Source organism: Aptenodytes patagonicus, chromosome 8 (assembly GCF_965638725.1).
Source record: "Aptenodytes patagonicus chromosome 8, bAptPat1.pri.cur, whole genome shotgun sequence".
Taxonomy (NCBI): Eukaryota; Metazoa; Chordata; class Aves; order Sphenisciformes; family Spheniscidae; genus Aptenodytes; species Aptenodytes patagonicus.
In genome coordinates this window covers 5,453,265-5,573,357 of record NC_134956.1, presented here as the reverse complement: position 1 = coordinate 5,573,357, position 120,093 = coordinate 5,453,265, and the positions used below count along the sequence as shown (strand labels likewise).

At 49.4% G+C, this 120,093-nt stretch overlaps 2 protein-coding genes across 7 annotated transcripts; one reads left to right on the top strand and one right to left on the bottom strand.

Annotated features, from left to right (window-relative positions):
- The first annotated feature begins 21,716 nt into the window (after positions 1-21,716).
- RAD54L2 (RAD54 like 2) lies at positions 21,717-93,590 on the top strand. 5 transcript variants are annotated; one of them, XM_076346090.1, is made up of 24 exons: positions 21,717-21,757; positions 37,468-37,576; positions 45,778-45,984; positions 70,393-70,591; positions 72,036-72,175; positions 73,800-73,931; positions 74,707-74,939; positions 75,656-75,838; positions 76,115-76,248; positions 77,497-77,693; positions 78,227-78,569; positions 80,277-80,454; positions 81,053-81,304; positions 81,927-82,045; positions 82,355-82,470; positions 83,499-83,598; positions 83,942-84,147; positions 85,424-85,599; positions 86,376-86,572; positions 86,685-86,881; positions 87,364-87,453; positions 88,021-88,113; positions 88,326-88,790; positions 91,486-93,590. In XM_076346090.1, exons 3-24 carry the CDS (start codon positions 45,834-45,836, stop codon positions 91,551-91,553), a joined length of 3,969 nt encoding a protein of 1,322 aa, XP_076202205.1. In that variant the 5' UTR covers positions 21,717-21,757; positions 37,468-37,576; positions 45,778-45,833; the 3' UTR covers positions 91,554-93,590. The 5 variants fall into 5 exon arrangements, with proteins under 5 accessions (XP_076202205.1, XP_076202201.1, XP_076202203.1 ...); XM_076346086.1 differs by lacking the exon at positions 91,486-93,590 and having other exon boundaries at positions 88,326-89,502; XM_076346087.1 differs by lacking the exons at positions 21,717-21,757; positions 91,486-93,590 and adding an exon at positions 30,496-30,535 and having other exon boundaries at positions 88,326-89,502.
- Positions 93,591-93,629: 39 nt separating this feature from the next.
- On the bottom strand, positions 93,630-118,845 carry LOC143164032 (semaphorin-3D-like). Of its 2 annotated transcripts, none has more exons than XM_076346084.1 (18): positions 118,793-118,845; positions 106,566-106,771; positions 101,300-101,460; positions 100,486-100,548; positions 100,120-100,239; positions 99,678-99,780; positions 99,092-99,220; positions 98,617-98,762; positions 98,262-98,376; positions 98,033-98,102; positions 97,499-97,643; positions 97,195-97,417; positions 96,986-97,074; positions 96,473-96,514; positions 96,032-96,189; positions 95,731-95,795; positions 95,353-95,483; positions 93,630-95,266 (listed from the first exon to the last, which is right to left on the bottom strand). In XM_076346084.1, the coding sequence occupies exons 2-18, from the start codon at positions 106,687-106,689 to the stop codon at positions 94,850-94,852; spliced, it is 2,301 nt and encodes a 766-aa protein (XP_076202199.1). In that variant the 5' UTR covers positions 106,690-106,771; positions 118,793-118,845; the 3' UTR covers positions 93,630-94,849. The 2 variants fall into 2 exon arrangements, with proteins under 2 accessions (XP_076202199.1, XP_076202200.1); XM_076346085.1 differs by having other exon boundaries at positions 96,032-96,186.
- Positions 118,846-120,093: the final 1,248 nt, after the last annotated feature.

The following is a 120,093-nucleotide window of genomic DNA, read 5'->3' as shown; positions in this document are numbered from 1 at the left end:
TGGGCACGCCGCCATCCCATCCTCCAGCCCCAACGGGCACGGCGGGGTCTGGTGCCAGCTATGTCTTTTTCTTCCTTTCTCACGTCAAGGCTGAATGTTCACTTGTGCATTGTTCACCTGCTTAACGTTGCTTCCAGGTAGGCAGCGGGGTGTTCTAGTGAGAGGGCAGCTTGAAGATGAGCTTAGATGACGAGCACGCCTGCCTTCGCTCCCTCTCCAGAGTGGTTTCTCCTCTTCTTATCTGCAAGACAGGAACATCATCCTATTTCTTCCCAGTTAAACGGGGACCGTTTTTGGCGGTGGAAGCCAAACCCCACAGCGGTGCCAAACACCCGCCTCCACCTCTGCCCTGGGCCATGCCCAACAGAAGGAAGCAGAGGCTGGGCTGAAGCATTTCTCAGGCAAGCTCCTCTTCCACATCTCCACCCTTCCTCCCGGCTGCGAGAGTTCATCCTCTCCCCAGCCCTTTCATGTAACACCCCACAGGAGAAGCTAGGTACAGGCATGCAATGGGAGAGAGTCTGTGTGCAGAGAAACCCTTCAGCATTGCGTAGCCCCGTCCCTGTTTGCTTCCTCTGGGAAGCAAATTCCCCCATTCCTCTGGGATTTTTTTTCCTCGTCTGTTGGCTCCGTGGTGGAAGTAGCCCAGCTTTTTGGGGGGCACTGTGTGCTTTTGCGGTGGTAGTAAGTTGTTATTCTGCACTGTCCCTTGCCCCTGGCGTATTAAGTTACCCATGGAGAAGATGTACGCAGTCTCAGCAAGGTTACCGTTTCTGAGGGGGAGGAAGACCTAGAAGGCTACACTTCTCACCGATACCCCCACGGCTGGTTGGAGGATCAAAGGTATCAGACCTGCCTGCAGCATTATTTATACAGGGAAGAGCAGCACATCCACAGCTGCACCTTCTTCTCCCCCTGAAAGGCACCTGGCAGCCTCTAGGCCAGCCACAGAGCTGTTCAGGGAGAGGCTACAGAGGTTATCACTCCCGTCTCCTCGTCGCCTAAGTTCGAAGGGCTAAGAGCAAAATTAAGGTTTCCAGTTCCTGCCACATCTATGGTGCCCTGGTGACAGGGTCACTTCTTGGAGAAAGTGGGGTTCAGTCCCCAGGCTCACCTGAGCAGGTAAAGAGGCTTGGAGCCTGCTGCTTCATTGCAAGAGCCTGGTACGTTGTCAGAATAGGACAGCTTGCAGCTACTCCCCCGGCAGCGTCTACCACAGCCTCCTATACAAGCTGCCTGAAGTGCTCAGGCCTCCAGCTCCTGCATTTCCAGGCCTCGGGAGATATTTGGGAAGGACTCAGTCTAACACCCTTGTTCCCCACAGGGCAGGTGAGAGTCCTACTGGCTCACTTTGAAGGGCCAAGACAGTATGAGCTCTCCTTTAATTTGGCTTCTCTTTAAAAGCAACGAAACCCCACCTTGCACTGCAGTTCTCTAGTAATTGCCCAGGTATTGGCAGAAGCTCTTCTCTTAAAAGAATAAATAAGAGGAAATAAGAGGAAACGGGGTCCTCCCTCTCAGGGAGAGGCTTCGTAAGCACTGGCACTGTTCCCAGCTGAGATGCTTCCTGCCCCTCGGTGTCCACATTAACCCCCTTTCTTACACTGCAACTGTATAAACCCCTGCCCCAGGCAGTGTTTGGACAGGTACAGATTCTGCTACCACATTTACAATATTTGACTGTGAAGTCTTGATTAACTACAGGATAATGACTGCAGCACTGAGAATCCTGCAGCAGAAATCCCCCTGAGCACTGGACGTAGGGAGCGAGCCCCCACCCTCCCACCAACACTTTGCTTTAACAGTGTAATTGAAGAAAAAAAAAAAATCACTGTGGATTGCAGAGCAATAAAAACAAGAGGCCAGCAGTAAGCTTGCACATCTTGTCCTGTGGGATCTTGTGGCTGAGAGGTGGCAGAGAAAGAGGCCTGTGGTGTGCAAGGAGGGGAAGGTTATCTCTGCATGTTCACCTCCATGGGCTCCCCAGCCAGAAAGACAACATACTCGCGTATGATGGTCAACTGATAGTAACGATGACTTAAGGCTGAATCGAAGCTTGAACTCCCTTGAACAAAATAACCACTTCTCTCCATTGCTGTCATACCTCAGATCACCTCGCAATACTATGGTAAGATCAGCAATTTATAAGGAGAGGATAAAAACACCTCACCAGGCTCTAATAAGCTTCTAGACTTAAGGACAATTAATTGTAGAATTGAAGGAGGAATGGCACTGGTAAGACAACCCAGGGAGACACAAACTGTGTTTCCAGAGGATGCCTCGAGTACAGCTAAGAGTGTAAGTATGTGGCTGGGATGCCTCACCCGCTCACAGCTGCTGACAAAGGCAGGGAGCCCCAGACCCAGCCTCCAGGCAGCAGCTTCACCTTCCTGCCTGAACAGACCTTTGCTCTGAGAACGAGAAAAACGTTAGTGATCAGGAAGCTCGCAACATTCGGAGAGACTCCTCTCTGGTGGCTGCCCTACAAGGAGAGGAAGAACCCTTTAGGCTTTCAGGAGAGTTAATTGCTTACCTTGACCTCCAACACAGATCTACACTGACAAAGTTTATGGACTTCCCACACTTCACCTTTTATTAATTGCACCATCTGCTTGTGGGAGTCAAGTTTGCTCATCACCATGTTTCTACTTGCAATTGAGTTTCTGTTGTAGGGTAGCTGAGACAGTAGTTACTGACTTAGCAGCTACCAACCTCTGCAGCATAATTTTGCTGCATGACTCATAGCAGGTGAGTAGTAAGTCCAGTAATAGAGTTCAGTCCCTTCCCAGCACCTGTGTGTATCACACTGCTGCTGCAACTACACACAGCACCCAGTTGGATTCCCTGGCAGCACCTAGGGAAGGGTACAATGCCAGGAACTGAACTTTTGGGAGGCTCTGAACCAGCACTGCTAATTGTAAACTGAAGCGTGTTTCTTTACAATTCCTGTGCCCTGGGGACTGCAGAAACCAGGTGGGAGGTCAGACATCTGGGGAGCTGCACCTGGGAACGGAGGACATTTTCCAGGAGTGCAGTGGAAGTCAGTCTGCCTGCGCACCAGTTCGGCTGTGATGCACTCCTCTGCAGAGTGCTTTTCTCCCACCCTGCCAGTCTCCTGCAGTGCCTGTGGGTACCTGGGGAGTGAGCAGCGGACACAAAGTTCTCCCAGGAAGGCCTCAGCTCCAGCCTTGGTACCATCTATTGCTCTGCCAGCTCGATCTGCCCGAACAGTTCAGAAATTGTTTTATGAGGTGTGATGCAGTACTGTGGCAGCTAGTATTTGCAATGATATCCCTCATGCCACAGGGGCTTTTAACACTGTCTAGACTCTCCAACAGCACTTGCTTGCCATGTATATAATGCTAAATTTCCACATGCTGTGCAAAAATATCGCTTGATGGATTAGATTATGGCCATGGGCGACCTACAAGCTGGCAGCCAGCACATCAGCAAACTGTCTGCTCCTGTTTCTTGCCTACATCTGAGAGAAGGCAGATACTACAGTAGAAAGATGGGAGGAAAGAGACAGAAAGTGGTAGTAAGGAGGGGAAAGCAGTGCAGTGGGATCCTCCCTGCCTGGACAGACTGAGCAGAGTGGAGGGTAAATCCCAGCACAAGCTCCTGCAGCCTGTCCCTCTTTGCAGCTTTACATTACCTCACTTCAGCTGATGATTTTTCCCGTGTCAAAAGCTGTTGGATACTCTGTGCTGCTAAGGCAGCTTCAGGGCTTCTTCCTAGCTGTGGCTGAATTTAAATGAGAGTAAAGCGATCTGTGTTCAGACTTCACAGTGGTCCAGCTCCAAATGTCCTGGCGATTGCAGCGGTACCATGCACAAGCTCCTTGGAGCTGACATCTGCAGACCTTTGAGAGCTGTCACCACCACCACCACTGTCAAGATAAAGATTAGAATTACCAAATACTGAAGAAGCTACATATGACAAACATCATATAGCTGTTACTAAGACCCTTGATGGAATCCCTCAGTGACAAAACAACTCACGAATCCGAAATTAACATGTTTACACACATCTACAGCGCCTGTAATCATTATAGCTCACCTTCACCAATTTGCTTATTGTTTCCCCATGCATCAAAACTGTCACATACAGACATACTGCTGCAGGCAGTGCCACAGGTTACCTCCAATCCAGGTGACCGTGGGCAAATGGGGCCAAAATACGTGCACTCAGTGCCCATGATAAATGATGCGTGACAAGGGAATAGTCCAATCACTAGGTGGCACACCAGGATCGTCACACCGGACCAGCATCCTCTTGCGAGGAGAGGAAAGGGAGCAACTCAAATTAACAAGCAATCATCTGGGGCTGGTGTGCTTAGAAAGAGCCGTTTCTGTGCACACACATAAAGCAAAAACATCCAACAACTGGATGGAGAAATAAAATGTAAAAGTACAGACAAAATTTGTTCATTCAATCAAATTCTACCTGGTCTCCTTTGCTATTTCTGAGTGACAGTGGGTGAGGCGGGGGAGACCAACTCATGAAGTGTGAAGAGGCAATGCAAAGTGCAGCAGAGGTGTAAGTTGCTCCAGGGAAAGCAGTTACCACCTCTTCTGAGAGCTAAGCCTGCTCCTGTGTGTGGAGAGAGCATTTGGGTCTTCCTTCCAGCAGAAAAGGCCAAGCAAAGTGCAAAGAGAAGTTTCTTGCAGCAAATAAAACTTCTCTGCTTCCCAGAAGGAGATGGAGTGAGGGACAGTGGCAGCAGGCCGACATTAGCTACTGCAAAAGGAGTTCAAGGATGGTTATTTGCAGGGAGAGAAAAGAGTGATAGAAGAAGAGTGACAGCATGGTTTCTGGGGCAGGTTTTTCTCTGGGCTGGAGCTAACACAGCAACACAAGCTAAAACCAGCTAAGGTATTTATGAGGAGGGGCTAGGGAGAGATGTACATTTTGGCAGAGGCCCAGCTACCATTGTGCATTGTTCTGATACTGTAGATCAGTAGAAGCAGTTCAGTCTTGAAAGCATCAAGGACTGTATCACGGCCAACTACGCTAACTCTTCTGGACACTCACAGGGTCTGCAGACTTGCCATCGGGCAGGCAGTGCACCTCAGGCTCTCCAAGTGTTTGCATGAATTCAGCAGCGCAGACACAGGCTCACCAGCCAGCTCCCCCTGAGCAATGGTTTGGCTGAGAATTTAGCCCAGACTGAAAAGAGAAGCCAGATCTATATCTAGGAACATAGAAATGCAGAAGAATGTGGTTCATCAGCTCAGATACTAATGAGAACATGAGCAGGCAAACAGCTTTCTTCCAAACAGGCTAGCGCCAAAACCCTCCATTCAGACACTCAGTCCGATGCCAAGAGCACATAAGTCTGCCTAGCTGAGCATCTGAATGACAGCACATCTGTGTTCGCAAGCTAAAAGTCAACAGGAACGTTAAATAATACAAAGTGAACACTGTTGTATGCACTGGCATAAGCCTCTTGCTTTCCAGTGGCATGGCACCTGAATCGTGACCACACTGCAGTAATGCTGCATGGTAGCTAGTACTAGGCAGTCTTGCTCAGAGCTTTATGCTCAGCTTCTCCCAGGCATCTAGCAGCTTCAAGCAGATATTCATACCTCTCCTCTCTCCCAAATCACTGTAAAGGGGGGTTATTGATGCATCCTGTAATGTATGGGCTGTGTACTACCCAGGGGGATGCACCCGTGATCCAGCAATTGGGAAAGAGCCTTTGGGGGGGTGAAAGTGCACAGATAAACCATGCACACAGAATATATGAGGGAGAACATGAAAAAAGTAGGGGATAGTAAGTATGCAGAAAGTGGCATTATGGCAACAAGACACAGTTTTCTGACTAAACTCAATTCTCTAACTGGGAATGAGTTAAAAGTTCATTTCAGGCACTACACAACATCCCTTGCTAGTTTTTGTGGTTTAACAAGGGTTTTCCTTTTTTATCTGTTTTGTTACTATAGGAAACAGCCACTCAACCAGCAAAGAAAACTCTTCATACAGGAGGAAGCAAGAAAAGATTATACACAGCACGCTGTGAAATGCCTGCAAGACACACACTGGGAATATAAACAAATTCCTCCTAATGTTTTCCAGCAACAAGGATTTTAGGGATTACTTGTAACAGCAGCAGCTTTAAAAAACAAAGACTAAACAAAACCAGGAAAAAGTATGGTTTTAAGACAACTATCCTTTTTAAGAGGAGAGAGGGTTTGGTTTTGTTTTTTCTCTTTTTTAAGAGAGATTGTCAGGCCTTAGGTGTAGGTTATATATCTGTTCTCTTCATGACTTCTCTCTTCAGGAGTTAATTGGGTCAAGTGTCTGTATGTGACAGTTTTGATGCATGGGGAAACAATAAGCAAATTGGTGAAGGTGAGCTATAATGATTACAGGCGCTGTAGATGTGTGTAAACATGTTAATTTCGGATTCGTGAGTTGTTTTGTCACTGAGGGATTCCATCAAGGGTCTTAGTAACAGCTATATGATGTTTGTCATATGTAGCTTCTTCAGTATTTGGTAATTCTAATCTTTATCTTGACAGTGGTGGTGGTGGTGGCAGCTCTCAAAGGTCTGCAGATATCAGCTCCAAGGAGCTTGTGCATGGTACCGCTGCAATCGCCAAGACATTTGGAGCTGGACCACTGTGAAGTCTGAACACAGATCGCTTTACTCTCATTTAAATTCAGCCACAGCTAGGAAGAAGCCCTGAAGCTGCCTTAGCAGCACAGAGTATCCAACAGCTTTTGACACGGGAAAAATCATCAGCTGAAGTGAGGTAATGTAAAGCTGCAAAGAGGGACAGGCTGCAGGAGCTTGTGCTGGGATTTACCCAAGACACTTGCCCTAAGTTTCCCTCTCCCATGAAACAGCTCATGTTTTTTCACCCGAAAGGAATGACTTCCTCTGGCAACACCTCTCTTTGTGCTGCCCTGACCCCGAATGGCTTCTGTGGCCCCAGAAATGCTCCAGGACAGGGATGTTTCAGGGCAGCTTGCTGAAACACTGAGCACCACCAAGCCCACATACCTTGGAAATGCAGGCGGGCCTTGGCGCATGATGTTAATGGTGGCACACCCAGATCCCCGCCGTTGTGGGTGACTTCATAAAGTGCTGGTTCTGCCGCTGAACTCAAAATGCCGAGTCAAGATGGCAGCACCGGCTCGAGAACTCTTCCCCTCCCTCTTCCACTCACCCCATCGTACAGACGACAGTGTCTCTTCTTTCTTCCAGGTGCTTTGTAGTCCTAGTCAGCAGGGAGGGAATATAGCAAGAACAAAGTTTCATAAATTTCTTTGCATGAACAAAACAGAAGCACTTGAAGACAGGGCAGAAGGGGAAATCGCTGAATTTTTAGGAATTCAATCCAGTGTCAACCCGCAAAGCAGAAAAATCCCACTGCCTCCCAGGGCACGGTGCACTGCGTTAGCAACTGCAGAGACATACTCATAGGCTTTGCTCTCCAGGGATCTTTGTGAACATTTAGTTCCATTTATAGGACTGCAGGGTATTTTATATAGCGGTCTAATCCTTTTGGGATGCAGATAAGTGTTGGGATGCAGATCCTTATCCTTATTCTAAAACCAGCATTGGTAAATGATAACCATAAAAATATCTGATTGTCCTCTCTGCTTCTGGAGCTGGGGTTAGGAGCAGTTCAGATGTCCAGTAACAACTGCAAATGATAATAAATGGTTGATGTGAAGCTCTGCATTATCATTCAGGCTGAAAGCCCAGTGTATTTTCTGTAACACACGCCTCACTCTGTCATGGAAGAGGTTTCTGAGAAAGACACGTTTTTACCACTTCTGGACACAAAGGAACAACAAACTATAAAAATACCAATTTTAGTACTGAGCATTTACACGTAAGTGTCTATCATTCAGAGACTGTGAGTACGCTTGACTTGCGACAATATTGCAAGTTACATTTGCATGGCAAACCTCAAACCTGGCAAACAACATCGTCTAAGAAGTGGTACATTTCTCCAGGCCTAATTGCCATCTCTCAGGTGTATGTATCTACCTGCTGCAATAGGACTGTTAAATTGTGATAAAATGCAACTACTTATGAAATAGGGGCATTCTGGAGGGATAATTTTGGCATGAAAAGAATTAATATATCTTTTTTTTGAGAGACAGTTTTTCTCTTGATTCTTTCTGCTTCAAGTCTTCTTCAGAGAAAAAGATCCTTTTGAGCTGCTGGACATATCAAATCACCAGTACAACTGGACAGGACTGACAAGAATTTTCCCTGTATTACCTTATTTGACAGTCTATGTTTTATGTTTAATATAGTGTTTGTATGCTTATCATAATACAACATTACATTTAACGTCGTGTCTGGGCAGTAATCTTCAGTGTAGTCTGGGAGGGAAACAATGCTTTAGCCCAAAGAGAAGTTAAAAAGATGGGAGGAAGTGATGAGAGATGTTTATGGCTTTTTCAGGCTGTTTGGACAGCAGAACTCACAGGAGATTTTAGCAATACAGATACAGAGCTTTGAGCCAAGAAGGAAGAGGGAAGCATGTTTAGCCACTTTTTGAGGCTAGGATGCTATTTTCCACAAAGCAGAGTTTTGCATTGTGGCTGTGAGTACCAAGGTCTATTTTGTTTTGTCTTTGGATCGTGGGAGTAAAACGCTAGTCTCCTTGAAATACGTGGGATGTTAGTGACTAAGATAACAAAGGCAAGACTTCATCATAGACGTTTTGAATCATCTCCATCCCAGCCTCTCCCAGCATGCTGGCTGGGATCCTTCCCAGCCAGTTTTGTAGCAGACAGGTGCATCAGGCTATGCTACCTGCCTGATGAGCTCCTTGTGATACACATCCTACTCCCGCTAGTTACTGTTAACTAGCCTTTTGTTCTCCCGGGCTGCAGAAAACTGCCCATGAGCGATGGGAGAATCTCCTGGAAGATGAATCCCCAAGGGAGAGCTGCAGGGAACAACATTGCCTGCTGTGGAAAGTTTTACAAACCAGCTGCGGTTACCTACCATCCAGGAGATGAATATTTAGTGTTTGCTTTAGAGCAGTGTCTCCAGATCTAATCATGCAACTCCCCATATCTCCCTTTCACAAAGGCCAACCAGCTAAAAAGGGAGTGCTGAGGCCTCAGAGCTCCAGCTCTTCTGAACGAGTTCCCTCCTTGCCTGGAGTTGATCAACGTCACTCTCCCAAGAGCCTTGCAAAACAGGAGAGGAGGAAGAAGAAACTAGCTTTCTTGCAGCCAGGCAAATTCACAAAACCATTTGGCTTGCTGGATTGGCTGCAGAAACTCCCCACACTCTTAGAGAAAAGTTTTTGCTCCTTTTCCCAATGCTGCTTTTCTCCCTTGGTCCTCCCTGGCTGAACCTTTAGCAAGACTTTGGTAATACATGGGTTTTGTAGTTGGAGTTGTACCCCTTACCCCGTGCATGTAGGAGAATGCGTTACCCTGCAGACACTATCAAACCCCACAGCTTATATCTCCCTTCCTCAGGAAACAGTACCTGATGGTGGAATTTGTTCAGTTAGAAATAATCCCCAGGAGGGATTTGCAGCTGGCTGGGTGGGGGTTTGCTAGAGGGAGGGCTGTGGCTCTCCTCTTCCCCATGTAAGTGTCAGATGCAGCATCCTCATCCCTGAGCTATGTTTTCCAGAAGCACTCTTTGACTTCACCCTGTGCTTCTGCCACAGTTACAGCATCCAGGTCTGCAGGTTCTGCTCAGGGCTTCTCATCCCATCTCCCATTGCTTGATGGTGGGGAACTGCTGGGAGCACTTGTGTCCCAAACCTCTCCTGGGAATTCAGCAGTCTACTTCCCATGCAGGCACCAGCTGGGAGCAATCCATTCCTGCTCAGCACTGCACCCAGACTGTATGCAAGCAATTTTAAACCCAGGGTGTGGACTAGTTGAATATGACTAAGAAAATGAAAGATGACTAAGAAAAACAAGTTTGTGTGCTGTGGAACATATCTCCAGCCTGAAACAGCTGAAGAGGTCTGCAATTTTCCTGCAAAGCCCCAAGAGGTGCACAGATCTCCTGATAACATCAAAGCACCCTGAGAGCCAGAGTCCCTGCCTCCAGCTCATCTCCCAGCAGAGCTGAGAACATGGCACCCACCTTCAGAAACACCTCCTCTGCCTAGTGGTCTTCCAGGAGTCTGTATCAGTGGAAAAGCTTTCTCTGCCCACTGCCTTTCACTCCTGTTGAGCAAGCAGCTGTGCGAAGGAGCACCCAGGGCTGTTGCCTCCTGCTGCAGCCCTCTGCCCCATGTCCTATCCATTTGTGACTCCATGTCAAAGCACACCAGGGTCGCTATGTCCATGGAAGCTGTTGGCAGGTATATGCAAACTCATCTGGGTAAACTTCACTCCTATTACTTGGCTGATTTCTAACCCTCTGCAGCTAAGTTCCAGTCATTCTCTGGCTTCTTCTGTCTCTTTTGTGGTTTTTCTTTAATTTTCCCCTAATAATTCACATAATTCTGGTTGCTATGCAGTGTTTCCAGGCTCAGCCGTCTGTAACAATCCCCCACCATGGGTGTGTGCAGCTTGGCTGCAGCATGGATGCTTTGCTGATTAATTTGCCTTTTTTGCATAGTTGTTTTGGATGCTTGGAAATAAACTGAAAATAAAACTGTTATTAATACCTTCCCCCTCCTAGTGACAATTAACTTGAGCAAATTAATCTTTTTCAACGCCATCCTTTGTGTGGTCTAGTCCAGGGTGCAGACAGTGACGTAAACTGTATGGCTTAATTTACTCTCCACTTTTGTTCTCACCAGTGCCATGTAGATGAGGAAGATGAGTAGAGGGGAGCAAGGAAGTGGCACAGTACAACTGCAGGTCGGAAAGGGTGCCTTTGGACATCTACATGGGTCCTGTGCTGGGTCATCACATAGGGTGATGAGGGGAATCCCAGAGGCTGCTTCCTCTACCAGAAGCTGGAGAAAGGGAAGGATCTGAGTCCTGTTCCCCCACATGCCGAACATGTCCCAGTCCCTGGACTATCAAAAGGCAACCATTTGCTGTTTCATAACCCTTTGGTAGTGCCTGAAAGGGAGCGCTGTACAGTTCCCAAAGCTCTTCCAACAGGTATGTTTGTCACCTTAACTGCTTTTCTGATCTGTAAACAGTAAGTTTCCAAAAATAATTGCCCAGCCTCTTGGTTGCATTGTCCTCCCCTCCTTCCTGCCAATGGCCTGGCTGGGCAGGTCAGGTTGCATTTGAGCAGGGAAGGTCATTCACCTGCCCAGGCTCCAGCCATAGAGGGGAAGGAATAACACATTCATGTTGCTTCCCATTTTACGCATCAGGACATTTTATACATACAAGCAGCCCCAAGATTACCTCCTTCATACATACAATTCCGTAATTTCTCCGCTTAAATACATCCACCATCAAAACTATTTTGTTAAATCGTGGCCCAGAAATTGAGAGCCTTGCAGGAATGAAAATGTGCTTTTGAAACAGAGATGTTTCCTTAAGCTTCTGAACCTCAGAAACAATTGTAAAACCATAGGAGTCAATGAAAGGGAGAAATGCTGTTTAATGTAGTTTAAACCATTGTTGTTTAGGGGTTGTTTATCAAATGAATGAAATCACCTATTGTGGAGGAAAAGCAGACTACAATGATGTTAGATTATTCCAAAATTCAGATACCACCCACTGCAGGAGGACAGAGACTGCAGAGAGCACTGAATTACACCAGTATATTCCCACTGAGTGAAGAAGCAGGAATAACTGCTGTGAAGATCCCTTCCCAAAGACACGGCATGCTGGGATGGTAGAGCATAATGAATTGTGGATTTTAAGCACATCAATTTCTGCCATTAGCACAAGTATGTTCATCTTCAACTCCACCAATGTTTTACAATGATGTCTTGGCATCACAAGAAATGGGACTAATATCTACTGGTAATAAAACAAGCGAGGACATCAGACTAGCAACAAAGAAAACATAGGTACAAATCAGGAGATGCTATGGCTTGCATTTAGTTGTATAGCATTTTAAACATTACAATGCTAACTGCGGTGCACAGGGTGTTGGGGAAACCCCTCCAGTAATTGCGGTGCACAGGGTGTTGGGGAAACCCCTCCAGTACAACAGGCTCTGCATGGTGGCTAGTGGGCAATGGCTGCAGGGCTCCAGGTGGGATGCAACCATGGATACCAGTGGAGCGTCAGTAAAGGAGCAGCTCCTGGTGACACTAACGCTTCATTGCTTGAACAAAGTCATGTGTATGACCAATAAGTCTCACACAGTGCATTGCCTCAGGATTACAATACTAAGAAGGAAGCATTACTGCTAATAAATAAAAAGTGAAATCAACATTAATCCCTACATATGGGCTACTTAAATCAAAGAATTTGCAGTGATTGCAGGTGTTCTAACGAACAGAAGATTGACTCCCACATGAAGGACAGAGAAGAGAGTGGAAAGCATGCTGAAAATCAAAGAGAAAAGCGAGCTATCTTGTTTTATGGCTGCAGATTAATAATAAACCCTGGATGAACCTACAGAATGAAGAAGCAATTGTAGGTCTTATCAGCATTACTATGATAAGTGCACTAAATTATCTTCCCAAACCTTGATAATCCACCCATAGTCCTTCTGCCTGTTGTATATCTGCTAACAATCAAGAAGTCTTTTATTATTAGTCATTTAATTGCATATATCCTTCTTCCCTCCCAAAAACAAACTCCTTTTGCCACCCTTATCTGTGAGGATAAATTTCAGGATAAACAATTAAAGTACAGTTGTGAAATGAGCAAAACAGAAAAACCTTGCTGTTTCTAGCTGGTCCATAGCCATCCTACCTATCAGCATCATTCATACGCAGCCCATAGTCATGGCAAAGCCCCAGGGTCTTCATCAACAGACAATCTGAGGGTAGAGGCCAACAGCTTCAACCACAGGGAGAAGAGCAGGGACTGAGTAGTCCCTCACTTCTCTATCAATAGCAAATACCTGCTGCTCTTAAAGGGACAAGAAACCAGGAGCCAAGGGGATCCCAGGACCAGCAGGGCAGGGGTCTTACCAGTAAGGGCTCATACCACGATACCTCAGTCAGGCAGGCTGAGGGACAGCAGTCAACATCAACCATGAACCCAGACCATCAGGCAAGCTCATGGTGATAAGGCAGAGCCAAAGTCAAGCTAAGAAACAAGCCCACCAATCACATTCAGCAATACCAACCAGAATAGAACACAACCAAAGACTAAGTGCTCAGGGTTGAGTTTAAATAGAGCCCCTGTGCCAGTGGGCAGGGGGGTGTGAGTGGAAGCCCCAGGTGAGGCTGGTGAGGGCCATTAAGGCCCACTAGGGCCCTGACTTCTGCAGCCCAATGCAGGGACAGCATTATCACACAGGGAAAACCCCCTCGTGTGGAGCGTTATCAAAGTTAATTCCCCAGGAGAAAGCTTACTGTAGCATTGGAAAGGAGGTCTTGGCAGAGGAGTGGCGGTGAAAACCTGTTCACATTGGTCATGGATCGTGTCATCATTCTCTGCCCCACAGCTGATGACAGAAAAGTAGAGCTGGCTATAGGCAAAAGCAAAGAGAATACCAGCCTCCCCCAGCTCTGTGACCCAGCTCCTCTCTTGGCAGAAGGAGGTTGCCTTGTCTCTTTGGAGTGGCATAAAAGTTGGTTGTACCTCCAATAAGGACAAGCCAAGAGCTGTCTGCTGGAAAGATATAACCCCTTGGTGCCTTCTCCTTGTAGCTTCCAAAGCACAGCTGGGAGCAGGGCAGTCCTGGACAGCTACTGGGTTTATTTTCCACTAAGGAAGGTGAGGGGGTGATTTTTTACCCTGTGCCCTCCTCTTGTCCTAGGTGAGTGAAATGCCCTGGGATGCAGAAAGCCCATGCGGTCCAGGAAAGGGTCAATGCATTTCGAGGGAGGAGTGGGGGTGGATGTTGTTGTGCTCACCTTGCTGCACCTGCTGTAACCAACTGGCTTGGAAGGAGGGCTTAAAAGCAGTGAGCTGAAACTAGGAGGGAGTGTGAAGATGTCTGGCTTCTCAGGCTGGGCTTAGAAGCAACGAGAATCTGGTAATGCCTTATTGTAAGACTGTATTTTGCTTGCTTACTTCTCAGTTGCACTACAATATGTGGTGCTGGCTAAGCAGAGCAGGAAGAAAACTACATCAAAATGTTTTTGACCTTGCTGTGAATTTGCTAATGGATTTTCACAGGTAATTCAATGATGCGCTTACATGTGCTGGAGCTGCAGGTTTAACTTTGCCCCATTCCAGGGGAGGCCTGAGCACTGCAGGTCTCTGTGGGCTCTGCAGGCGGGCTTCGCTGCTGGCCTCACAGTCCTTGTAGTAGGTGGCTAAGCAGGGTGAGCCCTGCTTTAGCTGGGTACCCTGCTGTGGGGATTGCCAGGAGCAACTGCGTGACCTTTACTAATAAGGTGTTGCCTTGCATTAGTTCTTAAGTTCATTACTTTTGTTTCTTTAAATACACCACCACCTCTCCTATAAGCAAAGCACCCTATCTTGCCCTCGCTCCCTCCTGGTACTCTGTATATTGTCACATCTTTGCTACTCCCTTTCCTGACCCGAAATTGTAAACCCTTCCACCTTCCTCTACAAGAGGTGGTGGTGCCTTGTTTTACCTTCCTGCTGCCTTCTCGGGGTGGCTGCACTCAACTCTATCACCCAGTGTTTGAGAACGGGGTGTTGAAGGCTGAAGAGTGTTTCAAGTGAGCTGTGCTGAGTTACGCAATGGCGTTACATTTCAATACTGTAATCCTTCCCAAAGCAGCTCACCACAGGGTTAAGAAAGCAAAACAAATGCCTGCTCTCCAAGCAGAGAGATCTTGCTCTGTAAGGACACCGATTCTCTTCTGGATTGGGCTAGAGCAGAGCCTAACATGCAGAGGAAGCATTCAAATTGTTTCACGTAATGAGGATTGCCTTTAACTTGTCAATAACAGAACTCCCTTGTTTCTGTTTTCCAGTGTCTGGTTCTTAACCCCTTCTAGTGGGGAAAGGAGAAGGCTGGAGACTGAGTGCTGAGGTGCAAGTGAAATCCAAGCTGAACATCATGATGCTGGCTAAATGTCCGTGAAGCTGAACCACCATAAACTTAACAGGCTCCTCTGAGATGAGGCTGCCTGGTAACTCCGTGACCAAGTCCTTCAGCACAAAGCTTAATGTTACGTTAAAAGTGATGTTAAAAATAGGGCGAACTTCTGTTTCTGCTTTTTTCACTTTCCTTCCCTCTGCATGACTGCTTGAGTCCTTCTCTCAGGATGGAAACAGCTTGGCAGCGCATGCAGGTTTCCCATCCTGCAGTTTGGATGTGCCTGCTGTGAGTGAGGGGCTGGCCAGAGCGCGTTCCCTTCTCCCACAGTGGGACGGTGTAGCAGCAAGCAAAGGGACTAGTGAACAGCATCCAGAGCAAGCACCAAATGAAGAAATGGGGAAAATCAGAGACAAGTAAAGGCATGTGGAAAAGGAGGCAACACAGATGTGGTTAAGCAGGTGAATGGTGGTGTGATGTAGAGCGCTGTGTAGCACCGCTGGCCAGGGAAGGTCTGCAGGAAGCACGAGTAGTGTCGCCACGGCACACTGATGACTCTGCCTCCTCCATGTCAGGTAAAGTAACACAGATTAGACCCAACAATTGAAAGAGAAGGATCTAAGAAAGGGCACGTCCACCAGCAGTAGGAATTATGCTGTAGCAGTTGTAATGCTGTCACTGAAGTACTTAAGAAACAATCGCTGTGATTTATAGTCCCATCAAACCCAACACATTTGTGCCAGTGATGAGGTTAGTGATCTATTAATTGCTTTGAATGGGGTGTCATGCTGGCTCCCAGCTGCTTGGGTTGTAGAGTGAAATTCAGACCTGCTCCTTTGACTGCGTCTGTGGACTGCACCTTGACTGCATCTGCTCTTTTTCCAAGCATCCCATCACAGGCTTTCAGCTTCCTGAACTCTTTGGTCAGAGTTTAGGATTGAAGAGTCCAGAGGTATTCTAGTGTCAGAGCACTGAAGGCAAAGCTGAATTATCCTCCTGATGGGATATGTATTTTTCTCCTGCTCTAGAGACAACCTTCACAGAGCCTCGTCCCCTATGGCAGGGGTGAGTAGGTTTAGGAGGTGCTCCTATAACTTTCATGGAAAGTTTTTGCAAGGGCATTTCAACTCCTTATATGTTCTGTGGATTACACCTTTCAGAGCATTTATTCAGAGGTGTGGAGACCTTCCCAAATCCTGCCTTTCACCTCTTTTAAAGACCCTGGTGTGGGATGAGGGCCCAGAGTATCTAGAGCAGTGCTGACCTCCCAGTCAGGACACTGAGCATCAGTGTAGCGGAGTTACTTGATGGACGCTTTTGTCCAGACACAAAACCGAGGCCTGATGGCTCTATATAATGAGATCTAACTTGATGATCTGATCAGAAAAGCTGTGAAAGGTAACACTTTGAAAGTGCCTTTTCCAAGTAGCATAAAACTTCATAAATTGTGCTCTGCTGGACAAGAATGACATAGCCAAGTGCAGAAGTGCTCATGGTTATGAGAGAATCAATTAAGGCATGTTGATGAATAATGCATGTGCAGCTTAGGAGGGATGGATGACATCGGTTTTATTTTTGTACTGTTAATTGAGAGTGATTCTAGGACAGAAAAAAAAAAAGCACAAAGGGAAGATGGGGAGCTTTGGGGGAGATTCTGGTTGGAGCATCAGAAGCTGGAGGCTCACCAGCAACGCTTCCTGTCCATTAAGCTGTAAAAACCTCAGGAAGAGGAATTGTACTAATGTCCTCTACAGCTCCTAATCCATGTAACCGATACTGCCCAGGAACCCAATTCCAACTGTAAATGATATGAGTGTTTAAAGAGATAGAAGTTGAAGCTGTTGCTTTGAAATCTGATGGCCTCTCCTGTATTAAGAGAAAGTCTGCCTTGCTCTTTTGGGGCCCAGCTGTAGGGTATCAGTCAGCTCTATTTATCCCTAGAGATGAGGCTCTGCTGTACCTTGGATGTGCAGGGATCTCTAAAGGAGAGCTGGTGCAGTGGGGTGCTGGAGGAAGCCTGGGACCCTGGTGGGAAATGATCTGTTGCTGCTCACATGTGCCAAAGTTCCCCACATACTGGTGTGCAGCTGTGTCATGAGAAGACCGGGTCAAAATCAACTGCTCTACAGATCTCATGGCTCTCCTCTTGGGCCTGTGCTGGGTTCGCAAAAGCCAGGGATTCTGTGTCAGCCCTGAGACTGGCACAACTGCTGCGGGCTAGAGCAGGAGTCTGGCAAGGGAGGAGCAGTGCTCCACATACCTTTGCTTTGGTGTTTCCCAACACCCAGCCAAGGGGATTTCCCTATGCTTGGGTGCCTGCCCAGCTCAGAGCAAAGCCTGCTGCAGGAGCCCAGTAGTATCCACTAGAGGCAAAGGATGTGAGGGAAGGACAGAGGGCACACCGCTGTGGTGAGCAATCAGGCACTGGCCCGAGGAACCATGTCAATTTGTTGTCTGCATAGCACTTTTGGTGATGGTTGATGTACGTGTGAAAGGCTGTGAAGGGTCTTGGAGGGCTGTGTGGATGGCTGCTCTGCTCAAGTTGGGTGGGAACCACTGATCCCCCTTGGAAGACTTCAGACCATTTCTTAATTTGCTTACTCTGGGAGGGGTCAATCCTTCAACCTAATCTTCCACAGTGATGGTAAAGGACAGCTGGTACCTGTTTAAGGAGCCAGAGCTGCCACATGTGGTGGGACTTGAGGGTACTTATGTTTCCTTGAGGAATAACACCTGAGCTTTCTACCCCAGTTCTATCTGGGTGGTGTAACTCCAGCCTCAGTGGTGCAAACCAGCAGTAATAACTCGCACTTGCTGCTTGGACTGAATGTTGTTGGTGGTGTGAGTTCCTGGTGGCATCTGCTTCAGTGTGGTGAATGTGGGTGTCCTGAGGCTGGACTGTGAGCTACCTGCTGAGAAAGCATGAGAGATGTGGAGCTCTGTGAAGGGGGACAGAGCAGCGGGACTGTACAGGCAGCTCCCCTGTGTCAAACCCAGGCCAACACATCCACCAGACAACACAGATGTCTGATCGCAAAGGTTCATTGACTTTGAAAGATAGTGGTCGTACATCTGTGGAAGCCAAGAATAATTTTCTAGGTCTGTTTTAGTTGCCTTAGTTAACTTCACAGAAACAAGGAGAGGGTGCTAGCTGCTGGAGTGCTTACAGGAGTGGCCCCTGAAGCAGCCACCCTTAGCTGGACTGTGCTTGTCAATGCTACTGTGGAGCAAATGCCTGAAGCATGACATTTCTTTAATGTTGTAATGTGGAATAAAAGCCAGTAAGAACTCCTCACTGCTCTGCTGGCGGCTCTTCTGCCGGCTTTAACTTGCACTTCTTCCACTCTGTCTCTGAGGCCCCTGCTGTCATCCCTCTCTCTGAATGTCTCCTCTGTGCGACAGGCTGGGGCAGGGAAGGAAAACCTGGAATTTCATGTCAGGTTTAACAGAAGAAGGTCCTATGGAGGATTTGGATGTGTCTAGGTGGGGAGGCGGGTGAAGGCTTTCTGTGATACCTCATGCCTCTGCAAAGTCCCCGGTGCATGCTGTTTGTGAGATGGCTCTGTGGTGTTACGGTCCTTTTATTCTGGATCAGCTCTGGCTTCCCTGAAATCCAGGAGACCCCTGAAGGACTAAGGGTTGAGTTACACCGATCATGCCCAGGCTGCCACTACATATCCAGAGTCAGATACCAGTCTCCCACTTTTATTTTTCATGCTCTGGATATTTGAGTACGGGCCTGGGGAACCAGACAGGCGCTTTCTCTGCTGGTCTTGTTCTTTTTCTTCCCTTTAACAAGAGGAAGCACCAGGCTCCTGCTGTTGTACAGGGTGAGCAGCACGCTCTCAGTGTGGTGTCAGCAGCGTGTCCTGGCAGCGACGAAGGCTATCGGGCGCGCGGGGCTGTGCCTGTGGGACCATGGCCAGCTGGTGGAGGCGAGTGATGAGCTGCCCTTTTACCCAGCGCTCATTAGATCACATCTGAAATGCTATGTGCAATTTTGGATACCCCCAATATGTGAAGGAGGCGAATTTAAGCGAGTCCTATGGAGGCTGTGAAAGGGTTGGGACACAACGGGCTGAGGGACCTGGGTGGGTTGAGCTGGAGAAGGGTTTGGGCGGGCTCAGCGGTGGTCGTCCAGTACCGATGGGGAGGGTGTGGGGGCGGCAGAGCCAGGTTCGTGGCAGCGGAATGAGAAACAGTGGTTGTAAACCTAAACGGGTCTTGTATCGGACTGGATGTGAGGGGAAAGTTCTCTCCTGTGAAGAAGTCCAGCGCTGGAGCCGGGGCTCAGAGACCGATGGAATTCCGTGCGTGGAGGGTTTTAAGACCTGACGGGACAAGGCCCAGAGCTGGGCTCTGTACTGTCCCTGCCTTGAGGGGGAGGCTGGAGGAGACACCCCCTGAGGCCCCTCAACCTTAATTACCATGGGACCCTGTGGCTAATTAACAGCATCTCGCGGGGGGTTCCCCCCACGCTCCATGCGGTAACTCTCCTCACAGCCGACGGCACCGGCAGAAGCAGCCGAGGCTCCCGCCGGTGAGCGAGGCGGCCGGCGAGGCCCCGCATCCCCCGGCCGCGCCGCCGGGGCGCGGCTCCCGCCGTTACCCGCTCCGGCCCCTAGGTGGGCTCCCGGCCCCGTACGCCGGGACCGTCGGCCCCGCTCCCGGGCCTGTCCGGGCGGCGGATGGGGCCCGCGGGACTCGGGCGGGCCCTGGCGGCGCGGAGCAGCCCCGTCCCGCGGCGAGCGGGCCCTGAAGGCCGCCGAGGGGAGCGGGGCCCCCTCAGGGCCGGGGTGCCCCGTCCCCGCCGCGCCGCGCGGCTCCCGCCGCCCTCTGGGGCGAGGGGGAACCTTTCTCCGCCCTGCGGAACCTTTGCGGCGGAGGCGCCTGTTGCTGCCCGGGGGATCCTGCGGCTGCTCCGGCGGGGGGTGGGGGGCCGGACGCTGGGTGATGCGGCCCCCGAGCGGCGGCTGAGCGCCGAGGCCGGGACGGAGGCGGGCGGGCGGCCGCCAGCTCCCGGGGCCCGCCGCGGCCCGCAGCCCCCCCCGCCCCCCGCCGAGGTGAGAGCTCGGCGGCGCGGCGTGGTAGGGGCGCCGCCGCCACAACGGGAGCGGGCCGGGAAGGGGCGCGCCGGCGGAGGCCCGCGGCCGCCCGCCCCGCCCCGCCGGGGGTGTGTGGCGAGCGGCGTGGGGCGACGGCCGCCCGGCCCGGGGGGGCTGTGGCGGTGGGCGAGCGGACACCCGGGCGGAGGGGGGGGCAACGGCTACCGGGCCCGGGGGGGGCGGAGTGGGGGCGGCGGGGAGACGGCCACCCGGTCTGAGGGGGCTGGGAGGGTGTTACGGCCGCTGGGCCCGGGGGCGGGAGGGCGGCGGGGCAACGGCCCCGGCTCTTGTGGAGCGGCGGGGCAGCGCCGCCGGGGCTGGGGGGGGGGCGGGTCCCGATGGCGGTGCGAGGGAGCCGGGGGCTGCGCGGCTGCCGGGCTGAGCCTGGGGGCGAGGGTCGGGCTGAGGCTGCACCCGGGCCCCGCCGGCTACCGTGGGAGCGGGGCGGCCGGCCCGGGGACCGGCGAGCCCGGGCTTCGGGGCCGGCAGGGCAGCGCGGCTCGCCTCCCTCAGCATCCCGCCGAGTTTCGGTCGGTGCACGCCGCGTTTCGGGGCCTAAGCGAGTTTCTGATCTTGGGGGGCGTGGGCGGGCCGCCCGGGGGGGCTGCCCCTGCCTCCCGTGGGGTGTCGTGGCTCCTCGGGTGTCGGCCCGTGCTGGAAGGCGGGTACTGACCCAGAGGGGCCTGACGGAATCCGGCTGTGCCAGGGTACAGCGGTTGTCACACTCCTGCTGTGACTGAACAGCAGCGATCTGTAGGACTGGTAAACAGACACGCAGAGTAATAATTTGGTGTCTGTGTGAGACTTGTTGGTGAGCTTTGGAGGGAGAAGGCTCAGTTTGTTGAGCTGTTAGCTCTTCTTGCTTGATCCTGTCTCACTGCTTTTTACCTTCCTCCCTCCATGGAATAGTTTATGGGCTACTTTTGCTGGTGGTTACGTTGGTGACTGGATGTTTCGCTGCTCACATCTGTAAGATACTCGTAAACTCCATTGATTTCCTCTCCTGCCCCTTCATCGATTTGTACAAAACTGGTGCTTTAAAAAGTGCTTAGTACACCGCTTTAGTCTATATGCAGGTGGGGAATTTTTATGGCAAAAAAAAAAAAAAAATCTTTAAAAGGAAATAATGGAGCTCTTTTTTCCCTTTTTTATGCTAATAAGATGCTAATGATCACATTTGCTTGTCTTTTTAACTTTCTTAACGTTGGATATTCTTTGTACGGTTATCCAGGCATCGTGCCTAGTGAATAATCACTTAGCCCATTGGAAGTTGCTGCAGAAACTTCTGTATTGGTTTAAGATGTTCCTGCTGCCTCGTTGAAGGTGGTAACTCCCCTCCCCTCCCCGACTTAGAGTAATGGACATTGTGAGCACTCTCTGCTTCAATGCAAAATCAATTAGTTTAGAATAAATAGCCTTTGTTTTGGTAGTTCTGCTCTAGGGGCAGTAGCACCCAGCAGAGGGATGAAAATGAAACAGCCTGCTTAGATCACTGCAGGTGCTTCTGATGGGAGCTCTGACGTGGCCTTGGTTTGCTAAGTGAGGCTTCTTTCCCCAGGTGTGGAGCTATACACCCTGAATATACAGAGTGAACAACGTAGCTTCTTATCCTGTGACCTTATCAGCATCAGAATATAGGGGTTGTTCATTAACGGTAGGTGCTGAATGTGAAATTTCCAAGAAAAATGCAGTTGTTGCTTTAAGGAAGCGCTGTTGTGGATGTGTGACGTTTTCTGGGTTAACGCTGCCTCAGACTGAATACCACCTTCTCCCCAAAAAAGGCTGAATGTTTAGCCACAGTGTTCCACTTGTACTACACTCGGGTAACTGGTAACTTCTGCATCCCTAAAATCTCTTGACATTCCAATTTTGATATTCGAGAGTATTGTGGATCCTGGATGGGAACATCGTGTGCTCTTTTGAGGAGGAGAAGAACCAAACAACATGTTTTCTGTCTCATCTCAATAGTAGTTGCATTTTAGTGGAGATTTGAAATGTATAATCTGGCATAGAAAATTGTAACAGGCTGTTGTGGTTTAACCCGGCAGGCAGCTGAACACCACACAGCCATTCACTCACTCCCCCCCAGTGGGATGGGGAGAGAATCGGGGAAAAAAAAGTAAAATTCGTGGGTTGAGATAAAGACAGTTTAATAGGACAGAAAAGGAAGGGAAAATAATAATAATAATTATGATGATAAAAGACTATACAAAGCAAGTGATGCACGATGCAATTGCTCACCACCTGCTGACCGATGCCCAGCCCGTCCCCGAGCAGCGGTCACACCCCCCGGCCAGCTTTCCCCAGTTTATATACTGAGCATGACGTCCCATGGTATGGAATAGCCCTTTGGGCAGTTGGGGTCAGCTGTCCTGGCTGTGCCCCCTCCCAGCTCCTCGCTGGCAGGGCAGGAGAAGCTGAAAAGTCCTTGACTAGTGTAAGCACTACTTAGCAACAACTAAACCATCGGTGCGTTATCAACGTGATTCTCACACTAAATCCAAAACACAGCACTGTACCAGCTAGTAGGAAGAAAATTAACTCTATCCCAGCTGAAACCAAGACACAGGCCATTATAGCGTTCTCCGGGATCCAAGTTGATGTCATAGAATAATTCAGGTTGGAAAGGGCCTCAGGAGGTGTCTAGTCCAACCTGCTGCTCAAAGTGGGATCAACACCAAGTTCAGACCAGGGCTTTGTTCATTCAGGTCTTAAACCCTCCAAAGACAAAGATTCATCGGTCTCTGTGTCCCTGTTCCAGTGCTTGACTGTCGTCACAGGGAAAAAACTTTTCTTTATGTCAGGTCACAACCTCCGCTGTTGCAGTTTATGTCTCGTGTCCTCCTACCACACGCCTCTGTGGAGAGCCTGTGCACAGCATTCTGTCTTCTTGATAACCTCCATGTAGGTATGGGAGATCTGCTGTCAGCTCCCCAAAGCCTTTTCTTCTCCAGTCTGGACAATCCCAGCTCTCACAGCTTCTCTTTGTACACCAAGTGCCCTATCCCCCTGAGCATTTTGGTAGCCCCCACCGAACTCGCTCTGGTTTATCTGTGTCTGTCTTGTACTGGGGGTGTCCAAAACTGCACATGGTGGTCAGATGGATCTGAAAAGTGCCAAGTGAAAGGGAGTGATCGCTTCCCTTGATCAGGCAGGCTATGCTCCTGCTGATACAGCCCAGCGTGCTGTTAGCTTGCATCACTGCCAGGGCGCACTGCTGACTCATGTTTGGCTTGCTGTCCACCACGTGTTACATTTTGTGTTTGTGTGTACATATGCATGTATGTGCGTGTATGTATTTGTATACACATGCACACAACCGTTGTCTCTCATCCTCCTGCCATGCATCTCTGAAAAGAGCCTCCTTAATGTGTATGGGTGCACGTATATGTGTGTGTGTATACACACGTGCGTCAGATTGCACCTTCTGCAGCACTGAGCAGTAGTTTTTCCATCCTTTCCCACGCATTCCAGTTGTCACTAGTGGTGACTGTTGACTACCCGGCCTTTCCTAACTCTTCTGCTGTCACACATACCCTGACCGGTTGTGCCTCCCAGCCACCATGTCTGCCTGGTGCATTGCCTTGACTTTGTTTCTCAAAATTACAGTGTTTCAAATACCTCTTTGAGACGTATCAGGTTAGTAGGCTAAGAAGGGAATGGCAGTGGCGTGAGACTTTTCCCATGAGGGTTGAGTTGAATCCCATTTGATCAAATTCAAATCCGGAACATAATAACATAGGAAGTGTGTTTTCAAATAGTGGTGTTTTTGGGTATGAGTTAAATGAAACATTTCGATACAGTATTTTTAAGAATGCAGTTAGTTGCAGTGCAATTATGTTTGTGTAATTTCTTTGAACTTGCTTCCTTCAGGTGCTTGGAAGTTTTTGGGAGGTAATACCCTGTAGGATAAATATTCTCCGCTAAAAAAGTTTCTTATTTTAAACTTAATTCTGGAGAACTTAGTTCCTGCAGAGGTTAAGTACCATTTGATATTCCTAGATACTTGGTACAGATATAATTTTGAGATGTGTTTTCTGTTTACACAAAATAATGTCTACATAATATTTTCCTGATTGTCAAGTATGTTGAATAAATTACAGCTGGGTTTGTTTCAGAGAATGCTTGTTGCAAGACAGGAATTTGTTGTGTTTAAGCAACGTTTTTAGCTATATAAAAATAACAGAATTTATAGAGAGATGTGGTTTCCCCCTGCCCCCCAAATCGGTGTTTATTAAGTACTTGCACCAACACAGAAGTAGAAATCAATATTTGGGTTCAGACTTGTAGAATAGCATGTGTAGAATCTGCTATTTAGGTAATTTGAAACAACGAGTGAAAATTTCATTTCTTGTTAACTTTTAGAAACCTTAAGTTTGGTTTCTAGGGTTTTATGCTTATTAAGAAACAGAGTCTTAAAGATGAAGGGGAATGATAAAGTAACACCATTTGTTGTTTGAGAAAGGAGCAGAATTAGCTGATGAAATCAAGTGTCATTACATACTGTGAGAAGATGGAGTTACAGGTAGCCATGAGAGGGGAAAAGTTGTTGAATGGGCACCTTTAGAAGCTGGTTGGACTTCTGAGAATATGGTGGTGGTGTTTTGTTGGGTTTTTTGTTTGGTTTCTTTTTAAGTCATCGTTCTTTTAAACTAGCTAGCTGGTGACTTCTCATTCTAAGTAATGCTAAGAAAGTTACTGATCAATATTTTGTATGTGGTAACCAGCAAATGCTCATTGCATGTATTTGCTAACAGAATTAGTATATCTGAAGTTGAAACAAAAAAAAAAGGGGGTGAAAAACTATATATTGCTTTCAGCTATGCAGATATAAAACTTGTCAAGAATTGTTGCTTGGAAAAATACCTCAAAGTATAGAAAATAGGCTTGTAGAAATTCTTGAAGGTCAGACGTACCGTTGACTCAATTTTATGTCTGAAGTGGAATAGCAGAATGTCAGTTTAGTCTTGCAAGCGAGACTGATTCAGTGCTATTGTAATCTCAAAGAGGCTGTGATAATTTAAATCTTGTTCTTGCTCAGTGGTAATGCTGGAGTTGGGGTCAGTCTGACACCTCCAAAAATCTTGTGGCATTTTGAAGGTAACTAGAACTCACTTGAAGGAGGAGGGGGAAAAAAAAAAGTATTACATCACTTAAATTTAGTAACAGCATTTTCAGCATGCTCTAAAGTGTGTAAGTAGGAGCAGTGATTTGAAGGACTCTGTGGTGGCCTGTCAGCTTGTCACAAAGCTGCTATTCTGCAGGTGTATCTGCAAGTTTGAATGCAGAAACAAAGAAAGGAAGAATGAACCAACTTAGGTATTAGCGAGGGTTGATTATTCAAACATCAGAAAAGACGTAAAGGCTGGTATGACCCTGTCTGGAGAAAGTATTGATTCTGTGCTCGAGAAAAGTGCTGAATAACTTCATGACTGAAGATATCATTCAAGGATGCAGAAATCTTAAGGGGAAGACTTTTAGCCAGTTGCTTCAAAATGAGGCAGAAGAAATGTTAGATGCTATTGGTGTGGCTTGTAGTATAAGCACAGAGTACAGCATTCAAATCTTATAAACAGTGCCCGCTACTACTGTCCTAAACCCTAGGTGGAGTTTTTGAGCTGTGAAGTGCAGTTACCATTAGCTTCTTGAACACCTGTTTGAAAAGGAGGAGAGTTGATGAGGTGAACCAGCTTCTTGCTGATATGACTTGATGTGACTGTTGTCCTCTACATGTGTGCATGCAGTGGTACTGGTGGAAGCTTTAGTAGATGCAATACACTGGCACAAAACACTTTCTACTGCTATAACTGAAATTTCTAGCCAAGGATTAAGCATATTAACAGAAGCTCCCTTCTGCCACTGTAATTGGTTCTACGCTGGTGGACTTTTGCTGGCAGATAAGTAGAAAATCAGAGTTGGAAAAGCTCAATATACCCACATGCTTTCTTGTGTTACAAATACATCGAAACTTACGCTGAACATGAGGAGGACTTTGACCGAGGCCTAACATGCAAAACAATGCACTTTACATAACAAGAGAGCCTTAAGAGAGGCACTAAACTTATAAAAGCAGTTAAAGAGGTTTTGTAGTGATTTGGCAGATTACAGGCAGATAACTTTACTCTGGCATTCTCTGTGGAAAGCTAGCTTGATCCAATTAACAAAGAACTGGAGCTATGCAAGGGCAGAACTGATTAACAGAAACTACAGAACCTTTCCGTTTCTTAGCCGATATGGCTGATCAGGTACAAAGAGTTTGTAGGGCAAGCACGGTACCGGAAATAATTGAAACATGGTGGAGGTAATATAGAATCATAGAATAGTTTGGGTTGAAAGGTACTTCCGAAGATCATCTAGTCCAACCCCCCAGCAACGAACAGGGCCATCTTCAACTAGATGAGGTTGCTCAGAGCCCCGTCCAACCTGACCTTGAACGTTTCCAGGGATGGGGCATCCACCACCTCTCTGGGCAACCTGTTCCATAATCTTGACTTTCACTTTCTTCCCCTGACAATGAAAATTTTTACCTAAAATTTTTGCTTGCAAAGAAAACTTTTCTAGCCCATCAGAACCATGGAAATAATGTTTTAGAGACATGATAATTCATCAAAGATTTTCTCCAGTCTCTGAGAAACTCAAGTCTTATCCAGGATATCAACATCAATTAAGTGTGCGTTATTATATTTGGAGTTGTTGAATCCAGAATAAATAGGTTGTTAAAGTGTATTGATTTCATGTAAATTGCTCTATCTGTGTGTTGCACCCAAAGGCTAATACAACAGCAACCAACCAACCAACCAAACCCCAAACCAAACAAAATCTATGAACCTGAAAAAGCCTGGAAAGGGGTTGTGGGGTGGAGGTGCTCACACAGCCTGCTGAGTCAACTTGGAAAACAGGATGTTACTCAAAAAGGAATTGATTACAGAAGTCTGGTGGGAGGATTTACTCAAAATTAGTGAAGTAAAGGAAACTACTACATGCCTGGTGAGTGTCAATGCTCTGGAAGATAAAAAAAATTATAATTAAAGCTCTTGTATCAAATATATACTTACATATGGGATTTGTGTGATAATTCTACTCCCATTCCTCCTCTAATACTAATCGATGAAGGTATTGTGAAAAGTGAATCTTGTTCAACAGATACTGTTTCATGTATGGTCAGCGAGTCAAAACCTAGACTAAAAATAGTAGATGGGGGAAACAGGATATGAATGGAGGATTTTTCAGGGATTTTAGTCTAGTGCTTTGTAGTATTTTGATCAGTGGCCTGGAAGAAAACATGAACTTAGAGCTGATCAAATTTGTGGATTATGTAAAGATTGCGCTGAGTGGTGAAGCATGAAGAAGGAATGGCAGCTGTACAGTGTCCTCTGAATTGTTTGGGTAACTGGGTCTAATATGGCCAAATATGTTTTTATAGAGCTGGAGCACAAAGTTACGCATGTTGTGGGAAAGACCGGAGGCTATAGGTCTAGAATAAAGAATTGTGCTTTCAGAAACCAGTGACCTTGGAAAGGATGGCAGGAGCAGAGCAGATATATGGCAGTATGCGAGTCCTCAGAGTAGCACTGTAGATATGAGGGCTACTGAAATAAGCTAATTACTTTTTTTAATACTAATGTACATCCATAATAACAGGAAATACTGAATAAGGACAGAGAGGTGAAATCAGCTGGGGAATGTTTTGACCAGGTTTAGTGTTTTTAAAGAGATGTTCAAAAGCAACGAAGATGATGTAGTGTTCAATGTTGCTTGGGTGATTAAGTAACTCATTATAAAACTTTCTTAAAGTGCTCAATTGGTTTAGCTTATTGAGAGGTATTTAAAAGTTTCTCAATTTTCTTTGGGCAAAACAGGCTGTGTACCAAAGGGCTCTTTAATTTAGTGGAAAAAGATATGATAGCAGCCAGTGCCTGGAAGTTAAAAAGATTATTTCAAATTAGGAAAAAGGTACAGATTGTTAACAATGAATGTGATTAACCACTGAAGGCATTAGGAAGATGCTTGTAACTATTAAGGGAAATTAGGATGTCTCCATCTCTCGAAGTCATCAAGTCAGGATGAAATATCATTTGAAAGATATGCATGAGGAGTATTTGCACATGTACACTGTACATGTACTTGTAAATGTACAAGTGTACATGCCACCACACAAGTACAGGAGTATTTGCACATGCCAAACAGATCTCGCCCAGTCGTGTTCAGACTGGGTCTGTCTTCTTGCTCAAACTGGAGTTAGTCGAATGATCTGATTATGATAGTTGTTCACTTATAGCACTCTTTTAAGTCTATTAAGTATACATTTTCTATCAAGGAAATAAATGTGCTTGTAGGAACCATGTACTTAGAATCATAGAATCATAGAATCATTGAGGTTGGAAAAGACCTCTAAGATCATCGAGTCCAACCGTCGACCCAACACCACCATGCCCACTAAACCATGTCCCCAAGTGCCTCATCTACACGTCTTTTAAATACCTCCAGGGATGGGGACTCCACCACTTCCCTGGGCAGCCTGTTCCAATGTTTCACCACTCTTTCAGTAAAGATATTTTTCCTTACATCCAATCTAAACCTCCCCTGGCACAACTTGAGCCCATTTCCTCTCGTCCTATCGCTTGTTACTTGGGAGAAGAGACCGACACCCACCTCGCTACAACCTCCTTTCAGGTAGTTGTAGAGAGCGATGAGGTCTCCCCTCAGCCTCCTTTTCTCCAGGCTAAACAACCCCAGTTCCCTCAGCCGCTCCTCATCAGACTTGTTCTCCAGACCCCTCACCAGCCTCATTGTCCTTCTCTGGACACGCTCCAGCACCTCAATGTCCTTCTTGTAGTGAGGGGCCCAAAACTGAACACAGTATTCAAGGTGCGGCCTCACCAGTGCCGAGTACAGGGGCACCATCACTTCCCTCCTCCTGCTGGCCACACTATTTCTGATACAGGCCAGGATGCCATTGGCCTTCTTGGCCGCCTGGGCACACTGCCGGCTCATGTTCAGCTGGCTGTCGACCAACACCCCCAGGTCCTTTTCCGACAGGCAGCTTTCCAGCCACTCTTCCCCAAGCCTGTAGCGCTGCATGGGGTTGTTGTGGCCGAAGTGCAGGACCCGGCACTTGGCCTTGTTGAACCTCATACAGTTGGCCTGGGCCCATCGATCCAGCCTGTCCAGGTCCCTCTGCAGAGCCTTCCTACCCTCGAGCAGATCAACACTCCCGCCCAACTTGGTGTCATCTGCAAACTGACTGAGGGTGCACTCAATCCCCTCATCCAGATCATTGATAAAGATATTAAACAAGACCGGCCCCAGTACTGAGCCCTGGGGAACACCGCTCGTGACCGGCCGCCAACTGGATGTAACTCCATTCACCACAACTCTCTGGGCCCGGCCATCCAGCCAGTTTTTGACCCAGTGCAGAGTACACCTGTCTAAGCCGTGAGCCGCCAGCTTCTCTAGGAGAATGCTGTGGGAGACGGTGTCAAAGGCCTTACTGAAGTCCAGGTAGACCACATCCACAGCCTTTCCCTCATCCACTAGGCGGGTCACCTGGTCATAGAAGGAGATCAGGTTGGTCAAGATGAAAATGAAAATGAAATCAAAATGAATGAATGAATGACTTAAATGAAATCAAAATGAATGAATGAATGACTTAAATGAAATCAAATGTTTGTGATCTCTTTTTTTGGAAGCACTGTCATTTTTGATGATGGGGAAAGGAAGGGGCTGTATGGGGAAGGACAGGGATGGCTGTTTTATTTCCTGAACAAACTGGAGTATCTGCCCCAGTCTTTTTCCTCAAAAATCTGATAACGTGCTCTTAAGAAGTCTACTCACCAGTGGTGAGAGGTAGACTTTATATTGTCAGTGTTGAGGGCTAAGTCATTACATTCTGTAAAAATTACTTTTTAATTGGGGGAAGAAATTGCACGTGCTTATGTGGCAGAGGTAGTTTTGAGTGTGAATGCATAAGGATGGAGTGTCTTGTGTTTCTCTGCCAGTATGAAATCAGTGTTTTTCTTGTCCACCAAAAGGAATGGTTTCTGTTGTGTCCTATCTGCCAAAGTGGTGAAGGACAGAGAGGGGGGGAAAAAAAAAAAGCTGAGTGTCCTCTCCTGCCTTGCCATTATGGAGATGATTGATTGCCTGTAGGTTCTCAGTGGCCCATCAGGACAGTTGGTTTGGGTTGTTTTCCTGAACTCTTTTGGGAGTGTGATGGAAACTAGTCCGGTCGTGACAGCAGCTTACTCCTGGTAGGCACCTTTCCAGACATCTTGATCTTTTCCCCCATCACAGGACGAGTGCATGCCCAGTCATGTGAACGGAGGAAGGGCCGCGGGAAATACAGACTGCAGGAGCTGGATGCTTTGCTTGTGGCAGATTGCTGCTAGATGGCCTTTTCCCCAGGTGCTCTCTCAACTTTGGTAGGAAATGGGTGCGTACATCGAACAGCTATTGTGCAGAAAAGATGTTTCTAGCAAGCACCAGATGTAATCTGTATGTTCAGTAGCTCTGGTTTTGGGGAAGGGCAGGTGCTACAGCAAATGACTTTCTTATCACTGAAAGAGACTGTCCTGCTGGAAGAAGTCACCTCCTCAAAGCATTTTCCAGCCAAGTGCTACCTTTCCCCCTCTATTGCTTATATTATTATTTCATCACACAGGCAAGGTCTTGTATTCTTTTCTTTGCACTCTTGGACTGTCCTGTGCAGGAAGACTTAGAGATAAAATCCTTTTGTTGAGGGAAGCTGTTTATATTTTAATCTTTGAATTTCCTTGCCTCTTGGAGGGGGTGTGCCTCTCCTTTTGTATCTCTTGCTCTCCTTACTGTTATCTTGTCTGACCCATTTTGCTGACAAAGAGAAGACAGTAAAGAAAGAGAGGCAGAAGTTGTTACAAGTGAACAGTTTCTTTACTTGCAGTCTTACAATGACTCCTTTTTTTAAAAAAAAAAAAAGTGATCTTCTGGCTTCTCTTTACAGTTGCTTCTGCTCTAGGAGTGTTTTAAGTTAGAAAGTCCTTCCCCACGCATGCGTTCTTCTCCTTGCCTGTGGCTGTTGTAGGCAGTTGCATCACTGAAGGGCTGGTGGAGTCTTGCATCTGGCCTGGGGTCTCATGCCTCAAAGCAAGCTTTGTAGAGTTAATGCAACTTGTTGTATAGCCCTGAGATTTTGGTGATTGGCAAGAGCAAGTGTCGTGGTTTAACCCCAGCTGGCAACTAAGCACCACACAACTGCTCGCTCTCCCCCCGGGCCCCCGGTGGGATGGGGGAGAGAATCGGAAGAGTAAAAGTGAGAAAACTCATGAGTTAAGAGGGTTTAATAAGTAAAACAAAAGCTGCGCACACAAGCAAAGCAAAACAAGGAATTCATCCACCACTTCCCATCGGCAGGCAGGTGTTCAGCCATCTCCAGGAAAGCAGGGCTCCATCACGCGTAACGGTTACTTGGGAAGACAAATGCCATCACTCCCAATGTCCCCCCTCCTTCCTCCTTCTTCCCCCAGCTTTATACGCTGAGCATGACGCCATACGGTGTGGGATATCCCTTTGGGCAGTTGGGGTCAGCTGTCCCGGCTGTGTCCTCTCCCAGCTCCTTGTGCCCCCCCAGCCTGCTGGCTGGTGGGGTGGGGTGAGGAGCAGAAAAGGCCTTGACTCTGTGTCAGCACTGCTCAGCAGTAACGAAAACATCCCTGTGTTATCAACACTGTTTCCAGCACAAATCCAAAACGTAGCCCCACACAAGCTACTATGAGGAAAATTAACTCTATTCCAGCCAAAACCAGCACAGCAAGGCAGCAATGATGAGTTATAATCATAGTCTAGACAACATTTTTGAGCTCTGTATGTCATTCTGGAAGGCTGTCAGCCTCCACAGCAGACAAGACTTGGGAGGATACAAAGCTTAAACTCAAGGTTTCTTTTTCTTTTTTTTTTTTCTCTTAAAGGTAATCATTGTGAACTAGAATGGTTCTGAAAGTAATGGTCCTTCTATTTCTAAATCTGTTGCTGGTCTCTTTCAGTTTTTAAATATTTTGGAATATAGTTTTCCTTAAAATATACTGTAATGTACTTTTAATGGAATTTTCTAGTTTTTCAAGTCTTGCTGCTTTAACTACAACTGTTGTTGTTATTGTGGAAAAATTGCACCACAAGAACTGGAGTGGAATGAGAGGTGAAAATGAAGAAGCTGCAATTTAGCTAATATTTTTTCCTGATTTCCTTAAGGAAATTCCTAACTGGTACAAAAAAAACCCCAACTTTGAATACAGGTGCTCTTTCTAGGTTTCCAGAAATAATGAATCTTCCTTTTAAACTTCAACTTGTATTTTTTTCAACTTAATAAAAAACCCCTCACCTTTACCTTCCAGAAAATGGATTTGAAAGTTGAAATTTCTGATGTCTTTTCCTTGAATAAAAATAATATTGCTATCTCGCCTTAATTTTTTACTGTCTTTAGGTTTCAGGTTAGCTAGGTTATATTTGTTATATGCTAGCCAAAAGACACTCAAGCCTACCCTTTAATGGGCTTTTTGAACTCTTACAGATTCTAGTTTTTGTTTTCTTCATGGGTGGCTTTTTGATTTGTGTTTAATGTCTTAGAAAATAAAAAAGCACAATAAAAAAAGATGGGGCAGAGGGGAAGCAAACAATTTTTGCCTGTTCCTCTGTGAAATCCTATCATTTTCATGCTGCTGCTCCCCATAAATATTATCAGCTAACTCCACCTTTCTCATTATTTATGGGAGGGAAGATTAAGGAGGAACAGAGTTAATTGTCCAGGAGTCTGGATGAGATTTTGGGGATGGGGGAAGGATTGTAGAACTTGGGAGATAAAGATTCCATTTTTTTTCTACTTCATTTTGTCCTACTGTGCTGGAACTCCTCCTACATCCTATACCAGACAGGTGTCTTTCTCAGGGCTGCTGAGGGGACCTGTCTCTTCTCTCCTCACCCATATCTTCACGTGTCTGTGACAATATTTAGTATGAGGTTGTAAAATGTGGAAGGGGTTACTTGTGGCCTGGGTCAGAAAATGGAGACCAAGAGTAGCAGTTTCTGGAGTGGCAACTTCATTCCTAGCAGGAGAAGGGGTGAGAGAAGGCTTTTAGGACTTCATGACAAAGATGGTTATGCCCCCTTGAGCAGTTTGGGTGAAGTTCAAGTGTTGAGTGAAACAAGCACAAAGCAAGCAGGGAATGTGCATGAGAGGCTATTTATACCAATACGTATTTATGGCCAGAACTCCACAGTGGCTCTTGGTTGCATAGGATGGGTTGGGGGGCCCTGCTTTTGTGGGAAGGTTAGTCCTCAAGTGGAGAAAGCAGTGCATGCCAGGAGCCATGCTTTTTAAGCAGGCAGCAAGGTATAGTGTAGATTGGGAGCAAAGCAAAGGTTTCAGAGATCAAGAATGAAATACTGATTCCCTGAAGAAGTTCTCAGGAAGACGTCTATGTTCTGGAACAGCTCAGGAATATCTACTTATCCCAGACATAATAAGACAGAACATGAAAACAAAGAAAGGTAGAGGACTGAAGGAATTGATTTTCTATTATTCAGGTACTAAAAATTAGCTGTTGATCTCAGGCAAGGGCATCATGGCCAAAGCAAATTCCTCTTCATGCCGTTAAAGAAATTACCCATTTGTTCTCATGCTGCAGATTGCATTGCTTCCCTTTGTCACAATGTAGAGGTGTTCCTTTCACTAGTCCTACTTGAGTGCATTTAGGAGAGGACCTGCCCTGACCTAGAGAAATTTCTGTCAGTGCTAGTTACCAGTGTCTTTAGGTCAGGGCAGCTTATCTTCCTGCTCCCCAGAACAGAGCCTTATCCTTTCTTTGCCCCTTTAATGCTAGTACCCACGTGTAATTGCAAGGACCTGTTCATAGAGACTATCGTTAAATATGCTAAATGTTAAAGACTTACATGAGGAGGTCTATCGGTATTTTGCTTTGAGCTCTGGGCGGTTTAAAAGTATTTGCTGTGGGGAGAGTGATGTGCGCAGCAAGGGTGTCTAACTGCATGATCTAATTTATGGTGCTTTTGCCCTTTGAGTGGCAATTGCATTGGTTTTTCAATTAAAAAACACAACAAAATGAACTTCAGAAATAGATACCTCTCCACACAAACCACACAGTGATGCCATGACTATTTAAAGAAAGAGACAATTGGGAGGATTAAGTATGCGAATGTTCATGTCTCACCTCCGATACGTGCACTGTCCTTATGATCGGTGTTTGTAACGAAGGTAAGGAAGCTTTGTCACAAGGACCATCTCAATTTCTCAAATCAGAACGCTGTCTGTCCCCTGTACTGGAGCAGCATTCTGGCTGCTAAGACCGTGGCCCTGCGGACAGTGATGCCAGCTCAGTCAGGCCACACACAGGGCTGCTTGTTCCCATCCTCTGACTGTTTTTTCCTTTGTGCCTGCACAGCTGTTCATGCAACTTTGTAGTAAATTACATTTGGGAACTGAATTTTGCTTCCGGGTTGTTTTTCAGCTGAATCAGTTTGCTGTCCAGCCACGCAGATAGTTGCGCTGGCACAATACGGGAGTGGTGTGCTAGTGGGAAAGAGCAGCTGCTGCAGAGAGTGTATCCGAGGCCTGAGAAGCTGCAATCAGCAAGAGGGAAAATGGGTAATTTAATCAAGGCCAAATGTTTATTACCTTTCTGGTGCCTGTGAAATCTGGAAACTGTCTGTCAATGTCAGGGCATGTCACTGTCTCTCTAATTGGTGGGATTAGCATCAGGTTTTGGTTGCCATCTTCTGTTTATCACTCTCTTCTTTATTTAGTCTTTGCATTTATTATTTGCATCACTCGCTGATGAAAATGAAAGAAACAGCATTCGTAGTGTAATGTAACTGTCCAGAGGTTTAGATTACTCTTGCAGCATCGCTACTTAACACTTGTGTGTGTGAAAAGGTGGCTGGCTGTGGCTTCTCCTTTCCAGAAGTAGTGCGAGAGTTGTATATTCCTTCCTTAAAAAAATGCCAGGGTTATGGAGTGCAGCTCAGCAACCAAACGCAAGCTTCCAGGCACAGGAAATAAGAAAAGTCAGATTGTTTTTGCAGGGGATGTTGGGCTGTGGGAGATAGCAGGGACAAAGAATATTTTCTTAAATCAAGAAGTTGTTGTAGGAGCGGTGTCATCGGTTGGGTTTTAAGTTTCTTGTCCATGGGTGTCAACAAACTGAGGGAATGGGACGAAAAAATAAACCCTACAAAATCAGCGCCTTTCCACACTTAGTGTATTAAGTGTATCGCAAGCTTTAAACAGGGTAAAGCAATTGCCTTGAAAACCAGGTGGCAAGATGACTATTGCATAGAATAGAGAAGACTTGGGGTTGAAGAGGTTAGATGCTTTTGAGATGAGCTATTTGGGGAAAAGCTGTTATCCCAGAAGAGATTTTTTTCTGATTTTCCCTCAGTCCTGGGATGTGGTCCTGTTGTCTCTGGAGGAGAATTTCCTGGGGAAGCTGTTTTTTTGCAGGGGGGAAGCTCTTGACTCCAGACAATGCATAGTAAGCTTTACCCTACCCAGCATTTTTAAGTTTCTGTCCACTGTAGCTTCGCATCCTGTTCTCCAAGGAATGTGAGTAGCCAAGGCCTTTATTATGTGATCTGAATTTGTTTATTCTATAATGACAATAGTTCACTACTTGAGAGAAATAAGACCCAGATAATGAGTAGAGAACGCTGAGGAAATGGGTGATCTGCCTAGTCATGCAGGGTCTGTAAGAAAATGTTTTCTTCTGACTCTCCCTTAAAAAAAATTGTTTAGAGGTGCCTTTTTCTTCGTCCTGTACTTACCATAGCACTTGTGGAAAAACAGGAGAGGAGATCTTATATTTCAACTAAATCAATACTTCTGGTCAGTGAAATGCTTATTTTAACAGAATGAGATACAGAGCTGTTAGCTTCTGCTGCTAGTGTGGAACCTTTTTGTGCATATATATATATATACCTTTATTGTGATGAGAAGGTGCATCCTCTAGAAAGTCTTTAACTTTTATCATTTGCCTCCTTCATTCCTAACAGAGAGAGAACTATGAATGAAATTGAGTGAGGTTTTACAGCATTGCCAGTAAATCTACTCTGGAAGTGCCATGGAACTAGTTTTCTCTGTTAAAGAATGCTATTAATTGTACCCAAGAACTCCCATCAAAAGAAGAGTTATAGTTACTGTTCAAATTTCTGAGTTCAGCCCAAATCAATAACGATCAAGCATTCCTACAATTAGACAAATGGGTAGTTTGAGTAAAATGACTTGGCAACCTTGATTCAAGACTAATAATTCAATAATCCAACTAATAATGCAAGAGGAGGGGAGGAAAAATAGCGACAGGACAAGAAATTCCGTTCCTGTTATATTTTGGGAGATAGCAGCAGCTGAGTGGAGGGATGTTGACTTCTTACAACATATGGTCCCCTTCACTTGGGATGGTAACATGTCAACAGGACGCTAGAAGAACTGGCTTGCCTGCAGTTCCTTCTGTACTTGCTTGCTGGGTACAGCAGCCAGTCAAGCAGCATTTGCAAACACTAAATGAGCTTTGACAGAAAAAGTGGTCGCTTGGGGAAAGCAGTTGACTGAAACTTACACTTAACTTTGAGAGAAAGAATACCCAAAAGGTTATGTTTTTTTGAAAATCACAGCTGAATGCTCTTTATCATTCTGCTTCGGAATCTTGGAAACATAACATTTGGATTCTGCATGGGTATGAATATCTATACAGTATTGTCTGTTCAGTAAGAACCAGAACTACAAAAGACATTCCTAGCATTCATGAAAGTTAAGTGAATTTATACATTGGGAGATAGTGACATTTTTACTCTAAAAGAGTTGTCTCTAGTAGCCAGCAGCTACTTCTGTAGATGACTGTCATGGTGCTTATTCACCATACGGTGTTTTTTAATAAGTCGCTAGTATGTCTCTTTTCAACTGCACCTTCCTGTCTTAGCATTGGATATGGTTGTGCCCATTCAGAAGGGTAATTAATGTCCTGTTTAACATACGTTGGGACCAGTCAGTTGGGTATGTTTACCGAAAGGGTATGGTGACCTGCAGGGTATGTTATCTTTATGTTAATATTTGCATATCTCCTTAGCGAAACTTGCGTTGTGCTGCTTTAAAGCTCTTTTGAAAGTAAGCTCAAGTATGTAGAGTCATGTACTCACAATTTGATAAGCTAAAAATGTAATATGTGTATCATGAGACTCATAGCTCAGTTTCTTTTGTGAAATAATACTTTTTATCTCTAATTGGGGTCTTTTGTGTGTGTATATGCAAATGATCCCCTGAACAGTGTGTTGGATTGTTTGTACTGTATGGTGAGAGGCAGTAAGCTGCGTTCTTTTCCCTTGCAGGCCTGTCCAAACCATTGGGAAGTTTTGAGCCAGCGAAACGCAACCAAAGTGGCGATTCCATTACTAAGGACAAAACCACGGGAGGTTATTTCATCCGGTTGCTTTCCATGTGAGCTGCCTATAGTGTCAATCCTAAGTGTTATCAAAACAAATGTATTTCTGCAGGATAGATAAGGATCGGTGTGGCTGTTTTATTTTGACCTGTTTAGTGGGAAAGGCAAAGATCTACAGGTTCTGGTGACTTTGTTCTCAAAACCAGCAGAAAAGTGACCTTTGTAAGTGGCATTCACTGTAAATTTTTCCAGCACTGTGCAAGTAGAATGTTCTGTTGGAGGGAATGACTGAAAGAAACCCATGTTTCTGACAGTTTTTAATCCTTTAATGGATTTTTAATCTACAGTGGAGTCCAATAAAAATTAGTTTAATGTCTGATTGCTTGACAGACTGGAGCAACTTGGGTCTAACATATGCTAATTGTCATCTTCATATCATGCGAGTTCAAAACTGTTTATTTCCATTTCCTCCTACTGCAGGATTTTTTGGTTTTCTTCTTTCTTTTTTTGCTTGTGTTCAAGTTTCTTTGGTAAACTGTAGGTGGCATAAGTAATGCTTTCTCATCGCTAGTGTAATTATCATTGCTGGAGGTGAGGTGGGGAATAAAGAGGAACAAAACCATGCTGAATTCTTCCTTTATCTAAAAACTGCATAAACCAAAACCCCAGGTTTTAAGTCCAGTTCTGAAGAGGAAGAAAGATGAGGCATCAAAAACAAACTCCCAGTTCTCTGCAACTCTTCGTAGTGAAATCATGACCAAAGGAAGAGTTAAGTTATGTTTACTTTGTGATCTGTTGATGGCAGTGTGCAATGTGACTGGCATCTGTCTCATAGGGGGTGGTGGGTTGCCCTGGACCGCTGCTGATGGGAAAGCTGGTTTTCTGAGCAGGGACACAGTCAGAGGCAGTGAATCATTCCCCCATAATGAAATGTGCTTCTCTGGGAGGCTAAGAAAGAAGAGTGTGTGGATGGGGCAATGCTGAGAAAACAGGATAGATCAACTAGGCCTTTCATCATTGGGAAAACATGCAATTTTCCTCATTCTGAAAGATGAAAACATTGTTTATGAGCTATATCAGTCTGTTTCTGTGGGATGCTCTTCAAGGAGGTAAGCCATAATGTTAGCGTATCTCAATGACCAAAGCCATAGCTTGTCTTCATAGAGTGACAGTGACTGATCTTTACCTGAGAGGGGATGAGGTCTTTGCCTTTTCACTCCTCTCTGTTCCACTGCTTCTGTTCACGTAATTTATTCTTGATTTATTACATAACTTCTTCTCTGGCACCTGTGTATAACAAAAGCTTAAACTCCTAGAGGGATCTTTCGGTTATCTGGCTCTTCCTTGCTTGTGGGAATTGGCTCACCTCTTGCCATAGTTTGGGTACTCACAAAGAGAAGGCTTGGCATACCTCTCCCATGAGCTGATTTTTAAAGTCTATCTTTTGGAATTTGAGAATGGTTATCATTAATGCAGGGTAGGCAAATTTGCCCCAAATTAATCTGCTATATAAAATGTATCGAATATAATTTGGAATCCTGACGTGCCATCATTTGAAATTTTTTCTCGGGATTTTACTCCTCTCACAGGTACTAGTTGTTTTTCTATAGCTATAGCACCATGGGCAAAACCTGTAAAAGCACACTTGAAAGTGGCTTTTATGTTGAAATGCTGTTTGCTTTGAAAGCAGAAACAGTGATCAGGGAAGGAAGGTTTCCTTTTCTCAACGTTTTCTTTAGCAGGGAATGCAAGTGTCATTTATACAGCTGTTGCCAGAGCTAAAAACATAAATGGGGATTCTGTGAAGTAAGAGACAAAATTTCCATCCATTTGTGATGGTGTTAATCCAGATGAGTATCAGTAATTACTGGAAGCAAAACCGATCACATGCTTCTTACCTCAGATAGCCTGAAATTTTATGCAGTGCAAAAGAAACCGCTCTTCTAGATAGGGCAGTTCACTGGTGAGGACATTCCGAGTATTTCAAAGGAAAGAGTTGCTTTATAGGAAGCCAATTTCTACTTTAATGTAATGAAATAAAATTGCTTTTAAAAGCAATGCAACATTGTTTAGGCAAATAATTGTATACGTACATATATACAAACACAAAAATAGTTTGCCCGTTTCTGCTGGCTCTGTCCAGAGGTAAAGAGCTTGTTAGTGCCTTACAAAGTCTGTGTGGAAGTGAGCGCTGACATCTTGTGAAGAGTATTCAGGTTTTTTTTTCTTTAAAGGTTACGAAATGTTGACACTGTCGGCAGTAGGGTATACTCACATCCATTCTGAAATGCAGGAGAGAAAGGACCCTGTGGCAGGAGGTTCCCGCAGCAGTTGATGGATGACGCCGGTGTGTGCCGCTGCCACCAGTCCGGGTTGTGTAATGATCTGCAGATGCTGCCATTGACTCGCGCTAGCTCTTTTTGTTCGGGATCGCAGTGGGAGCCAGGCCTTATGTAATGTTCATTGTCACATTCTCTGTTCCAGCACTGTCATGTCAGCAGAGGGGAAGGATTAGCTCCCCCTTTTCTTTCTTTATGGGTTGGTTTTAGGGGTTTTTTTCTTTCTCCCACCCCTTCTTGCAGCAGCTTTTGTTGTTTTTGTTGTCAGGGAACAACCAGTTTCAGGCTGGTTTTAGTATTCTGGTGCCTTTTAGGAAGGAGATTGTTAACCTAGGGAGAATAAAAGAGCAGGTCCTGCAACTCTCCCAAAACTGATATATGGAAGTGTTTTTTAAAGCACTCTTATTTTTTCTCTCGATTCCTGCTCCCCACAAATCACAGTGGGCTCCTTGATACTCGCATCAAATGTGGGCGAAGACTAGATGCGTTGTGCCTGTGTTTGCGTGGGGTGGGGAGAAGCACACTTGCCTTCCTCAGAAGAGTGGTCCAGGGCAAGCAGATGCTCTCCAATTTATGATTTTACAGGCTGCTGCTTTTTCCTTTCTTCAGTTTAATATTCCTGTAGTAAACACATCTCTTAGAGATGGGATCAATGCCACTTAGTTTCATTGCGATTTGAACAAGAGGAAATGAAGGAGGAGAATTGTTTTCTTCCTTCCCAGCTAGCAGTGTGTGGCCACCAGTTATGCCTGAGTCACAGCTGAAAGACTGTATCGCTTGAGTCTTAACAGTCTCAGACTGCAAAGGAAGAAGGGATTTAAATCACGAAATAATCAATTAAGGATGGCTTTAAATGCAATTTGTGGGGGTTATCTCTGGGGGAAAGAAGTTCCTGTTGATTTTTCAGTAAACAGTTAAGTTTGCTTTGTTAAAAACATACAGGGGATCTGCTAGACTAGTATTGGTCAATAACACTGTTGGCTCTTTTTTGAGAAAATATTTATCCTTTTAAATGATTCCCCCTTCCCCCGCCATTTTTTACATGATAATGTCAAATAGAGATGTTCATATGTTAAATAACATACATTAGAGAAGTTCTAATGTTTGTTAGAATCAAACTGTCCAAACGCACTGGTCTCAGGTTTATTTCTTACTAGATATTTAAATTGAACAGAAAAGTATTCATTGTTATTTTGCAATAACATTGCCAGTTATTACTTGCAAACTGTTACAAGATTCTTTTATCTTACAGAGAAGCTTAAGCTCATGACTTCTTTAGTGATCCATCTGTATGCTTTATAATAATTTTCCGTTAGTTACTGAAGGCTACCTATAAGGTACCAAAACTGTGCTAGTGTGTGGTCTAGCAAAAAGATGGTATTTCTCCCGAGGAGCCAGCAGTTACCTTCGTATGCCTCCAGTCTGAAGTGTTTGTGTGTGAGCTGAGTGTGTAAGAGAAATCTTACGGCCCCAAGCAACCAACCATTTTGCTGTGTTGCTGCCAAACAAACAAACAAAAAGATAAAGGAAATGATTATTACCGTAAAACATGACTGTATAGCAGGAACCGAAGAGCGTTATGCAGCACTGACTTTGAAATACTTGGTTTTATTAAACTTTCTGTTCAAATCCTCTTGTGATTTGCCTTGATCCTGTTTCTATGGTCAGGCACCACAATGACCAATGTGAAGTCTTGGTTACAAAACAGGCTTTAAGGGACAAATCTTGATGAGTCCCAGATATTGGGCTTGGCTGGAGGTTGGGGAGGTGATGGAATCCTCTTTACTATTCAGCACCGTAGTAGCATTAGTGTTAAACCTGCCCTTTCTGAAGGGATTTGTACGGGATGTGTGTGTACTCAGGAATGAGCATGTCCTGTGCCTAAATCACTTGTGTCGTAGCAGGCAAAGAGCTTCTGTAAAGTCGTGTTGGCTTCTGTGGCTTCCTGGAGGTACAGGGGAATCCTGCTCCTCCTTGCTCAGGTGGGGAAGGACTCCAGTCTGCCCTGTCCTGCATCCTTCCTTTTTACTTGTTTGTATTTGTAATAGTTAATTAAATAATAGTTTAGTTTTTACAGTGCTGATGAGTCCTCTGCTGAAAGCGGTGATGTTGTACAGAAACGGGCAAAGTCACCAGATCCCATGATGTTTGCTGTTTCACTTAATAGTTTGGCTCATGGCATGTGTGACCCTGTGGTGAAAAACTATCACTTAGAAGGGAAAAAGTTTGCTTTCACATTTCTCTCTAACTTCATACGTAAGAAGAAATGGTGATTTTAAACCTTTGCAGAGTGAAAGAAAAACACGAGGACAACAGAAATGTGTCCAAATTTGCAAGCCCTTGAAGTTTCCTCATCCAGAACTGGGTCTCCTTTCTGTGCAGGCTGAGGAGGAGGCAGTCATCACCACATGGCATTTACTTAGTATCTGAAATGTTCTACCTTAAAAAAAACAAAGCCCAAAAAACTTCTGAACTATTTTTATCTTTGTTGAAAGACAGGACATAATACATGAGAGAGGCTGTCTTGGATGTTAATTTGATGTGCAGTTGATTGCAGGGTTTAAGTTCCTGGGTAGGATAAACATGACAGCTCTTTTCTCCTCCCTGAGTAGGCAAGAGGAATTTTTCAGTGTTTTCCCCTAATACTCCACCCCGTTTTCTCAGCGGCCTCACCATGTATTGAACTGGGCACTGTACTGTATGGACTTAACGGCGTACTGCTTGGGGTGCAGCTTCCCTTTTTGCGGCAGGGCAGGAGGCTCGCAGCTTGATCTAATGTGGGACAGCCGGAAAGTCCAGACAACCGGTAACTTCAATTAGTTGAAGGTAATCTGTTTATCTCTTGCAAAGTGCCCTTCCTACAGCGATTAAATGTTGAGCATGGTGCACCTGTGTGTGCTAAGGCAAGAGATGGGGCAGGTTGGAATAACTCAGCCATAAAACAGTAGCGGCAGCTACAATCTGGCCCTGTTGTGTAATTCCCCTTGGTGGAAGGCTCCGAACTGGGTCAGATCGGTGTGAGAAACGAGGGCAGTCTCGTGGCTGTGTAATGCCTACCTGCCTGTCGTGCCGTGTCCCTGCTGCGTGCTCCCGGTGCCACCAGGCAGGGTGGGAGCCCTCCCGAGACCCGAGGCTTATGCAATGGAGAGCGGCTACGGAGCTGCTAGAGCCGAGGAGGAGGATGGGAGGAAGACAGACAGCTACATGACAATAGGCACAGAGGAGTTAACCATCTTTGTTTCACCCAGCTCCTGCAAGATTTAATTAAGTCTTTTCAAAAGCTTCTGTTTAACTCTGCTGCATAAGGCTGGGGCTGCTGAACGGGTGTCAAGAGTTAGCTTATAAAGAACATGTACTTACTGCTGAACGAAAATAAAGCTTAGATTAGAGCCCTTTTGTACTCCAGTCTGAGAGATAGCTGCTCTCCACTGGGTTTGATTTTATTTATAGAAAGACAAGGATCCATATCCTTTCCTTTAAACAATTTTCAGGAAGTGTTTCATGGTGTTTTTTTTTTTTTTAAGGTTGTGCGACAAACAGTGAAACCTGAGAGATGATGCACAGGAGGATACTGATGGGAGAAACTGTATCGTGTCATTCTTTGACCTGGAGCGTTTAGTGGCCTTACAGCATTTCTGCTTTTCCCGTTTGTAGATGAGAGTTCATTCCTGCCATTTTAGTAGTGTTTGTATTTCTTCTATTGGTGCTTAGTTTGCTGGGGTAGTAAAACATGCATTATGCTTCTGTTGATATGGTTTCCAGCAGATAGTATGCGAAGTGTTTTATAGCACGGACAACATGGGAATAAATAAGTCCCCTTGAAATCGCAGGTGACCAGCAGAGACCTACAAAGGTAACACTACTGACCGTCTCCTTCTGAAATGTAAGGAAACACGTGCAGCTTTACAGTTACAGGCCTGAGTACAACCTGTAAAGAGTAAAACAATGTTTGTTTTCTTTAGGGCTGAATATAAGCTGGAAGGGAACATTGTTGCTATTTAAAAGTAAAAATAAGCTGCTGTTTTGAAATACACATAGGCTTTAGAATGGCATTTGTCAGGAAAACCTTCTGATAACAGATTGCTTTGTGTCTGCAGTCCCTGACCGAAGTCACCAGACATCAGAAAGTAAGCAGTGCCGGACCTTGCAGTGCCCGGGGGTCACCGTGTTGCAGCAGTCTGACAGCAACAGGGCTCGGTACCTGCCTACCAGCAGACCACAGAAGCTGAATAAATCTGCTTGGCTTGTGTAAACTGGCACAGTTCCACTTGCGCTAATTTAGATTTTGGCCTTTTCTACCATCTGCTTGACTAAGCCAACTTATTTTGTGTGACATGTGTAATAGTGTAGGGACTTCAGTTGTCTCTGCCTGGTGGTAAAGTGCTCCTGGGACCTAGTGGTGAAAGGCTTCCTATTCCAATACCAATCTCTCAAAGCCTGTTCTTCCCTTGTGTTTATTTTCTTTCAGACACTCTTCAATGTTATTGAGGAGCTAAGAGAGGCAAAGCAGGAACTGATGACTTCAGCTGGAATAATTCAGCATACTTGACAGTTAGATTTTTCAGCCCTGCTACAGGGGTGTTGAGTTGTGTCTTTAACCTTCAAGTTTCTGAGCTCATCTAGTTACTGCTGAAACACAGCTGAAAATGAAATTTTTCTGTTTCTTGAAGTGTTTGTAGATATGCGTGCTGCCTTATCTGCTTAGGAGTTGTTTGGGGTTTTTTTTAAAGTGACTGATTAGTTCTCAAACATTTCATAGTTTACACTGGAAATGTGGTGTAAGTAGGGGGCAGTGGAAAATGAGTGATGAGGAAATGTTTCCCTCTTTCTTTAAAGCTTTCTGGGGAATGTGTGGGTAGTAACTCTTCTGAGGCTTGATTTTTGAACACATCCTTTGCTTTATGTTCCTTGAGATCAAGATGCCTTCTTTATTTTGCTTTCTTGGTTGTGTTTCTTTTTTTCATCCATCTTACACAGCTCCTTTATGATGATTCTTTGTGTATGGAAGAAGAGTACCCATCACTGTCCGAAGTGACAGTGCATGATCTGAACAGATAAACTTGTGACTTCATGATTGCCCTGGCCCTCTCTTTAAGCTTTATTGTTGTTTCGTACCGTGACTTCTGCTGTGATGCACCGGAGTAGCGTTAACAGAGGAGTTATGCACAGCCAGCTCCGGTCTTGTCCTTTAGAGGAAGGAAATGCAAATTCTCTCTGATCCATCCTTCCTTTGTGTTTACTTTTCTTCTTACCCTGCTTTACAAAGGGACGTACAACTTTTAAAAACTGGATCTTTGTTGTCTTCTGTCCGTACCGTTATTAAGGTAACGCTGTCTGTTCTGTTGGTTGGAATGGAGACTGCAGCCAGTCTGTGATGAGTAGCTGGGTGACCTTCGCAGCAGGTACAGCTAAGTCAGGAGGGTGGTTTCTGTCTGCGACCTGCGGTCTGCATACTGCGATGATGTTTGCAGTGCTTTGGGATCAGGCTAACAGATAGCCATATGGGATTCTGAGTCTGATCCTTTTTTCTATGCTTCATGTTTGGATGGTAGTGTTCTGAAACTGTTCACATAATTTATTTATTTTTGCATCTTTGTATAATCAGACATTGATACTAGGAATCTTTCTGCTGTGTACATGTCAAGGATACCAAGAAAGAGGTGGTTTTTTGAGTGATTAGTTAATATATTGGTTCTGATACTGATTCTACAATGCCGGGCCTGTATCATTATGATACATTGCTTACGGCATCCATTTTCTACGCAGGATTTTGCGCATAGTCTGATATAACTGTTATTTAAAAGACTGATGGCAGGTTTGTGTTTTTATATGCAGTAATCCTGCTATGATTTTGAGCCTTGAGGCTCAAAGATTGGGATTTACTGGGCTCATTATGTACCTCTTTTCTTTTCTCGCAGGGCTGCCTCACGGTAGAACATGAGCAGGTAATGCACAAAGAGCACCACTGGGAATCATGTCAGACGAGTCAATCTCAGGGAGTGATCCGGACCTGGACCCGGACTTGGAGCAGGAGGATATGGAAGAGGAGGAGGAGGAAGATGAGGAGGAGGCGATGGAGGAGGACAATGATGGGGATGACGAGGAGGACTTACTTGATGAGAGTGGTAGGTGAATGGGGTTGTGAATCTCTGCATACATTCGTTATACAAAACTGGCGTTACTAATTTTGGTGAGTGACACCTTAGTAGATAGCATAAGGGTTATGATTTTTCCAGCGCTTGGTGGGGAGAAGTGCTTATGTGGGTGTTCAGTTTAAATAGGGGTTTAATGTAGGTTAAATTTGGACTCCTGGCCAAAAAAAATTTCCATCGTGAAAACAAGCCACAAGCATAAATTGTAAGGAGGATAGAATTTTTAAAATAGCTACAGATCCTGGGGAAGCAATTCTATAAAGAAGTAAATAAATCAATTTACAATTACATGTGTTATTAAAAGGATCTGGTGAAATTAAATATATTTACCTCCCTGGCTTGCCCATAGGTAAACCATTTAATGGCTGCTATGGGCAGTTATTGCTCACTTATAGTAATCATCTTTAACAACTGGAAAATATTCTTTTCTGACAGCATACAGGTTGGGTTTATTTTGGTTTGTTTGCTTTACAATATGAAAGGTGGCAGTGCTGGCGAAGTAAGTTGTCACCTTCTATCCTCACGTAGTTATAACTGCCCCTCTCTCCTCTTCAGTTAGGACCAATATAGCTGTTTGTGGACCTGTGCTGTCCAGGTTACATTTAAGCAAGATTAGGTAACTGTTCTGGTTCATGGTATGATCTTAGGAACATGTTTGTTGGTCCAGCAGAAGGGCTGATGTTCTAGGGCACGTAGACAGGAGTGCATGGCTCAGGTGGGAATTTCCCATGCTGTATTTGCCACCAAACTCCTTGTGTCATAAAACTACAGCCCGAGCCTAAGGGGATGCTGTATTTGCTTCCTTTAAAATTGTGATTTTTAATAGTTTCAAAGGGTGTGCAGATTTTTGAATGCACCTGCTTCAACCTACTGAAAACAGTTTTCCTTTTCTTAGCATAGAATGTGTTAAAGACAGATACTTCTCTCTCCTTCTAGTTACTAAAGTATTTTTGGTTTCAAAGTACAGTGTTGTCCTCAAGTGTTGTTTGGGGGGTTTTTTATATTCTTTCATCCACGTGCTACTTGAAGATGCTGTTTTGATTTAAAATGCTTATAAAATGTTTACACAAATGAATTTTATTCCCCTGGTTTTACTCACGTGATGGCTTTTTCTAATGAGAAAGTAGCAGAAATGGAAGTGTTAGTTCAGGTAAGAAACAAGGGAATTCCCAGGAGATAGAGTTACAGGGCCACAGATTACTTTGTCTCAAAGAGACTAGCGGTGACCTTGTCACTTTGTTCACGGGCACCTGCACCCAGCGGAGCAATAGGAAGCGTGGCGTTGTAGACAAACTTGTATTAACAGAGAGGAGTGGCTGTATGTCATGTCCCAGTGGGTCATTCCCCATGGTTATTTTATCATAGACCTATGTATTTTATCATCTACATCTATATTATTGTGGCTGAATACTCATAATCGTTTTTCAGGATTATTCTTTCCAAAGCAAACAAAATTTATGTAGGTATATCAGAACATCGCTAACCATTAATGACAGCTGTTTATTTTCATCTTAAAACACTAGAAACATGTTTATGCTTTACATTTCTTTAGTGACTAATTAAAAATAATTTTTTACAAATGTAGGAAGTAATGAGGAAGAGTAAAAAGATAATTTACATATAACTAACATAAAATGTTTTTATAGTTGTTCATTACGTACAGGAAAAACTCTCTCTTACAGAGTCTGAGCAAAGCTAGGTGCCTCTGAGGTTTCAGATTGTTTCAGCTTTAGTTCTGTCTGCCAGAGATTCAGGATGCTTTCTGTGCGCTTAACTGTATAATTATTGTTTTCTGTGGAGGTGTCCACTCTGCTTTTCCTGATCATCTCTTCACAGCTACATACTGCCTCAGAAATGTCATTTGACATCTCTATTACCTGAAATCTAATATAAAACCAGTCTCCTGCTATTTGGCCTATGAAATATAGATAACTTCAGAATTAAGAGGAACATTTTATTTTGCCCATCTGATGTTTACAGTCCCATCTCTTTGTAGTGACCCTCATTCATAAAAATCCTCTTAGGAACAGACAGTTACTTTTATTCACAAGAGGGAAGGAAGTGCTCTACTGTTTATACTGTGAAGCTTTTTAAAAGCTTAATTTTAATAATTTCTGTTAAAAGTTTGTTCTCCCTGTTCCCAGCTGTGTTGTTCTCCTCCCCTCCTGGTATTGTGGTTGTTCTGTAGATGTTCCCTTGGGGATCCTGGGGGGATCCTTCCCTTGTGGATGGGCTCTTGCATATTTCTAGCACTACAAGATTTAGAAGATTATTAATCTTTCACAGTTATTTCCTTGGAAGGGCGACAGGCTGCATATATGCTTTCTCCAAACTGAAGCTGATCACTTGTTTTAAATAATAGTGATTATAGCAATTATAAAACTAACATTTTTACTGCTTGCTTGCAAAGTAGTGGCTTTGTTTTGGGAACGTAGGTTTTCCATGTTTTGATGGTGACTCAGATTACTTAGGAACCTTCCAGGGTTAATGTAGTATTGTCCGCACCTGTTGATGGTGGACAGTCTGGTCTCAGACTTAGCAGTGACTTGTGTTTTGCACGTTTAACCTGTTTTCGTCTTTTTGATACATGTTGTGTGTGGAATTAATACTTGTGGTGGTTTCAGTTTCAGAATTTTCTTTGTGTTCTTTCACATTCTCGTAATTAAGAGTGCTGTCTTCAGTTTTGGTGCAGTTTTTCTCATTTCTGCTCTGAGAACCTGAAGTTTTGTTTGCATTTAGTATAGACTGTCCCATAGATGGTCTAGAGTTTACTTTAGTTTGGACTTTTATGGTACAAACTTTCAGTCGTGATGAAAGCAGTTCTTAAACCTTCTCCCCCTGTCCTCAAGGAAGTAAAAGAGCACAGAAGGCTACTTTTCTGAATATTTAATATAACCACATAGCTTACGTCCTTTGCACATTTCTTCAGTGGTGGTCAGTTAATGAACTTTAGCATCATGTGTAGGACCTCTTGTAGCTTTAGTCTTTCTAGAACACTTCTTCCAGAACATACCTACGCTGACACTTACAACCCCTTCCCAGTGGCTGCCAGACTGCACGCCCATCCTAGCAGCGTGCTTCAGTCCTAGCCAGAGGCTTCCACTGCTTTTCCAGCCTCGTCATCCCTGCCCACTGCATCTGTTTTCTCATCACTTGTGGGTAGCAGCACTTGTTTTATCATGTTCAATTTTGTGATATCAGTGCGTGACTGCTAAGAACTTCTTCTGTTAACTCCCTAAAATCCTTTTCACTAGAAATGTGATCTACTGATGACTCTAGAGATAAAGGGCTGTTTCAAGTCCTGCACTTTTTCTCTGATCCCAGTAGTTGCTCAGGGCTGTGTAGAGCTCCATAGGAATAAAAGCTAATTTGAGCACAGAGGAAAGAAACCTCCAATATGGATTTTACAGATCATTTCAAATGCAGGGACTGTTCATACCTCCGAGCTTTCCCAAGGAAAGCTGTTGAGTGTTTGAACGAATCCCACTGTAGTGCTGTTTTTTCACTTCCTGAATGTCTTTGGATTATTCTGATTGAAGTCTCTGGAATTCGTTGTCTCTTACTCATACGTATTGCTGTAATTCTGCTATTAATAGTGATGGCAAGTTGCATGTTTTCTTACCACTGAGTATATGGGTTAAACACTTTTTTAAAGTGTACTTCGGGTAAAAGTGTAAAGAGCTGGTTGCTTCAGTTCTCTGAAAGATGCCTTAATAAGCACAGGCATTCAGACACTGTTCTCAGAGGCTACTAGTTGTGTTTGCATTACAGGGTGTGTGGTACAGGAGACAGGGATTGGAATCAGTACTTCTGGGGTATAGCAGTGGACAATTTTCCAATACCATGGTAGTACTGCAATTCTTAATGTGCAGATGTACCAGGCAACACCAAATAATAGTGTATTAGATGCTACTATTGTGATATGACAATCTCCACACAATTAGCCTTGTCTTCAGCACTATGTTGTCCACTTTGCCTGTTTTCTCCTGTCCCATCCCTTCTTTCTTTCCCCAGGGCTGGGGGCGTGCCAGCTCCGTGGCATCTCTGTTTGACTAGTGGAGAACAGGAGAAGATGGAGGCAGTCTGCGCTCCCTCTTCCCACCTCAAACTCATACTGTTCCTACTCCTCCCTGACAAAGTGCTGGAGCAAAACAAAACTGCTCTGTGTGGGGTTTGTATGGACATACGGACCCTAAGAGAGGGCTGAATGAGGAGCACAGTTGTGTTGAAAAGTTTTGTATAAATCTGTTCATTTAGCAGGCTCTTCCTGCTCATATACATGAGTTTTTGCTTTTCATCTGAAGTTATTCTTATAAATTAGGTCATGGTATACTCACCTGTATGAAACTGAGAGGCAGAGTGCGGAGACAGTGTCCTGAATAATACCCTGCTAAACAATATCCTGTTCTTTATCATTTTATATCCAGATTTAGAAAGGCCCATACTGCTGGAGGAAAAGAAAAAAAAAAAAGGGAGCTGCTGTTAGAAAGTCATTTACCTGCACTTTTTACTTGAATTGGGCGGTCCTGCTTGTATTGGTAAATGGAGATTAGTCCCAGCAACCTGAAATCTTTTTGCCTTCTACTTTTGACCAGACTGCACACCATTTTCTCTTAGGAAACACTGGTTTTAAGTTGTCCTCCCTATCTACTAGAAAATGAAATGCCTTCCCTAAGAAGAGGAGAAGCAAATACATACTTATTTCTTTAATCTCTCAACTCCTTTTAGAAAGCAGCTTTTCACAGCTGTGTCTTTAGGTGGTATCGAGGGTAGGTGGGCATCCCAAGGTCGAGGCAGCCTCGGAGACTAGCTGCCTTTTGAGGAACCCCTTAATGAGGTGCTTCCATCTGCTGCAGTACATGGGCACAGTGGACTTGATTGCTTCTTGCTTTCTGCCTCAGACCAGTGATACATGTGCTTTGATCTCTTGTCCTTGTTGTTTAGCTGGAGGCTGCTGGCAGGGGCTAAGGAAAGGCGCAGGCCTGTCGGAGAAAGCTTGGAGTGGAGAGGAGGCTCTTTTTGTTGATTGAAAGCGGATGAGTCGGAGAAAAAGGTGTGGAAAGAAACAAAAGTCAGGACTTCCCTAAATCTAGAAAAGCACTGAAGATGATCAGGAGGGTTCCTTTAATTTTAAGCTCTGCTGTGTTCTTGCGTGTATGTTTGCCAGAATGGTGGGTGCCAATAAGTAATAATCCTGTAATTTAATCTGCAAGTTACTGTTTGCAGACCGCAAGGTGGATTTCTTGGGTGGAAGAGAAGAGTAGTGATTGACATCTTTCCATTTTTTCCTTCTTGATGGACTTTCCTATCTTGATTCTTTTATTTTGGTTACTTGTGGCTGGATGCAGCTCCCTCTAGAGTCCACCAGTACTATTTCTAAAGAAGCTAGAAGGGCATATCCTGGGGGAAGCAAACCCCTTCTCAACAGTAAGTTTGTTGCCTCTGCAATGGCCCTGATCTTTGTAAGCCTGGGAAATCAAACCTGAACTTCTGTGTACCACCATGCACTTTGCTGTTCTTAAACAAACAAGTAGATTTTAATGCTTATAGTGACTTTTCATAGACTGTCTCCCAAGCCAGTAGTTGCATGCAAAGAGGATGGCACGTGTGGTATCATAGAGATATAAAAATAATCACTACATGTGAAAGAATTTACTTGTGAATTAATATCCTGCATTTTGGCATGTGTTTAAACCTTATCAAATTGTTATGGGAAACTGCATTACCTTAGAAAATGATCCTTATGGATCAGAGTGTTTAAATACGCTTTATCATACAGGTGCAGACTGTGGGGCTCAACCTCAAGTCGGCTGGTTGTCAGCAAACCTGTGTCTAACTGCATATATTGGATGCGTTTCTCAGGTGACTTGCTATAACTAAGAAGTTGAGGGGGTTTTATTGTTTTCTCAGTTCTTGAAAGGGATAAGAGCGTCTCTGAAGTAGCTTTGTGTCTGTTAAGCATACACTCTCCGCCTCCGCAAATCTTACATTCAAGACTTGTGTTGGTTTCCTAAGACCTAGAAAGTTAGGAGCTGGCTGTCTTCTATGTTTCCACAATCCAGCTGAATAAAATAGAAAAGATACAGTTAGTATCAAAGGTGAAAAGAGACTGGATACTAGCATTTGCAGATTTAGCAATCCTGGTTTCTGAGTAGTGCAGAAAGGTTACATTGAAATTGCAAGGAAGAAGGTTTGCCTCTCGTACTTAGGCAAAAGCTCCACTGATTTCTCTGGGAACTTTGCTTTGTTACAGAAGGCTGCATATTTTACCCATTATTTTTATTCTGGCAGTTTCCCTGTAGTACAGTCTGTCTTTCAGAACAAATGGAGTTTCTGTGTGCAGTCTGAGAGGTTTGGACCTGCCCAGCTAGCGAGTATCTGCGTACCCAGCACGTTGTACGGGAGCTGCTAATGCCCGTGCAGACCCTGTGGCAGGCACCCAGCTCCCTTGAAGTGGCTTTACTGGACTCGCTAAATGGTGACACTAAAAAAAAATCCTCTTGGGTGCCTTGCTGGGAACAGCCAGTACTGTACGCTTTGTTAGCTCCCTTTCTACCGAACCCAGAGCTGCAGGTTGCCTTGTCGGGCATTTTGTTTGTGTTGGGGCAGTTTCGGTTGTCGGAGGGTGATAGAGGCAGGTGGAAGTCCCTTGTCTACAGGCTCTTTGCCCATAAATCTGGGAGGAATAGGGGAAGGTAACAGGAACGGAGAGGAGTGTGGGAGGGGCGGTGCCTGGGGTTTGTGGGGGTTTTATTGACTGATTCCAGCATTTTAACTAACCCTGTGAACTAGGTTATTCTCAGTGGGAACACAGGCAGGGTGAGGTGTAGCTTGAGGGCTGCTGTGGGAAGGAAGGATGAGATACCAACGAGTGCTGTCCCCCCAGCCCCCTTTGCAGGGAATTACAGACTGACGATGTTGCAGGTCAGTCGCTGAGCCTTTCGCCATCTGCCTGCTCTGTCCAAAAGTGTGGACTCTTTCCCGGTCTCCTCTGCTTATCCTAAGCAAGGGGAAGCTCCAAATGAAAACGTTCGTGACTCCTCTGCCCCCCTCCCAGGCTCTCCGACAGCGGCTTCCTTTTTGAGAGGGTGGCACAAAGTCTGGCATAGTCTAAGTGTTATATAACCTGGAGTAATGACTTGCTTTACTTCTTTAAAAGGAGGTGATGACGCCAGAGCTCTGCTTCCTTCACACCCGCCGATTGGGCACGGTGACTGGCTGATCTCGTGAAATGATGTGGTATTATAACTAGCTATGCTTTTTTTCCCCCTCTTTTCTTCCTCCTTCCCTTTGATCTATTGCCAATGATGGAATACAAAATAGAAATCCTTCTATGCGGTTCAGGAACAGCCCACGTCCATGGCTCTGCATTTTCTATATATATGGATATGGATTTTTTCAATTTTTTTTTTTACCTGTAGCTGCATGCTCTCTTTTTTTAAAGCTGCCACAAACATGAGAGTAGCATGAATGCACAGGGAGCAGGGTCAGTGAGCGAGCGGTTATTAGCTGAACAAAGAATTGCTCCAAGTCTTCCATGGAGAGGAGAAGTATCTTGTTTCTTCCTGCTTTTCAGGATATGGGGGTTGTGCTTTATTGGCCAAAAACTTGCTTTTCTCTTTTCACAAAGCAGCCAGAGAATCTCTGACGAAGGACAGTCACACTTACTTCTCTCTCACGTTTGGTACCTTTTTCCCCATGTACGTTTTCAATAGTCAGCTTTGTGCCACACCTAGTCATTGCTAATAGATACCGCACTCCATCATCTGCAACTTCTGAAACCATGACAAAATCACAAGGAAACTAATTAGCAAATTTGTAATGTGGTATTTTCCCTCTTGAACAGGTAAGGAGTGGCAAAGTGACTTTGCCAAGGTCGCCTGATGAGTGTGATGAAGCCAAAGTCAAAATCCTCTACTTTACATTTTAGGCAGCGCCCCTTTTGTTTTCAAATGGACTGGGTGAAACGCTTCTCTGTTTTGCGTTTGAGTTTAAACTATGCAGGGGATCCTTATTTTCATTTTTCCTTAATTTATCTGGCATTGTGCTGTTTTTAATGCCTGGTTAAATAAAATGTGCATGTAGCTATATGTTGTACAAGTATAATATTTTTAGCCAAGAAGCAGCAGCAAGTTTGGAAGGAGGGGGAGCTGTTTTAATTAAATTAGAAGTATTCTTCAGATTTTAAAACACAATATCACATCACAGTTATTTGCTTTATTTGTCATTTTAATTTCCTGCTTAGGCTTTGTAGAAACCTGCAACACTGAACTTTCAGAAATGTCTGGCTCATCGTTTGGATTAAAGTTTTTTGATGCGATACCTGTTTTTTATTTTAATAACAGTAGTTTGTACTACAGATGTTAAAAATGTCTTGTTCACATTTTCTTCAACATGCAGTTCACTGACTCAGTCTCAAAAAAATTCTAAGTAGGAGTCAGAAGACATTATTTTCACTTGCAAATATGCAAATAGGAACGAGACAGGAGAAAGCTACAAGATAAAATCTTTTTGAGCTAGGTGAACAGAAACTTTTAGTGTAAATGTCTGTCAAAACAAATTTACAATTAAAACATCTGTAGTAATCTTCATCTACGTAAAATATTTAAATACTTGAACTGTTAGAAGCAATTTTAAAATGGCACTTTTGTGTACTCTTACCTTGTGATTTATGTCAAATTTGCACTTAGGTGAAAACGAATGAAATTAAAGTTGTACAAAATCACTCTTCTGTGGTGCACAAATACAGTGTGTCATCTTCAGCAGCAGAAATGTAGCAAGTTATAGGACGAGATGAGAATCAGTTTCTTGAATATAACTGGGATTGTAACTCAGTGGATTTAGCTTTGATTAAGATGATGATAAATAGCTATGATATAAATCCTTTGACTTAAAATCATTCTATCTTGTCTACTAACAGCTTGTTTTCTTCAATACATTTCAACAACCTTTGAAAGCCTGGGACTGAAGTCTGAAGTGGTATATGTTTTGCCATAGTCTGAAAAGCATTTGCAGATGGCACTGCATTTCATCACTACCTGTATTTTGTGTGATTAGATTTTTGTTACATTATGTACAACTTCCCCCCCAGTTATGATTTAGATGAGTGTGAGAAAGAAAATAAACCAAGATTTATATGAATACAAATAAAATGAGAAAAAACAGACTGATCAAATTTTATGCCTTACGGTTCAGTCCAAAACTCACTGAAATCAATGGAAAGAGTCCTCTGGTTTTCCATGGTTGGTTTAGGTCTTATTCAAAAAGAGTTTTTCTTTACAGTGCAGTGTTTGTTTAAAAAGCAAATGATTCTCAAAGCCCAGCAATACTCAGCTGCCAACAAAAAGCGTTGTGGAGTTTGATTCTGTCTGAACTGTTTTAGGTTGATAATCACCACCTATACCATAACCAACTCAAACCCAATACTCTTGTGTGCTTTCCATGTTGCTAAAACAGCATGGAAAACAGGACAGGGAAAGTAGCCTTAATGATATTTGTATGTGCTACTAGCAGCTGATAATCAAGAGTGAAATTTGGCTGTCAAGCCTAGTTTGTGTTACAAACAATTCAGATTTGTAGGCAGCTTCTCTACTTGTTGGTGATCAGTGGGGTGCGCAGAAGCAGCTGGTGGATGTGGAGCACACCTGTGAGAAAGCTGTGGGGTGGGGAAGGGACTGCACAGCCAGTGTGGAGCAGTCGAGGACAGGCAAGGAAGGTCTCTTCTGTTCTGCAGGGCGGCGATGAGGATGAACAGCACACGGGGCAGTCATTGGAGAGAAGGGAACCACCCCACCTTGCAGGGACCAAAAGCATGGTGGCGCATTATGGATCCAGTGCTTCTCACCTGCACTGCACTTGGTGGGCTTGGATCAGGTCAATGTTGAGCTGTCCGGGAGCTGTCCTGCAGAGCTCAGCAAGGGGAGCAGTGGGTTGAGAGAACCAGGTTCAAGGTGGAGGACAGGCATGGGGATGGGGAAGGAGCTACTCCAGCTTGAAGGGATGGGGAAGGAGAGTCACTTGTGATATGTTTCGGGATATTTTGTTGAAACTTTTTAGTTGAACTGAGTTTAGTTTGACCCCCCCCATCTCCAATGTTCTCTGTACAGAGCATCTAGTGTCCTGAAAAACTTTACAATCGAGCTTCTTGTGTGTGTAGGCAGATTTAGGTATGAGTTTAACCCTTATGAAATTGCAGTGCTCAGGGATGCTGACATTGCTGCTGAAAAGACTTGTTAGTTGAATAAAAACTGTGTTCTGAAGGGCCTTTATCTTGATATTCTATGAAAATACAAATTTTATAGTGATTTTTTTTTTAACAGGGGAATCTCCTATGTTGTTTGCAAGGGAACCTCTCAAGTGACAACAGTTTCTTGAGAAGCCTCTTCTGATGTGTAGCACAGTCGTACAATTGCAAAGAGCTTCTGGTTTGAGCGTGAGGTAGGTGAGGTATGACAGCTAGGTAAGATTTCAGACCCTGTAGGGGAGGGAGAACATTCTTCCTTACTGGCAAGGCTGGCCTCACAGAAAAGCTATTCAGCAAATGGGCTTATCTGTAACAAGATTACCTTCCATGAGGAGATCGTTTTATAAACTGACTGTTTCTGGCAGATCTCATTCTTGGCTGTGTGAATACATATTTATCATGGCTAACAGTGATGGCCTCACCAGTAGGCTGTTGTGAGTAGAAAAGCTACAAAAATTCCTTTCCATTTTGCACACTAAGGTGAAGAACGAAATTCCCTTTTTATCGCTCTGTGCAGGACAGGTATAGGTCGCCTGCTTCCCCCAGTGTATTGGACTTCCATTTTCCTCATGCTTGATTGCTGTAATAAGCATGCCTTGGAAAGTACCCAGTTGTATTTACACAAATACTTGTCTTTAAATCTTGCTTCCCAGTTTCATAAATCTGTTAGGTCAGATGCTGAGGTCATGTTTGGTTATTTATTCCAACCCTACAAAGTCCTTATAAGGCCTGCTGCAAGATCCTCAGCTATGTACTTTTCTTAATATATTTGTCCCTCTTTTCCCCCTTGATAAACACTGTATGTTCTTGTCTACCAGCCAGGCTATTTGAATCTGTGACATAGGTGAAAGGCTGTCTTGTTACCGAGCCTCTTAATTTTAATACAGTTCATCTTTTCTTTGGTAAAAATTATATGGCTCTAATTATGAAAATAGCACCTTGGGTTTGTTTCAAAGTTATGATGTACCCTGAAGCAACAAGGATATTTTGATGGTAGCAAGCATTCACTGCGCTCTGCCACCTTCTTGAATGAAAGGTCTAATAAAAATGTCTGGAGTCACACAAAGGGTAACTGGGCTCTGCCCTGGCTGTGTTTGCAGACCTCTAGATCAACCTTTACTGTTACGAATGCAGCACATAGTCCTGGAGTCCTGCAGATCTGTGCCAGGGCTGTTCAGACACAGCCTGCTTCGGGCTTCTTGTGCCTGTCCTGGTTTTCCCGACTCTCACTTGCCAGTTGTTTCAAGCAAAGAGCTGACTTCGTTATGTGGACAAATGCTTGCTAAGAGCGAGCTGATTTCATTACGTGTCTTATCAGCCCAGGTTTGCTGTTTGTTACTGGCATTGGGTATGCCTGTGAAGGGAATCATGCTGCAGTCTCTGTAGCACTGAGGAGGGCCAGCCGGGCAGGATGGTTAGCCTTTAGGGGTTCAACCACAGCTTTAAAGTACTTATTCTCTCCTGTACCTGTCCTTCTGGTGCAGATGGATGATGGGGAGGAAGGCTCACTTAGAATAAGCTTGCACTCCACAATTTCTGAAAGGTTGTTTCCTAAAAACTGGGAAATCTCATTCATAGTCCATTTTCTGCACTGAGAGCCTTCTGCAGAGCAGCGGTGCTGTACGAGCTGCTGATTTAAGGAAGTGAACGGAATGCTCTTTCGCCTATTATTGTGCAAACAGGTTACCAGCTCCCAAGGAATTGCTCAGGTTTCAGTCTCGGTTGTCCAGGTTTCTTGGAAGTTAGCAGGCATCATGCAAATAGTTCATAAAATCACTGATACCAGGATTGTTTTCAAAGCCAAAAAGGCTGTACCTCTTTTTGCAACTCATTCCCCCCCTCTTTTCCTTTTGTGCTGTGAAACTTGGAAGCGCAATTACGGTCCCACATGTCCCCTGCTCTGAACGTCCTGTTGTCTGTTGGGATTCCCCTTGCGCGGGGCCCCGCCGGAGCCTGGATGGTTATGTAAGGATTTTTATTTTATTCTCAGTCTTGGTCTCTGCCACTAGTTGAACTGGATCACGGGCTGAGTGAATGGGATCTGATCCGAACAGGCGTGCAGCTCTGCCGCTTGAGATGAGAGAGAGGAGAGAGACCTCCCCCGTACACACCCACTCAGCCTCCCTGCTCTTCTTCTCTCTTTTAAAACTCTTTTCCCAGGCGTAACTGAGGTTGCTCCCGCTGATCGGGAACACGTACCGAAGCCAAACCAGCCGGGCAGCCCAGCTCCAGGCATCGGTCCCCAGCGGAGCAGCAGCTACCTCGGGCAGGGCTGTGTTGTTGGACTCTCCAAGCAGGGGAGGAGATAGTGACAATTTTTATTTAGGCTGAACACGAGGCATATTTAACTAGTTATATAACAGTGACCCTGGTCCGTCTCGGCTGGGTGCAGGGAAGATATATGCGTACTGATTACCGTCACACCGGCTGGGTGGATTCAAGCACTAGGAGCTATTTACCAAAGTTATTTTCAGAAACCTTAAAGTGCAGGTTTCTCTGCCTGTACCCTGGACTGTTTTATCAGGAGGCATTTCCCGCTTGCGAACTGAACAGCCAGTGAGAGTGGATTTAGTGCTCGCTGGGCTGCGGGCAGAGATAACGAGTTGTCGGGAGTGACTGGAAACTTTTGTCCTGAAGACCCTGAGACAAGAATAGCAGAAGGGCTGAGAGCGAGCGGCCACATTGAACAAGTGTTGGGGCAGAGTTGCGGGCAGAGGTCTTGCCTCAGCGCACTGAGCAGCATGTTACTCTTGGATGAGTCTCAGCAGTTTCCAGGTAGGACACAGGTTGTTTTTTTTGTGGTTTTGTTTTTGGTCCCCTCCGCCCCCGTCTTCTTTTCCCTCTTGCATTCCTGTTACAGACCCTTCATTCTCCCACCCCTGTGCTGGAGCACCCTACTCAGTTGCTAGCAAAGTGCATCAAGAACAGAAACTCTTCTGTGGGGCTCAGGTTTTAATTTGCTACCTACTGGGCAGGGATGGAAATGGTTGAATTTTCAGAGTCTTGCAGTGCTTGTTGGCTTGTTGGAGGGGATATGAGAAGGAAGCTCGCTCTTTCTTTGTGCTTTGAATTCTGAAGACTTTGGTGATGTGACATTCTGGGTCTGGCTGTTACTGTTTCTGCTGCTGTCATATTGTAATGCTGCAAAAATAGTTTTTTAGCAAGAGAGGCGGCAGTTGTTAATATTAGTATGATTTTATATCCAGTGTCGTCTCCCCCACCCCCTTCAACTTTTTGTGTATACTTTCCCCCAACATCCTACTTGATAAGAGTTTTGAGAGCTTCTTTTATCAGTGAAATATTGGGTGACTCGCTGACCGGGCAGCAGTCTGGGCACCAGGCAGAGCTGTTGGTGCTTGCTCCAGATCCCCTAAATAGTGCCTAATAGACTAAGAGCTACTTGGCTCTTCCCCGCCCCTGTCAAATGAAAGATGCTGGTGAAACCCTAATACCAGTTTACAGTTTTGGGATGGTTACCACTTAGTTTGGTTGCTGGTGGGAGGACGTTGTGTGTTGGAGAAAAAACTTTATTCAGATTTGAAGAACTTTCTAATTTAACTTGTTACTTTGAGGTCAGGTACTTGGGGAAGCCAAGCTTCTTCCACCTTGTTCATGTGGCAAATACCTCCAGAGTTCATGTGATGAAGGTAGTAGGCTGGTCAAAAACGGTCCCCAGGAGTTCCAGCTCTGGGTTCCTGGTTTATTAGGGGAGTCCAGTGCAGTGTGGTCTTCGTGAGGAGTTTTTAAAGAAATAAGCCATGTGGTGTTTGTTGCCCATTAGCGGAAGTCGTGGATTCTAGCAAAAAGTCCATCTTTTCTTGCTTTCTTAGTTCTCTGGTTGTGGTGGCAGGACAAAGAAGCTAATTCTGGGAAAGTGTGAACTGAGAAGAGAAAGGAATTACAATACAAAATGAGTTTGGATAAATGAGGAATCTGGGTGATACAAGTGGCTTATGTAACTCAGTCTAGATAATAGGTATAAAAAGAGAAGACGGGAGGGGAAGATGCTTTTGGAAATGAGGCTGTAGGTCATGGAGGGAGAATGCAAGGTTAGAGGCCTTCCAAAAATTTTGGATGGAAAGGTATTTTGGGGTCATTTGTACAAACATAAGAGAGCAAGAGTGCAAATGAACTCCTCCTTGTACAGCATTGCTTGTCAAGTTATAAAGTCTGGGGCAAGGTTTATCACAGTCTGCTCTACCAGTGCGAAAATTGTGTCTGTTTGAGGAAGCATTTGTAAGTGATCTAACATGGTTGTGCTCTGGCTGGTGGATCCAGGAGGGTCTCCGTCCCACTTTCTCCATAGCCGTGTTGTCCCCAGAGAGGATGATAAAACTGCACAAGGTCACAGAGTGAGTCTGGGTCTGGGTCAGAACTGAGACATGATGTTCTTCCCTGCCTTTGTGCTTCAGCTGCTGGTCAGTATTTCTTTTCCTCTCTGGTTTACATGGCTTTTTCTCACTCCAGGTGCCTGAACACTTCTTCGGGGTGTTACAAGTAGCAAGCGCTTGTATATGCAGTGCTGTGCTATCTGTTTAGTATTTTATAAATGTTTCTGGAAAGTTAGAGGGCATTTTAATTATTTTTATGGTAACGCCCACCAGCTAGTAAATCAAGGTTTGTTGCAGTACACTACCTATCCCCCATTTGAAAACAGGCTGTTGCCCTGCAAGAAAAATGTCTCTTATTTAAGAAGAGCCCTGTCTCCTCCCCATATACACATATGCTTCTTTTTTGACCGTAGAGGTAGTTGTAATTTTAGCAACCCTTATGAAGGAACCGGTGCTTGTCTTTTTTCCAGGCTGTAATAAGCTTAGCTTTTGGAGTGTTACGTATTTTGGATGGGGGTGTCCTTGTGACATTGTGGCTTCAATTCTTGTGTGAGTCTGACTGCCATGAACAGCTTTGCAGCCCTTTGTCAAACTCCTTTAGCAGCACACAAAGCAGCACCAATATTTTGAAAAGGAAAACTAGAAACAGATTGTTCTTTGAGTGATGGTGTTTCATCCCGGTCTTATTAGCTTTCTCCAGTGCTCTCGGTCGCTTTTCTGGCTGCACTTGATGGGAGAAGTGCCAGTGGAATGCGGTGGCACACAGGCTCAAACTCAACAATTTGCATTTTTCTCCCAAGTGATGCCTCCCTCATTAAACACAGTCCTTAAAAATTCCTCTGAAATTACTTTAGAGACTGAAGCAGAGAAAGGGAATGCAGCTGAAGTTCTGTGCTTTGTTACAGTTCTAAAAAAATCCACAACTATGTTTTGTTTTTCCAAGTAAGAAATTATATTTAAGGAAAGGAAAGAGAACCTGTTGGTCGGAGCATAAGACAGGGAGCCAACAACTTGGGAGTTACTCAGCACTGATGCCTACCTAATTTCTTTGCCTTAGTTTCCTCCTCTGCAAGGTGGGCATGAGGGTGTTTCACAGGTTATTGCGAGGACTGTGTCATGCTTGTGAACTCCTTTGACTGAACTAGAGTGCAAATGCCAGGTATTATTAATTTTGAAATCTCTCCTTTCTTGTACCGTTGCCATCATGAGCAACAGCAAAGGAGCACTCAGATGCTAAAGGATGCTTTACGCTGGGATAATTTCCCATGCCGCTCTTTTGAATTAGGAGTGAGTATCAGACATCTTCTCCCCCCTCCCTTTTAACAGGTCCCGAAAGAACCTATGATGAGGGCTTGAGGCAGAGATTAAAGTTCAGCTTGTGCTTGTTGTTTGTTTGCCATTTTGGTGGCCTTGGAAGCGTGTGGCAGCAATAATCCCTTCTTTATTATTTCTCATTGCTCTGAGGGTATCCTGGTATAAAGCTAATACCACAACTCCCAGCTACCTAGTGTAAACTAATGCTTATGTAATCATTGCATAATGCAGAATGCTTTCTCCCCTACTCGTCCTCTTTTCTTAGTCCCTGAAATTTATCCCTAGAAGAGTCATGGTAGCAGCCAGCTGGATTCACTGTGCTGGGAACGTGTCAAGCCCCCATATGCATCTATTTTCTGAAGCTGGGAGGGGAAGTTTATCTTTGTTACCTAAATCAATATTTATGCACCTTAATAGAATAGAACAGGATTTTTTTTTTTAAGTTTTGAACTATTGTGAAAATAAGTAAGGTCTGACGGTTAAAATCTGGTTACTTGTGGTTAAGATCCCTATGGTAATTTTTGTAGTCTGGCTGGCAAAACGGTATTTTGGGTTACTAGTTAACCAGGATAACCAGTACAGGGAGGTTTCAGTTCCCTCCTGCGCACAGCTTGTTGAAAACTTCCCAGCACTCGAGCCTGAAACACTTCCTGACTCCGGTGCAGTAGTTTTATGTAACTCGGACAGCTCTCGCACACCCCCAGCTGAAGGACAAATGTAACCCATCCCTGCTTCACTCGCTACCTTCACGGGTGCGTTTCCCGGCTTTGTTTCCCCATCTTGGCTAATGCCCGCAGTGTCTGTGCGAGAGAGGAGGGGCTCGTGAGGAGGAGGCAGTTTACGTTTTAGGTTTGAGGACTTTTATTGGGAAGAGTAATTTTGATTATATATCTAGAAGAGGGATGCCAGGTAGCAGCGTTCTGCATTTCTCCAGTTCTTGCCAGCTGAAAGCACTATGAAAATGTTTGATTTGGAATTTCACAACCCTCCTTAGAGCGTATCGGAGCTGGAAACGGACACGAGGTTGCCTGGTGCTCTGGAGTAACCATCAACCTCTCCTCTGTGGTGCCTGCGAGAGGGAGGACAACCCGAGGGGCACCTCACCTGGGCTGCATTTCGGGGGCTTGCACGAGGTCCCAGAGGGGCTGGGCGCAGCTGCTCCGGCGCAGGGCTGGCCAGAGCAGCTACCTGCCGCGCTCCGGCGGCGCGGGGTGCCGGCGGCTGCAGGCCCGTGCCATACAACGGTTATGTAAGTGCTCTTTGGTGTTTATGTAAGCCAGGTCTCAGCATCCGCAGCGTTGAGGCCCGGCCAGAACAAGAGCTCTTGGGTATTTGGGGCCTGGTTCTGCTTGCATAATCCCAGGGTTAGAAGATATATTGTCTGTCACCAAAGTTGGCTGTTTGATGTTCCAGTTTGCCTCTCGGCACTTCTTGGCTGCTTCCTTTCCCTTGGGTTTTTGGGTGGTATCTTCCTTGCTCCTGCCCTTCACTTCTGAAGTGGTATCTTGGGTGGTATCTTCCCTTTTGCTCCTGAAGGATTCCTTCAGGCCAGGAAAGGGGTTTTATTCTGCAGCATAACCTCATCAGTAACTGATACGCTGAAAGACCTCTGAAGGAAAAAAAGAAGGGCAGCGCTGCCTTATAATTTATCTTTTAAAGTTTTCCATCGATTGGGGCTTACTTCCTGCCCAAGAAGGAGTCTGGAGATGGGTTTGGCTTTTGTGTGTTCCTGGTCTGGCTTCCTCCCCGTGCTCTGGCCCGCAGAGCCTGTGCTGGTGGTGTTTTCTTCAGAGCTCATTTCACGTCTCTCCCCTCCGTCCTCTGGTCCTGGGCTGGGGATGGAGGCAGCCTGCCTTATCTCACCAGCAATCTGCAGATTTCACATAGGTGTGTTGAACCTGCAGCGACTGATCGCTTTACAGATACCTAGAGAAATGAAAAATGTGTTACTCAGACTTCAAGCAGCGCTATTTGTTATACCAATATGACAGTCTCTGTGTCTGGTTACAGTGACAAGTATGAACGACAGACCTGAGGTGGTTAACTCGATAATTCAGCAACAGGAATGAAGATGTTAGAGCTGATGTACGTGCTGTTTGACAGGCGAGGGAAGCTTCCCCTGGGAGCAGGCAAGCTTTGGGGCTGGGCAGGCTCAGACAGAAAGATGCCTTTGTGTCTCGCAGTACTGTGGCTGTGACTCAGCAGGACACCAACCATCGCAGCCGGCAGCAGAGCCGGGGCGAGAGCAGTGGTGGAAATCGGTCATTCCTCTGATCAGTGGGCTGCATTTCATTGGAGTCGAGCGGGGCCAGCATGCAGAGAGGGGCTGGGAGCTGCAGGTCCTGCTGCCCAAGGCACATGGCATGGCTGCCCTCTTGGCTGGGGCACAGCACTCCTGGCCTGGGAGCTCCCCACAGCCGTGGCCCTGGCGAGGACAGGACATCCATGAGGGGCACCCAGACAAGCACAGGAGTATCCCGTGCACGCAAGAAACCACTGGTGTAGACAAAAGGCTGGTCCCGGCTCGGCGCTGTCTCTCGTGTTGTCAGCGAGTGGGCAGCTACTCGCGGCTGGAGAGGACCGAGAGGCACCCGGCGTGCTGGGCCCCGGCGTGCTGGCGGGGAGCGCGGCCGAGCGGGTGCTGCGGCGCGGCCGGCGCGGGGGGGGTAGGTGTGCCGGGTTATATAATGCTTACATAATTAGGGCTTTGTTAAGCAGTTGTGGCTGGGAGGGGCGTCCTGCCGCCGAAGACTGAGCCCGATTATTTTCTGAGGAGAACAAAGTCTTGTTGCTAATTAGCTGCCCTGATAGCAGCTGCAGGGGGTAGCCACAGCCTTGAGTCCCCCTTCATCCCCACTGCGGGGTGGCTTTCCCGGTGCTTCGGGAGGAAGGAACTGGGCGTTGATGTGTGTCAAGCCGCGGGAGGGGGCTTTGTGGCTTCTCCTGGATGTTGCAGCAGGTAGGGTCTGGAGGAAGGGAGTCTGAGCTTCCCCCTTGCTTTTGCCTATACCGTCCTTGAGGGGTTTCACAAGGAATTTACTGCCTCCAGTCTTGGGGTGCTCAAGTGTTTTCTTGATGCTGCCTCTATGAGAGGGTGCTCTGTGCAGGCACCTCTCCTCCCTTCTTGCATGGCATCCATGCAACAGCTGCACCAGTTGCATACAGAGAAAGAATATTCTGAAAATATTTAATTTGTATTCCACAGCTGAATACAGGATGAGCCAGAGCACTCTGGCTGTTGCCAGCCTCTCTGATGATTGCTGTGCTGCAGTTAGAGAACTGCTGTTTTTCAGGTGCCAAGTACCATTGAACTCTGGCATCACTTACACACCTCTCCAGTGCCCATTGCACTGGGAAAACATCACATAACCCCAGAGTACATCTTCCAGCCTGTCAGTGCCTTTGCAGTCGGGCTTGCTCCGCAGAGTCACTTCTCTAGCCTTTGGCACAGTTGTAGTTCAGTGTGTCAGTGACTGCGAGTGTTGCAGCTGGAGCTGTGCAATTGGTCTTTCTTCTGCTGTCCCTCAGTGCTCCTCCCATTCTTGCTTTGACAGCTCAGTACCGGCTGTAGTAGTACTAGCTAGTACTAGCTAGTCTCTGACAAGCTATTGCCCACAAACTGCATGGAAGTTCCCAGAACGCCTGCAGTAATATTTAACTGCTCCTTGCTCTTTGTGCAAGACAAAAGAGAGCTCCCAAAGCAAGAATTGACTCCTTGCTGCTCTGCATGCAGCTACCTTCCTCACCGTGCATGCACGTCCCTGTACTTAGGGTAGGAAATAATGCCCGAAGACTTAGCAAAATAGTGCTATTCGGCATCCTGAGTTTCAGTAGTGAAATGATTTTAGAAATAAACGAGTGTCTGGTTTTCAATGGTATGCCTTCCCTGGAGTCATTGGAGTTACCCTGGCAGAGAAGTTGGCCTCCCAGGAGGAGGGTGAACCTCTAGCTAACCGCGTTAGCTAGCTAGTAACTGAGGAGGCAAGGAAGTAACCATCTTACACAGTGTTTTGTCTAGTGAGGGGCCTCTTGCACCTTCTTGTGCAACAGCCTCAGGTAGGGGACCCTCGGTTCTTATCCTGAATGGCAATTTCTATACTCCTAGGAGTGTTGGACTGTTCTACTTGCTTACTTGTGTGTGCACAGATACTTGGACTTACTGAGGTTTGCCTTGGAGCGTGGAGATTGGATGCAGCTATAACACTGTTTCTCACACACCTCGGTGACAGGAGAAGATTGTGTTAGTTACAGAAATCTCACACCCCAAAAAATGTACCTGCTGCTTCATGACACTTCAGAGCAACCTGAGCCCCCTTGCAGAGCAGGCTGTATGTGTCTAGAGCAATTCACTGCTGAATCGAAGATGCCAGAGAATATTCTCCAGGCTGCATCCCATGCTGTTTTATGGGAAGTTTGAGAATATTCTGCAAGAAGGAGGTGATGAGCTGTATTTTACAAGCTTGGGTGCAATAGGAAGTGCCCCACTGTGGGACAGATCTTTGGCTATGTTATGCATCATGAGTCAAACCTGTGTGTGGTGTTTAGGGGCAGCTCTGGCAGTCATACCACAGGGAGCATCTGAAGCAGAGTTATACAGAGCAGTCACGACTCTTCCTTACAGAGACTTCTAAACTGTAACACGCAAGTGTCGGTCGAGAAGCCAAACACCTCCCCCTGCTTGTATATACAGCTGGGGGTGGTGGTTGCTGCTGCTTAGTGAGCAAAGAAAACTGGCAACCCCTGGTCTGCAGCACAAACCAGAGCCATGCTGTAATCAGGTCTATTGGGTTTTGATACTGCAGGCATGTTTTAAACCTCTGAAGTGCATGAGAAAGGGTAGTTGTGCCTCTCTTGGCATTCAGGGTACCTTGCAGGACAGAGTGCCTGGGTATGTGCAGATGTCCATAACGGAGGACCAGTGGGAACTGCTTGGGGACCTGTCAGCTGGAGAGCTGTAACCCGCCTCAAGGAGCAGCTGCTTGACAAGCTTGCAGTCTGCATTGGTGCTATCACCACTACTCTCAGGAAACCTTCTTTGTAGATCTGGTGCCTATTCTGGTGAGCACAGTCCAAAACATGCAACAGAGCTGATGTGAACCCAGCAGTTGGTGTTCCAGCTGATTTTCAGTGCCCACAGTGTGTAAGCATGGGATAGGTTTACATCCTCGTTGGTGACCACGACTGACCCATGGCTGTCTTCTGCTGAGTGGACTTGGGCCTGCTCTTCCTCCAGCTGTGCTTGGGCATATGTGGCTGATCTCCCCGCACAAGGCTGTGCTGGGATGTTACCCATGGGCTGGTGGCAATGCTTTTCTCATTGAGGCTATGTGGATAACTGCCCAGGTCTTCCTAGAGTGTGCTAACAGTTTAAGCATGATCAAGCAATTGTCAACATGCAAACATGGCTGGCGAATTTTTGTGTTGTGCAAAAAGCTACTTGTATAGCCATGTCAGAGTAGTGTGTTGAGCTCCTGTTAAAAAACATAATTGCACTTCTGTTGTAGATGCAGGCTTGGCAGAATTGGGGCAGGAATTATTCCATTGATTACCTGATGGGACCTGTTCAGCAAGGCTGTTCCCATACTCCCTCCAACCCAAAGACCAAAGCTGTTCTTGTACAAAATAGATTTTGTGTGTGTAGTTATTGTTTCTTAATGCGTTTCTGTCCCAGTGTGGGTCCTGGTTACACAGCTTGGAGCTCACCATGCTGGAGTGCAGCCACATGGCTGCAGTGGGGAGTCTGGCTTTTCATATGTGGTAAGATTTAGGCTGCGTACACAATCAGGAGTTTAATACAAAACAGCAACAAAACAATTCCTGCTAGTAACTGCCAGCTCATGTCACAGGTGCATGGTTAGATGGAAGTGACTTGTGATTTTATCATTGTGTTAGTTAAGGTTTGTGAAAAGCAGCTTTATTCATTGTAGTGGCAAGGATGGGACCAGCCTCGGGAAGCCGGCTGTTCCCTGAATCCCACTGCGGCTGAACCAGTGTGATGTTTGGTAATGTTGCCAGTGTGGAAGAGATCTCAGTCTCTAGATGCATGTGTGTCAGGAATGTGGGCTGAGGCACAGATTGTGTTCCTCACCTCAGAACTTGTATTGGCAGGACAAACACCAGCCTGAGCAGACATGGCTGTGGTGGATGAGGGCCTGTACTCAGTGCAGGGCCAAATTTATCATCAGATTTTAGGCTTCAGACTCCTGCTCAGATGAGAATTATCTTTTAAAAAAACCTGTCTGATCCAGCTGTGTGTATGTTTCACCAGAGCTTGTATTACACACGATTAAGAGGAAAGAAAAGTAAAATGCAGAGATGGAATGAGTATACATAGGGATTGCACAACAAATATGAAAACATACGGAGGAGACACATCATGGCCTCACCTTTGGGCTGCTGAGCCTTTGGATTTTGTTAGCATCACCCTCGTCCTGAAGGCATCCTTTCCCGGCACGGTGCGGGTGGCAGAGTCGCTGCCGAAGGTGACGTGGGTAATTGCTGGGGTGTGGGGAGAGAAGCGCTTCCTCTTCCAAACAAGCATGACTTTGTGCTCTCTGATGCCTTGTCAAGGTCCCCTGGGCCCAGGGTGAGATGGCAGCAGTGTAACCATGGCAGTGTTTGTCTCCGGGATAGTCACTGGTTTAATGACTCATCCTGGAGAATGTGGTCACGTGTGCAGCCTCCCTGCTTCCCTTTGCCCTATTTCATCCAGTTTTTTGATCTAGTTATATAACCAGGAGTCGAGAGGGGTGGGGGGAAGGAAACAGTGCTGGAGAATTGCAGGTAATGTGACCAAAATGTGTCTGTAGCTCAAATAGCAGAGCTGTTGTCTGGGAAGCCTGGGAAACTGGGTTTATTCCCAGCACAGTTCTCTGCCTGCAAGTGAATGTGATGCATGATGTCTGAGCTTGTAAGTTTAAGGAGGCATGGTGGGAGGACAGGGCTCCGAGACCTTGGCTGTGGTAGGAGAACTGCTGTGACTGTAGCAGCAAACTCCTTTGCCTTTATCTTCACGTTCAGCATAACTCTTTCCTGCGTTCATCATAAGCTCTGTTTCATCACATAAGTTGTAGATACCTGTTTTTCTAGTACGTGTAAGATTTGCTGGGACTGATGTTCACAGAAAAGTTTGAGCTGCTCTGCTGGCACTGGCCCATGGTGGGGTGAGCCCTGAATGAGTCCTAAATGGATTCTGACATAGGCTTCGAGCAAATGCCGGGGCAGGTCTGGTGGGATGTCTGGAGAGGAAGCTTACAAAGTTGGTGCTTCTGACAAAGGTGTGAATCTAGTTCTTGTCATCTCGATTTTAAGAGGTGATATTGGTGGTAAGGTTAATTTAATAGGCATATTAACATGGCAGCTGTAGAGGTGCCTGTACATGCAACATGCTGTACTGAAGTATCCTTCATTTAAGCTCCCAGCTTTTTGAGAAGGGATGCTCTTTGTCTCCAGATCCCATGGAGTCACAATGTGATGCTTGTTGGTTCTGTATTACTTCATCTGCCACATTCTTCTGCGCTGATGTCTTCTTTCCTTCAAAGTTCTGTCTAAGTGTCATTTCAGTTCAGTCATTAGCTCAGATACACAGTATAAGCAAGAAAGCTGATTATGAGATGAGGTTCAGGGTATCTCTTTGCCTGACACAAGGGAACAAGATGCTTCAAAGAAGCTATTACAAGGCTTGTCAGAAACAGTTTACTTCAAGGGAAGCTTTTGAACAGAAACATTTCCTTTCTGTGCTCTGCAAGCATTAGCTTGGTCACTGGCAGCCTGTTGAAGAGCAAAATGTCGCATAGAACAAGGTGTCATTTCACATAGCATTTTAAGACTGAAATCAGCCGTTAATGCAAGTCTGAAAATAGGAGAATGTAGAGAAAAAGGAGTGCATGTGGTTTATAATGTGGAAGGAGTATTGCCACTTACTTTTTGTTTTTAAAAAAGCTTGCCAGAAGTTACCATTTAAATCATGAGAGTGGAGCCTGGTGATAAAACCACTGAGCTGCCTGCTAAGCCATGACCCAGTGTTTGAACCAGATAACCTCTTGCATGGTATGTTCTGTTAACTTGGAAGATGGTTACACAGGTGTCATATAAATGGAAATTTCTGCCCCACTGGAATGTTGTGAAACAAAGAAAAAGAGATTCGAGTTCCTTGTTTTAATTGGAGCTCATTGGGTCCCTGTAGGAAAACAGGCCCTTGGGGGCAGCAAGTGCTCTATGTGGACTGAAATAATTTTGCCTTGTTTTTTTTGTCAGGACACTTTTGGGCTGTGTTGAGTGGTGTTAGTCTTGGCTTTCACTGGGAACAGACCCTTCACCGTAAAACTTTTTAACACTCTTTGAGTGGCACTGTTGGAAAGGACCCCAGTTTTGACCCTCAGAGAAACATGCTTGCAAATGAGTGAGAATAGGGATTGTTGGCTGATGAATGCTCATGTAAAAGCCAGCTGCCAGCCTGGCACAGTTGTTCTCATTACCTCCTTGTCTTTTCAGACCAACCCCAGGAAGCCGTGTTCAGCGGTGACCATGTTGAACACGCAGAGGATGGAGAATGGCAGCGCTCTACTTCAACTACCTCATCTCAGAGTGAGCGGGCAGAGCGACTCTTGCAGAACCAGCACAAGAGCCTGGCCTCTGAGGACACCAAAAAGAAGAGGGCTCAGAAACCGTCTCACATGCGGAGGAACATAAGGTAAGCAGCACCAGGACAGAAAGAGCTAGAGTCCTATATAGCCCCTTGGGTAAAAATGGGATCTCTGGACTTTGCTTCTGAGCTACATTTTGCCACTGCTGGCAAACCAGATGGCTTTTCTTTTCCAAAACTTTAGGATTTCACCAGTGGGAGTAATATGATCTCAGACTGGAGTGCTGCATGTGGGTGCAGACTTGTTTGGTATTTCAGAAGAGCGAATATTTGGTTATGGAATATATTGCAAAAATTGTGTACTTGCTGCTGGCTTTTAAGACATGTAGTTGAAAAACAGGACCACCATTAAGTAAATATCCAGTTTCAGATATCTGCTGATGAGGATCCTATTGCAAACAGCCTAAAATATAGTCCTTCCCTCTACTATCCTGGGTACTTGTTGGCAGGAATGCTGATGCTGTGGCTGGTGCCTGAAATGTTGGAAACCAATTTCACCTGAATTTTATAAAGCAGCAATTGTTTGATTGTGTAAGTCATCACATGTATTCTGGGACAGGTTGTGAGGTGGTAATTCACTATGAAATTTTGTTCAAGGGGACCTAAAATGCTCAGAAGAGTCATAATGGAGCAGGAACTCCTGTAGCAGCAAGTGGCTCTTTTGCCATGTGTGTGACGTGCTGGTGGTCTTTGGTTTATATTTAAGCTCGTGCAGATTGATTTTCTTAAAGCCGAAGGAATGAGCGTTAAGTAGGCCTTGGAAACTGAGACTTCATTAGGATGGAGGTGATGTCCCAGCAGTGTGGGGTTGGGTGGGTTTAAAGGCTAGTTTGAGGGAGCTGGGTTTTACCACTGCTTGTACTGCACCTCTCCTCTGGCAAAAGAGCCTTCATTTCCAGGGCTGCACATGCGAAACTGAAGTGGGGGAAAAGCAACTTTTGGAAGTAATGAAAATTATCTGTAAAAGTAAGGTGCTTTGAGAACAACCTTTGAAACAATTGTTAAACCCATTAGAGGTCCTAGTTCCTGAAAATACTATGTCAGAGGAGAATCAGGGTGATGACTTTTTGTGGGGGAATTGATGCCTTTTCTTCCCATATATCTTCTTTGCATGACTTTGTGTATTTTCTGTTTATAAACTGCATAGCAATAAATAACATCCTTTCAGATAGAAGAACTAGTCTATGATAACCTAGCTTAAGTATATACTTACCCACTCACATTTTTCCTCCTTTCATTATTTTGCTTCTGTCAAATTTTTGTCTTTTCCTTGAGTAATAGTAGTGTTAACCTGTAGTTGGGAAGCACAGTCTTGAAATAGCTGTAGAATTTGTCTATAGCTTTTGGCGATGATGTTCCTAGTCTGTGTAGCTGACAGACTACCTGGAGCTTGTCAATCATCTTTTGAGCCAGCTGTACAGCCGTTCAGGTTTTTGGAAGGAATTGTTTGAATGTAACCAAATCATGTTTCTCTGTTTGCTCCTGTGTTCAGAAAGCTGTTGCGTGAGGACCAACTGGAAGCTGTGACAAAAGCAGCCCAGCAGGAAGAGTTGGAGAGAAGGAAACGGCTAGAGCAGCAGCGGAAGGATTATCCAGCCACTATCCCAACCGTACCCCTAGAGTTTCTTCCTGGTAAGCAGTGGGAGATGCCACCCAAAGCAAGATTTTTAAGGGTAGAAGCTGAATGAAGAAGAAGGTAGTGCCATGCTTGTCCATGATAGGACAACGGGTAATGGTTTTAAACTAAAAGAGGGTAGATTTAGACTAGATGTAAGGAAGAAATTTTTTACAATGAGGGTGGTGAAACACTGGCACGGGTTGCCCAGAGAGGTGGTGGATGTCCCATCCCTGGAAACATTCCACGTCAGGTTGGATGGGGCTCTGAGCAACCTGATCTAGTTGAAGATGTCCCTGCCCACAGAAGGGGGTTGGACTAGATGACCTTTAGAGGTCCCTTCCAACCCAAACCATTCTATGATTCTATGCTGCACTTGGACTTTCAAGTGTAAACTCTTGAAACGGCAGTTCCAAACCTCTTGTTGGTTCAGTGTAGTCAGTTCCACTTCTGAGCTAGTTCTGAATCAAGATGCTGTGGCTGCATGGTGAAAGGTGCCAGGTAACTTTTGTTGAAGATATTTTGGGAAGTTAATTGTGTGTAAGCGGGATGCTGGAACAGGTCTCTCTTGTCTTTCCAACTGGTACGGAAGCTTAAACCAATGGACTTGACAGAAATGCCATGTCCTTGGTCCAGATCATATTTGTACTGTGAATGGTCTGATAATGCATGCGTCTGGTACTAGGGATAGGGGAACAATAGACTGGGTGTATGTACGTTCATGATGTTAGACTGGGTGCACGTATGTTCATGATGTAACCTTGTCCTTTCTTGCACGTTTCAGCAAGCAGTACAATAGCAGGCAGTTTAAATGGTTAAGCATCACCCTTGTCTTCCAGTGAATATGTCATCTTGCATTGTCTTCTAACCTGGATCACTTCAGTGATCTAGTTTATAGCACAGCCTCTCACACTGGTGTAAAGGGCAGAGAAGTGCAGTTGGAAGTTGTGTCGGGGGTAGAGAGTTCTTGAGTTGATGTTGCCTCTTGAGAAAATGTATATTCTCCCTTAAGTGCAAGTGTTCAAAACATTTTTGCATGGGGGGAAGGAATAAGAGCTATTTAAAACACTGTAACTGTTGCAGAGTAGGTCGCAGCCCCAGAAGAACATCATTGCTTGCTGAGTCACTGCAGTGGTGCTTATTTGGCCCTGTTAGCTAGCCTCTCTCCCCACATGGCAATACTTAAACATACAAACAAATGGTCTTGATCAGCAAAAGTTGTTTATGATATGTGGGATATAATTATTACAGTTAACAAAGGAGAGTTATCCCTTCAGCAGTTGGTACTTTCTCTGCTGGATGAAAAACAGCTTTTACTTCTGAGACCCCCCAAAAAAAAAGAATGAAAAAAAAAAAAAGGGACTTTAACATGTTGCATGGTCAGTGTACCCCAGCCAGGGTATGCAATAGAGAGGGTGCCATCAGCAATGGGCTATTGTTTCGGCATATTGAGAAAGGAGGAGATTGTGACCCAGGAAGCTGAGTCACAGCAGTATTGTAGACAGTGAGAGTCTGTTATGGAAAATTCCAGGGCTAAGTTATTGGAGCAAAAGTGGAAGGAAATACTGTCTGGTTTCTGAACAGTTTTGTCTCCTTCCCCATTATTATGAATTACTTATTGTTTGTAATTTATGTTTGTAGAGGACATCGTTTTCAGAACAGCAGAGGCTACCCAGCTCCCCCCTCAGGTCTTGGCTGAGGAAGTGATCTGCCTAGATAGTACCAGCAGTGGCAGCGAAGATGATGCTAAAGGAAAAAATAGCATTAAAGATGGTAGGTGACCAATTGCCTCACCCTGGTCTTCTCACAATATGCTGTTTATTTAGCCACAAGTCTCCTGTTTTCATCTAGTCAGATGCTCCAGTAGCGAATCACTTCAGATTTTTGTAGGCCTATTGGTTTCCAAATATATGGCCAGTTCTGGCCTTTGAGTCCTAAACTGACATTTATAACCTGGCCTGTCAGGCACTCTTGTGAACTTGTGTTTATTTCTGCTTTATAAATGCACTTAATTTTGCTCAGTGCTCTGCTGAAGAATGCTTACATGAGATGCGGCATCATCTGCTGTGTATAAAAGGAGCATCTAAGTATTCAGATCTGCAACTGAAAGTGGGGGTTTTGTGCCCCTTGTCCCAAATGGATCTAACCTGGCTCCTTTATACCACTCCGGTAGAGTACTTCTGCCTGATTTCTTTGGTGGTCCTTAGACATCGTATCAAGAGATAAAATGCATGTCTGGGTTTGGGAATTAAGAGGACTCATGGAGGAGAATGTATAACACTTAGAGAAACTGTCTCATGTTCCGTTTGGATCAGCCCAAATTAATGTTCTCTGAAACATGGGGAAACGCATCCTTTTATATGCTGGCGTGAGGGGCCTGATGTGTGCCTGTATTGTGCCTGCTTGTTCAGAATAGGGCATTAGGCCAATGTGGAATTGCAAAAGGTGGTAGCCTTGTTTTCCAGATATGAGGTTTTTCCATGCATGATAAACCCTGACGTCAAGTTAACCTTTGCCCTTATTCTCTCCTGGTTTGGTTACTTTACAGAAGTGATTGAGCTGAGTTCAGGAGAGGATGATGCCCTCCAAATTGTGGACAGCAGTGACTCTGGCAATGAAGGGGAGGAGGATGGCAGTGAAGAGAGCAGTGGCTCTCATGTGAATGATGCCTTAAATCAGTCAGATGCTCTGGGGCAAGTCATTGTCAACATCAATCATCCACCAAATGAGGAGGACATTTTCCTGGCTCCCCAGCTTGCACATGCAGTAAAACCCCATCAGGTAGGCTTTATTAGCCTTGCAAATGCAATGAATTCAGGCAAGCCGGTCTTGTAATCTCAGCAGAACTTCTTTGGTGAGATCTGTGACCAGTCTGGTTGTGGTGGTGGCTGTTGTGGACACTCAAATGATAAGGACAAGTTAAAGGAAAGCCAGGGCTATGTATAACTTTGGCTATTGTTATCGTATGATAACCAGAGTATTTAGCTCTTATTTCAAGAGCCCGTACTCATCTTCAGTGACAAGATAAAAGAGATGAGAATATACTGCTTGTTTCTGGCTGTACTTGTAACAAAATTCCTTCAGGTCTCAAAGGCAAAATATTTTATAACAATTAGAGTTCATTGTAATGCCCAAGAAGTTTTTTGCCTAGGTGTCCTGGTGATGGACGGTGTGGTGATACCTGGCACAGACAGGAATGTTTTCCTTTGTATATTTAGATGAACATTTTAAAAATAAAATTATAAACAAACTAATCAACCCCAATTCAGATTCTCTGGCTACAAATGAATTTTGATTTATTGTTATATCCTCAGAAAGGTTTGTGAGTATCTAAAAATACTGACTTTCTGAGTCTTCCCTAGATTAGAATACTATAGTGAACTTCAAACATCCCCTTTATATTTTGTCATGGTTTATGCAATCCTAATGTGCTTGCCACTCTGTAAATGCATACCCATCTTGTTGTTTTCTCCCACCTTTTCTACTTTTCTGTCTAGATTGGTGGGATCCGATTCCTGTATGACAACTTGGTTGAGTCCTTGGAGAGATTTAAAACGAGCAGTGGGTTTGGGTGTATTTTAGCACATAGCATGGGCCTGGGCAAGACCATACAGGTCATCTCTTTCTTGGATGTACTTTTTCGGCACACGGAGGCAAAGACTGTTCTTGCCATTGTACCTGTAAGTAGCTCATGTGAAGGGCTGGCTGAGGGGCTTCCTTGCACTACTTCTTTCTTTGTGTAGAGGAGATTGATTAACGTCCTGTCTCACATCAAGCTCTATCATACCCTTGCTCTTCTTCTCCCTCTTTCATTCCCTGTGTCCCTGAGTTTGCATGCTGTGGTCTGCTCCTTCTGTTTGGGCCCAGCGGGGTGTCATTCCCTATTCTCATTTCTGCTCTTAAAATCCCGAGTGACTCACTTGGGTTTTTAATCCTTCTATGGCTAACTTTTTCAGGTGAATACGCTCCAAAACTGGCTAGCAGAATTCAACATGTGGCTCCCAGCACCTGAAAACCTTCCAGCTGATTATAACTCTAAAGAGGTCCAGCCCCGCACCTTCAAAGTCCACATCCTGAATGATGAACACAAGTAGGTGCCAGTAAAAGCCCTTTTGAGCTCTTGGACTGCGTCTTATGGAACTGTTACCAGAATTGCTGTTGCAGACTGTTTAGTTTGGGCTAATTCTGTGCCCTCGACTCCCAGATCTTTCCCACTCTGCATTTGTTGTGGATGCCGTCTTGAGAGGAGGATTTTGGTACCTGGGAGAGATTTACTGTCTCTTTCATTCAATATTTATATCTTGTACTTCCTTCTCACACTGCTGATGCACCTTTCTGTTCTTCCAGAGACAGAGCTACTTCTGCAGAGAGGAGCAGAAGTACTATGGTTTGTTTCTGGTGGTACACTGCTAGTCCTGTCAGAGTCCTGGGACTCGTAAGGCATGTGCCCCTTATACCATGTCTCTTGTATTTTAAATGTTGGGGTTTTTTCCTGAGATTTTTCACACACTTAGGGATTCCTCTACCCGACACTGTGACGTTCTGTGAATTGTGTTGAGAGATTCTGGCAAGTTATACAAAGCCTCCTTGTCCAGAAGGGAGAAATCAATGATTGCAGTTAACAGCCTGGTGTGGAGTGCATTCTTGGCTTGTGGATCTCTGCTTCTTTCTGGGTCATTTGTCTTGCATGGATCAGGACAGTGTAGTGATCCTAGGGAGCTCTCAGTTCATCAGCTATGTTCATACACTTATCTGTTGAGGTCTTCACCTCCTGGGTGGAATGTACTTTGAATCTGCTGACACTATTCCAGCCATGTGTTTACTATTGGATGGGATCTGGTGTGCTCTGGAAGGATTGAGTGAGGATAGTGTCTTGATCTGAACCAATTCTGAGCAGGGAAGGAAAAACTGAGGGACACTAGCATTGGAAGAGACAACGACAGGGGATAAACAACTAGACGATTACAACCACATACATTAGCAGCTTGTTCAGAAACTGGTTTTTGCAGAGGTAGTCTCCTCAACAGCTCTTTAAAAAGGATGCTCTCAAGTTTGATATGCTTTTGTACGTGACAAACTTCTACAGCTCAGTTCCTGTAAGGATTTGTCATTCTCAACCCTGCTACCTGTGGCACATAAAAGGCTTTTTTCTTTTGCTCTGTACCAGATTGTCTCCTAAAGAAACTTCATTGTATTCCTCTGTCTGTTTTGATGCAAGAAAGTGCTTTAATTAATTGAACAGCTCTTTTTTCTCAGCAGACTCCAATCCAGTGGTTCAAACTGAAACTGGAGAGAAAGCTTACAGTTTATTTGGTTTGTTTGTTTGCTTGTTTTGCAGGACAACAGCTGCACGTGCAAAGGTGGTGAATGACTGGGTGATAGAGGGTGGTGTGCTGCTGATGGGATATGAGATGTACCGTCTCCTCTCACTGAAGAAGTCCTTTGCCACTGGCAGGAAGAAGAAAACAAAGAAACAAGCTGGCCCTGTCATTATTGACTTGGATGAGGAAGACCGGCAGCAAGAGCTTCTGAAAGGTGGGAGGCCAGTCCTCGAGAGAAAGTGTGATCCTGTTGTCCAGCTGGCTATCAACTCTGGCAGCACAGGGAAACAACCTATAACTTGCTTTTAGCATCCCTGACATGATCAAACTTTGCTGGGCAGGATTGTGTCTTTGGAGACAGAAGGTTGTTGAGCTTTGGTTGAGTCTTTCATTTCTTGCAATAGCTGCAAGTAAGCATGGAAGTCAGTACACCGAACTTGGGGATTCATTTGTGTGAGATTTACCAGTCTGATCTGATGCAAGACACCAAACTTCATGCAATGCAGGTCATTGAGCAGAAATCAAGGGGCAGTCATGTCTGGTCATTACCACATTATGCTAAATCAGAGCTAGTGTCTAGTCACATTTTATTTCCTGAATCAGCCTTGCTCTCTGCCACCCATGAATACTGCTTTTTTTGTCTTTCAGAACTACCCCTCTTTTTCATTTTATGAAGTTGGTGACCGTATAAAACCAGAACTTTGTCTTATTCATCTCTAACTAACACTTAATGTTCCTTGTCCTCAGGGATTGAGAAAGCTTTGTCTCGCCCTGGCCCAGATGTGGTTATTTGTGATGAGGGACACCGGATAAAGAACTGCCATGCCAGCACTTCGCAGGCCCTGAAGAACATCCGCTCCCGCCGGCGGGTGGTGCTGACTGGTTACCCGCTCCAGAACAACCTCATTGAGTACTGGTGTATGGTAGACTTTGTCCGACCTGACTTTCTAGGCTCACGGCAGGAATTCAGCAACATGTTTGAGCGCCCTATCCTGAATGGGCAGTGTATTGACAGCACCCCTCAAGATGTCCGTCTCATGAGGTATCGCAGTCATGTCCTGCATAGCCTGCTGGAAGGCTTTGTGCAGCGGTGAGTCCACAAGGAGTTCTTAACGGTGTAGTCCATGCAAACAGCTCCTTCATCCCAAATTAGCCTGCTTGTTTGCTGAGTTTATGCAGTACAGCTAATCATGCTGCCTTATAGAATCATAGAATCATTTAGGTTGGAAAAGACCCTTAAGATCATCGAGTCCAAGCGTTAACCTGACACTGCCAAGTCCACCACTAAACCATTTCCCTAAGCGCCACGTCTACACGTCTTTTAAATGCCTCCAGGGGTGGTGACTCAACCACTTCCCTGGGCAGCCTGTGCCAATGCTTGACAACCCTTTTGGTGAAAAATTTTTTTCCTAATATCCAATCTAAACCTCCCCTGGCACAACTTGAGGCCATTTCCTCTCGTCCTATCACTTGTTACTTGGGAAAAGAGACTGACACCCACCTCGCTACAACCTCCTTTCAGGTAGTTATAGAGAGCAATAAGGTCTCCCCTCAGCCTCCTTTTCTCCAGGCTAAACAGCCCCAGTTCCCTCAGCTGCTCCTCACAGGACTTGTGCTCTAGACTCTTCACCAGCTTCATTGCCCTTCTTTGGACACGCTCCAGCACCTCAATGTCTTTCTTGTAGTGAGGGGCCCAAAACTGAACACTGTGTTCAAAGTGCGGCCTCACCAGTGCTGAGTACAGGGGGACGATCACTTCCCTACTCCTGCTGGCCACACTATTTCTGATACAGGCCAGGATGCCATGGGCCTTCTTGGCTGCCTGGGCACACTGCCGGCTCATGTTCAGCCGGCTGTCGACCAACACCCCCAGGTCCTTTTCCGACAGGCAGCTTTCCAGCCTCTCTTCCCCAAGCCTGTAGCGCTGCATGGGGTTGTTGTGACCCGAGTGCAGGACCCAGCACTTAGCCTTGTTGAACCTCATACAATTGGCCTTGGCCCATGGATCCAGCTTCTTAGGCTTGAGTTTTAAAACAGGTACCTTATCTGTCTTTGTGGGAGGATCTTAAGCATACAGAGAAAACCACAGAGAAGATTCTTAGGTTAGCAGCTCCATATTTCTCTCAGAATCTCTGTCTTGTTCAATCTGTCAACTGCAAAGTGGTCCTTATGGTTCCATTTTGCCTTGGAGGTAGAAGTAAAGTTGGTTTGCTCTGGTACCACAGACTCTGATAATGGAGAACAACACCTCTAACTGCACCAGAGTGATCTCGGGTTTATTTTGATGTCTTAATAGTTAATTTGGATGTGCACTTTCTGACATCCTCTACCCAAGGATCTGAAAGTGTTTCATAACCTTCAGTTATGAAAAGTGACGGTGTCTCCACCACTCTGGAAACAAATCAGCTTTGTTTCTCAGATGAGGGTTCTAAGATGCTGGACCAGTGATATGGATGGAGTGTCTTAGTCATTGGCAGAGCTAAAAAGAGACCTTAGGTCTTATTTCTGTTTTTCAACTGCCATGGAAAACAGGACTTTCATCACCCTCTTAACACTGTGACCTGTGCTAGAAGATTGTAACATTTGAGATCTCTGTAATTGTGCTTACAGTTGGTATTTGGCTGCAGGGAGAGTATCTTGGAAGTGTCGTGCATTAGAGAAGCATGCAACTAGAGATCTTTCTCTCTGCAGCCAGGTGGGCAAGAAGTCAAAATCTTACCCTACAGGCAGCCACAGAGAGATCAGATCGGAAATTCCCTTCCCTCTGTTTATCTCTCTTTCTTTATTTCCTCCACAGGCGAGGCCACAATGTGCTGAAGGTTCAGCTCCCATCTAAGGAAGAACACGTCATTTTGGTACGTCTGTCAAAGATCCAGCGGGCCCTTTATACAGAGTTCATGAACCGGTTCCGAGATGCAGGCAACAGTGGCTGGCTGGGACTGAACCCACTCAAAGCTTTCTGTGTCTGTTGTAAGGTAGGTTTTGGCAGGAGCTGCAAAGAAATATTCTAGTATGTAAGGGAAAGGCAGGAATATGAGTGAAAACAGGAGATAAAAGTGTGGTTGGCCAGGCGCATCTTCTCTCCCCAGAATGCCCTGCAATGGCCCAGCAGAATTGTTATCCCCACTTCCAGACCTGGGGTGCAGGCATGTTAAATGTCTCGTTCAAATTTGTACAAGAAACCTGCAGCCATCAGCTGAACCAGTACTGGGTTGATACCTTAACCATTTACCTGCTACAATGCAAACAAGCAGCTTCCTCTGCATTTGTGCTGTGTGGGGTGCACAGTGGCCTTCTGTTTTGTTCTCAAGGAAAGAATTCGGCAGTTTTAAAGTCAGGAGAGCCTTGGTTAAGATGGTTTATACCTTGTGTTGTGGCAGAGTCATGTTTTCTGTTTTCACTACCGTAATGCAGTCAGACTAGCTTTCTCTGCAGTGCCTTACAGTTCCGTGTGGGGATGGTGATGAGGTGATCGAAGTATTCGTTATTTCCTTTGAATAGCTGTGAGTCCACAATCATTGGCAGGCAGCAGGCCAGCGCAGGCCTAACCACTTTCTTTTCTTACTCTTTCAGATCTGGAACCATCCAGACGTGTTGTATGAAGCTCTGCAAAAGGAGAATCTGGCAAACGAGCAGGATTTGGATGTGGATGACCTTGGCACAGCAAGTACTAATTCGCGCTGCCAGCCTCAGGGAATTAAAGTCAAAACAGAGAGTAATACTTTGGCATCACCAGTTGGAGAAGCTACCAATAGCAAGTTCCTCCAGAGCGTCGGCTTCAACCCCTTTCAGGAGAGAGCAAATCAGGTCGTTACTTATGAGTGGGTGAGTACCACTGCTGGAAGACTCTTCATTTGGAGAGTTATGATAAACATAGACTAGATACTTACTCTGAAAGACTGTACGTCTTTTTGTTAGGGCAGTTTTCTGAACTAGAGCAAAGAAAAGACTCTTCTGTTTAAGAGTTGGGGATTTCTCATCCATTTTCTCTGCCACAGAGCATCTTGATAAGCATGTCTGCATGGCACTGGGTAGGGATTTTGGGACTCTCGTGAGGCTGGAGTGCAGGCAACACTCTTTTATACCATTGTTTTCATCTGACCAAAAAGGCTGTGGAGTTTGTTATTCTAAAAAAGGTGTTAGGGTGAAGTTTAGTCTAGATAAGATGGTGGTAAATCTAGCAAGCTGGAGGAGAGGTCTTGAGATAGAGTAGAGAGTCATGAGAGGTTAAGAGGATGCTCATTCATCCGTATTCCAAGAAGTTTGTCTTTTGGAGCTTCTGAAATGGGAGGTAGCAGCAGTAGTTGGGAGTAACATTGTCACCTGGACCTGGCTGGATGTGTATAACCTCTTTGCAATGACTTATTTCTCTCACCTTGAGACAGGATTGTTGAACTAAGCAGGGAATGAGCAACTCCACCTGTAATAGTCTCCCATTTCTCGGTAGGCCAAAGACATCTTGTGTGATTACCAGACGGGAGTCTTGGAGAATTCACCCAAGATGGTGTTACTGTTCCACCTAATTGAGGAAAGCGTGAAGCTTGGAGACAAGATCTTGGTCTTCAGGTAAGCAAAGTATCAACAGTTGATTCTACAGTCACTAAATGCTGGAGTAGTTGAACCCCTCTGGTACTAGGAGGTTGTTACATGGGGTGAGTGGTGTGGCAGTTCCCCCTTTCTCCTTTGTTGTATTAGATCCTGTTTTTCCTCCATGCATTTTATACTTCTGCCACTATCGAGTTTACTAGTGAGAGTTGTGCTGCCACAAACAGGGTTTGATAACCGTCGATGCTGTCATGGTTGGGGAAGAGTTCTGATACTCCACTTTTGCTACTGGTGGGGGCTTTCTCCTGAACAGAGATCTTGGTTTTGCAGCCAGAGCTTGTCCACGTTATCTGTCATTGAAGAGTTTTTGGCAAAGAGACCAATGCCGAGTCCTCCAAGCTCAGATGGAGGAGTTCACAACTGGGTCCGAAACATCAACTATTACAGTGAGTGCAGCCAGTCCTCCTCTGTTTTGATGTGACACTGTTTGATCCTCTGTGACAGACTAATTCCTGAAAGTCATCCACCATCTTCTTGTAGTTGTCCCTGGGTGTGAAAGTGCTCTTCTGAAGCATTCTTCTGATGAAGTCTCTTTCAGATTGTTCTTACTTTAGTTGTTTGGAAAGACAGTGTCAAGTTTGATAGCAACTAACTGATAATTTCTAAATCCTCTTTTTGACATCTTACTCAGAAGATGTTAGACATCTTTAACATCTCACTTACACACTAGTGCTTTTTTTAAGTTGTAAAAGATACTTTTTGCTTCCTGTTTGGCTATTTTCTAGATCTTGCTTCCCAAACCAGAATCACTGTGGAATGCTTTCACTACCTCGGATCTGTGAATTCCTCCTCCCCTCTTCCCCAGCTTTAAATCTTGTTCTGGCATGGGTTGTTGCTTTGTGTGGCTAATTTACAGGTCAGGACTGAGAGGAGCGGTGGATGTGGTGTTCCTGATTTTTGCAGAGCTGCCAGAAGCAAGCTGCTGCCCAGGAACAGACACAGGATACTCCTCTGCACTCCTTTAGACCAGTACTCTCTGTGCTCAGATCCAGTCCGTGGGGTTTTGCCAAAGGCTTTCACAATTTTGCTTTCTCTTGGTGCCTCGAGCTTCCAGCATACGTGAGGCCTTTTTGCCTGCTGCTTTTGCTTGCTGACTCTCTTGCTTAATACGGAGCCTTAATGGGCTAGGTGTGTGGTAGCACTCCCAGTCTTGGCCTTGCCAAGCTTGAGTAATATTTTGCTTGATCTTTCAGTTGAACAAATCCCAACCTGGCTGGCTGCATTGCAGCTGCCTGGCTGGGCAAATTAGAGGTACAGAGTGGTCCAGTTGAGGTCCTGGAGTGCATGACTTGAGGAAGACCTAGAATTGGTTGGGAACCAGTGCCAAAGCTCAGTGTTTGGGAAATGGTTTTGTTCTGATGGGATTCCCCCAAACATACAGAGCTTTTAAATGTGTCTTTAATTTCCTTCTCAGGACTGGATGGCAGCACCTCTGCCTCGGAAAGGGAACGACTGATTAACCAGTTCAATGACCCCAGCAACACCTCTGTTTGGCTCTTCCTTTTGTCCACACGGTAAGTTGGCTGGAGCAGAAGGGCACAGTGGAGGACTCACACTGGTGCTCTGGATGCATAGGGGTTTTCAGTTCTTAACTTCCTTCGTAACGTGCTCTCCAGACTCTATGGGATGATAGTGCCATCTGCTTCTGAATTCCCTAGGGGCGTAGAATTTTAGCCTTAGTCTTCTGCAACAACTTAACAACAGTCTTGGAAACCAAACATGGGTTTGAAATTGCCTGTATGACTGGAGGAAACTTTCCATAGCCACCTCATGGACTTTTGGCTGTGATGGCTGTCCTGCCTAGAAGCTTTGAAAATTGGCCAAGGCAGCAATTTGAAATTTGCCTTTAATTTCCAGTGCTGGGTGTTTGGGTGTCAACCTCATTGGAGCAAACAGAGTGGTGGTGTTTGACGCTTCTTGGAACCCGTGCCATGATGCCCAGGCCGTGTGCCGAGTGTACCGCTACGGGCAGAAGAAGCCGTGCCACATTTACAGATTGGTTTCTGATTACACCCTTGAGAAGAAGATCTATGACCGTCAGATCTCCAAGCAGGGCATGTCAGGTAAGTGTGGATGGACATGGCACTCCACTCTTGACTTTCACTCCTTTAAGTCCTTTTTCTGTGGTTTTCATAACTTCTTTTTTTAAGGTTGAAAACCAGACAGCCGAAGAAGTGACAGAGACACTATCCTAGGGCTATGTTTGATGTTTATGAGTTGGCAGTGACATGAGACCCTATAAGAAATTCGTGACAGAGCAGTAGGGGTTGTAGAGCCAGCATCCTGCAGCAGGGTTGTGCTACCAGTCCAATGCAGTGCCATTTACCTTCCCTGCTACTCTCCTGGCTGCTACAAGAGACTGGAGACTTTGGGGGGTGGTCATCCTGTTTTCCCCTGTGCCTGGGCATTACTTGGCTTAAACTGGGCATTACTTATTAAATAGCTCTGTACCTCCATTTCTCCAGCAGCAAGAGAGGGAAAATAGCAAAATTAAAATATATATTGATACCTTTGACTAATAGGGCTTACTTAGGAGCCAAGAATAATTAATTAATTCCAGTTCTGACCTGCCCTTGTACCAAAAGTATCTTTTGTGCTGGCTTGTGCCAACTGTCGAGCTGCTCTCGTAGAGCATGAAGCTGAGGGTTGTGGTGACCCAAAAAGAGTTCTGCTGCCTGTGTCCTTCTTTGCCTCGAAACCCAACTCCAGAGGCAGCAGCCCAGCGTGATCGGCTCAGTATGCTGGCTTGCACTCAAGGTGGAGTCCCCTGGCAGCTGGCCTGGCTCCTAAGAGTGTCCTGGATATAGATGTTTTCTCCATGTGCTCCCATTTGCCCTGTGTGCAGGAAGGAATGTCCAAGGAAAACTTTCAGGCTCTTGTGAGGGAGGGACCGTGGCTGCTTTTCTGAGCTTTTGACTCAACAGAGTTCTGTAAATTTCAGCACCTGGTTATTAACTTGAGCCTTTTTGGTGGGATTTGTGGGAGGGCACGAACTGATGTGGCTGCAGTTCTGTCCCAGGGCTTGTATGTTTTAAGGCTTGCAATGTGAGATGGGACACCATCTGTAATTAGCTTCATGTTCCTGCATGCCAGGAGCTCAGTGACCTGCACTGTGTTGCTGTGCAGTCTGGAGCACAAGGCATTTGTCAGCCTGACTTGGTCAAACAGGCTCATCTTTGAACATGGCTAATGATTTTTCTCCCTGCCCTGACATTTACAGAAGGCTTCTGAGGATAATGCAGATTGCAAGGAGGGAGCTCTATTAGGACAGGGGTGTAGGAAGGGCAGCAGGACCCATCTCTTCCCTTCTCTACTCATTCTGTTCCCTCTCGTTTCCAGATCGGGTGGTGGATGATCTGAACCCAGTGCTGAACTTCACCCGACGGGAGGTGGAGAACCTGCTGCATTTTGTGGAAGAGGAATCCGACCCTGCTCAGCTCTCCCTCAATCCAAGCAAGATGAAGGAGTCTGTTCTACAATTAGCCTGTCTCAAGTATCCTCACCTCATCACCAAGGTAAGACCAACCTGCTTCCTTGCTGGCACAGCAGTGCACAGGCAGGAGAGGAGGTCTGGAGGAGTCTGGCTGTGTGATGGGGACATGATGGCAAGAAGGATGCATCTGTGTGCTGGTGGGAATAGGTAAAAAATCCTCTAGAGAGGGCCCTAAGAGCCCTGCCCTTCTCTGCAATATCTTCGACACATTTAGAGCCACGTCTGTCCTGGACAGGTTTGGGGGCAGGTTGTAGGGCACCCCTTTCTTCAACTTGGTGCCATGCCAGGAAGGTGGCAGTGGCATATCCCAGCTTGCTGCCAGCTCTCTTCCTGGGGGGGCTTTAAAACAAAGCTGGGATAGCCAGCACTTGCCTGTGTTGTGAAGAGTTTCACTGGTAGGGTGGTGCTGCAGAGTGGGCCTGTGGCTGGGTGCCATGGGGCTCTGGTGGCTGTGTGACATCTCAGCCGGCTCCGTGCTTGCGCTCTTAGCCTGGCCTTTGGCTCATGGGTTTTGCTGTGTGATCATGGTAAGCGATGGCCTTGGCTGGGCAGGCTTCACGATGGTGAGCGATGGCTTAGCTGACTCTGTCACTCTTCAAGCTGAGCCTCGGTCACATCCACAGCGTTGCCCCACACATGCTTCCCCATGACCAGCTCTGCCTCCCAACTCCCCTCTTCCCTGCTCCAGCCTGGGATGGGGACAGTGCTGATGCAGGGACCGGGTGGCTGCCATTTAGGGCATGGTGGTTCCCTCTTGTGGTGTGTTGGTGTCAAAACCTCAGTGCTGTGGGGTTGCAGGAGCCTTTTCAGCATGAGTCACTGCTGATCGACCGGAAGGAGCACAAGCTGACCAAGGCAGAGAAGAAAGCAGCGAAGAAGAGCTATGAGGAGGAAAAGCGAGCATCCGTCCCCTACACCCGGCCGTCCTACGCACAGTATTACCCAGCCAGTGACCAGAGTCTGACAAGCATCCCTGCCTTTAGCCAGAGGAACTGGTGAGTACCTGCCTCTTCCCCTTCTTCCCATGCTGTGGACATGAAATGAGGGGGCAGAGGATGCTTAGCCCTGTCAATGGGGGCACTGCACTTTCCTCTCCTCTCTCACTAGGCGACCAGCCCTCAAGGGTGAGGACAAGCCGGTGGCAAGCGTCCGCCCAGTTCAATCCACCCCCATTCCTATGATGCCCCGGCATGTCCCCATGGGCAGTGCAGGATCAACCTCAAGTTCCAACCCCGCTGTCAACTTCCCCATCAACTATCTACAGCGAGCAGGTGTCTTCGTGCAGAAGATTGTCACCACCACAGGTGAGTTGCTGATGCTCACAGTGAGTTGAGTTGTGATGCCCATGGTGAATTGAGGAGGAGCAGGGTGAGTTGGTGATGCCCACATGGGCTGTGGGCAGATGGGCATCAGAACCACTGATACTGCCTCTCTGCATTTGAGTGGTTCCCTTGTACCTGGAGGACTTTCCCTGCGGGCGTGCAAGGGGCATGGGCCTGGCGGGTTGTTGGGAGTGAACTCCCTGCGAGAGGGCCTGCAATACTGTTGCCAGTTGTCCTTTCTGGGATAGGGGAGATGCTGTGCCAGAGCTGTGTGGCTTTTGCTCCCTCAGAGCGTCTGCTGCCTTCCTATGCTGCTCAGAAATAAACCCAGGGCTTACTTCTAGCACAGTGCATAGGAAAGACAACTGCACTGCAAGCAAAGGGGTTTGGTGGTGCACCTCCCCACTCCTGATTGTGGCTGGCGTGTAATTTCACGGACACTGTTCTGTGTCCCCCGCTGCCAGATATTGTGATTCCGGGTACAAACACATCCACTGATGTACAGGCAAGAATCAGTGCTGGCGAGAGCATCCACATCATCCGAGGGACAAAAGGTAAGTCTCTCTGTCTTGGTAGTCTTGGTAAGACTTGTGGATAGGGGCCTAGCCAATGCTAATTAGTGAAGAGAAGGATGTAAAAGCATGAATTAGTCCCTTGAGCGGAAAAGAAACAAGAAGGGGAGGCGATCTGGAGTCTGCAGTGGCTCTGTTGCAGCCCATGCTTTGGGTGTGCTGTCGTAGCTGACGCTTCAGGGCGATTGCAGCTGTGGCTGCTGCTGCCTCTGAGAGGAGCTGTTGAACTTTGTGGCTGGGTGTCTCATTCTCACAACACCCACTGCATGTACTGGGGCAGCCAAACACTTCCCGGTGCTCCCAGACCAAATTTAGTCCCAAGCATGAAGTTCCACATTTCCCACCGGCAGCACACTGGGAGGGGGTGAGCTCCAACCTGGGAAAGCTGAAAGGGTGGAAATGAGGAGTGAGGAAGGTGCAGAAGCCCCCCACTGATCTCTCTGCATGATCTGTGGGCTGGCCTTATGCAGCACTGCTGTCCTATTCCTGCCAGGGCAGCCTCACGGGCTCATGGAAACGGTGAATGAAGTTGTCCTGCCTCTGTTCCAGGGACGTATATCCGGACCAGTGACGGGCGGATTTTTGCTATCCGGACCACTGGGAAGCCAAAGGGCAATGAAGACCGTCGGACAGCTGCCTCAGGTAAGGGGCTTGTGAGTGCTGTGTGAGGCTTGCTCACGTGCTTTCCTACCCAAGTGACTGGGGTGCCTGGCTGCCTTCCATCACGCCTGTGTTCAGAGCTGACCGCACAATCTGCCTATGATATCCCCACCTTCCTTTCCACTGTTGCTTCTTGGCCCCCAGATTTTTCTCCAAGGTTGTCTTTCTCACCTGCTCCATCTTCTTATTTCCAGGCTCCCAGAGCTCTTCGCTGGAGTCCACAAGCAACGGCAGACACAGTGCCTCATCACCGCAGCTCCCCAGCGCGGAGGAGCTCACTCGGCCCATATCCCCCGACAGCCCCGAGATCATCAGCGAGTTGCAGCAGTATGCGGAGGCAGCAGCTGCCCGGGAGTCCCGGCACAGCTCTCCCAGCACCAACGCAGCACAAGGCCACCCTGCTCGCACGGACAACGCGCCCGGCTTAGCAGCCCGAGGAGCTGAGCAGCGTGTGGGGATTCACTGCATGGCTCCCTCCATGTCTTCAGCCTTGCCGGCCACCAGCCAGCACGTCGATGCCCACTCGGTGTTGGACTTACGGGGCAACAAGCGCAAGTCGACCTCGCCGTCGGCTCCGGAGGAGCAAGCCCGCAGGCAGCAGAAGAAGCGCCAGTTGCCATCGTCCGTGCAGCCGTACGAACACGGGTACCCCGTCTCTGGTGGGTTCGCCATGCCTCCTGTCTCTTTAAACCACAACCTAACCCATCCATTTGCCTCCCAACCAGGAAACTCCTTGTACATGGGCACTGGCTCCTCTTATTACCAGCTGCCCAATTTACTCCCAGACCCTCATCTGGTGTTCCCTGTGACTACTGACCCTCTGCTGACAGCCGGCACCGCCAGCTCTTCTGCTGCTACCTCAGCCACCGCCAGCGTCCCCTCATTCATGCTAAACCCTTCTCTGACAGGGGTGCTGCCCAATTACTCGCTTCCCTTCACGCAGTCACTCCTGCCCGAGCCCAGGATGTTTGCTCCTTTCCCAGCCCCCGTCTTGCCTAGCAGCCTTCCCAGGAGCATGGCGTCTGCCTACCCTGGCTACATGTCCCCTCACTCGGGCTACCCGGCCGGGGGCCTCCTTCGGTCCCAGGTGCCTCAGTTTGAACCCCAGGAGGTCCCAGAGGTGGGATGCAGCTCTAATGATGAGGACAAAGACGACGATGTTATAGAGATCACAGGGAAATAATGGGTCCAGCTCCTGCTTGGTCTCAGCTCCGCCAGGAGGCAAAAATTGCAGGACCTTTTTGGGAGTCAGGATTTCCCCTCTGGGCCACGGCAGTGGGTGGAGAAGGATGCGAAGGGTGTGGTGTGGGGGTTGTTTTGTTCTTTTCGTTTTGTTTTGTTGTTTTTTAGCTGTCAAGGATCTGAATTGTATTAGGGGCTGGGAGATGGGAGGGGGATAGAGTGGACCTGCAAGGGCTGGGGGAGCAAGAGCCAGGGGAGGAGGGAACCAGCAATGCAAACCATAGGAGTGCCTCCCTCCCACGCTCTGTCTGTCTGTCTGTCTCTGTTCTCTGTCTTGTCTGGAAGGGGGAGGCTTGGTGTTGCGAGTCACTGCCCTTCTCAGGCCTGGACACACGGGCTTGACCGCTGGCAGGGCTGAGCCTCCCTCTGACACGAACTGCCTTATCTGTGAACTTCTCTCACTCCGGGAGGTGTGGGCCAGGGGGGCGACTCCAGCAGAGGTTGGGGATGAAGCGTTTTTACCGGGGAGGGAGCGGGGGGGCTTCTACATCGTGTATGTTGGGGTGGGTGGGGGGATTGATGTAAAAAGAAAAAAAAAAAAAAAAAAGAAAAAAAGAAACAAAACACCCCACAAACAATTTGTCATCCTCTTCAAATTCACATGAAACTAGTGTGAGGGCTCCAGGCAGGCTCCTGCCGCAGCGAGGAGGGCAGGGCTGTGGCAGGGGGCTCCCCTGGGCCCTTCTGGTGGGTCCTGTCCTCCCCTGGGCCTTCCTGGAGGGTCCCATCCAAGGTAGGTTGGTCCTGTCTTTCTGATGCCAGCTCCGTGTGCCAGATGAGTGGAGCAATCCCAGACGTCTTGGTGGCCGTCGGAGGGGAATCCTGGCGACTTCCCTGGCTCCGCGGCCCTGCCAGGCTGTGTGAAGGCCACATCTCGCCCCACCGTGGCCCACCAGATCCGGGAGTAGGTGGGCTCGCTGCTGCTTCTCCACTGCACCAGGCAGTGGAGAAGGTTGGGAGGGGACACTGGACCCAGTGCCGGTTGCTGTTGAATCTGTGATTGGAGCAACTTCCCCCTGCACAGAATCTCTACATTAATTTATTTCATGAAGGCGTAATATTTATTGTTTGGGGGACTCTTTCTTTCTACTTTTAAATTAATTTCCATATTAAAAAAAATAAAATGCTGGCCTCCATCATGCAGTGGTTGCTTGTTGGGTTGTCTGTGTGGGGAGAAGCAGCCGGTTGACCAAAGCCTAGCCTAGAAGCAGGGCCAGCTGTGGAGATTGCCTGTAGCTGACCTGTGTTGCGTTGGCTGGATGTGCCCCATCGGGGGATCATGCCAGAGCAGGGAGGAGCTGCTCCGGGTGTTCTGCAGCAGCCGGAGGGAGGATGGAGTCCTCTTGTCATGTTGGGGCAGGTGGAGGAGCACGTGTGGAAGCCTCCTGTGCTCATTCCCAGTGAGGAGGAGGGCTGTGAGGCGTGCGGAGTTTGGAAGGCAGAGCTCCTGCCGGGGAAGCGTCTTTCCCCACGCAGGGAGCGGCACTCAGCCCAGCCCTGCTCTGCCACACGCGTGCAAAGGCTGGCCCTAGCCCTGACAGCGAACACGCTGGCTGCTTGCCTCGGTGCCACGGCTCCTAAGGAGAGGCTGGGCTACCCAAGCGACCTGCTGTGTGTAACTGTGTGTGAACGCATTAGGATGGAGACTTGAAATCTGGGAACCTCCGTGTCACGTCTGGATGTCACCAGGCAGGAGATGTGCTCGCCTGTCTGGGATGTCCCTGGAGCGTGGCCAGGACCTTAGAGCAGTGGTAGCTTGTAGGGGACCTCTTGGGCCGTGGAAGCTGCAGTTGCTGGTGTTTGCTGGGACCAGCTGGGTGTAGGAAAGGGCAGGATGTCCTGACATCCTCCATCAAAGGGGTGCTGGAAGATGGGGACCTTCCTTCCTGGGGCGGGGGGGGTGGGTGGTGCACACGTGTGTTACAAAAACATAATAAAAAATGTTACGGGGCTTTCCTAGTGTCTTTCTCTGTTTAATGGACATTGTCTGTCAAACATAACCACACCATTCATAGAAGCCTTAGATCAACAGTTTAGCTATGCAAATTATTTTAATTATTTTTTTAAAAAAACAAACATTAAAATAGTGCTTTCTTCTTTAACATATCCTAGGAGTTGAAAACCGAGGGGTTCTGAGCAAACTGCTGGACAACTTGTCTTTGGATGCACCATGGAAATAAAAATCAAACCCCCCCACAAAAGTAACAAAGCAAATTAACTGATGGTGTTCATGCAAGTTTCTCCAAAGACTTGACAGTGCTGCGTCTGTGAGTCATGCCCTCCTGTGCTCTGTGTGTCCACCTCATGCACAACCCTGTGACCCTGATTGTATGACGAGCTTGCCCAGATGTCCGTTGCATCCCTGTGAGGCTGTCAGTTTTCCGGTGGATTTGGGGAATGGACCTAGGCGCAAGGGCTTTCCTTGTCGAGAGTAGCAAGTGTTGAGACCTGCGGGCGCGTGGGGGAGGACGGAGCATGAGCAGACCCTGACCAGAGCCCTGCCGCAGCCCGGGTCCTTGCTGGTGGTGGTCAGGGTAGTGGGGTTCATCTGAGGGACCCTCCCGAGTCCTCTCTGAATGGGGCTTTTCTGTGGCTCTGTGCTGGGATGAGGTATGAAGATTCGGCTGGGGGTAGTTGGCACCGCGGCTCTGGATGCGGTACCTGTGACTGCACGCCATTTTCTCTGCTCCTTGCCTCTCCAGGAGAGCACCTGGGGCTTCCTGAGCAGGCCCTGGCACATCCCCGTGCTGCCGTCTGATGTCCTCCCGGGGTTCCCTGGCATAGCCCAAGCCCTGTGGCCGTAGGAGCTGGAGGTGGCCGGCACTCAGCTGCCATGGGCTGGCTGTTAACCTCCTGGCACCAGGGCAAGGTGCGAGGGCTCTCCCAGCTCCTGCATGGCCGTGGTGGCTTGGAGACCCCTCGCTGCCCTCCCGTGGTGCGGCTGCCCCCGGATGCAACCCACTGCAAGGGGCTGCTTCTCGCTGGCAAACATTCACGGCTCCAGGCAGCTGCAGCACGGTGTCCCTGCTCAGCAAGTGCCCGAGTGGAGCCCCAGCCGCCCTCCCTGAGCACGGCGGGGCAGCGCGGCACCTCTCTGCCCCACGTACCAGCCCTGAGAACCCCCTTAACGAGGGGCTGGGTCCCCTGGGCCCCGCCTGAGCCTCGGCTGAGAGGTGGTTGCAGAGATAGCTGTGACGCCCTGACCACAGGGCTTTCCTGGGGACTGGCAGCGACTGGGGCTGCTCCGAGGCGGCCGGAGGCACCCGCTGTCCTGCGGCGCTGCAGGAAGGATTTCCTCTGCCCCACAGAAGCCACGAGGGTGTGTGGGTTATCCAGGGGCTTTCTGAGTTGGGGGACGTCTCTGAGCCCTAAAACTCCTCTCCCGTGGGACTCCCTCTCCCCCTCATCTGCCCTCTCCAGACTTTTCTCCTCTTCAGCACGTGGTTCTGCTGCAGAGGGTCCCGTCTTGGTTTTCCTGAGCCTGGAACAGGGCCTCTCCCTGCACGGGTTAAATTTTTCTTTTGCTGCTGAATTTCTGTCTCCAAATGACCGGACAGAAGCAGCTACCAGTTGGTGGCGGGGCTGCAGGTGACACAGGACAGCCGTGCAGGACTCTCCACTGAGGTTTTTGGACATGAAGGTGGATTTCTGAGCACAGCCCAGAGGCCGGGGCAGAGCCGCAGGGGCCTCGGGTGGGCCAGCTGCCCTCCACGTCGGCACCCAGCCCTCAGCCCTTCCCTTAGGTGGGAGTTTTCCACTCCTGGGGACAGTCGGGCGAAGGCTGGCTACCGCTGTGGGACATGATGCCACGGGCACTGTGGCTGCTGTGTGCCCTGGTCTCGGTGGTCTTGTTGCCCGCCCGCCAGTGTGGCTCTTGGCATCGTGGGGGGCTGCAGGGTGGGGGCAACACAGCCCAGCCTGGCCCATGAGGATCCGCTGCATGTTTGCCCCCCAGAACGCCTGGGAGGTTGGTGGGGTAGATGCAGGTACTCACAGAAAGCAAATATTCCGGCAAGCAAAGGACAGGATTTCCACGGGGCTTCACTTAGAAATGATGTATATTTTGGCTTAATGATGTCAGCAAATGGCGGAATGCAAGAGAATTGCTGTTGGTTTGTGGATGGCTTCCAGGCCAAAAGGGACAAGTACAGCAAATACCTTCACAACTGGTGTTTCTCGCCACTCTGGGATGAATTTTGTTAATCCAGTCTTGGAAGGACCCGGGGGGGGGAGGGCTGGGGCGGGGGGCAGAGGTTAAAAGGGGAACGTAGTCTAGCTAGTTTACAGTGGGGACGATGGCTTCTTGCGACTCGAGTAGAGCAAGCGATCCCTTCGAAGGGACGACGGTGCAAGTGAGGGAGAGCAACCTCTGCTGCCTCCCGGACCACCACCACCGCCCGTGGCTGCGCTGCTGCTTTGTGGCTCCCACTTTGGTGGCACCCGTCGCGGAGCTGGAGTCTCTGGCAGATCCACGGGAGCCTGAAGGAATCCATCGCTGAGTCTCATTTTGGGTTTTCTGTTGTTTTGGGGTTCTTTTCTTTTTTTTTTCCTTTTCTTTTTTACTACCGCCTTAGTTTGTGGCCTGTCTTTTTGTGGTTGGAAAGAGGAGTATCGCTAGCAGGGTGGGTCAGTCGGTTGGCCCCACGCATGATCATGTGCTTCCCTCTTCTCTCTGTCGAACGGGATGTGCTCGCCTGATCTCCCAGAACAGAGACTTTGAACAATTTGTTGTTTATATGATGTATTTATTTTTACTTGTGTTTCATGTCATTTTTTAAAAAAATAATAAATTGTAAGTTGGTATAACTGCCTGTTGTTTCCCTCTCTTTTTTTGGTAAAATAAATGTCAAAATTTAAAAAAGCAGTGTGGTTTGAAGTGGATCCGAGCTGGGCTGGGCATGGGCATCTCTGCAAACCCCAGGTGCCCCCCGTTGCCGGAGCCCAGGCTCAGCAAGCCGCTGTGCCCCGCGGCCTCCAGCGGCATTTGGGCTCTGCTGGCACCCAAGGTGAGCACCCCACCGGGGCACTGCGCTGCTGGGCCTGCAGCGAGGAGCCTGCCGCCTCCGGAGGGGAGGGAGGCTGGGTGCACGGGTGTCCGTGGCAGGGCTGGATGCTGCCGGGTGTTAGGCAACCATTTGTGAGAGCTGGCTGTTTCCCTTCTCTGTCCTCTGTGCTTATTACTGCTGCTGCTAACGATCGTCGTTAAGGGCCAGGGGAAAACAAGGAGAATAAATATTCTGCAGGGAGTAAATAACTTTGAGTCTCAGAGAGCTGGTGCGGGCTGCGTGCCCTCATCCCGGTGTGCCCCGTGGGGCGCACGGGGGGGCAGCAGGGACTGGCAGGGTTTGAGGTAGTAACAGCGAGGCGTTTCTGCACAGGAAGCTGAGAGGTGTCTCGGAGCTGATGCCTGCGTGCGAGAAGGGCCCTGGAGAGACCGGGAAGGGAGCTGCGGGTGGTGCCGGCTCCCTCTGCCCCCTCACAGGGGCTGGGGGTGCCTCCGCACCCGGCTGTTCTTGCTGTCTGGGGACGGGTGCTGCCACTTCTGGTGCCAGGCTTTCTGCCGCTGCCTTTCCTGGTGCCGCAGGGCGTTGCAGTAGACATCCAGGCTGGTGCCCGGTGCCCCTAGGGCCCGCGGGAAGCCCTTGTAGCCCGGGTGCAGGTCAATCCGGGGCCGGGGGCTCTGGTGGGTCCCTCCCAGCTCGGCCCCCTTGCTCCGTTTGTAAGGTGGCACCTCCATGGCCTCGTGCCTGATGACGCGGAGGCTGTATCGGGTGAGGGGCCAGGAGAAGGACCGCTCCACCGCCTGGCACTCGTAGGTGCCCATGTCCTCCCTCGCCAGCTGGCGGATCAACAGCCCTTGCTCCAGCACCGAGAAGTGGCCGTTGTTCCTGACCTGGGGCAAAGGCAGAGCACTGTGGGTCAGTCCCTGGGGACCGAGCCACCCCTGTGCCTCGTCCCTGCTGCCCTGTCCCCCCGTACCTCGCTCACGCCCGTCTCCTCGCTGTGCTGCACCAGCCACCGGACAGTCGTCTGCGGGGAGCGCGCCAGGCACTCGAGAAAGGTTGAGTTCTTCTCTACCCCAAAAACCAGCTTCTCCACAGCAGTGGTCCCTGCACAGGGGACGGGACAGGGGAAGGGGTGAGTACCCTGCGTGGGAGCTGTGTGACGGGCGGGGAGGGAGAGCAGCACGGAGCATCCAGCACACGGAGGGCGGCACGGGGTCTGTGGCAGACAGCGTTGGGGCAGCTGGTGGGCACTGGTTTCCCAGCGCCATGCCGTCCGCCCTCCTGGGCACTGCTGGCCCCCAGGCAGAGCTGGCTGCCTGCACCGGGGCTCCTCGGAGGGGCTGGCGCTCACCCTCTGCAGTGTCCTGGCACTGGCTGAGCGGGTCAGACTTCAGCATGTCCTGGCAGCGGGCACGCCTGTGGGAGAGCAGAGAGGGCTGTGGGGTGGCACCCGCCCCAGGCTGTGGGACCCCTCCGTGGCAGAGCAGCCAGGAAGAAGGGGGACCAGGGAGGGCTGGGGGACCGGCCGGCAGGGTGGCAGTAGGGGTCTGGGCTGACAGGTAAAGCCTCCAGGACCGGTGGCTTGTCCTTCCCTGCTCCAAACGCCATCCCTTTGCAGGGGGACAGCAGGGCTGGCCCGGGCAGATGCTCACCTCTTCTCGGTGAGCAAGTGTGGGGCGCAGGTCTTGCTGTCCCAGGTGCAGTAGGGGTCCCTGGCCAGGCAGCAGTCAGTGCAGGTTTTGCCGTAGAGCTCGCAGCGGTACAGGGAGAGCTGGAGCAGCCCGTGGGTGCTGCTCACAAACAGCTCCTGCTGCTCGGGCAAGCAGAGTGGCGACAGTCAGTACCCATGGCTGGAGACCGGTGCTAGCTGGGGAACGGAGGTCCCTGCCCCGTGCTGGGGTGGGGGCATTGGGAGACAGGGGGAGTGGGGGGCAGAGCCTGCCACCCCCTAGGCTGCCCTGGCAGGAGCCCATTCCCTAAATGTGCAAGCCCTGAGGCCAAGGGACCCAGGCAGAGCGGCTGGGGCTGGGGCCAGCTGCTCCCTGTGCCCTGTCCCTTGGCTGCTTTAGGAAGAAGCAGGAGGGAGGACTCACCCGCTTTGGTGATAACTTCATGTCCAGGATGGGAGAAGGCACCTGGAGGGGAAGGAGATGGTGCTGCAGCCGTGTTGGTCCTGCCAGTGGGGCTGGGACCCCGGGGCGTCAGGGTGCCGGGGCCCTGGCCCTGCTCCCTGGTCCCAGCTCCTTCTGCTCCATGCAAGCAGCCTGGGCTGGCCCTGCTCGGCATGGGCAGCCCAGGGCAGCCCTGCCCGGCAGCCGTGCTTTCAAACCTGGGCTCAGCCCTCCCGTTTTAGTTTGGGCTCCAGTGTGCCTCCCCCATCTCTCCTAGGGACTGGATGGGGAGCTGGGAGATGACTTGACTGGCATCCCCCTGGCTCCCCTCCGTGCTAACAGCATTGCCTGTCGGTCAGGGCAGGTGGGAGCCACCAGGAGTGAGGCGAGGGACCTCCCTGATAGAGACCAGTGACTTGCTACAGGAGCTTGCAGGGAGGGAGTGATGGGGCGATGGGAGGCTGTGTGGTCCAGCCCTGGCCCGGACTCCCATACCTTAGTGACGCTGATCTCCTCCAGGCTGATCACCTCGGTGCCATGGCTCACCCCACCAGCCAGCCCCACCTTCAGGACTTTACCTTCATCTGTGAATGCAGAGGGAGAAGGAGCTGTCAGGGCTGGGAGCCACCCGAGCCGGCAGGACCGGTGTGCCACACAAGCTGCCGTGTGCTGACAGCATCCCCAGAGCTGGGGTGAGTTCCCACCTGTGCCGAGGAAGAGCACGTCATAGTGCCGGCTCTCCGTCTCCAGCCTGTGCACCAGCAGCCGCCGCAGCCGGTAAGGTACGTTGACCCTCACCAGGACGGGCTGGCGGCCCTGTGGGTACACGGGCTCCCACATCAGCTGGTGGGTGCGCATGAAGCTGATGACCTCATCAGGGAAGTCCTTGGTGGACTGCAGCAGGGGGTCGTACGTCTCGCTGGGACACTGTGTGGCAACACGGGGGGGCCATGTTAGGGCCAGGCCAGCCCATCCCGCTCCCCCTCACCCTGCTCCTCGGCCCCTTACCGTGCCAGGACGAGGATAGGGGACGCGGCCCTTGTATTCTACCCAGCGGTAGTCAAATCCCTCCTTGTGAGCAAAGGGGCCACTGAAGGCAGCTCTCACGGCAGCCATGGAGTAGATGCAGACAGCAGAGCCACTGAAGACACCACTGTGGGGGGAGCACAGGGCTGTCAGTGTCCCTGCTGCTCCTCGGGGGACAGGCACATGCACACCCATGCCCCTGAGCCCACATTGTCCCCTGCCAGCCCTGGAGCTGTGCATGGGGCACCCTGTCATCAGGGGGTGACAGGAATCCCTTTGGCACAGCCAGTCCAGCCTGGGGGACCGCTGGCTGTGCCGATGCCAAACCTGGTGGCTTGGCAGTTGGGCTGGTGAACGAGCAGCAGGGAAAGCAGTGAAATGGCTGGTGGCCCTTCCTCTCCCAGCTGGGTGCTGGTCCTGCCCTTCTTCCCCCCAAGGGCTCCCCGGGGGCAGCACTGGTGAGGAGCTGGGGGGGCTGGACCGCCCCACACAGGGGCTAGCCACAGCCCCACTCACCTGGAGACCGTGAAGAGGCCAAAGACGAGGGGGTTCTGGGGGTCCCGTGTGCGCAGGAGGAAAACATCCTCTGCAAAGAGAGGGGTGGAGATGAGGCACCCTGGAGCGCAGGTCCAGGGAATGCAGGCAGGCCTCCTCGATGCCGTGCCCACCTCCCTGGGGCATACTGGAAGGAGCAGCCGTGGCGGAGCAGCGTTGCTGCCAGCTGCCAAGCAGGCTGTGCACTCACCGAGCTGGTCGAAGTGGGTCTCAGTACCCTGAGGCCCGGGGATGGAGCACACCAGGCGAGCCTTGAGGAACGTGCTCCAGCGGTTGATGAGGCTGCGCTTCCCTCCGACGTCATTCTGCCGGGCACCAAGAGCCGGGCTCAGCCCAGCCTCTCTGAGCCTCCCCCACCGCCGTGCACTCCTCGGTCCCCACAGCAGGACACCCCCAGCCCTGAGCCCTCTGCTCTGTGGTAGGGGTGCGGTAACACCCTCATGTCCTGCTGTTGGCCCCTGCTTGGGATGCCCCTTGGCCCAGAGGAGGTAAAAGCCCACCTGGTGGGACACCCGGCCAAAGCATGCTGGCCTTTGGTGACTGACCTTGCAGACCCGGGCCACCCTGGCATGGATGTGCCGCCTCTCCCACTGCCCAGCTTCCATGGCCGTCTCGCGGAAGAAGATGTAGACCTTGTCATCGTGTGGGTTGTAGGTATCGGGGATGGCGTAGGCACCGACAAATGCGGGCTCTGAGGGGGGAAGGAGCAGCACAACATGGCCCTGTGCCCTGATCCGACCCTGTTGTACTGCCCTTGGAAGCCCTTGGGAGCAGTGTGAGATGCTGAGGGTATGCAGGGTGCCCCATGGAGACCCCGCTACCCAGAAGGCAGAGCCCCATTCCTGGTGCTCAGGCTGCAGAATGCATGCTGGAGCATGGGTCCCGCCAGAGGCTTTATCAGTGCTTCCCCCCGGAGAGGAGAAGGGGGCCACACCACTGAGCTCTGGACCCAGTGCTGGCCCCAGCCCTTTGCCAGCAGGCAGGAGAGCCCCCGTGCCCCACAGGTCCCCCTGCTCCTACCGTGTAGCCAGTGGTCCTGGTTCTGCTCCGTCCGGATGTAGCTCTGCTCGGCCCCATGGACCCAGGTCCGGAAGAAGGCAGCGCTGCTGCCCATGAAGTCACTGGAGGTGCCCGAATACAGCTCCCCATCTGCAGGGTCAGAGCAGGGGGGCACGGATGGGTTGGGGTGGCAGGACGCCCCCGTGTCCTTGGAGGCTTGGGGAGGGTGGAGGTGGCACAGCCTGGCTGGGAGCCTCCTCCAGACCTGTGACCCAGCATGGTTTCTAGCCCCACACCCACCTAGCCCTTCCACAGTGCCGGTACGAGGCGGGCAGGCTGGTGTCACCGCACACCCCTATGTGTGTGCCATTCGATCTACACCCCACATTTGTGATTCTGTGCAGGAACCGCGAGGTTGGGGTGAGCCGGGGCAGGACTGGGCTCTGCGGATGGCTCCTCTCACGTGCACACGCTTGGGCACCAGCCCAGGACCGCAGCCACGTGCAGCAGAGCAGGGGTGCAGGCACCGCTGCCATCACCTCCCGGCAGAGACCATTCCCAGCGCTCCCACCTTCCATCATCACCTCTGCATCCCGCTCCCTCTTACCGATGAGGAGTCCCGTGAAGGGTTCATGGGGGCTGTACGGGCACCGTCCTCGCCCTGATTCCAAGGAGTGGGTCACCAACCGCATGGAGGGAGCCCCAGGACCCTGCCAGACCCAAAAGGGAGATGTCAGCCCAGGGGGAGGCTGGAAACAAGCTGGGCATGTGGAGAAGAGTAGGAAGGAGGCCGGTGTGCTTGGCTCTGCAATGAGCAGGTCCCTCGAGGGGGCTGCCAGGACCCGATCCCATCCCCATGGGGCACCCTGGCACTGCCAAGCCGGGGCTGCTTCTCGCTATGTGCAGCAAGGCCATGCAAGCGTCAGGGACTGCGCCAGGCTGGCTGGCCACCCTCCCCAGGCTCTGGGGCTCCCTCTCCACCCCACTCGCTGGGAGGGTCTCTTGCCACCTTCCGCAATGGGGACGTGGCTGGCCAGGGTGTCCCTCACCTTCCCCCTGGCTCCCAGCTGGATGAAGGCACAGACAGGCTGGTAGGAGCCGGTCCCACAGGCGAACACGTGGCTCCTGTTGAAGGGCTGGAGGAGGCGAATGAAGTTGGCACACTCCATCTGCTCGAGGGAAGATGTTTGTTAGTGGGCTGAGCCCAGGTCTGGGCACTTGTGCCCAGCCTTGTGGCGTGTCTGCTTGGGATGCGGGAGCCCCGGCCATATCCTCCCCTGGCTGAGCTTAGCTCCGTCTGGCTCAACACCCTCATCTCAGGCAGAACCCACACTCCCTTTCGAGGTGATGTGGGTGTTTAATATCCATGGCAAACCGCAAAAGGCCGAGAGCCAGGGGCTGCCAGCCCTGCTTACCTCCACGTTCTTCCCCGCCAGCTGGCAATGCTCAACCTGCTCCCTGGAGGCTGGCCAGAAAATCTGCAACACAGAGACCCCAGCTATGCAGCCCCTGCTTCCCTTGACCTGCCTGGGTCAGCTGGCTCCCGTGGGCACCAGTGGGAACAGGCTCAGCCAAAAGCTGCTGCCAGGCTCAAGCGCACGGTGAGGACATGGGGCTGCTCTTGCCAACGGGTCTGACACCCCCTTGGGTCCTCAGGGCCCGGCCGAGCTCGGCAGGCAGCCGGCCAGATAGGCTCAGAGCGAATCTGGCGTGGGGACAGAGCCTGGGTGGGCCACGGCACGCCCAGTCAGTGGGCAGGCTCTCCTGGATCCCGGCCCGTGGGAACGCCAGGCTGCAGCGCCTTAATGGGCTTTCCTTTTGTCGGGCTTGTGCTGCGCACCCTGCCAGCAGGATGTCTTGGGATGACGTTAGCGGACTCGCTGCTGGAGTTTTAGTTCTTGCAGCAGCAGCAGGGACTAGGTGTGATAGCAGGGCTCCGGGCACTGCCCTTTCACCTCGCCCCGGGTCCACCCAGGTCTCCTCTCCTGGCCAAGCCGCCCTGTCCCTCCCCGGCGTCGACCTGTCCCCGCAGGGCTCAACACCGCCAGGGATGGGTTGACCCCCACTGATTGATACATCCTGGTGTAAATGTGTCCCCGGTGACGTTGCACCAGCCCAGCTGGGAGCACATTCATCTCCACGCCCTGGCACGGGAACGAGGAGCGGCTCCTGGGGAGGAAGGGGCCAGCCTGGCCAGGCTCATGCTCACACCCTCCTCCCAGCGCTGACCTTCTCGGGCTCTCTGCTGGGATGGTCCAGGTGGAGCAGGAAGATGTGGTTTTTTGCTCCCACCATCAGCCAGGCCCTGTCTTCATCCACCAAGAGGGCTTGGAAATCCAGCCCGTCCCCTGAGGCCAGCAACAGGCGAGAGCTGTTGGATTTCAGCAGATCTGAGGAGAACAAGGTGGGAGAAAGAGAAACCCATCCATGAGCGACACAACAAGCAGCCAGAGGCCCCGTGCTCCCCCTCTCCGGGGCAGCTCTGGCTACCCGCCCCTGCCCCAAGGGAATGCAACTTTCCTGCCACTGCCTTAGCAGACAAACACCACCCTTGGTGCCCCAAAGCTCATCATGTAGCCTCCTCCCATGAGCCTACCTGGAGGAAACAGTGAGTCACCCCTACAAAGAGGAAAACTGCCCTGACCTTGCCCTGGGCTGGGCTGGTTTGCAGGGCGCGGGGCAGGACAGCGGTCCAGCCCAAGGAGCCCATGTTGCTCAGCTTCCAGCCTGCCTTTCAGAGGAGCTCTTGGAGCCCCAAAGCCTCTGCACCCCGAAACCATGGGGAGAGGGCTGAGAACACAGGAGACTCGCTTGCCGTAACTCCCAGCACGTTTTCCCTGGGCTTCAGATCGAGAGAGTTTATATAAAAAAGATTTTGGCTATTTTCTGGGGCAAAGCTTCCCTCCAAGGAAAGGCTGTATGGAACCAGAGCTGCCACAGGCCAGCCTGGACACTCCTCTCCTCCGTCTGCCCCTGAGCCTTTTAGTCTGTGAAGTGTCTGTTGGCTGCTGGGCTTTACCCCCGGCACCGGGACGGGCAGGCGGGTGGGTGCACCAGGATGGGCAGGCGGATGGGTGCACCGGGACAGACAGACAGATGGATGGCCGGTCCCTGGCCCAAGGAGCTTGTACGGGAAGTCCCCAGCTATGTCCCAGGTGCTGCTCTGACCCTGCTTCTGCCACCCCACGTTTTGTGTCCCCCCCCGCATCCTGAGACACAGCCTAAACCCAGCATTAGACTGGCTCAGGAAAAGGGCTTTTAAGAGCACCCCTTTGGCACTGCTGGAGGGAAAGGCCACCTTGCCGAGGGGGAAAGTGTGCCATGGACCCCTCCATGGACGTGGCAGGGCAGCGGGAAAGGCTCTGCTGTTCAGGCTGTAGCTCCTCCTGTGCAGAAGCCCGGGGGCGGCTAGCATGGCCCCTCCGGCACAGTTGCGGGCGTGTGGGTGTGGGAGAGGGACAATAAGCTCTTGTATCTTGGTTAACCACTCCTGAAACAACATCCCTGGGGCCCGTATCGGTCCGTGACGTGCAGCGCCAGGTTTTGGGGCTGGCTGCCGGGGCGAGCATCTCCCAGCATGGCAGGGGCGGCTGCTACACCGGACACGGGATTGCAGCAGCTGCTGCCCTGGCGAGCGCCTGCTCCCAGGAATCAAAGCAGGGGAGACCGGCACCAAGGCGGGCCTTAGAGCTTCCAGAAATCATAACACATCCCTTTCCTTTTCAAAAGTGGTGGGATCTGGCTAGGGATAGGGTGAAGGCTGGCTACGCTGGCAAGGCTGCTCTTGGCTTTGGTGCTGTGCAGGGAAAGGTGCAAAAATAGGGCCATGGGAAGCGGAGATGGAGATGGGCTGCTGCTGGATGGGGACTGGAGGGAGGTGGAGTGTGGCTGGAAACCCAGGGTGGTCTGTAAGACCCAGGCTGAGAAATTACCCAAAATCCTGTGGATTGAAGCAGTGTGCCAGGAACAGAGGGAGGGAAGCTGTCAAGGGGAGCCGGTGCTGGCCAGCGTGGATGGGAGCATGGGCGGACGTGCGGCCCCGGGTGCAGGTGGGGTGTACGTGGGCACGGGCACGGCTCCATTCAAAGGGGACCGGCTGCCCCGGGAGGTTGCGTCTCTCTTCCTTCCACCCCATTTCCAGGGCAGAGCGGAAGCGGGGCCAGTGCCTGCGAGCTGGAAATGCCACTGACGTCCACTTGTCCCTGCGGGGGAAGGACCTGCTGGGCCACAGGCAGCAGGCAGGGGTCCCTGCCCGGATCCATGCCGGCACAGCCAGGCTCGCTCCCAGCTATCGTTTCCTTCTCCCCTTCCTCCGGGGCCAGAGCTCCAGTTGCTGTGGGGCACAAATCCCCCTCTGCAAGGAGCCGCTCCCAGCTGTGTCGGGGAGCTCCTGGCCCTCCTCCTGCTCCCATAAAAATTGTGCACAGCCCGACTCCACTCCCCACTATCCCTTGAATTCCCAAGGGGTGTCCTCTGGTGCCACGGATATGGGAGGCAGATTTCCAAGCCATTTCCCACTGGCTGAATGGGATTAACAGCTGAATTCCTGTCCCGGCCTGCAGGCCATTGTCACTGCTGGGTCCCCAGTGGGCTGCTGTGCATTGCCCACCATCCCGTGTCTGCCAAAACCCCCGGGACCTGCCGGATCCAGGGGGAAATGTCGGGAAGGGTGTTGGGGAGTCAGGTCGGGATGGGAGGGAAGGTCGAAGGTTCATCCAATACATGGGTGTAATTAAGCAGAGTGGGGCAAGTCTGGTCCCAGGGAACGTCACCCACTGGTCACTCTCTGACCTGCCCCGGCCCCGTCCGAGGACAAGGTCAGGCAGGATGATGGAGGAGCCCTCCCTGCTGCTGTGATAGTACATGGGAGGACCCAGGAAGGACTTACTGCCCTGCATTTGCACCATGAGACCTCTGGCAGCATCAATGACCATGACGGTCTTAGCCTGACTCTGTGGCGCGGTTCTGCTCCCTCACCAAGGGGACGTCGCGTGCTGTGGATCCAGACCCTGTACGCAGGAAGCTGCTGTGTACAAACCAGCCTCTTCTTTCCCCCAGTCCAGCTGTACGCACAGGGCATTTGATCCAAGCCCCCACCCTCGAGGCAGGGAACCAGGCAGTCTCTGCAGCAGCTGCGCGGGGGCTAAACCGATGGGTGAGCCCGGAGAAACATCCTCTCCTTTGTGTTCATTATCTCCCAAGGCCACGGTGTTTTTCTTTATTGTTGGGACCACTGTAACCGCCTTGTCCCATCCATCATCTCCGCCTGCCCCTTAGCCACAGCATCCTCAGTGCGGGGCGACCCTGGGCTTCCTGGGGTCACAGCCCGGCTGTGCCGGAGGGCTGTCCTCTCCCCTTCCCCCAGCCATAGACAGAGCAGACCATAGAGGAGATCCCTGAAGCCCAGGGGAAGCTTGGCGCTAAATTGGGCTCCAGCCCCTCACTGCCGTCGGCTGATAAGAGATGTGCCAGCGCAGCTTTTGGTGCCGATAACCAGAGACCCACCAGCCTCCCGCGCTCCTGAGCACTTGCTGCATGGTGATGGCTTCTGGGTCCTGCCCGGCTGAGCTGGCTGCGGATGAACGGCTGGCAGAAGACCCATTTGCCAACTCCTAGCTGTGCCTGCCCCGGATTATTTACAGTAAGAGGAGCTGGGAGGCGTGCTGTGGTTTCACTGCATAGCTGCACTGCTGTATGGCCTCAGAAAACAGAAAGGCTCAGCTCCGGGCAGTGTCAGGCCTGACCCAGCCTGACCCAGCTTACCCGGAGGCTGCCTCTTGCGCAGCCGTGATTGCCGGCGTGCTATTATAAACCTCCTCCTCGCCTCCTTGGCAAGGTGGGAGCCGCTGCTGTTATTCCTGGCCCCGTGCCCCGTGCCCCATCCTTCCTTTGCTCTCCCAGCCTTCGGTGCTGTCATTTCCTTCTTGCAAGCCTGCTTGCATCTTCTCCCCCCGCCCCCCAAGGGCTCTGCCTGCCTCCCCCATGCTGGGATCTGAGAGCAAGGCTGATCCTGTTAGACGGATGCTCAAAGGCCTCCTTTTATATTTTTTTTCTAGGGGTTTTTAAACCTAAACTTCTCAAGGCATTGTTGTCCTTGAACCTACCCCGTGCTGTCCGTGAGTCACATCCCCTGCCATTGTTTGCATTGTCCTTGAGCCCTCCTGATGCTGGGAGCTTCCTCTCCTGCCTCTGCCCAAGACTTGAGGGCTTTTGGCATGTCTGGCCCCAGCACGCTGTGGGCCTTTGAAGTCAGCAGTCCCTCTGCGCTCCTGCTGCCCCAGCAGCCCTGCTCTGCCTCCTCCATCTCCAAGGAAAGGCAGACCCTGCACCGTGTTTCCGAGCTGAGCTATCAGCGGGGACCATCTCCCCACAGGGATATCCTGCATCCCTGGGAGGTCCAGACCTCTCCAGCCATGAGCCGGGGGCATCTTCCACATTGCCAGCGGCCACTGCCTGGAGAGCAGCTTCTCAGGGTGATGGAGCAGGCCAGGAGGATGGCCCCAGACCTTTAAGCACGATGCCCATGGGAAAGCCACACTGCCACCTCACAGGTGTGAGGAAGGGCTGGTTGAGCCCTGCCAACTGCCATGTCCAGGGCAGCACCGGGGATGTGCTGAGCTGTCTGTCCTTCAAAGCAACTTGCTCTTTTTCACATAGGAGAAGCTGAAAGCAGGTAAATTGGCCAAGTCTGTGCTGCAGGTCCATGGCAGGGTGACCAGCTGCCAGGCTAGCAGTGCTCCGCTCTAATCGCTCAGGTCATTCCCCTGCAGAGACCCTTTCCCTAGAGACTCTCCCCTTTCGCACTTCCCTGCCGGAGTATGTACTGTGCTACCTGTCAGTCTGCTCCTGCTGCATCTTCAGATGACTGAGAAGAGCCCCCCCCTTTGCATCAGGCACAAGAAGAGCAAACTGTGCCTCCCCTGAAGAGCTCATAATCTAAACAGACAAGACAGATGCAGGGGGGAAGGGTGAAGTGCAGCAGGGAAATGATCTGTACAACGGATCAGCCTGTCCTCGGCAGGAAAGGAGGGGTAAGGGCAGAAGGGCTGAGCTGAGGCAGGACTGCGCTGGTAGGAGGCAGAGGAAGGGGCCAGCAGCACTGCCTGGGGCTCAGTGTCCCCATTGCACTGTGAGCGTGAAGACCTGGGGCTACCCAGGTCAGCTCCAGCCCAGGACACACCGCAAGATGCCCAGAGTCTGAGCAGAAGGAGACATCCCTGCTAGTCCCGGCATTGCGCTAAACCAGGGCAGGGTGTTCCCTGCTCAGCCCTCTGCCAGCAGCACCGGTACAGCATCCTCAGGGGCTGTGCTCAAGGCTGCAGCCACAAAATATCCCGAGGGCCCAACGTCTGGAGATGCTGCAGCCACAACGGCGGGGCTACTGCCTGCCTCCTGCGAGCCCTGGCCACCCCCTTCGCTCCCTGCCTGCAGGACACTCCCAGCCCTCCCAACACGGTGCAGGCCATAAGGAGATCCACCTGGGCTGCCCCCTTACCTTTGTAGGCGAGGCGAAGGCGTGGGGCATGCTGCTTCCATGCCTTGTTGCTGCCCGGCTGCTGCAGGAGGAGGCAGAGGAGGAGCGCGGCAAGGGGCAGCCTGTGGCCAGGGGCAGCTTGCATCCTGGTGCTCTGCGGCTGGGGAGGGGACAGCTCGCCCTCACAGCACCATGGTCCAGCGCCGAGATGCCGCCTCCGCCGCCAGCTGCAAGCAGAGAAGGGGGAAGGCTGCACCACGGTGGGCTTTGTGTGGGTCGGGACCCCCGTCCCACCGGCCCCTGGCTGAGGAGGGTGCTCGAGGAACTGCAAGTGACAGCTCGGCAGGTCAGCTCATCCTGCAGAAGACGTCAGGCCAGCTGCCTGGTGGAGAGGAGCCACCAAGAGCAAGTGTCCAGCCCCCCGCACACCCACAGCACTGCAAAATGAGCCGGGGCTGCTGTGCAGCCTGCTGTGGGGGGAGGTCACAGCCACGGCGAGCTCGGCACGCCTGGCCGGGGCGGCGAGGCACAGGCTGGGGACCCTGCAGTGCCCGCCACAAACGCCTTGTCAGCGTTTATCTGAGCAGAGCACCTGCAGGCTGCCAGGGGGCCGGGGTCCACCCCCTCCCTAGGGAGCACGGGCTCAGGGGGAGACAAGGCTTGTGTTGAAGAGCTCATGCAGCCCGAACCAGGGAGGGAAAGCGGGGGCCCAAGGAGGCGGGTGTCCCGCTGGCTGGGCTGTCCTCGCAGCCTCAGCAGTCATTGATAGTTCTGGTGGGGTGAGGAGGGTGTCTGAACATCTCCACTGCTGTGAGCCGTGCCTGTCCCAGCTGGGACACCCCGCACCCTCCACCTCCAGGAGCTGGCGGAGCAGCTGGTGCTCACGCGGCCAGTTTGGGTACTGGGAAACGCGGCTGTGGCTGGGAGACCCGCTCACCGGCTGCCCCTTCTGCAACCCAGGAGCTCCAACACATTTCACGTCCAGGGACTTCAGAAGACCAGCTATTACAGCCTACCTAGGGGAGGTGTGCGGTGCCGTGCGGTGCCAGTGTGCCCACGGCATGCGTTACTCAGGAGCGCTTGGGTTTGAATATCCCAGAGGTGGCTAACATGGGGGGGAAAGGCAGGTGGTGCTTTGGGAGTGGTACACCCTCCAACAGGCTCTTGGAGCTTGAGCATCCTCTGCTAAATATCTGCTCAGACCCCCCAGTGCTTGGCCAGACCTTAGTGAGGGAGCACTAATACTCGTTTTATCTCAGCTTGGGGTTAAATCTCCCTTTTACTGAAGGGGGAATTAATGTTTTGGAGTGCTGTCCATAAATGCCACTTTTGTGATCCCTTCAGCATCAGCTGCAGCTGCCTGTGTACGTGATACATCGCTCTGGCCGGTAGCTCTGCAAGTTGTCTGGTCACTGCAGACCTCTCCAAGGCCACCAGCATCCGTTGGCTCTGGGATGCTGCAGGCTGGAAGGACTCTTTTACATTTACACCCCCTCAGAGGCGTACAGGGTTTCACAGCCTCATCCACCAGCTCCCACACCTCCCACGGGGAGCGGGGCTGGCCTGGCAGCTCTCAGCAATTAAGTCAGGCAATTTAGATGCTTTTTCCTGCTTATAAATGTCCCGGTCCCTAAATGGCAGCTCTGACTAACTCCCCCTCTTGCTGCTTATTAAGTTCTTCCAGTCCCATGGCTGAAAGATTTAAAATGAGCTTTTTGGCTCATTCCTGGCCACAGGCTCTTGGCACAAGGAGCAGGGGATTTCTGCTGTCCTGGTGAAGGGCTGTGTAGGAGGGATGGTGCAGCCAAGCCTTTCCAACTGCCTTGGTCTCTGCCTTCCACAAGAAGGAGCACTCGGCTCTGCGTTGGGAGGAGGTTTCTTCCCCATGCTCAGCTGTCTGCAGCAGAGTCTCCCAGACCCGTCCTGCTGAGTCGTGGCCATGCCCTGAGCGAGCACTGCTATCCCAGGGGTCATCGCAGGGACGTGTCTGGGATTTGACAGAGAATTTTTTTTTTGCCAACGTGCATTCGGTTGCTGGAGGACTCGGGAAAATGCTGGCCTCTAATTGCAGCTTTCTATAAATGGAGCAGGGCCTGTACTAGGCTTAGGTTTGGGCTAAGCCGGCCCTGGGAGGAACCTTTCATGACCCGGAGCTCCAGGGGATGCCAGGGTGGGTTGGGATTCTGCGGATGGCAGGCAGGGCACCGCTCCTGCCTCCAGGACATGCTCCTGCATGACCACGGGGCGAACTTTAGGGAACAGCGGGGATGCTTCGCATGCCTGCAGCAGGGGCCGGGGCGGTGGGGCAGGCGTGCACGCTCCCATGTACAGCTTGGTTGTACCAGCACTTCATCTCCTCGCCCTGGGGATGCCAAAGGCAGGTTTGACGGTGGCAGGAGCGGCAGCCACACGCAGGAGGAACCCAGAGCCCTGGCAGATCTGGGTGCAGGGTCAGAAAAAGTGGGGATCTTGCTGGAGGTGCTCAAAGTGGGCAAGGAAAGGAAAAATTATCGGAGGATAACTTCCAATAAGAAAGGCTTCCCCTGTATATCATGCTTTCACCAAGCCTTCGGGGCTCCCTGCCGTCATGCCCAGGCAGCGGTGAGGGACTTGGCATGTCCATCCCCTGATGCACAGCTGAAATCCCAGCAGCAGCTCCTGAGCTGGCTGTGCCTGCAGCCCCTGGCACAGGGGCATCCCTCGCTGTGCCAGTCAGAGCGGGGACACTGTGGGGAACACGTGGCAGGGTCACGTCCCCTGCCTGTAAACCTCTGCCCAGATCTGCCTGGAGGTGAAGAGCTCGGCAGAGGCAGAGTTTACACTGAGAGGGGGAGCGCGGGTGTCTAGTAGATGGAAACAAGCTGCGGATGATGAATCCAGGGTTAAATTAAACACTCCCGACAGTTTTAAATAATCAACTGTCCAGAGCTGCAACTACTTCTATCTCAGTTTGGAGAGGGAAGTGCTGATGAGGGCAGGCTGCTGGGCGAGGGGACGTCTGGGGGTTAAGATTTCATACTCCGGGCACCACGGGCCCTGAGGGGGAGGACGCGTGTGATTGCAGCCCTGTTTCGGGGGGCTGGCAGTCACCAGGAGTGCCTTGGTGTAGGTGGCACGGGTGGTGACACCGCGGCGCTGGGCTGACTTTGCGCCAGCAGTCCACCAGATGCCCTGGTCCCAGCGGTTACCTTGTGCCCTCCCCTCCCTCCCCTTCCACCAGTGACCTGCAGAAGTCCAACAGGTTTAAGGCTCTGGGCTGTCATCTAGAGTCACCGGTTCATGGCATGGTGCTGAATTTTTCCTTTGGAGACAAAGTGCCCTGGAAGGTCTTGCCGGAGACTGAGCAGCACAGGGAAAAGACAAATCCCTCCTGTTTGAGACATGCGGGTATGGGAGGGAATTGTTTATCTGTGAAAGCACCAGTTTCCTCCTGACTACGCCTATTTGCTGCGATGCCGCGAATAGTGTAAAACAGCCCAAATTTCAGAGGGGGGAGGGCCCTGGCAGTGGATTTATCAGGCTATGGATTATCTCCCGAGAGGGAACAGCCTGCTGAACTCGAGCTCTTCGGTGATCCTGCGGCACTAACAGCACCCCCCCGTGCTGCCTCCCTGCCCAGCGCAGCCCGCCATGTGCCCCACCACTTTCACAGGCCCCGATTGTGTCCCAGCTAATCCCCCCACGCCATTTGCAGCCTAGTGCCTTCTTCAGTTACACTGCGGGGCTGGCCGGGCCACGGGCAGGAGGTGAAATGCTGGCCCCCAGCAGCTGGGGGACGTCAAGGGAGAGGAACCGGGGGGAGGAGAGGAGCTGCACCCCGTGTCAGCATTCAGCCGCAGTGACCCTCCCCGCAGGGGGACGGAAACGGTGTGCTAGAGCTCGCTGTGGGAGGGGAGAGCCTCAGGGAGCTGAGACCCCCCCGCCATGGGCTGGCACTGCCGGAGGCTCCCGAGCAGCCAAACCCTGGCTCCCAGACCCGAGCCTCATGCTCTGGAGACTGTCCTGCCTCCCCGCACAGAAGCCCCGGGTGCAGGTGGTCTCCTCTGTGCCTGGGAGGGCAGGTACTGCTCTGCCACTTTTGGGAGCCGGGAGAAAGGAGTCTTGCCCTGGGAAAGAAACTGAGGAGCAAAGCCGAGCAACTAGCAAGGACTTCAGGCAGACAGGGCAGCCGTGCCCTGCCATCAGGGAGTCTCCCCCTCTCCCACGGCTCAGCCCATGTGCCCGTCCCTGCACACACATCCGCACGTTGGTTGTGTGCACGCCATGTGCACAGCTGGAGCTGTTGGTCGTGTGCCTTGGCATGCACCTCTGCCCATGGCTGTCCCTATTCCTAAAGCGCTGCCTGCCCCCCTGCCTGCCCACACAGGCACAGAAACCCTGCCTGCTCAGCCCAGGGCTTTGGTTGTTCCCCTCCATCCCGCGCAGGATGATGGATGCCCCAGCAGCTGCAGGGAGAGGCAGCTGTCGTCCTTCTTCAACCAAGAGGACAAAGCCACTGGGATGGGCCCTCGGCTCCCTCCCTGCCTTCCCCCAGAGCCAGGGCAGGACCAACGCCGGGAAAGCCTGCGGTGCTGACCTGCTTGTGGGATGAGGACGGAGGCACGGGATGCTCCTGCAGCATGACCCAAGTTGGGACCACAAAAGCCAGCGCCAGAGCTCAAGTGGCACCAGGGTGTCATGGTGTGCCCTGCGAAATGGCAGGGTTTCAATGAACCCCTCAGTAACACGGGTCATACATGCCCACGCAGAGCCCCAAAGATCGAGGGGGAACAGATTTAGGAGGGTTTGAAAGGAGGAATTGTTCAATAGCAGAGCAAGGCTGAGGTTGCTCAAGCTTCGTCCGCGTTTCTCTGCCACCGCACGGCAAGGCTGGCCAGCGGGCTCCCTTCCATCCGGGACATCTCCCGACAGCCTCCTACGTTCCCACCTCCTGAGATTAAAGCTCACGATCACAATTAGCTGCAGATCACCCTTCCTTGCCAACCACCACTGCCAAAGCATGCCAAGCGCCGCAAGCAGGGAGGATGAGTTCCAGCTGCTGCTGGCACGCTGCGGCCCTTCAGCACATCACCCCTGCCAGGCGGGAGGGCTCCACGCTGACGGGTACCTGCTGATAACAGCCATGGGGCAGGGACAGCTCTGTGGTCTGGGTGCCATCAGGCAGACTTCAGTGCCTGTGGTGACACTTCAGAGCGTGAACGCTTTGTTCCCTTTTTTACTTCTTACGTGTGCTGCTGTGCAAACATTCCTGGTCCCTGAGACCTGGCATGTCACGTTAAGCGCACGCCAGCTGCGCCGCCGCACAAACACAGGCGTTAGCCTCTGCAGCTGGTTTTTCTCCTCCCCTGTCGCATGGACAATGCGGTGTCCATCCCGGGCTGTGAACCCGCCCGTCAGCGCTGCCCCAGACCCCGGCAGAGCCCAGCTGTCTCTGCCCTTCTCTGCAGAGAGGAGTTTTCTCTCTGCTTGGGGCCTTGGTGGGTGGGAGCCAGGCTCAGCTCCTTATCTTTAGCGGCGGGTAAACCTTTATGTTTGGAAGAGCAAACACAGCATCTCCGCTAACGGTGTTTGTCTCCCTGAAGTTTCAGTAGCTTAAGGCACGCTCCAGTTGGGACCACATCTTTTGAAAGCAAATGGGGAATTACAAAGCCCAAGGCTGGCTGGGATATTAATAACTGTTTATGAAGGGATGAGCTGGCTGCACTTAACATCCTGCTAATCCCTGGCTCAGCCCCTACCTTTCCCTCGCTACTGAGAGGGAGAGGTGAAGCCTGCCCTGGCTCGGCTCTCGACCGTTGGGCTGGGAAGGTGGCCCAGCAGCGGGGCTTGTCTCACTGCATGGAGATGGGCACGGTGATGGGCTGGATTGGCCCGTGTCTTCAGGCAGCCGGTCCCACAGGGCTTTTTGGTGTTCCTGAACATGCTGCTTGAGCCAGGCAGTGCCAGTTGAGTAACCTCCACCGTTTCTGCCTCTAATTCACCCCGAGGACATCCAGCACCAGGGAGGTAGCAAGTCCAATATGCAGAGAAAGCCAGATGGAGACGCAGCGCAATTGCACCTTGCAAGTCTCCTCTCACCTAAAATGCTGCCAGAGTACAGGCAGCTTCCAGTGCCGCCGGACTGCTGAGTCTGGGCAAATACACCTCGGGGAAAACCTAGGCAGGCAGGGGCTCCTTGGGACTCTGTGCACCCTCCGGCTCTCTCCTTGCCATACCAGTGCCACATTTCCCCACCTCTGTTCACGGCTTTCGTGCCTGTATCCCCAGCACAGAGCAGTGCCAAGCTCCTGCTGTCAAGCCCCAGTGCTCCCAGAGCGGGCAAACCACACCAGGACGCCAGCTGGCAGCGGCGCAGAGGCAAATTCGGAGGAAGAAGGCTGGGCTCCTCCCCAGACAAAAGCGGAGGGTCAGGGAGGTGGGACAAGCACAGAGCAATTGTGTCTCACGCTGGGCAGCAGCCGTACAGCTCATCTCAGCCCAGCCAGGATTGACTTGGCATCTTAAACTCCAGATTAACTTGGTGTATTAAACTCTGGATTGACTTGGCGTATTAAACTCCCAACCTGCCTCCTAATGCAATTGAGAAGCTTAAAATTCTTTCACGTTTGGGAAGGGGCTTGCCACCCTCTGGTGTTGTGTTAGAGAAAAAGTACCCAAATAAGGTAGCGAAGAGGCTCTGTGCTGCCCGCTCCGCGGCCAGGCCAGCTCCCCAAAGCCTCGGGAGTCCCCAGAGCCAGGGCCGCATTCCTCAGAGCCATTCACACCACGATGCTGCCCGCCGGCTGAAACCCGCTCTTGTCACCTGTCCGCCACGTGGCCTGACATTCAATACAGCCCTCAGGAGGCTCGGGGAGCTCTGCCCTGCTCAGGACCCGTTCTCTGGGATCCAGACTTTCCAGGCTGGGCCTGGGTGAATCGCGCATGTGCTAAAACCTGGCAGGGGCTCCAAGGCCAGGAGTCAGCATGGACTCTAGCCAGGGACAGGTTTGCTAGTGCTTTTTGCCCTAGGCTGGCTGAAAAGCCTCTGCTGGGGAGAGGGGCTGGGTGACACCCAGGGTTTTCATGCAGAGCTTGCCAGCTCTGGGTCACCAGCTTGAACCTGGGCAGGCTCAGCCATCACCCAGTGTCACGGGCTGCTGGTCCTTCGGCGGCCCCTGGAAGAGAAGTGCTGGGCTTGGTCAGGGTCCTGGTGGGCACGTACCAACAACCTAGGGGGCCTCTCTAAAGTACCCCAGCAGAGAGCCAAGGGCTGGAGACAGCTCCATCCCCAGGGGTGTCTCATGAAAGAACCAGCCCTGGGGAGCACAGAAGCATCCCTGCTCCCTGGACAGGCAGGCTGCAGTCTTTTCCAGCACTCCCAAGCCAGAACCTATTGCTACCTTAAGCTGCCAAGGCATTTTGCAGCAAACCCGCACAATCTGGAACATGCGTTTTCTTCATTCACAGTGGGATTTTTGCTTCCCACCTCCAGACCTATCGGGCAGGAATGCCCAGCACCTCTGAGAGAGCTGTTGGCTTCGCCACATTTCCCCAGCTATAATCCCAGGGCCATTCCAGGCAGGAGCTGGATGTGAAGCACCTGCTCCACTGCTCAGTGACCCGGCTCATCTGCTCTGCCATTGCCAGCCAGCGACACAGCTGCCGGTCGCGCTCCCAGGGCCTCTCGCTGTCCCAGCCGGGGCCGCCCGCCTCCCCTGACACTTGAAAGCTCTCCAGTGTTTTCTTTTCATCAACAGGAGCCCTGCTCTTTGCTCTCCCCGGCCTGCTGCGCTAATTGGAACAGGCTGGGCAGGCGTGGGGGGCTTTGCCGGAGAAAGTATTTTAATGAGGATGGAGGGTGCCTGCACCGTTATCTGCTGCTTCTCAGAGCCTCTTGGCTGGGCTCCTCGGTAATTACAGCCTGGATTGCCGGGTAAACTCTCTGGCTTGCAAGCCTTGGACCCCTGCAGAGCACCACGCTCCGGCAGCCTCCTCAGCAGGCTGCCATTTGCTCCGGCATGCTGCTCGGGGTGCCAGGGGACACATCTTTGCCTGGCGGTGAGCTCCCGAGTGGCTGAGCAACCTCGCGCTCCCCACTCCAGCAGCTCTGCTGTGGCAGAGGGAGCCGTCTGGAGCAAGGCTGCAGCCTCTGTGCAGGGTATTTCCTAGGATCAGCGACCAGCAGAGACACTGCGGGTGGACGCCAGGCCATTCACCCCAGCTGGCTGCTCATTCATTCTTCCCCAGGAGACACCGGGTCAGCTCCAGGCTGAGCTGAAGATGAAGGCACATCTGTCAGGGGTTGGGGCAGGTCAGTCGCTGGTTGGCCGCCGTAGCTTTTGTGCGAGGGGAACCAAAGCAACTGCTGGCAGCAGCAGGCTCTAAGGCAGACAGCTTCCCTCGTTGCAATCATTTAGCTGGCTAACCAAAACGGAGATAACCCAACCCAGCGGACGGTCGCAAGTGGAGGTACCGCCTCACAGCACGGCTCCCTGTGCCAGTATCCCCAGCTGGCCAGCGCAGCCCAGAAGCAACCACCACCGTGTACCACGCCCAAGGCACTGCTCCCAGGACGCATCCTTCCTGGCCAACCCCTATTTCATGTGAAGGCCTCTCAGTCCTCCATATACTCATCTGCGCAGCGTCCCGCTGTGGAAGGCTACCGTGGTTGTCATTATTCCAGTGTGGAGCTGAGGCACAGGTGGACTAAAAGTGACCTGCCCGTGGCTAAACGGGAACCGTAGCAGGGCAGGGATTGACCCCAAGTGTCCCATCTTCCTCCAAACAGCAGATCATCCTCCTACACCACAGACCAGCTCAGCACTAAGCCTGACTCTACCACCACCCATGCATGAGCGAGCGTGTAGCTCCAGCATATGGTGGCAGAGCTGTCACCACCCGCCTGCGTGGGAGCACGCACCGTGGGAAGACCAGCTCTTCTCTCGGTGGACAACGGACAGATTGAAACCAAAAGCCTTTTTTTTTTTTTTCTCCACACTACAAATTGCTCAGGCCAAATTAGCTGACATCAGTGGTCTCCTCCTGGAAAACGGGGAAATAAACCTGAGCTCGACGGTGGGAGAAGCAGAGTAGTTCCTGCGCACAATAAATGGCAGCCCGCCAGCACACGAGACAAGAACAATAACCCCACATGGCTTGTGAACGGCATTGTTTTGGGGAAACCGTATCCTGGGCAGGCTCCCAAGTCAACGGGGGGTGACGTTCACAACAATTGCCCTCCGTGCCATGCCATCCCGCTGGTGGACCTGGGTTGTGCCGGCCCGGAGCGCGCACGTGGCGTGCCTGCAGGCACAGCGGTGCCGGGGGTGGATCGGGGGGTACGTGGGGTCGCTGAGCGTGGGGATGGCAGAGCCCAAATATCCTACGGTGCCCACATCGGGGAATAATAAAAGCTTATCTCTGCCGGGAATACGGAGTGCTCCCTCCCGGGTACCACGAAATCACTGCCATTCCTTGACAACTAGCTACAAGTAGATGCTGGATTTTTATGGCTGCCATTTGGGATAATCTGGTCTATAGGGAGGCAGAATGACTGGGTCCCCTGTGCTGTGAGCCCAGCTCTGCAACCTCACGCTGGTCATTTTGCCACTCTGTGCTTCAGTTTCCCCAGGCTAAAAGAGTCGGAGAAGGTACAGCCAGCTCCTGTGAGCAGGGCAGAAATGAGAAGTAGGTGGGGAGGCGATGGGTGGCTCACAGGGACCAGAGAGGATCAAAGCTGGAGACCCGGTCCAGAACAGGTAACGCTGTTTTCGCCCTCTTTCCTGCTGTAGCCTGTCCTCTGCAGGAGCTCCTTGCCACCCCAAGCAGGGCGGAGTGGGGTCTCCTGAGCAGACCTCCTCCCAGAGGAGGGCTCCTCGAAGAGGGGGGGTGAGGCCAAGTATGTCCCCCCATTCCCTGGCCGAAAGCCATTCCCAGCTGCCCCCAAGACCAGGGGGTTATTCAGTTGACTGATCTCTGTGTCGTTGCTTTCAACGCCAGGTTTGTAACTGCGAGCAAGTGCCTGTAAAGACCTAATTGCCCCGTGCTCTCGAAGTCGCCTCTCACTGTAAGCCCAGCTGGAGTGGGGATAGACCAAACTTGGAGGAAAAGGCAGCTCCGAGAGTCTGGGAGCCAAGGTTTACAATAAATCTTCATCCTTGCTGTAAACAGCCCCTGAGAGGGTGTCACAGGAGCTCAGGAGAGAATGAGGCAGCCAGAAACCCTCACCAGCGATAACATCTGCCAGCCCTGCTGGCTGAAGTGTTTGGTTTGGCAAAGAGCATCATTAGCAGCGAGTCCTGCCAAGGACCCCAGGCTTGGCTCCCGCTCCCTCTGCTTGAGCTCGGCGCTGCTTGGCAGCCTCGTGGCCTGGCCTGGACTCTTATCTAGCAAGCCGAGATGGCTCAGACCGTGGCAACCCCTCTCTGGCCTCCACACACAAGCGCATTGGTATTTGGGAGAATGACTTACATCCTTGGGGGTTTCCTGCTTAAATCTCAACCTAAGGAACTGGAGCAAACGGTCCCCGTCTTGCATTCTTTTGGAATTCGGTGAGATTAGATTAGGGATGAATTCCTCCCATATTTCTTATAGAGCTGATATCTCTGCCCTGGCTTTCCAATTGACTTCCCCATCCCCGGTTCATAAATCACAAAGGTGTCTGTGTCTGTCGTTTTCAATACCGTTAACTCTGCGGGAGAAGTCTATACGTTACAGCAACCCATCGTGTCAAGCCAGTGACCCATCGGGGCTGCCAAACCCTCCCTTTGAAGGCTGTGCGAGGACCAGCCGGCGGAAAGCTGGGACACGCTCCACTTGGCAAAGAGAAAGCTCCCCATGGCTTGTGCGCGGGTCGCGTGGCCAGCATGTGTGCGGGATAACTGCAATTCTGTGACCAAATCTCCCAGAGCAATTTCCCCCTTCCCTTGGGCAGGAGGCTACATCCAAAAAATGCTGGTTTCCAGCTTAGCAGAAATTTCATGCCTGTGCTCAGCAGCCAGACTAATGCAGTGATTCCTTATGGGCAATAAACTGCTTAACTAAACACAGCCACGGCAGCAAGTTGAGGCTTGGGGCTTACCGAAGCCCACCTAACCCTGCCTGTTAGGTGCCTCCTCATGATTTCTGGTGGACAGTGCATCCCTCGGCCAGGCTGCCCGGCTGCCGTGTAGGGCTGCCGCACACTTTCAGGAGCTATAATTCACGCCAGATGTGGTCTTATTTCAAGGATAGGAAGAAATAACCCTATTTGTCTTAATTTAAGTTCGTCAAGTGCTTTGTTATTTTTTTTTTAGACATAAACAAACATTTAGTCTTCTCCCTTCCACCCTCACCCTGAGTTTCACAACCCCACTGCACTGAAACATCCACCCATCGCTTTCAAGACGCTGCGTAAGGCTCCCGACTCCCAGCCATCCATCCCCAGGCTCTGCAATGCTTCCAAGTAGAAGGATCATTAGTTAAAGGACTCCTTTGGAGAGCACCCGGCATTTCTCAGGCTCTGTTTCTTTTCTGCCTGCTATATTGTATGTGCCGAGGTTCCTGAGAGCTGAGGCATTGCAGAGCGGGAGGTTGAAGAAGTACCATTTCCCTGTCCTGACGGATTTGATGATTGTCTGAGCTGGGGACAATTCCCCCACAGACTGGGGAGGCTGTTTTTTCTCCTCGGACCAAGGCTGTCACAACTGCGTGGAGGCAAATGACTGATTTTTATTCGGGGAGGTGGGGGAAATCCGACAAAGCTGCCTCTGACCAGTGGAAAAGTCCCCGGCACGGACTAGGTGTTTAGTGACAATATCTGCCCGATACGGGATTTCGCGTTGTTAAAACTTAGCAGCAAAGCAGAGCATCGACGTCAAGGAGCCCCAGAAAAAACAGCTCTGGAGACAGAGAGCTTTACCATAGCAATAAAACCTCCTGGAATCCAAGTTAAGGCATTAATAGATATAACCGTAAAAGATTATTACCGCAAACTTTTCGTGGTGTACTATGGCAAACTGAGCGGCAGAATAAGCCCTGCTCTCTCTACAGGAGCTGGGAAAAGACAAGTCACCCCTAAGTTACTCTGCACATAGATATCAAACGCAACGAAGCAGACTGTAAAAAGCAGACAAGTTTACAGCGGGTCAGACCTGGTTCAGCCCGGGCTGAGCGGCTCCCGCTGGGAACGCTAACCCCAGCCGGCTCTCCCGGGGAGAGCAACGAGGCAGCCTAGTCCAGCCTGGGCCGCCAAGCTTATTAACAATTAAAACCCCCTCTCGGCTACTCACCAGCCAAGGAGCCCGCGGGATCTCAGCGGTGACGAGCCCACCCTGCTGCCAGCCCGGCAGCCTCCAGCGCATTGCCCCCGGCAAACCCAAACCACCTGGAGGCTGGAGGCAGCAGGGAGGAGCCGGGGGGGGGGGGGGGGGGGGGGGAGGGGGGGCGGGGGGGGATGGCAGCGGGGGGGCAGCCCTTCATTCATAAAACCAGCCCAGGCTGCTGGCGACCCCCCCGTCCCGCTGCGCCCAGCCTGCTCGGCCCGCAGCCGGGCCGCTCGGCCCGGGCCCGGCGGGCAGCAGCTGCCACCTAGCGGCAAATGCCCTGCGCTGGCGGGGCTGCGGGGCTTGCGCGAAGTCATAGGAAAGCATTCGGTTTGGGGGTTTTTTCCCCCCCCCCGGAATATTTCATTCCTGCAGCTGAAGGCACACCTCACGGGGGTGGGATAGTAAAGCGGCCCATCGGATGCATCGCTCCTTTTTTTGTCTTTTTTCTTGTGAATTGGGAAACGGCAACGCGGCGGGGTGGAAGGGGACCGGAGGCGCGCGGGCACCGTCCCGTCGCCGCCTGGGCAGGGGGGGATTTCGAAAGGAAAGCGCTGGTCCACAAGCGACTCAAGACATGAAATGTTACGGAAGGGGAAACCTGGGAGGATTTGGGCTCCGGTGGCTGCGCACTAGCGTGGTGCAGTGGGAGCGGACCCGTACAGCCGAGGACCCAATGTATGTACTATACATTTACAAGGGGTTTTTCACTCCAGAAGAGCTCTGGTCCGGTCTGAACGCCCATCAGCGCTTGGGGAGCGTGAGGTGCATTCCTGGAGCACGTTTGATTTGGCTTCATCTGAAAGGAATCCAGCTGATGCTCTCCCAAGCCTGAGCTCTCCAGAACTGCTCCAGGACACAATCCAAAGTGCAGTAAAGTAGGGAAAGGCGGGAGATCGGTTTCAGAAGTGCACCCCTGAGCCAAATTAATACGCTGGAGCAGACACACCCCAACAGGGCTTTGGAGAAAAGCGACTTTGCTGCCTAACCGCCCTACGCCCGGGGAGCTGCTCGGCCCCTCTCCTAAGCCCCAGCAATAGGAAGGTGGTGTGGTTTAACCCGGCAGGCAGCTGAACGCCACACAGCCGTTCACTCACTCCCCCCGCCCCCAGTGGGATGGGGGAGAGAATTGGGGGGGGGGGGGGGGGGGGAAGAGTAAAATTCATGGGTTGAGATAAAGACAGTTTAATAGGACAGAAAAGGAAGGGGAAATAATAATAATAATAATAATAATAATAATAATAATAATAATAATAATAATAATAATA

Bases quoted from the DNA above. Each gene is read 5' to 3' on its own strand.
- RAD54L2 (XM_076346086.1), top strand. From the start codon at position 45,834: ATGTCAGACGAGTCAATCTCAGGGAGTGATCCGGACCTGGACCCGGAC. The intron at 72,176-73,799 runs GTAAGCAGTGGG...TTATGTTTGTAG, and splicing joins ACCCCTAGAGTTTCTTCCTG to AGGACATCGTTTTCAGAACA. The intron at 86,573-86,684 runs GTGAGTACCTGC...CTCTCTCACTAG, and splicing joins GCCTTTAGCCAGAGGAACTG to GCGACCAGCCCTCAAGGGTG.
- LOC143164032 (XM_076346084.1), bottom strand. From the start codon at position 106,689: ATGCAAGCTGCCCCTGGCCACAGGCTGCCCCTTGCCGCGCTCCTCCTC. The intron at 101,461-106,565 runs GTAAGGGGGCAG...TGTTCTCCTCAG, and splicing joins CCTTCGCCTCGCCTACAAAG to ATCTGCTGAAATCCAACAGC. The intron at 100,549-101,299 runs GTCAGCGCTGGG...TCTGTGTTGCAG, and splicing joins CCAGCAGAGAGCCCGAGAAG to ATTTTCTGGCCAGCCTCCAG.